Raw genomic sequence first — 144179 nt, 5'->3', positions numbered from 1 at the left:
TATCATCTTTTACTGACACTAAAACACCCGAGCCTACACAATGGTCTTTGAGAACCGTGAGAATGGCATACTTCTTTATAGAGGTGCCATTCTCATAAATTTGAATCTCTCCTCTCTCTCATCAATTGGATTTCTGGAGCTCAGCCTGGTGCCTGGCTGTGGATCTCTGTATCTGCTTCCATCAGTCACTGGACAAAGGCTCTATCATGACAGCTAGGTTATTTGCTTGGCTGGTCATCAGAGTAGACCTGTCCAGGCACCCTCTGGACCGCTGCCAGCGGACCAAGGTGGGGTCAACCTTGTGGATTCCTGAGAGCCTCCCCAGCACCCTGCCTCTTCCTATTCCCATGATGTCCTCATCTATCATGGTATCTTCCTCCCTGCCTTCTGACTCTATCCATAGTCCAGCTTGACCCGCCCATTTCCCTATGTTTTCATCCTCCACTCCTCACCCTCTGCCACCCCCAAACCCAGTCTGCTCATGTAGATCTCATCCACTTCTCCTTCACAGGATCATCCATGTGTCCCTCCTAGGGTCTTGCCCTGTTAGCTAGCCTCTCCGGAGTTGTGGATTGCAGTCTGACCATCCCTTCCCTCACATTTAGTATCCATTTATGAGTGAGTACATACTATGTTTGTCCTTCTGAGTCTGGGTTTCCTCTCTCAAGACGATATTTTCTAGTTCCATCCAAGAGATACTGCAGGTGAGGGACGTTGAGATCATGGTGGGAGGATATGCAGAGATGACAGGCCACACTAGTGGAAGCCCATGAACTGTGGACCGGTGGCTGTGGAGCCCCCATGGGACTGGACTAGGCCCTCTGGATATGGAAGATGGTTGTTTGGCTTGAACTGTTTGGGGGGCACCCAGGCAGGGGGATCGGGATCTGTCCCTGGTCTATAGGCACGCTTCTGGAACCCAGTGCCTGTGGTGTGACACCTTGCACAGCCTTGGTGCAGTGGGAAGGGGCTTGGACCTGTCTAGGCTCAGTGTGATGGGCTCTGCTGATTCCCCATGGGAGACCTCAATTTGGGGGATGTGGGGATGCGGGGTGGCTTGGGAAAGAGGGTTGGATGGTGGGAGGAGGGGGGATCTGTAGATAGCATATGGAGTGAGTAGAAAATTTCTTAATAAAGAAAAATGAAAAAAAATTTAATCATCTCGCCTGTGTCTTCCTTTGACTTTACTTATCCTGTGTGCCAGTCTGTCCTCACCCAGTGCAATGGCCCCTAGAAACCAGACATCTCAGCTATTTGCTGAGTATGTAAGAAGAAATACTATCAAGGATCTTTACATTATTCGAGTTAACATTTATTTTTTTATACTAAAAACACAGAAAAATCATATAGAGCCACACAATGAAGAAATATTTACAGCACACAGCTAGTTGAAAACTCCAATTATAATTTCTTTTTTTTTTTTTTTAAATCAGATCATGAATATCTCTTACCAAGTAGGCAGGCCAGGATTTTACAGTAGTACTATTTTGAGTGGCTTGCAAACTGCAGGCAAAACAGATTACAACTTATTTTGTATTTGGTAACCTATTTTATACTAACAGAGTATGTGGTGGTATTGTGTTCCCCAAAATATTGTGCACCCTAATAAATTTATCTGGGGCCAGAGAACAGACAGCCACTAGATACAGAGCCAAAAATGGTGGATAGAAAATGAGTCAGAACAAGCCATAGCAGAAGCTGGATGGTGGTGGTGCACGCCTTTAATCCTGGCACTTGGGAGGCAGAGCCAGGCGGATCTCTGTGAGTTCAAGGCCACATTGGAAACAGCCAGGCATGGTGACTCATGCCTTTAATCCCAAGAAGTGAGCCTTTAATCCCAGGGAGTAATGGCAGAAACCAGAAAAATATATAAGGCAGGAAGACCAGAAACTAGTTAAGCATTTGGCTGGTTAAGAATTCAGGCTTTGAGCAGCACAGTTCAGCTGAGATTCATTTGGATGAGGACTCAGAAGCTTCCAGTCTGAGGAAACAAGACCAGCTGAGGAACTGGTGAGGCAAGGAAGCTGTGGCTTGTTCTACTTCTCTGATCTTCCAGCATTCACCCCAATAACTGGCCTCAGGTTTGATTTTATTAATAAGACCATTTAAGATCCATGATACAAGGGTATTCATGACATTTATTAATTTTAACTCACACTAAATAGTGGACATTTCTCCTGTTCTCATTGTTGTTAGAAATGATGCTTCTGTGTGCATCACTTTCTTACAATGGCAGGATATATTAGATCAATTTCTATTGCTATATCAAGATATATGAACCTTAATCTAGGTCAGTTTTTCAGTGTGAAACCCAGCATCAGGTGGCCCTCTGGAGAGGTCCCCCTTGGCTGCATCACAGCGTTGAAGATGGCATCACGGTAGGAGTGCATATGAAATGGAGATAGATACTACATCCAGGTGTCCAGAGAGGGGTAAAGGGGACTTCAACTACCTTACTCTGGGAGCCCCATGATAATCCCTCCCCAACATAGCAACCCAATGACTCCTCTTAGCTCCTGTTAGGCTGTTTCTTAAAGGCTCTAATATCTTTCAACACAGCCAGATTGGGGACCAAGATTTCAACACAGAATTGCATTAGGAAGACAGACTCGGGCCATAGTGTAGGATTAAACAAAGATTCACAGCCAGTTAGGATATTATCAAGCTCCCTTCTTCCAAAAATGGTTGCAAATTTTAATATCTATGTATTATGAAATTCTTTCCAAAGTCATACCAACTTTTAATTCTACCAGCAGCCTGGGGGCAACTCATTCATCTCACCTGCCTTGTGCTCAGTATTAATGTTTCACACTTTGCTAGTCTGCCAAATGTCAACATTCTTCATTAGTTTTAAAAGTGTCCCATGTTTTCTGGGACACTGCTCTCTGTATTTGTAGTCACTGAGCTTTCTGGATTGCCTGTTTATGTCAATTGCTATTGCTTATTGCAGTTGAAAGGAAGTTTTAAAAATTAAGACAATTTTATTACACATTTGCTCATATGTGTATGTGTATGTGTGTGCATGTGTGTGCTTGTGGAAGTCAGAGGACATCTTGAGTCGGTTCTCTCCTTTAATGCTGATGTGCTTGTTTGTCAAGTTACCAAGGGATCAGTTGTGCTGGTTAGCTTTTGTCAACTTGACATTGAGTCACCTGGGAAGAGGAAACTCAGCTGAGGAATTCCCTCTATGATGTTGGCTTATGTGCATGTCTGTGGGGTATTTTCTTAATTGCTAGTTGTTGTAGACAGGTCCAACTGTGGGCATTGCCATCCCTGGTCAGGTGGGTTGGGCTGTCAAGAAATGTAGTTGAATGCGTACCTGGGAACAAGCCAGTAAACAGCATTCCTTCATAGTTTCTACTTCAACTTGCCTCCAGGTTCCTGCTTGGCTTCCTGCCTTGACTTACCTCAGTGATGGTGTCTTAGGGTTTCTATTGCTGTAAAAAGACACCATGACCACAGCAATTCTTATAAAGAAAAACAGGTCACTGGAGTGGCTCGCTTATAGTTCAGAGGTTCAGTCCATTATCATCATTGGGTGGGACATGGCAGCGTGCAGGCAAACATGGTGCTGGAGAGGTAGTTGAGGGTTCTATATCTTGCAGGCAACAGGAAGTGGTCTGTCTCATTGGACATGGCTTGAGCATATATGAGACCTTAAATCCCACTTCCACAGTGAAACACTTCCTCCAATAAGACTGTACCTACTCCAACAAGCCCCATCTCCTAAGAGTGCTGATACCTTTGGGGACCATTTTCTTTCAAACTACCACAGATGGACTATATATAACCTATAAACTGAAGTAAATCCTTTCTTGTCCAGGTTTGTTTTGGTCAATGTTATATCACAACAGAAAGGAAACTAGGGAACTGTGTAACCCTGGCTAACATGGAACTTGCTATGTAAACCAGCTGACCTCAAACTTGAGGAATCCTCTGGCTTCTATCTTGAACTCTATGAGCAAACCTGTACCTCATTTCTGTTATCCATCCATCTGTTGATGGATTTTTAAGCTGGTTCCATTTTTTTTTCTAGAGTGACGAGTGTAGCAACAAAAATGGAAAGACAAGTCTCTCTTTGGTATAATTGACTTAGTCGTTGGGGTACACATCCAGGAGCAGTACAGCTAACTATGAATTAGTTGTACTTTTAGGTTTTGAAGATCTTCCACATGGACTTTTATAATGGCTGTGCCAGTTCACATTCCAATCACCAATGGATAATGGTTTTTCCCCAAGATCTTTGCCAGCATTTGTTGCCATTTTTTTCCTTGACAGTCATTCTGACTGAACGAACAATAAGCTCACAGTAGTTTTAGTTTTGTTTCCCTGATGGCTGAGAATACTGAGCACTTTCCCAGACATTTACTGACCATGTGGGAGGTTTCTTTTGGCAACTCTTGACTCAGTTCATTTGCTCATTTACTGATTGATTTGTGGTGGTGTTTAATTTTTGTAGTTATTTATATTTTTACATATCAACCTCAATCTACTATATACTCAGCAGTTTCCTGTACTGGGTCTTCCTTATATCACTAGCTCTCAAATAATGATATGGGGACTTCTTATTAAGTATGAAAGTTTGGCCTAATCTTAGGCTTGTTCTTAAATCTAAATCCTGTTTATATTAATCTACATTCTGCCACATGGCTCATTACCTCTCCTCAGTACAGTACATCTGACTTCCTCTACTTCTGGCTGGCAAATTTCTCTTGCTTTATATTCTTTCCCAGAGTTCCTCTCTCTCCCCAGGAGTCCCACCTATCCTCTCCTGCCTAGCTATTGGCCATTCAGCTCTTTATTAAACCAATCAGAAGGTGCCATAGGCAGGTGAGATTAAACAGACACATCTTCACAGTATACAAAAAGAGTATCCCAACAGTTTCCCCCTTCTGGAGGCTGCTTTTCACTTTATTGATTATTTTCTTTGCTTTACAGATATTTTAAGTTTATGTAACCCTAGTTACAAGTTCCTGTGCTCTTGTAGCCTTTTTCAGAAAGACCTTGCCTGTACCTATATATTGAAGTTTTATCTGTTTTTGTACCCACCCAAGAGGTTTCAGAGTTTCATGTCTTATTTTAAGATCTCTGATCCATATTGAATTGATTTTTGTGCATCATGAGAGATATGAATCATTCTTTAATATGTGGACATCCTTTTGCAGTCACAATATTGATTCCACCAATTCAAGAGCATGGGGGGGGTGTCTCTCCATCTCATAGTGTCTTCTTTAATTTCTTCAGTGTTTCAATGTTCCATTGTGGAGAGCTCTTACCTCTTTTGTTCTTATTCCTTAGGAATTTAGTTAATTTTGAAGATATTGAAAGTTGGAAATTTTTAAATGATTTTTTTTGCAAGCCAGTTCACTATTGGTATATAGAAAGGCTATTGACTTTTTCAATGCTACATGTAGATTTAACAAGAGCTGCAGTTTTGTCCAGTGAATATCATAAAGGTAGGCAGGGACAGGAGAGTCTATGGCATATCCAGTTGTAATATCTGATAGTGGGATTTGAGCTGATGAGGCCAGGCTGGGTATGAGACTTCTCCTGGGCATACAGGATGGTGCGAAGGTGAAAGGCTTTCATCAATGATGCGAGCCTTATAGGGCTGAATCATTGTTAGACTCAAGTACAAAAAGGAGTTAATCTGGAAAAACTTGCAGACAGTCACAGTTTATCTTAGGTAGGACACTCTCTGTGACAAGTCTGTGTGATAGTCCTGGAGATACAGAATCTCACCAAGTATTTAATTCTCTTCTGTTTCATGAATTTTGCTACTCAACCATACCCCCGACATTACTTTCCAGAATGGGAATAAATTCTAAGCCCAAATCAGCACAATGGCAGCTAAAGCTTCATTTTCTCAAAGTTGAATTAAAAAAAAAATCTGATTTAGAATATAAACATCTTATATATTAATCTGTCAATATGTTAGTATGTTTTTCTAAAAATTGAGGACTACTTCAGCACAGCTGCAATAATATTACAGCAAAAACAAAACAATTAGTAACAATTTATGAAGATCAAAAGATATTTAGAGTGTTCAAATTTTCAATTATCTCATATATGTCATAATTTTTTAAGTTACGCGTGTGTGTGTGTGTGTGTGTGTGTGTGTGTGTGTGTGTGTGCTCTTGAACTTGTTCTTGTGCATGTACAAACAAACACACACATGCTGTTTGGGGTGTTGATTCACATCTTTCCACCTGGTTTGAGACAGTGTCTCTTCACCACTGAGGATAGCTTGTGAGCAGCAATAGCTTTTCCCACTAAGGCATCTCCCCAGCCCTTCATGGTTATTCAGGACCAGGATGTAATAATGCTACACTACTGCATCAGTTCATACAGCTGCATCAGTTCATACAGCTCGGAATCTCTTTGAGTCCTAATGAGTCTCCCAGTTTCCCTCCAACAGTGTTTTCTTGTTCTAAATAAATCAAGTCCTTATTAGCTTGACTGCTGGTATAATGTTATATGTTTCTTTGTCACCTATATTTGAATTAGAATTATTTTAAAGATATTTTGTGTATAATAATATTTGTAATTGATATCCACCAGGAGAAGGGATGTAAGTTCTTTCCAGTGGAGTGACACTGGGCATATCTGTGAGCAGCTAGCTCCCACCTTTTCAAAGGGTTCCTCTGAGAAAGAGAGAGGGATAAGAAAATATTAGATAGAAAGATAGCAAAGAGGAGAAACACAAGACAGCTTCGGGAAGACCTGGGTCAATACCCAACGGCCTTTCCCATTTATTCAAAAGAGCTTTTTATAACAGTGCTAAGGGGGCAAAAGATCAAAGCACTCTGGACAGCCAGATGAAGCCCCTTCCAAATACCTGGTAACCACTCCTGTGGTCAAATCATCCCCTTATGCAGCTTTGCTGGGTAAAGCAAGCTCAGATTCTTGGACCCTGAATAAGTTCTCACTAGGAAACCTCTGTGGGTCTCCATATATATTAACCACACTGTGGGGAAGACCTCATGCTGGAGTAGCTGGCCAACACAAACTAGACACACAGTGCTGGAGTAGCTGGTTAGCACAAACTGGACACAGTGCTGGAGTAGCTGGTTAGCACAAACTGGACACACAGTGCTGGAGTAGCTGGTTAGCATAAACTGGACACACAGTGCTGGAGTAGCTGGTTAGCATAAACTGGACACACAGTGCTGGAGTAGCTGGTTAGCACAAACTGGACACATAGTGCTGGAGTAGCTGGCCAACACAAACTAGACACACAAAACAGACTCTGTGGGGTTTGGTGGTGTACTTCTTTTGGTTTGGTGGTTTTTGCTTTCACGGCTACTGGTGATGGTGGTGGTTACTTTCATTCATTTGGTTTTTAAAAAGAAAGAAAGTATGAAGTTGGGTGGGTAGTATGAGAAGATCTAGGGGGAATTGTGGGAGGGGAGGATCTTAATAAAAATATGTTGTATAATTTTTAATTAAATTTTTAAAAATTACAATAGTCGTTTTTCCACTAAGGATATAATTTTATCTTTTATGTGTCATTAGCAGTCAATGATACTCTGTGCTTAAGTCTATCATGAAATCGTATCATTTTTTTTTTTTTTAGCCGAGGCTTGAACCCAGGGCCTTGAGCTTGCTAGGCAAGCGTTCTACCACTGAGCTAAATCCCCCAACCCCCAAATACTATCACTTTTATTGTACTTTACTTACTTATTTGTGTATGGTGGTCAAGAGTGGAGGTCAGAGGACAACCTGCTGGAGTCAGTTCTCTCTACCATGTGGGTCCTGAGGACTGAACTCAGGTAGTCAGGCTTGGCCACAGTCACCTTTACCCATTGAGCTGTCTTGCCTGGCTTTAATATGCTTTTTTATTAGTAAGTTTGACATGTATAAAGAACACATATAGAGACCCGTTACATTATCATGTTACACCCAGGAATTCATCTCTTCTATTATTCATTATCAAAGAAAAGTTGCGGCTATGAATTGTGCTTTAGTCCCTGGCCTTCTCACAGGAAGGCCATGAAAAGCCTGAGCTATCACAAACCGTATCTTTGAGGTTTGGCCCAAAGTACTCATGATGTCATAATGCCACAGTGGATTTATCATTTATTATTAGTAGTATTGACTGTGTTAGTCCATTTATCAAACTCTCAGATCTATGCAAAAGCAGTAAGATATGCACAAAAGAGCCCGGGAAGTGCTTGCTGTGGAAGTATGTATACCAGAGTCCGATCACCCAGATCCCTCATAAGAAAACCAGGCACACTGGCACACTCACACACTGGCACACTCACACAACGCCAGGACTAGAGAGACAGGAGGATCCTGGGGCTCACTGACCAGACAGTGAGTTGAATCAGCAAGCTGCAGAGCTAGTGAGAGACCACGTCTCAAAGAATACAGTGGAGATCAATTGAGAAAGGCACCCAACATCAGCCTCTGGCCTTCACATACACATGCTTACCTATGTGCACATGTACCTGCACATAGATGTGCACACACAGGAACACACACCAACACATACAACAAAAGAAATACACAGAAAATGAAAAGTTGTGCCGTAGGTGAAAAAGGACCAATGGGTTTTGATTAAAGCCTGAATATTACGTTTCAGTGGGGTGTTTTATGGGCACGTGTAACGGCATAATGAGGGTGATCCACTTTATTTTTCTTTAAAGTTTTATTAAAGTGCAATTCTTAAGTTTTAGAAAACAATGAGAATAGAAGGAAATGGAGGGATGAAGAGGTGACTCGGCAGTTAACAGGCCTTCTTCTGTCCCAGAGGACATGAGTTGGGTTCCTAGCTCCCACACTGGGACATTCACAACTTTCTGCCACTCCAGCTCCGAGGGACCCAGTGTCCTCTCCAGCCACTGCATACATGCTACACACACACATACACACACACACACTAAAAATCGTTTGAATAGATAATGTATATTCTACATTGGAGGAAATAGGGAAGGCCAAAGGAAGATATTGTCTTCCTCATGATATATATATACTGGAACCAAGAAACTGGTGACTGAATGTTTAATTAGAAATAAGGAAGACACAGCAGGAGGACTAACAAAAAGCTGAAAGTGGGGAGATTAGGAGAGAGAAATGAGATAAGTAATAAGCCTAGAGTAAAAAAGATAGCAAGGTGAAAAATGATCCAACCTCCCCGAGAAAGGGCTTTGTAATATTTATCAAGTAATTAAAATATTAATATCCTTTGACCCAGTTATTTTACATCTCAGAAGATAACCTAAGGGGAAAATGCTGAAATCTGAAAAAAGTAACCATACTTGACTCTCTCCGTATGTAGTTTATAAGTAAAAAAAAAAAAAAAAAAGGAAATGGATGCTTCAATGTATAATCTTGGAAATGATAAAATAGCAGTTTATAGGATGAAAGCAGTTTTTTTTAATTTGTAAAATATACGATGGCATGAGAATCTTGTTATGCTGTAGAGTTAGGTATCCATCTATCCACAGAGAAAAATGTGTGTGATGTGGGATCAGTGGATGTTTATAATGATATGCTATGATGGAAAAATACAAAGCTAAAATTAAGAATTTGCTTCTGAGCAAACCTTACTCAGATTTTACTCAGTAAAGAATGTGCTGAGCATGAAGCTGAGGGTGCCTGCCAAGGCTGCAGAACACACTAGAGATATGGTCCCTTAACTCACTTTCCCCAGACATCCTCATTAGACCCTTTGGGAGAAAAGGTGCTTTTGTCTTGTTTTAAATCTGTATATGGGTTTTGTCTAATGAGCAGGCTCCAATAAGATTCATGGATGACAGAACAATGAAAAGAATTTTATTGCAGAACTATTCACAGTTTGGACTGAAAATGATAGAAACAGCACAGAGTTTGTATAGAGAAATATAGCACCTCATCATATAAAAGTGTGTCCCATAAGAGGTGCAGGCAGAGAATTCTCTAAAACGTCACCTGTTTCTGAGTAGTGGTCTTAGAGTGATACTGCTCTCCCCTCCATTCTCCTTATACTTAATCTGCAGAGTAAGATTTTTCTATGGACCTGGAGATCATTACATTAAATGAGATAAACCAGACACAGAAAGACACATCTTAGATGATGTCACAGATGTGGCCTTTTAAAATGGATAGTCATTAAAGGTAGACTGGTAGTTACCAGAGGTCAGGAGAAACCGGAGGAAAACTAGGCATGTGACGCACACCGTTAATCCCAGCACTTGGGAGGCAGAAGAAGGTGGGTCTCTATGAGTCTGAGGCCAGCCTGGTCTACACAGTGAGTCCCGGGATGGCCAGGGCTATGTAAAGAGACCCTGTCTCAAAAAGCCAAACAAACAAAAAGAAGGAAAGGAAGGAGAAGGTTCACATGACGGGCACAGAGTCACTGCCGGGAACAAGAGGTCCCACTGTGCTGTTGCTGGGTGGTGGGATGACTGCGGATGCCATGCTGAAAGCATTTGGGGCATTTGTTCTCAAGCTTTCCCACATGTGTATACTATACGTCAAACGTATCGTCCCTCACTCCTGCCACTCTTCCTGTCCTCACCCCTCCATGCTCCAGCCAGCCTCCTCTATGACAGGTGAGCTGAATGCAAGCGACGGCCACACTAACCCTGACTTAAACATCACAGAACACTCCATCCATATGCACATTTGTTCTATGCAGAGCAATAAATTGATATTTATTTTTAAGTTTTAAATTTTCCACAAATGTTAATTATATTGGTGATTCTCTATCTCTCAAACAAACAAACAAACAAAAAAGGGGGGGGGGTATCAGGAAAGTAAGACATCAAAACAAAACAAATCTGACTCCGGTATGTAGTGTGTATTAGACACAGTTTCCCTTCTGCTCCCGTGAGGGCTAGCTCTCCTTCAACAGAGCTTCTCGGCTGAACGTTCTGATGCAAACGTTTGTGATTTCCCACAATGGTCTCATTAATCTCCAGAAATCTGATTAGTGATGATTTCTCTTCAGAAAAAGGTATTCTGTTGTCACCAATTTAGACTAGAGAGTTCTGAGCCCAACTTCCTTCTTAAACTTATAGAAACAGTGAACAGTCTGCTTTTCTAAAATACTTTATTACAGCAGGAAAACCACTTCGTCTTCTTTTTTGTAAAATAGCTGTTCATGACCTTTGGTTTTTGTTCATATTTTCTTTATGACCAAAATGCATATTGCTCATAGTAAACTCAAAATCAGCACAGATGTTCATAAAATACAAAAATCTGGTTTAAAAATGGGTAATATGATTTCTAAAAGTCACTCTGAAATAGAGAAATAAAATACCTCACAATGTTATTATACACATGCATTCTAAACATTTTGATCTCACAGACGTGGAGGAGAACAGTGTCTGTCAGAAGCTGACAGTACAGGCAGGAAGGAGGAAGGGGAACATTGAACAGTAGGTGTAAGCTATGTTAGAAGCAAGAAGCTCTGGTGTGCTATTGCCTGGTAAGCTGAGTGCAGCCACAGTTATGTGCTGCACTTCCTATGAGCCGACAGACTGAACATTTTCCCTATAAAGAAATGATGCATGTTTGAGGAGACAAATAGATTAAAACTGTTTGAACATCTCTCAACCGTGTGTGTCTGTGTGCATGGAACTTTATTAATGTGCTTTATTAATTTATGTTTCTATAAGATTGCATTATAATCAATTACGGAAATGGAACTGGAATGCAGATATGACCATTTTTGCTTGAACTCAAAATTTCAAGTATTTTCTACCCTCAACTATGAGTAAATTTTTTTTTTAAGTAACACATATTGCAAATTTAAAATGTTCACTTTGGGATGAACTTTAAGAGAGTCTTGTGATGGATAATTGAGATGAATTATTGTTGGTTTAAGGATTACTTTTGAACTGCAGCTTAGCAGCTAGGCAGAGTTAAGCACTAATCAATAAAGAAATTTTTGCCCTGTCAATCATGCTGCTTCAATCCAGGTTAGTGCCTCTTCCAAGTTTTGATGTTAAGTTTGGGCATTAAACAATTGTTCTTTTCTTTCACTGTCAGAACTACGTAGCCAGTGAGAACGTGACTTATTTGTCCTGAAAAGCCACAGTAACCGTACTGTGTTTATTCAATGTTTACCACAGATGGCTTCATACAATGAGGAAGGTGACATAATTATGAGGACTAATTAAGCCAATACAAGGAGAAAGAAAACGTTTAGTAATGATGGAATGTAACTGGCATCACAATTTGAAATTATACTTAAGCTTAAATTCTGACTCTACTATCTAGGGTTCATTATGCTTGGCAACTTTTTAAAACATGTAACTAAAGAGTAAAAACATTTTAAATTATGTCTCTCTATATATACCTCTTTATCTCTCATGCTCTATCTATCTATCTATCTATCTATCTATCTATCTATCTATCTAACCATCTATCTATCTATCTAACCATCTATCTTATCTATCTATCTATCTATCTATCTATCTATCTATCTATCTATCTTATCTATCATATCCATCTCTCTCTTTCTTTCTCTCCCTTCCTTCCTTCCTTTCTTTCTTCCTTTCTTTCTCTGTGTATGTGTGTCTGTGTCTATCTCTGTGTGAGTGTAGATGCCCACAAAGATCGTCTGGTCCCCTGGAGCTCAAGTTACAGAAACGTGTGAACTACCCTAGGTGGGTCCTGTGGGTTGAAGTAAGCACCTCTGCAGGAGGATATGATGAGTGTGTGGAGGTCAGTGGACAGCTTGCGAAGATGGTTCTCTCTTTCTACCTTTATGGGGTCCAGAGGCACAAACTCAAGTCACCAGGCTTGCACAGCAAGTGCCTTTATCCACAGACCCATTTTGCTAGCCCATATATATGCTGCCCCATATATATATATATAAAATTTTTTTCTAGAGAAAAAAAAGTCTCATAAAATATGGGCTTAAAATCTAAAACATGTGTGTTGTATAAAAGGTATTTGGGGAAATAAGCCATTAAACTAAGAGTTTCTGGTTGTTGTTTTTTAATAAGAACTTGTAAAATTAAGATAATAGAAAAACCTGAAATGAAATAAAAATAAGTAAACTTCAAATCATTAAAACTATTTAAAAAGACTCAAAGCACAGGAAAGAGACATGATGTGACCTAGTTTAGTTTCTGTTGCTGAAATGAACACCATGACCAAAAACAACTCAGGAAAGAAAGAGCTTGCTTTACCTAACAGGCTACATACAGTGCATCCCTGAAGAAATGCAAGACAGGAACTCCAGGCGGGTGTGCGGAGGCAGAAGCAGAAGCAGAAGCAGAAGCAGAGCCCACAGAGGAGGAACACTACTGACTGGCTTGCTTCGCTAGTCATGTAAAACAATAAAGCTCAGACTCACCTGCCTGGGGTGGCACCACCTGCAGTGGGCTCCCCTGCATAAATCAGAAATTAAGAAACTACCCCATAGGTATGCCCCCAGGCAAATCCACCGTAGGCAAGTCTTCAATTGAAACCCCTTTCCCCAGGTGTATCAAGTTGATCACATCATACTATGTGATTAAAGGGCCTGGTGGTGGTGACACATGCCTTTAATCCCAGCACTCCAGAGCCAGAGCCAGATGATCTCTGTGCTCTGTGAGTTCAAGGCCAGCCTGGTCTCCAGAGTGAGATCCAGGCCAGGCACCAAAACTATACAGAGAAACCCTGTCTGGAAAAAACAAAACAAACAAACAAACAAAAACCCAAAAAACTCTGTTGACTAAAGGACCAGCATATTTGAAAAGGGTCAAAAGTATTTTTTTTTTTTTAAGAAATAAAAATAGCCACTGAAAGCTCAAAAGATGTACTTAATAGCAAATTAGATATGTCCAAAGAAGAATCTATGAACTGGAAGCCAGGGTGGGAGAAACTGGCTGGAGGACCTCTCAATTAGAAACTGAGATGAGAGACTGTGTGTAGTTAGAAAAGGAGAAGACACAGGAAGAAGCATATTCCAAGAGATAATGCCAGAGACTTTCACACAATCTTTTCAAACTCAGGGTCACAGGATGAATGAAAGCCTAGTCCACTCAGGTGCTTCAGACTCTCTCTGGGATAAGGGTCCCATGCCATTCCACTGGAAGTGTCATCAGGGACCGGGTACCATAAAGCTGGGTTCTAATCTGGGTTTTGATACCTTCTGTGGTAATGTGAAATTTGAGACCAGGTCTCCGTGTAGCCCTGATTTTCCTGGACTCTCTATGTAGATAAGGCTGGCCTTAACTCACAGAGATCCATTTGCCTTTGCCTCTTGAGGGCTGGAATTGAAAGCAGGTATCACCATACCTTTCATAATTTACATTTGGGTACATTATTCCCACAAATCTGGGAGAAATGAATTGAAAAGAACTTTTTTCCTTTATGAGTAATTATCTCAGACATTCTGTTAGAGCAATATAAAGATGCCTAGTACATTGTCTGAAATAAATGTGAGAAATCAATGTGAAATGGAGATGAAGGTAAGTTTTTTCATTAACATTCAATAAATGGGTTGGTTGCTATTGAGAAACACTAAACATTTTAATCAAACTGTAAACCATAGCATAAAGTAGTAGACATGTGTAAGATAATATTATTAAAGTCATTTACAGAACATTTTACAGAGCAAATAGCATGTTTAGAAAACCTTGAGATTTTCATGAAAGTAGACCAGAGGGATCCAGAATGAGAATATTTAGTGTGGTCATATCAGGTCACCTTGGACTGTTCCTGAACAGCTCTGGGGCCCTTTAAATAATAATGTGGATGTGGTCACCTCCCTTCATCAGCTGTTACAATTCCGTGGGAATTAATGCTTGTCAGTGGAGGAAGCACCCCGTCTACAGGAGAGGGTCTTGGTTGTCTGCCTCCTGACGCATGAAGGGCAGAGAGAGAGGAGAGAGGACGGGACAGTGGTAAATTACATATTTTCAATGCACACTGTTCAGGAACAAGGCTGGAATCCTCATGTGAGGCTTAATTTATGGAAAATGATGAAAAGCCAAGCCTTGTTATGGTCTGGATCCAATTTGCTTTTGACAGATTATACATTCTGCCTTGTGAAACAATGTGAACAATGCCAGTAAGGTCACAACACTTACCACGTGTCACCAAGGTCATCATAAATCCAGATTATTCTGCCATGTCATCTGCTGAAGTCATTCTGCTAGCTCCCGATGAGGTCAGAATTCTGAGAAGTGATTGTTTATTCCACTACTGGGAGAGAGCACAACTGTCCACAGAACACATCAGGCAGTGAATAAATACTTTAACTGATTGGTGCCAGCTCTTGTCACCTTGGTATACCTTCTGAATGAATTATTTAAAAGGCACCCCCGCACACACAGACACACACTTTGTCTTTTCAAGCTTAGAGATCCAATTGCCTCTGCCTGAGAACTGTGATTATAGGCATGTACCACCACTGCCCAGCAAATCATCTCATAGAGCTCAGGTCCAAAGGACTCTCAGGAAAAGTGATAATTCAAGTACATAGACACATGTTGGCTAATTCATCTTGCTAGAAGTTGCATCCCATCAAGCTTCTTGGGCCAAGACTTTTGTCAACATAAAAACAGGGTTCTCAAGCTCCAGGGGAGTAAGAAAGAGTTCACTCTGGAGCCAGAACTTGTGTGAGTGACCACGGGCCAGGAACTTATAGATTTGTTACCTTAACTCCATGTTTTCCAATGCAGAAGTAATTTCATAAAGTTTCATAATAACAGAACAGAGAGAGTTAGAAGTCAAGGTATTCTTTAAATGTATTGGTGGAAACAGTAAGTAGGTGGTTACAGCAAAGTCGGGGAATCTCAACTACAGGCCTCAGATGCTATTGGATAGCACTCTCAGCCCTTTGGTAGAGTATACAGTTCTGTTAATACATTGCAAAGGTTTTTATCTGTTATCAGAATGTTAGTTCTGACACAGAGGTAGGCAAAGGATGTCTACTTGGCAGGCTAAAGATTGCCCAGAATAAATAAGGTTCTGAAACAGTAACATAACAAACTCCGCTGTCACTGAAGTTCATCAGTAGGCCTCAACTTCTTTCAAGGGTTCCAGCTCAGATTTCTCTCTATTCTTGATCAGCCCTGCATGTCGTCTCTCATCCCAGATTCCTCCACAGCCACAGATCTCCCGATACTTATGATCTCCTAATACATAATGAATGTTCCTCTCAGTTTACCTCTGAGGAGTTGTTACTGTGAATGTAAAGGTACCTGATGACCCCATTCAGATCCATCTTCTTTCTTTGGTATCTGCCTCAAGCTGCTATCCTAACATCTGCTCAAGGCTTGACTAAGCAGGACCCAGGACTGTCTGTCATGGGGTGTGACTATGGACTCCTCTTTGAGGTTACACATAGCCTCAGTGCCAGAGGTCTAAGCTATTTCTCCTCTGTTGCCTTTTGTGGACTCACCTAGCCACTCTTATTATTTTCTGCTTCAAAATCTTGTTGTATTTTCTCATTTCTTATTTTAAAAGCACACAAACAACCAAATTTTTGCTTCTTTAAAATTCTGGATTGGTAAAGCCCCACAAACCTACTCCAAACTGCTGTGCCTAGTTTCTTCATGCGTTATTTTAACCAAATAGTACCCGGATGAAATTTAGCACGTTTAAAGTTTAGCACCTATCCCTGGTTGCTCTGAGTAAATCTTAATCCACATTTACATTGTCACGAAGAAAGGAGCAAGAACATAGGTGCACACAGAATGCCCCCACAGGGAGCTAGCTGAAGAGTCTGAACAAATGATATCATGGTCAGCAGCCATTAGTTACATGAGAAGCCATTCTCTAGGCCTACAATGGACTGTGGCAAGGAGAAGAGAAGAATTTAGGCATGAAAGGATGTGGTCTCCATCCTTGGTTGGCAGCTAACCCCTGGATGATCCTCAGTCACTTACGCTTTTCAAATCTCAGTTTCCCACAATGCTGAAGGTTAAAGCTGAAAGCCTCATCCACCAGTTGTTTGCTGACATCATGCATTGCTTTCTTCTGGAACCAACCATAAGACATGACACAAGGGTGTGTTGCAGATCACCGTTCATAAAGAAAGTGTGCTTTGATGGAAAGGACACTGCGGTTAAAGCCTGGCTTCTCCAGAGTGTTAGGGAGGTCCCCAGGAATCCACAAAGATGACTCCACCATAGACAACTAGCAATGGTCAAGAGGGTGCCTGAGCTGACCTACTCTGGTGATCAGATGGCTGAACACCCTAACTGTCATCCAGTGACTGATGCAACCAGTTGCAGAGATCCACGACTGGGCCCCAGGTGGAGCTCCAGGAGTCCAATGGATGAGAGAGCGGAGGGATTATATGAGCAAGAGATATTGAGACCACAATTAGAAAAAGTACAGAGACAACTACTCAAACTAGTGGAAACACATGAACTGTGGACCAATAGCTGAGGAGCCCCCATGGTACTGGACTAGGCCCTCTGGATAAGTGAGACAGTTGATGAGCTTGAACTGTATGGGGGACACCCAGGCAGTAGGACTGGGACCTGTCCCTAGTGCATGAGCCAGCTTTTTGGAACCTAGTGCCTATGGTGAGACACTTTGCACATCCTTAGTACAGGGAGGAGGGGCTTAGACCTGCTCTTCTGACTCCCCATGGGAGACCTTGTCTTGGAGGAGGTGGGAATGGGGGATGGGCTGCGGGTGAGCTGGGGGAGGGAGGAGAGAGGACAGGAGAATCTGTGACTGATATGTAGGATGAATGGAAAATTTCTTAATTAAAAAATAAATAAAATAAACAAATAAAGCCTGGCTTCTTTGGGCTCAGGGCTCTTTTAAAGCCCAGCTTCCCTAGGCTCAGAGCTCACGACTCCTCTATCAGATGACATACAGTGCAGCACCCTTTCAACCTCAGATCTGCATCTGTAAAATCAGAATAAATAGTATTTGCCTGCAGGGCTGTTCATACAATCCTCATACTATGTCAAACATTGTCAGTGGGATATGGTGACTCCCAGCACTCGGGAGGGCTGAGGCAGGATTCCTGCAAGTTCAAGGCTAGTCTGGGTTACAGGGTGAGATCTGTCTCAAAAGTAAACAAACAAACAAACAAAACTCAAGCAATAAACAATATGCAAATATACACATGTCACAGCACAGGACCCCTGGCATCCTTTCTGTGGCCTCCATAAATGGATACATGTCAGGGACCCCTCAAGCCTAGAGGTGATATACAGATAGACACATGCCATAGCATACAGACAGGTCAATGCTCAGTAGATCAGGGTCAGTCTTAATGCTTAATACTGTTGTTTGACTTGATGACTTAAAGGGATAGTAGTGTTGGCACAGGGTGACTTGAAGAGTTAGTGCTATAAAGAACTCCAAGAGTCTGGAGAGGTGGTTCAATAGATAAGACACTACACACTCATGAGAGCCCAAGTTCAGATCCCAAGCATCCACACTAAAAGTCTGAGCATGGTCATATGCACACCTGTTACCCCATGCTGGAGGAGTGGAGACAGGAAGATTTCTGGGGCTTGATGGCCACTGATTCAGATAGAGTATGAGTGAAAGATCCTGACTCAAGGGAATTAAGTGGAAGAGATGGAGCAGGACCTCTGGCATTCCTCCTGTGGCCTCCATACAAAGATACATGTTAGGTACACCTCTAGTCACATGGCTGGCAGGAAAATGATCCACAAGAATGAAACTCGAATCAGCACCACCTTTTCAGGTACTGGGTCAAAACTTCCAGAGTTTGACTTTAGGGTTTATTTTTCTTACACATTTAAGCACAGTAAAACTTTGGGGAAAGGTTTCCAAGTGACAATTATCACAACAAAACTTTAGGTATAGCTACACAGAAACTTCCTCACAAAATGGCGAAGCACCTGTGCCCTTTGCAATAAGAATCAGTTCTATTGACTGACAAACAAAACCCTAAGGAGGAAGGAGCTGTTATAAGCATAAGGTTGGAGTCTACTAATGGAGGATGCCAAGTACAGAGCACCTCTTTCATAAGGACAGGTTCTATTCACTTAGAGACTAAGCTGAGGATAAGGACCTCAACAATGATCATGACATTGGGGGATTCCGGAAGGCTAGCTCCATAGAACAGCAAAAAGATCACCAGGTTGTTAACCACCATCCACTCCAGCCTTGCGGGTGAAAAGGTGTCAGTCATTTTCTTCCTTAGCTCACATGTTTAGTAGGCTGACTTCCTCCAATGCTTTCTGTAAGCTGTGCCTCCTACAGATAACATACACACACACACACACACACACACACACACACACACACACGCGCGCGCACACGCACACGCACACGCACACACACACAGAGCCATATACCCCACTTGTACACCATATGCATACACCACACACACATTCATTCACAAGCACATATACACATAAAAGAACTTAGTAACTGCTAAGTTATTTTAAAACATCAAATAAAGAAATGTTGGAATTTAAAGAGCCAATTTCCCACAGGTCTTCTGTGGTTCCACTGTTTATGTTTGCTCTGTGATAGTTTGGTATTTGCAGGTACAGGAGTTGAGATAGGTCTCACTAACTAGTCTTAGCTGACCTGGAACTGGCTATGTAGACTGGGCTGGTCTTGAATTCATAGAGATCTGTCTGCTCTGCCTCCCGAGTGTTGGAGTTAAAGGCATGTGCCACCACACCCATCAACCTATGACAGTTTGGGATAACCTATGTATGTGAAGTTATACGTACATGAATATAATTGATTTTATAAAAAACAGGTCATGAAGCATACACTATTAGATAAAGATATCTGGTAGATAAGAACAATGAATTGTGTTTGCTTTAACAAGACAAGAGTTTCTCTGCTAGGGGAAAAGTGACTGCCACCACAATGGAAAGATGTCACAAAACCACTGTTGTTTTTTTTTTTTTTTTTTTTTTCCATAGAGCTCCTTGGGTTTTAATTTTATTGAGCACTAATCATAATATTTTAAAAGAAATAACTGCACCTTCACTATTAAAAGCTGTTATTCAAATTCACGGTTGGAAGTAAAATCACATATGCATTGTCTAATTTGCATGAAGGTTTATGAGTGTGTGGATCACAAATGAATAAGAATGTAAGTCCTCTGCCTGCTGCTGGGCCCTTTCTTGCAAAGCCACTTTCGGCAGCATAACAAGGTTTGCAGGCACAGAGGACAGTTGAAAAAAAGGATACAGCTTCTTCAGCGTTGTTCCTCTAAGTGCAAACTGACCCAGTTATGGTTGCCATGGAGACGGTAATTTTGAATTTAATAGTATTCTCTAAAGGAGCAGCAATACAGCGGCACAAAACACTGAGATCAGCCTGAAGCTCAGCTTTGAAGGGTGAAGAAACTGAGTCAGAGGGGCTTTGTGTTTTCATCCTGCACCGACAGGGATGCTGGGAGAGTGCTAGGGAAATCTCAGAAGTAATGAAGCCTAGGTCGATATGTTTTTCAAAGTCACTCAAGCTGCAAAAATAATGCTTCTTAGTGTAAGTGACTTACATGAATCCTTGCTGCACTTATTAAATGCACAACCCCATTCACCCTGTTATCCCTAACTATGGCTTTTTACTCCCAGCTAAAGAAGCACATGCATCTACTTGGAGTCACTCGACTGGGTTCCCATGATGAGCAGTTTCTGCACCACAGAAAGACAAAAAAGGAAATGCCTGTGAAGTAGAAGAATGATCGCTTGTTTTATCTTGAGTCCCGAGGTCATCTGATGACCGTATTTTCTGGGTCTGCAGCACCTAATCTTGAATATAATGGCTGTGCTGAGATTTGCACAGTTAACGTTCAATTGTAATATTAAGATTCTAGTCTATAATAAATATTTCTGAATTACTTAGGCTTGCCATAAAAAGAAGTGGGATATTTACAGCCAGAATAAAAGTACCTATATTTCTATCTTTTACCTAGAAGCCAGATACTATCAACTGGGTGCAGAATTTAGGGAATGAAGATAGGAGAAATTGGAGGGAGGGAAATAACAACAACCTCTTAAATGCTTCCTGGAAATGAGACTAGTTCATCTCCTATTTCATTTGCTTTTGCCCAAGTCCCTGTTTTGCTGAGCAATTCTTATTAATGAATGGATTCTGGAAGATCATCTACGATAGGAAATTGAATCCAATGATCTGTCTAGCAACTATTAACTAGTTTTCAAAAATTCCAGCAGCATATTTTCCTGTTTATGCTGCTGGTCTGGCTCAAAGGCCATCCCCTGCACTTGCAAAGATGTTTCCCCATCCAAGATAAATCTCCCCCACACCCCCTCAACACAACCTTGAAAATCTTGGAATGGATGATTCATTACAGCTGAGACAAAGGCCCAACTCTGCTCATATGTCATTGCTAAAATTACTTTGGTCAAGAGGATGCAAACATTAGATGGTTTCCCTCCTTCCTGTCCGCAGCTCCATCCATTGCTGCTGACAGGGTTATTATGCTGCTGCCCGGCCAGTGCATTACCAGAAGTGGTTGCTTTCAGGGAGTATACTGGAGGATATAAAAACAGCTACAAGATAGTAGGGCCACTGTGAACAATGGATAATTGAATAGGAAACTCTCAGAGCTGGCTTTATGACCACCCCACAGATGTGTTAATGACCTCATCTTTGAAGAAATAATATTCTCCAATGTTTGCTTTTGTTTCAGATCTAGTACCTTCCCTTTCTGGGGGAAGTACTGAGGTAGAGAGGATGCAATGAAGCTCCTCTCCATGTATTGGTAGGCTGTGGATCAACTTAAGCTGTAAGACCTGATCTCCAACAATATTTATTGATTTTGTGTTGTTAGGCAGGAGGGGAGCAAAGGCAAATCATTTTGAAAGCTCGAACCCCACCTGGAGTGGCAGGGTATAAAGAGCAGCACACGCTGTGAAGGAAGTGCTGATAAGTGAGTTCAGAGGAAGGAGGAAGTGGCCATTTTCAGAGGACAGGAGGGAGCCATCACAGAGCAAGGCACCTTGGAGCTGGGTTTTGAAGGATGTATGAGACTTCATCAGAATGGGTAAGGTGATTCCAATTCTAAGAAATGGCTTGAACAACGTTAATCCCCAAAGTGAAAAGAATACAGGGCATGTCCAGGAGTTATCAGACTGTTTCTCAAAGACAGTCACAGAAACTTCTCTCCTTGACCAGGTAGTATTTGCACTTGTGATGTAAGTGATGCTAGGAGACTTCCTTTGGGAGCCCTGAGCCTCTGGATGCCCCTCAGACTTCTGCATCAGAAAGAAGTCCAAATGAAGTTCCACCGCAAGGTCAAAAGAAGAGGCCTCAGATCAACAAGAAAAGGAAGCTCTGATCAAGCCAAGGCTGCTTTGCCAGCAACCACAGGGGAAGTGTGAGTTAGCTCAGCTGAGGAATGTTGAGTTAGACATGCTCAGCTGAGTGTTGAGTTAGACATGCTTAGCTGAGTGAGCTTTTCCCAAGTTCCTGAGCCCCCAGCTATGAACCCTTAAACATTGATAATCACTGTTGCAAGCAGCTGAAGCTTAGGGAGCAGCTTGTTATTCAGCAGTCAATAATTACAATGGTAACTAAACTGGATGGCTCCTAGATTGGAAAGAATTGTTCCTGAATGCCTGGCATAGAGAACCAGAAGGAAAACTGTTGAATATTCATTCATTCAGCCAGCAGTTCACTGGCCACTTTATGCGTAGCTGAATGTCAAAGGCCACAGCCTTCCCTACAGGGTGGTAATGAGTTTGAGTCTCTATCTCCATTATTTATTAGCAGTGCTATCATTCTTCAGGTTTTCTAAATCCATCCCTGCATCTTGAAAAACACAAATATTGGGTTGTCAATGCCACAGCCAAGCCTCACAACTTGAGTGTGATCCCAGAGACCCACATGATAGAAAAAGAGAATGTAATTAAAAAGCTAAAAAAAAAGGGGGGGGGGATAACAATATTGTTTTGGTTTCCTCACTCTTACTTTATCACAGTCCTTACATACAATATATGTTCAATAATAACAAATTATTGTTTTCACTCCACCCCCTTAGCCCTTTGCCAAGAGTACATGAGCTCATTTTTTCCCAAAGTATCATTGTCAAGCTTCCATTTTTTTTTTCCACTTTCTGGAGAGGGAGCGCCACCCAGCTACCAAATAATTCACACACAGAGCCTTATTCTTAATTATGAATGCTTGGCCTTAGCTTGGCTTAGTTTCTAGTCAACTTTCCTTATCTTAAATTATCCTGTCTACCCTTTGCCTCTGGGCTTTCCCCATTCTTTTAGTTCTGTAAAGCTTACTCTTACTCTATGGCTTGCTGTGTAGCTCTGCCTGCCAGCCCCACCTACCCTTTCTCCTGCCTTGCTATTGGCCAGTTCTTTATTAGATCATCATATATTTTACACAGGCACAGTAACATAGCTTCACAGAGTTAAACAAATGCAACATGAACAAAAGTAATACACTTTAAAATATTCTACTACATCTCCCCAGCCCCACTCCTGTTTTTTCAAATGGGATCTGTTTCTGGCCTCCACATCTGCCACTTGACTCAATTCCATTTGGAAGTCTTACAGATGCTTGAAATAATGTAAAATGAAAGGAATTGGGTGATTTCCATTTCATTTTGTCATTGCAGAACTAAGTAGTGTTGAGTTTAGAAAAAAATTGCTTCTGTGCTGTTCCAAAGTAACATTTTATGGCTTTTCTCTGACTTTAAATGATTTTGTCTTCCATTTGTTGGGGTTTCTGCTAAACCTACCTCTGGACTTAGAGGTATGAAGGATTTGATTTTGATCTTTCTCTTCTGGATATTCTTCCTAAAGAATGCCCTCATTCCATACCTTTAAATAATGTGCACGTTATATTGACTCCAAACTTTTAAAGTCTAAATATTGACCCCAAACTTGTAAATCTGCAGCTTGTCTGTCACAGCCGCTGTGTCTTCATGCAGCCTACCCTGTGACTGATTTAAACAGAACTCTTGGAACACCACCAAGTGTCCTTTGTTCCTCTCTCCTGTTATGTTAGCATATAGAACTAAAATCCACCAAATGATCCAGTCTTCACATGTGAATTCTTCTCTCTGTTTCCTCATTTGTCTTAGTCAAAGCAGCTGAAAATCCTGTCACCTGAGCTTTCACCATGTGTTCGACTTCTTCAGCTTTCCTCCGTCTCTGCACCACTACTCTAGCCCAGGCACATCTTGCCTGGCTTTCTGGAATAAGGTTCTTTCCCTTTCCCCTCCTCTGCCCAATTAATTTATAACCATATCCAAGAGATTCTGTGCTGTGGGATAATGCTTTTGTACACTAGTTTAATAAAATGCTGATTGGCCAGTAGCCGGGCAGGAAATATAGGTGGGATAAATAGACAAGGAGAATTCTGGGAAGAGGAAGGCTAGGTCAGGAGACACCAGCCCACCGTCCAGGGAGCAGCATGTAATGGCACATAGGTAAGGCCATGGAAAACATGATAACATATAGACTAACAAAAATGGGCTGAGTTTAAGTGTAAGAGCTAGTCAGTGGTAGGCCTGAGCTAATGGCCAAACAGTTTTAATTAATATAAGCCTCTGTGTGATTACTTGGGTCCAAGCGACTGTGGGACTGGCGAGTGAGAAAGATTTGTCCTGACCATGGGCCAGGCCAGGACACAAGAAATCTTCCAGCTACAATGCTATTTCCTTTTTGGAGTTAGGATGTGTCTCCCTAATTGTACTTTGGGTTAGAATCCTGAACTCCCATAATTCTTGACCTAAAAAGATTTTAGTATCATTTGACCAATACTCTGCATTCATAAGTATAGTCTGGTTATGCTACAGTGATAGGAATTTTTTTAAGGTCCTGCAGGGTGTGGTGGTGCATACATGTAATTTCAGTGCATGGGAAACTGAGGCAGTTTCACAAGTTCGAGGTCTACGTGGGCTACACAAGTTGCGGGCCAACCTGAAATGAATAGTGAGAGTCTGTCTCAAAATGACAACACAAGCCCTAAATTTAGCAGCTGGAGACAACAAAAATTATTTCATGCTCACATATATTACTCAGGGCTTTCCCCCTGAGTTATCAGTGTTTTGGGACTAACAGTGAAGGACAAACCATTGTCCCATCTATGACAAAAGGAAATCCATAGCAAACAGAATGCTTTTAGCACTTGCCCAAGTGTGAAACACATCACTTTCAATTAGTTAGTTGTTGACCAAAGCAAGTTACTGTGGCAAGGATAAATTCAAAGCAGACAGGGCACGGCAATACTCCCATGTGCCTCAGTGAAGAACCGAAGTTGCTTGGTAAACAGCACTAATGACTAACTCATTCTTCTGTTTTTCAAAGGTAGGATTTGGGACCCAGAGCATCCATGAGGACAGTGAATTCTGAAGCCATTGATGGAGACAGAGTCTTGGATCTACTGCCCAATGCTGCTTCTAACAATGAACCAGGATCCATCCTATATTAAATGAAACTACAATTAGACATCCCAATATCATCATTTTATCCAAGTAATATAAACTCCTTGTATTGAAATACCTTTGTATGTAGATAGATTAGAGGCCTTGCTATTGTCTGGTTGATGATCTAATAAAGAGCCCACTCAAAGTTTCTCTGACCTGGCCATTTTCATTTCTGAAAGAACTAAAACATGTTTTAGACTGGAGATTCTAAATACTCTGGCTTAGTCCAGAAGATAAGCAGGAGAAATGCAATTTGTTTGTGTACTATCTGCTAAATATGCTTCAAATATGCTCACAAGCACCCCAAAAATGGCTTGGAGAAAATATGCCTTTATTTTACCCAGATAGCAAAAGTCTAAGGCGAGTGACTGCTAGTGCTGGTTCAATAGTACAACAGTGTAAGAATCCATCAGTCTCTGGCTCTCGGACACAGGGTGGTCGTGACTGCTCCACACACACTATTGAGTCCAGAGGAAGAAGGTTGGAGCCAGCTATGCATGACCCTTTAGTTGGGTGACAGAAAAGCTTCCTCAGAATCAATACTTTGCCCTTTATTCTGGATTAACCCTGAGATGGCAGGCTCTAAGACCAGAGCAACATGGAAAAAAAAAAAAGGAAAAAATTCCCATTGATTGGTTGAGCCTGGTACTGCGTTGAATAAAATGATGGTTCTGGTCCTCTTAAGAATGACAGCTGGGAGTGAGTGTGAGAATAAAAACAGCAAAGTACTGGTAACGTCTGCCCCAGTCATCGATGGAATAAGCTATGGTTCATCAGTTTTTGCCATTGTGACACATGCTTAGAAAGGGTGACTTACTGGCCCGAATATTGATTTTGTCTTGCTTCACAGAGGTTCCAGTCCATGCTGGCTGCCTATAAGACTTCTGGGCCTGTGCAGGGCAGAGAATCTTGGGAAAAGGAGGTGATGGAGAGGAAGTCATCAATCAGAGAGAAAGTGAAGAGTCAGGGAGAAGAGATGATCCCATCAGAGCATGCCTGGTTGCTTCTTCCCACCAGGCCTGAGTTCCTACTTCCCTGTTGCATGAATCCTAATGGTCTTATAGTAAAAACTCAGAGCCAGATATTGGGGTAAGTGCTGAAAGATCAGAGGAAACAAGCCAGAGCCACTTCTTACCTCACCAACTCCTCAGTCGATCCCATCTCCACGAATCCTCAGACTGAATGCCTCTGAGTCCTCAGCTGAAAAGGCTCTAGTTCCTGTCTCCTCAAGCCTTCTATGCCTTTCTCTGCCCAGCCATTTCATTTCCTATCTTCCTATAGCGTGTGTGCTTGCCAAGTACTGGGGTTAAAGGTGTGTGCCGCCACTGGCTGGCTCTGTTTCTTTCCTAGATTGGATCAATCTCATGTAGCCCATTGTGTCTTTGAACTCACAGAGATCCACATGGATCTCTGCCTCCCAAGTGCTAGGATTAAAGGTGTGTGCCACCACTGCCTGATCTCTATACTTAATCTAGTGGCTCGCTCTGTCCTTTGATCTTCAGGCAAATTTTATTAGAGTACAACAAAATATCACTACACTCTCCCCACCCCATAATGTTATGTATCAATCCATCAAGGGGTAATCCATGGCTTAGGTCAGAGCTTTTAGGATCCAAATTCCATCACTTGGTAGCTAATATCCCCCCAAACCAAATATATGATCTGGAGACCATCTCAGATTTAAACCACAACAGTAGTTTTGACTACTTTTAAGTTTACATAGAAAATATTTAAAGAGCCAGTGAGATAGCTCAGTGGGTAAAGGTGTCTGCCACCAAGTCCTATGGCCTGACTTCTTCCCCTGGTCCCATATAGAGGAAGGAGGGAACTGAATCATGAAAATTGTCTTCTGACCTCTACTTGGGAGCCAACACACACACACAATTAATGAAATATAATTTTTAAAATTTAAAATAAGACATCATGAATAAATGAAACACATTTGCTATAGAGTCTATAGCAGCTATGATATGTGTGTGATTATCCATCATTAAAAGTAAAAACAAGAAACCTACCAGAATATCAATGCTAATATGTTTGTTTAGAAATAGAAATTTCTTCCAGAAAGATTGGCAGATTAAGGAACTGTCTGAACATATCACAATTTCACATTTGCTTGTGTGTATGGATGTGTCCACTTGAAACATTTAGGTTAATGCAAAAAGAATCCTATCTAGATAAGACAGTGACTTAGGAAAACACGAAAGTCAGCTGTATATCCTTTAAACATTACCAGTAACCTCATTCCCTGGCTGTGTCATGGGCCACATCTCACTATCATCTAGTGTTATATTTCTTTGTGATTGCAAATGCTTCTGCCATTGTCAAATTCACATACTGCAGCCTTTCTGAAGTGCACAGCCACAGCCAAGGCCAGAACTTTTCCAGGATAAAGGCTGCATTTACTGCAGCAACCACACAATTCTTGAATGTTTAAACTGGGTGCCACAGTGGCCCACCCTGACTCCCAGATTTCCAGAAGATGAGTCCGGAAGAGAACAAACGCCATGTTAGCTTAGGCTACATGGTGAGTTCCAGGTCAGCCTATATAAAAAGGCAAAGACCTTATCTCAAAAACCAAAGCAATGCCAGCTGTGATGGCATATGCCTTTGATTCCAGCGCTGAAGAGGGAGAGGCAGGCAGATCTCTGTGGGTTCAAGGCTAGTGTCCTCTACACAGTGAGTGCCAGGCCTGGCAAGGCTACATAGTGCGACTGTCTAAACAAGCAAGCGAACAAACAAACAAACCCCAAAGCAATATGGAATCAGGAGTGACTCAATGGTATAGCCCTTGCTGCCCAAGCAGAAGGAGCAGAGCTCTGATCCCCAGCACTCATGCAAATGTCAGCAAACATGGCTGGCTAGGAAAACCAGCCATATAGGCTTGCTCTGGGTTTGCCTACAAGGCTTGCCTCAGTGAATGGAGTGGAATTATTCAGAGTGATTTCCAACAACAAACAACCTTGTTCTCCACAAACTCATACACAAGTGCATGAGTACACACACACAAATGCAAACATGTGTGCACACATATATGCACATTGCACACACACACAAATAAAAAACAAGCAAGCAAATTAAAAAAATCTATTGTGTAAAAACATATAAAACATTTTATCTGTTTTTATTGGTTTTCTGTTTTTGTTTTATATGAGCTGCTGACAGGATTTCTGAGTGTTTGATCTCTAAACCTCCTATTTCCCAAAATTCTTACAGTTTTAATGGCACAGTTTTTCAGGTATAAGAGTAAACTGAAGAGTATACTTCTGATAGTCTCCAGGTAAATAAGTGGGATAGTTTAATAAGTAAGAAACTGCATTTTACAGCTTTAAAAGTTGCTGTAAAGGTATTTAGTCAATATACTTAGAAGAGCTTGTAAAAAATAAACTCTCAATTATCTCAAATAAAAGCCATTCAGTATGCCAGTCTATATATAGATGTCACTATAGTGAGGATTTATCATTTATTTCTTAAAGTAATTATGCAAATTACATTTAGCCTACGTATCCTGAGTTGGGAAGATGGGTTTTGTTTTTCTTCTCATTTGTAATCTTGTCTAGATGGAGTTGAGCATGATTCACAATGGGCAGGTGGAAGCTGGTGGTCCCTTCACAGAAGATAATCTAGTTTTCTCCTTAGGGTCTCTTTTCTTTAACAAGGCTGTGCACAAAACACCCGGCACATTCCCCGAGCTTCTGCAATCTCCCTCGGGAGAGCTCAACAAACATGAGGAAAAACAACTTCAAACCATGAAAGGCCCATCCCGCTTTGCTTTGTTTCTTCATGCTTGCTCATTTTCAAACCCCTCTTTTCCTCTCACTCCCAAAGTAAATTGCTCTTTCCTCGCCCTTCATTGGTGAAGCTACACCAGAAAGATCCTAAAGAAATTTACCTTGAATCATCTATTGTTTTCCTAAGGACCAAGACACAGGAGGACAAGGGACCAAGCAAAAGCGGCATGTGGACAATAAGAGACAGAGAACTTTCTGGGATCCTGAGAAATTCATTCTTCTCCAGTTCTTGACTCTCCTGGGGGAAATCACTCTCAAATGTCAATCTTTACTTCTTAGGAGATCTGATCAGGGTTTAGCCAGTCAGATTGTAGCAGATAATCGCCGAATGCCAACACTGGAGGGCACATACTCCAAATAAAAATAACCCTGTTGTTGTACAAATGCAAATTGTCATAGCTGCACGCTGACTTCAGAGCCACAGGTGGAAGACCGGAGGAAAGCGGCGCAGGGCTCCCAGCGGCCGATCACAACAAGGTTCACAGAGTGCACCTGCACACACCCATGGGCACACATTCAAGCCACAGGCTGCAGGTTCTGCTAACGTGTCCTTCCCTTCCCTCCTCCCTGCCTCACCTGGCTCCCTTTCCCTTTCCCCACCCCCAGCCCTTGCCCTACACAATGCGATTTTTGTTTGCTTCGACAGCATGTGACAGTGGAGTCCCTGCTTTGCCTAACTCAGTGCAGCAGGTCTCTCGGGTAACAGGTGGCAACTTCCCCTGTTGGATGGTAGGTATAAAAAAGAATGACCTCATAGGGGTGGAGCTCGGGGACTCCAGGTAGCAGTCACAGACAGGTCACCCTGCAGCGAAGAAGCAGTGTAGTTAGAAGGGGACAGTTAAATGCCAAGGTTCACCCTGAGGCCCGTAAGCAACCTGCCATTGCCTGCAAAGCTCAGAAGTTTGTCTCATTGCCTCCGATGGAGCCCAGAGAAGCCCCTGGGAAGGGAAACCTGGGAGGCAAGAGGAAGAATCTGACCTTCCTGAGACCCAGGCTGTATATGCTGGAGAGGAGGAAGACAGACACTGTGGTGGACAGCAGTGTTTCTGGGGACCACTCTGGCACCTTGAGGAGGAGCCAGTCGGACAGGACCGAATACAACCAGAAACTACAAGGTAACCAAAGAAAAAGCGGCTGCCTCAGGTAGCCCCCCCTCCAGTTCTGTTTGGCTGGCCCCCATTTGTAGAGACACTTAAGGCAGAGAAGGAAATCAAATCCAACTTTTCCTTCTTACAAAACAAGGAAATGCAGTTGAAAGGGACTCGTGAGATATAGAGAAATTTTTATGATATGAATCAATGGTTAGAATCGCCTCTAAATTTTTCTTAATGCCATTCAATTTTCCCTGGCAAGGGTTTTTTTTTTTTCCTTTACCTTCCTTGTTCCCCCTCTCTCCCCCATCCAACCTAAAAAGGGGGAAGGACTGGTACACATGTGATTTAAAACCTCCAAAAGGCAGTTTATCCCTGTAGGTCGCTCTGAGATGTCACACCATGAGCTCTAGCTAGGAAACTGTGCTAAACCATGGTTGAAGTTACCTTAAACAGGGATGTGAAGCTATAATCATGTCTGTGAAAAATAAGTAATGTTCTAGTCAGTGGGATGCTCTGAAAGAATTCCTGAAAATCACTTCAGTGAGCATGCCCTTGGAGAAGACTGAACAGCATCCAGACAGGGCAGAGCTGTTCCACACACTTATGCCGAGTGACCGCTGAGGAAATAAGCATTTTATTTTGTGATGTGGTAAGGTAATTTGGCACAGTTATTACAACACGTCTTCCACCTCTGGCCCTGGATTTCTATCTTCTTCCAACTACCCTTCCCCCTAAAGGCCACTTGCTCCGGTGAGACTTGGTTTGGCGTGATAGCAGGCAGAAAGTACAGATGGGAAACAGGGTTGTTTTAACTTCTTCACTATGCCTCATCTGAAACATATAGCTCTTCCTTATTGCTTATATTGACTCTTATTCCCCTCCAATCTCTCACCCTACCCATACTCCATGAAAGAGGCTTGCTTTGTTAAATGTCCCAATCCTGGCTATAGAGTCAGGCCCAGCATAAATAACTGTTCAATATCATTGAACTATTCAGCAACTATTCAATAGAACAAATGGTTTGGATGATCTGGCCCAGGCAGGGAAAGGATGTGAACAGATAACCAAGCCTGAATAAAAACTCTGTGTGTGTGTGTGTGTGTGTGTGTGTGTGTGTGTGTGTGTGTGTGTGTTTATAAGGAGGGATTCATACCTCCAGCAATAAATATGATTGTTTACTAAAACAGAGCATGTGAATGTACAGAACTGCATACATAATGACTACATTTTAGTGGAGGCCTATCTCCTATCTCCTTCCTCACTGCCTTGTAGAGTACTGTGACCATACCTTAGCTCATTCTTCTCCCGTTCATTATAAACATACATCACAGCTCCTTATTTCCATTCTACTGAGGACTCTAGAGATGAAACAAACAGGGAAACTTAAAGGCTGAGTTGTAAAAATTTAGGATTTCATATATGATTACCTGTGTAACCCCATTTGAATTATGCATGACTTGCATGACTTGGTTGCATATGTCTGCATCTGTATAGAACATACAGATATATATGTGTACTCGAGATATTCTGCAATGCTTAAGCTTTTCATGAAAATGAGAGTCAGTGGTCTTGTTTGAAACCATAGCGATTGATGTTACTGATGCAATTTCTGCTCCTCAGACAACACATTATATATATACACGAATCCAAATCTACACATTAATAACCTGAAAAATGATAGTATTTGGAAATGAGACCCTTGGGTGGTAATTATATCCTGGACAAGAACCCTAGTAAATGGAATTGATGATTTTGAAAGATACTCAAGAATTTGCTTTTTTCCCCTGCTGCCATTGGTAGAGACAACTGTCAATCAGAAGGCAGGCCCACCTCAGAAATTGGGTCTGCTAGGAACTTGACCTTGGATTTCACAACCAGTAGGATGATGAGGAACAAAAGCTTGTCACTTATGCTACACAGCCTGTAATACATTCTTAGAGAAGCTAACTAATTGGGTCAGTTTGCTTTCACCGTTTGCTTAGGTTTTTGGTTGGTAAATACTTTTGCTGGTGAAGCAGTCCCTGAGAATGGGATAAGTAGATAAAAATGCCATTGTCTTTGATAACAGGAGTCAAAACCTGCTCCTAGCAGGTCAATGGCATCTTATTCCCTTCCTTCTTTTATTAAATTTCATTCCTTCTTTAGAAAAGAAAGTTTTATTACTGTTAAGAAGGAAGTGGTAGGTTTCCTTATAAAATCCTAAAGTTTGGTACTCTAGCGTTAAAAAACAAACTTCCCTGAGGTACACACTTCATACAGATTGCAAAATACAAGGACACAAGACTCGACTGAAAAGTTGGACTTGGCCAAATTATGAGCCCATTTGATGTATCGTGTTTTTAAAGATTAATCTGTAAATGAGTGGGCGCTGTTCACACTGAAAGCCTTGGCAATTGTTCTGCTCCAGGCCAATGAAGGATGCCACAAAAGGGAAGGCTAGGCGTCTCTGTATTTCTAACCTGGAGCCTTTCTCATTCCTGTCTGACTTCCTCCTCCAAACGCCATTTGCTAAAGAGAAAAACCACAGAACTCGGAACTTGACACCTACAGAAAGAGGTGTGTAAGTGTTTAGAAGAAAGTCTACGTCCAGTAGCTTCTGTCATTCGTGCACAAAAGCCGAACTGAAGCATATTACAGTCCCTCCTTTTTCAGTAGAGAGTCAAGGCATCTTGTAGTTTTTTTAGAAAACTTGTTTCAAATCGTGGAGCCACAGAAAGCAGTAACTCCCACACATCCACACTGAGGTGGGCAAAACCACTCCTCCTGTGTTGACCAGGGGTGGCTTTTTTGGGGGGTGACTTTCCTAAAGATGGAAGGTATCGTTAGTAGTTGTGTGGGTTTTCTCATCCATAGAAATCAGAATTTTACCAGCGCATAACATGTGGAGTCAAGTGGTGAGGCTGAAAGGAAGGAAGGGGGACTGCTGGGGAAGGGGACGTCAGGCCTGAAAATAAGTGAATCTTAAAGTAGTAACAGAGCTGGGGAGAAGACCAGTAAGAGACACACACTCAACTGATGTTCATCTTTTGTAGTAGTGCTTTCTCATCAGGACCAGCAGCCCACAAATAATGACACAGAGACTTATTAATTCTGGAAGCTTGGCCTTAGCTTAGGCTTTTTTTTTTCTAACTAGCTCTTAATTAGCCTGTTTTTATTAATCTACGTTATCATGTGGCTCGGTTACCTTCCCTCTGTTCCATTTGTCTGACCTGTTGGGCAACCCACTGGTGTCTCCCAGACACCTAGATTCATCCCTCTGACTTCCTCTCTCTGCCTGTAAATCCTGCCTATTCTCTTCCTGCCTAGCTATTGGCCACTTAGCTCTTTATTAAACCAGTCAGAAGGAGCTTTGGCAAAGACACATCTTCACAGTGTAAACAAATATTCTGCAACAATCTTTACCTCTGCTAATACAGAGGATTTTTTTTTGTTTTGTTTTTTTGTTTTTTTGTTTTTCAAGACAGGGTTTCTCTTTGTAGTTTTGGTGCCTGTCCTGGAACTCACTCTGTAGCCTGGGCTGGCCTCGAACTCACCTCCGTGAGTTTCACCTGGCGCTGCCTCTCAAGTGCTGGATTTAAAGGCATGCCACCACTGCCTGGCCAGAAGATTTTTTTTTAATTTTATAATCTTCATTTACAGAACTATGTCTCTGACACCATCCTATTAACATCAGTACTTTTGCAGGCATTGGTTTCCTGGGGAAAGTGGGATTGTCATACTAACGCTGAACTTGCATGTACACTTGGTTAAAATCAGGCAAGAGAAGCCTGGAGTGTCCCAGACTGCTGACTCCTAATCAAGTAGGTGGAGAGTCCTTGGATCAAGGTTACTGCCTGTTGGGCTGCCTTATTCTCCCATGGAGACTGTATTTGGAACTTGGGAATTTTCTGTTGCACAGGCCTCTATATTGACTGTAGGCTTGCTTTGGTCTGTTCCTATCTCATTTTCCTATGGGTGGACTTTGGCTGTGTGTACATGTAGGCCTGAGAGGTAGCTGATGATAGGAAATTTCTTGAACTGATGAAACTGGAATGTTTATACTACACATTGGATGCCCTTGGTAGATGGGAGACCTAATAGGGAAAGATTAAGTTTACAAGCCTTAAGGCTAGGTAGGGGTGAGTGTGCCCCAGCACTGAGCCAAATTTTGGTGTGACCCTCTAACAGATCTGAGAAATCTAAGCTTGAACTTGGATTTCTAATTGTTATGAAGGTAGCTTTGTCAAAGAGAGAGAGAGAGAGACGGAGATCACTTTTCATTTGACAGTTGAGAAGCTCTGTTTATAACTTTTAGATATGTAGGCATGGCATGCCAGAAACAGTTGTACCCTTGCACCAGGGAACTGGAGAAGGGCAGGTGCAGGCGTGGATTTGGGGAGGTGATCTTCCTTCTGTGGAGGATCCTGCAGAGTAAGGGGAAGTGAAGTGGAAGGAATGGAGAGTGAGAGCTGTTACCACCAGGGTGACACCAGCGAGGGACTTCCACCCACCACCACACGATCCCAAATCTTTGCAGCTCTAGCTTTGCAGTGGAAAGCCGTAAATGGTAAAACTCGGAGTTGAGCATAGGTGCATTCAATAATGTAAAACAGAATACATCCAGTTAAGTATCTTGCCAAATGTTTTACTGACACCAAGTTAAAGCAATTTGGTGTTTACCGCATGCCTTTTATAATGTGGGAACAGTCTTTGTGACACAGCTTGACTGGACAGTTTTTGCTTGGAAACACACATTTTTTTTTTTCCTTTCACGATGTGTCTTAGCCAGTGTTGCTGTTTTAAAAATAATTTTTATTATTGCTGTTTTTCAGGGATTAAAATTGCAAAGTTTTAGACCAAGCAAGTTTTTCCTACAATAACAGGAGCTTAATGGTCTCTATTTTCTGCTTTATCTTCACTTTAAGGCTCCTCTTTACTTTTTATGCCTGTTATCCTTTATTTTCCTCTCCAAAAAATGCCCCATACATCTGAAAGGCCCTATTCGCTAGCAAAGGTGGAGAAGACAACACAGTTACAAATTAAAATTATGCAGTTAGCTGAACATGGTGGCGTACCTTTAATCCCAGCACTTAGGAGGCAGAGACAGGCAAATCTCTATGAGTTCAATGCCAGGCTGGTCTATATAGCTGTTCTAGGGCATCCAGGGCTACATTGAGAGATCCTGTCACAAAGCAAAATAAAGCAAGCAAGCAAATAAAAATATGGAGCTGTAGTTCAGAAATTAGCAGTTCTGTGTATGGTTGGGTGATCCTGTAATAGAATTCTACAAAGTCAGCCTGAATCCTGAGCTGTAAATTTAAGTGCAGCAGGAAAATAGAATGTTGTTATTAAAAGCCTTTGTCAAAGGGTATCCAGAGCAATTTCTCTCTTGATTAGTGAATCAGAGAAGAGCAGTTCTGGGATACCTGCACTGAGGCTCTGGCAAAGAATGTCTTGGACTAGCTGGCCTCCCCTGTGACCTGAGGAACCCAAAAGGCCACATCATCCCACTGCTGGTCTAAGTGTCTGTGTAAGAAATCATTTTTTTCCTGAATGCTTCTTAATGGTAGGTCTCCAAGTCAGTGCAGAAAAAGCTGTCACCGATTTCTGCTTCTGTGTTGGTTGTGAAATGGTTGATTGCAGACATTGTTTACCTCTCAATTCTGGCCTGACTCTACTCAGGGAAAAACAGCTAGTCCCTTAAAGAACTAGTCTCCTCCCACCCAAGTGCAAGCAATCAGAAATGTAGAATTAAATACATACCTGCTTCCTGGCTGGAAATTAGTCCTTTGCTCAAGCTGAAAGTTTCATTCCTCAAATTCATGGAGGTCTGGATCTTCCTCAGTGAGGTCTCTCCACCCTTCACAATCCTTCCCTGGAGGTTCCTGCCTGAGGAGGCAGAGAAAGGAAGAGCTTTCCTTCTATCCTCTCAGATTCTGTGTATGGGATTGGGAAATGAATCGACAAAAGGCAGACTGACTGAGAGAAAAGCTGCAGATTTTATTTGAAATCTATTTGTTTTATGTGACACAAAGTACTTTATAGAAAAAAGTAAAAACCCCAAAGAAACAGATGGACCTGGAGTTCTGTACTGTAGAAAAGCAGGATTGGGGGCGGGGCCACCGACTGGAAATTGGGGAAGTAAGTAGGGGACTAAAGGAGGCTGTAGGTTTTTCAAGAAGCACTGCTGTGCAGATTCATCTGGATGTCAGTGGTCCATCTCCAATGTTGAGGAGCTCTCCTCTTCCTGATCCAGCCAGTCCCTCTCCTCGTGGGAATTTATGCATTACTTTAGAATTACTCCCTGCATCTGCTCTTCCCAGGCACCTTCGACTCAGAATAATCAATACTGCAAATCACTGTGTCTGTGTGTGTGGATGGGAGGGGGGTTGTTCTGCTCATTTAGTGGTTTTCATCTCAGAATGTCTGAGTTTACATTATTGTTATTACCAACCCCCTTTCGTTCTCCTGTTTAGATATGATTCCTCCTGGGGGTAGAGACTTAGGCCTACTTCAGTATTTAAGGCATGCCTCATATTTGGTACACACTCAGCTGAATCACTGCCCATTTAATAATTTAAAAATATTCAGTGGTTAACTGCTGCTGTATTGATTCTTATGGTTGGTATATTTCTACAATTCCAATTTTTCTAGCATTTGATAGTAGCCAACTTTTGGCAACTACATTCTTTTGTTTTTCTGTAGCAAGGAAAAGCTATCGAAATCAAGAAAAGAATCAAAGAAGAGAATAAGATATATTGGTATCATAATCTTCGTCTCATACCAAGTCTCCACGACATAAGACGTACACATAAAGCAATACAGAAGCTGTGATAAGAAAAAAAGTTTAATTGTGCCTAAAGTGTAGGTGGTGTTGAGTGCAGAACAGAACAGTGAAAAAAGAAGCCATTTAGGATTTTTAGGGTTGGGGCATTCCAGAGTGATTAAACCTGTCCTGTGATTTGAAACTAGGTGATAATACAATGCTGACTTTCTTCCTTGAGAGTTGACAAATGAAAGGTATCCAAACCTGAACATCTGTGTTTGTCACTTATGTGCATCACGGCATTTCATAGTTTTTAAAACTTTGTAAAGAAGTTAATGTCATATGTTCACAAATGATGAAGCCAAGGTTTGTAGAGGTGGAAGTGCCTTCTCTGTGGTCACACACCTAGTGAGTGGCACCATTAGTTCTCCTGAATGTACTGTGTTCCAAGGTCACTGTGTGTGTGTGTGTGTGTGTGTGTGTGTGTCTGTGTCTGTGTCTCTGTGTGTGTTTAAACAGACAAACTGTGTTCTTCATTCTTCTTACCCTAGTCTTTAGTATCCACACCTGTTTTCTGTTTTCTTCTTAAGGGATTGACCAATCTTGACAATATTTTGGAAAATGTTCGAAAGCCCTTAGATGCTCTGTTTTACAAGGACATTTGCTGCCATCTTTAAGCAAACCATGAGCAAGCATTTTCAAGGACTGTATCATTTTACACTTTTAAAAAATGTTTTACCTACGTATAAATTTGGAAGACCTGTGAGCACAGTGGATTCATCAGCACTTCCTAGAATAACTAGCATGGCATGCTTTAAAAATATAACATGAATTCCCAGAGCTCATCTCAGCTGCTGATCAGCACTAACCCTACACGGTTGGGTAGGATGCTTAGTGGAAACGGCCAGAATGTCTGCTCCTTCCCAAAGATTCCTTGTTGATTTTCTGTTTTCTGTAGCAGTTGGCAATCAGCTCCAAACAGGGGCAAGTACAAGGCCCTGGTTTCAGTCTTCAGCTCAAAAAACAAAAATTAAACAAATCAAACATTCAAAATTTACTATTTCTAAAAGTATAAGTTCACATTATGCTTTAGCCTTTTAATTTTTAATATCTCTTCATATACATGTCAAGTAAGGATGTAAATTTAGATTTCATTTGGTGAAGGAATATTTGGGGAAAAATTAATATTCTCTGAGAAAGTGAAGTTTTACCACATTGTAGTTACAAGAAATAACTTTTACACATTTTATTTTATATGGTCTGGGGATTGAACCTAGGGCCAATGTATACAAGGCAAATGCTCTACTCTGAGCTGTACCCACAGTCCACATTTACTTTTTACTATGCAATATATAAATTACACATCACTACATAAACTTTCGTTAAAACTTTATTAATAGAATTTTTTGAATGAGGAAAAACTAATCACAAAAGTTCAAGTTCTTACAGCTTTTGCTGTATGTTCTAATGTTTAAATTAAAAACACTAAAAATTTGTTTTAAAATATTCAAACTGTAGTTTGACTTTTCTGTAGTTTTAGATTTTATTCAAATTTTATGACATCTAAAGACCTCATATTAGATGATGTTAGAGAACATAAACTATGATATGTACACATTTATGTACATGTGCACTATATACATATATACTGATGCATGGACTGATGCTTGTAGGTGATACTCAGAATCCACAGCCTACAATAAATGATTAAATGGAACTTAAAAAAATCAATTTCAGTTAGTTGAAAGGAAAACAAATTCTGTTTTTTATTTATCTAAAAATATATTCAAATGATAATTCAATGGATAATAAAAGGCTTGGGATCTAGCTCAGTGATAAAATGTTTGTGTAAGGTTGTGTAGCCCTGAGTTCAACCCCAGCACAACACAAAGAAATGGGAGGAGAGAGAGAGAGAGAGAGGAGAGAGAGGAGAGAGAGAGGGAATGGAAAGAGAAGAAAATGACATACCTCTATGTCTAATGCTTTGACGATAAAAAAAGGAAGAGTAGGGCCTCAAAATGCTGACTCTTTGGCATGACGCAGACATTGCAATCATCAAACACAGCAGCTGTGGCTGCCTGCACTGGGCCTGTACAGGAAAGGACCTGTCATCTGTCAAACATAGCCTGGGGAGGGACTCACAGAGCTCTGCCTTTCTGAACTCAACTTTTAGATACCAGTGGACATCGGAGAGAGGCAGTCATTGTCTTCAGTTGGTACCACGAGTGAGCCCACCAGGCTCCCATGGGCAGTTCCAAACCCATCGTAGGACAGATGGTCCTGGTTAAACTCAGTGGTTGACAAAAAGAAACAAAAGGACATGCGTGCAAAAACAGGACTTGTGTGGAATCGAGAGTAAACAGAGGTGGGAAGGAGATGGGAAAGGAAGGGGGTGAGAATAACCAGGATGCACTGGACACTTGAATGAAATGGCCAAAAACAAATTTAACACAAATTATAACTTTAAAAATGAGGGCATAAGAAATGATCCTCAGATAATTTTCTCATAATTTATGCAAACAATTTTTAGAGTGACTTTAGGCATTATAGGCAAAAAGGGAGGAAGGAGGGAAGGAAGAAAGAAAAAAAGAAAGAGAAAGAGAGAAAGAAAAGTTGGAATCAGTTGTTATGCCCATTACAAAAACCTTGATTTGCTTCTCTGGAAGTTTCTACTCTAAACTCTGCTTCTACATGGCCCTTCTGTGACCTCTCTCTCCGCAGTGGCAGGTGGGACCAGTTCCTGTTTACTCTCCTCCACAGTGCTCCATCACTCACTGTCTGGCGTGCCATATTTCTCGCCAGTAATTGTCTTACTGTTTCTCTTTCATAACCAAAAGACGTTTCAAGAGACCAAGGTTTGCCCTTGGGCTTCACTGCCTTTCGGCTGCAGTCGGAACAGAGTTCCCAGCAGTGCCACAGCTAACGTTTGGGGACAGGTCGTTTTCAGTTGCAAGGTGAGGCCCCTGCACTGTGGGACATTAACAGCATCCTCATCCTCTATGCACTAGCTGCCTGGAGCTCTTCTTCAGGCCTGTTAGAGACAACCAAAATGGACACTAATGGTGCCCGAATATTTCCTTAGAGGACATGAAAAATGTCAAGTTAAGAGCCGCTCACAGGCGCAATGGGTAGTCAATAAATATTTTTCAAATAAATGAATATGTGGATAAAAATCAGTGTCCCATCCAGTCAAAACTATACATTCAACAATAAGACACATACAGGGGGAAAATGAATACAGACAAGATTTACCAACCTGAGCTCCTACTCTGCTCAGAACTTAGAGCTTCAGTTTTCATTGTTTTTTCCCATTTAGGAATTTAAATAAAGACATTTCCAGGAAGTGCCCACCCATTTAGTTCCTAATTATCCTGGCTATGCTATGCTGATTGTCGGAGCCCATTTTCGGGTTCTCCGTGGCTTTATCCAGCAGGTCCGCATAGAGGATGATTGGGGCCATGGGCCTCAGTGCAGGTGTCTGAGATGGTCTGCGCTTGGCTGTGCTGGGGGGAGGTCTTTTGCTCCACCCTTTGGCATCTTTATAAATACCCTGGGGCAGAGACAGGCAGGACCCGTTGGAAAAGGTTCCAGGCCCTCTCGAGGATGTCCTGTATTTTCTATCTGTTTATCTCCGCACTATAAATCCTTCTATCTAATATTCCCTGCTGCTCACACTCAAGAAAACTCTGGGGAGCTGTGGGGTTGGTGGGTAAACGCCCCACAGCTGATCACTATTGGAGCCTCCTCTAAATTCAAACCTATGCTACTTTGGTATTTTTCAAGCCTGTAAGTGTTGCTGAATTCCTTTTAGAAACCCACATTGCTATCTTTTGCAGCAATTAGCAGTCAGAGGAAATAAATCTGAAGCCTTAAGAGTGAGGATAAAGTAGTTACCTGCTCCAATAGTTGAGCTTTCAAATTTGGAGCAGTGGAGTTTCAGCTCCTCCATATTTTCACTGCATACATCCCTGCCTTCCTTCCAAAACCTGCCTGACATGCAATTATTTTCAACCTATTTCACAGAAGGCTTGCTCCATTCATCTTTTGGTGGGTCAGATTTCTATTAGCTGATAAAAGATTTACCGTGTGAAAATTATGTCCATAGGATTCAATACAAGCCTGAGCCAAGTGTTTTTGTTTTTGTTTTTAATTTAATATTTTTTGTGGGCATGTGGTAAGCATGGGGAAGTGTATGAAATAAGACCTGGATTAAAGAACATTTGTAATCATATCTGGGGAGGTAGCGAGGCTCCAATGGGAATAAAGCTCCAGATTCAATAATGAGTTGGTGTTTGCTCTGTAGGGACAAAGAGAAATAGGCTGATGCTGATGCTGATGGAGAAGATGATGGTCTGACCTCAGTTTTTGCCTCTGTAGCTTACATGACTTACTCTTTTTCTTTTCTTTTCTTTTCTTTTCTTTTCTTTTCTTTTCTTTTCTTTTCTTTCTTTCTTTCTTTCTTTCTTTCTTTCTTTCTTCCTTCCTTCCTTCCTTTCTAAAAAATGCATTTATTTTTGTTTTATGTGTATATGTGAGTACCTGCATATATGTACACTGCATATGTGCCTGGTGTCCAAGGTGGGCAGAAGAGAGCATTGGAGTCCCTGGAAATGGAGTTGCAGGTAGTTGTGAGCTAGCTGATGTGTATGCTGGGAACCAGACCCTGGTCCTCTGTTGAAGCAGCAAATACTCTTAGCCACTGAGCCATCTCTCCAACCTGGACTTACATCTTCTAGGAATTAGTTTTGTTTTGTAAGTAGAGCAGAGAACTAGGTACAGTGACCATCTTTTCTCCTCCTCATTATTTTTTTATTTTTCCTTGTTTGGTTTTATGGTCACAGTATCCAGTCAATCAACTCAGAAATCTAAGCTCTGGCTCCACCCCTCCTTTACCCTGCATTGACTGAAGGTCTATGCTAATTTCTTCCTAAGTTCCTCTTGGTTTGTCCAGTTCTTGTTATTGTCTCGGCAATAGACTAAGCAGACTATTTTCCTTCTGTCCTTTGGCAGCTGTACAGCTAAATGGCTGCCTTTGCATCCTTGCCTTAAGGCTCGATTGAAAACCTCCCCTCCCAAATATGGTGCTACACAGACCAAAGTGGCCTTGCTAAAAGAACCTAATTATGTCCCTGCTTTCTCCAATGGTCTCCTATTGTTATGGTTCGGATATAAAGTGGCTATCAAAGAGGTACAACGTTGAAGACTTGGTCCCCAGCTAGTAAAACCAGTCACTAAGAGGTTCCTGGATCCTGAGCACTCTGACTTGACTGAGGAATTAATCCATTTATTGCAAATAATCCATTTATTGCATCATATTCTGATGCCATTATTAATAGGAGGTGAGGCAAGCCTGATTGCTGGCAGGTGGGTCACAGAATATCTTTCTAGTCCTTCTCTCTGTTTCCTGGCTGCCCTGAGATGAGCATCCCTGCCCTACCATGCTCTTTGCCATTGTGCTTAGCCTACAGGCCCAGAAATGATGCAATCGGCTAATTATGAATTGAGATGGACCTATAGCCATAAGAAATATTTCTTCTTTAAGTTGTTTTCCTTGGTATTTTGTCACAGAAATCAAAAAATAGTTAGCACTCACCATCCTTAAAAGTCTGAGATTTTTTTAAGGATGCTTTTAGAATCTGTCCCATGACAGTGTCTGCAAACTTAGTATCTTCTCATGCCCACTAACATTTTACTTCCCTCTTATGAAGCTGTTTTCCTATCTTGATTTTCAGTCAAGCTCTACAGATGCTATTCCTTTAGCTAATGGCATGTCCCTTCTTTCCTAGCTACCTCTAAAGAGCCCGGCTTCCAGGCTGTGCTAGGCTTTTTAGTCCAGGTCTCAGTGTATGGTAATTATAATCTGTACACTGTTTTGTTTTGTTTTTTCAATTTTGGCTGTTGTTTTTTTTTAATTGCAAAGTGATTGGTTTACAGGATCATTCTAGAATCATTTTCTTCTTAATCTTTTTCATTTGTCTCATCCAAATTCTAATAAAGCAGTAACGGCTTGGCAACTTGACTTTAGAAAATTGTTTCAAAGCATTAAATCAGTTTTTATAGAAACACACATGTTCTAACACTCACATATTTTACCAATTTATGTGTGTTTAGTTAAGTTAATGTAATTACAATAAAAAATGCAGCCATGCAGTCAGGTTTGCTGCTGTATGCAACTAATTTGTGGAAAATGTAAAAACTGATTACTAAGGGAAGTGCATAGATATCGCTGTATGTTTTAGGGAGCAAAGGGAAAATGCTGACTTTCCCAGCAACTTTAATAATAACCCATCATTACCTCTAGATTACCCATTTCCTGACAGTAAGTGCTGTTGCATTATTCATTATTACATATATAACAGAATCCACTCAAATCCAATAGATAATTTTAAACTGATCTTGAATGAGATACAAAATTTCTTTAACTCTCCAAACTAGAAAATTTATAAAATTATTAACTCCAAATTCTGATACTTAGTGATTTTATTTATCTCTGAATACATTTGTGGTTATGATAAAATTATAAATTAGTTTGGGACTAGGCACTTTTGATATATTATCCTTCTCTTCTGCAATCAAGTGACTGTATGAGTTGTCTGATAAGTAACTGTTGAGAGATATACATGTCCCTGCCATCTCTAATATCAGCGGACCACAGGTGCTACTAACAGCAACTGTCATTACACAACAGCATTGAACAAAACTTTAAGGTCAGAATATGAAGTTACTGCTTACAACTTTTCTTTCTAAGGGTTAAGTGGCATAATTATGAACATAAAAGTCCATGGTTATTTATTAGCAATCATTAATAATTTATACCAGCAAGAGACCTTAATCTAAATGAATAGCCACCTAGAAGTCTAAGAGTAACAGTAAATGTTACCCCAGCAGGGCAGCCTTCTTCCTGATTTGCTCCTAAACTTTCTTGAGAAGCAGAAGATTCTCCATGAATTCTCAGAACCTTCTTAGCACTGTGATTGGGCCTTGAGATAGATGGGGATAATTGGGGTTTTAGAAGTCAGTCATTATTACACTATCACAAATGACAGGTCAAGGCAAATTTCCATCTCATTTGGATTCAGTCTGAGTGATGATGTGCACATTAGACCTGCTGTTAAACTGCCTTGGTAGTAGTCCTTGATAGTTCTGCTCTTCCCAGCTGCCAGGAAAATGTCCTGCTAGACATACAATCAGCGCCTTCTGGCTATTTCCCAGGTGGAAGTAGGAGAAAGGCCAACTAGGCCATTCAGAACCAATGACAAGTGATTCTTGATAATACAAAGAACAAGTGGCTCTTTTTGGAGAGCTATCTATGTGTCAGACATGGGCAATATGATTTCCATGCTCTGTCTCACCTCCCACAAGGCCCAGGCAGTGAGTAGTGGCTAAAAGGAAGGATTTGAAGCCAGATGAAAAGACTCAGGTTCAAATCCTGGCCCCACCACTTAAAGCAGTGAGATTTTGGACAAATGACTTAACGTCTGTGTGTTTCCACTCCCTTCTGTTAAAGGGTAAGGAGTAAGCATGTCCATCCTGGAAGGCAGCGCTAGTAATTAAACTGATACCTCTTTATTACTGCTGCTGCCAGCTTTTCTTAGTTCTCTTCAGAGAGGAAACAATTCAGTGACACCATGTGGCATGGTCGGTGTCATGTACCAGTGAATACCAGTACATATCTCTGCCCAGCAAAATCTTATTGCATATGCACAGTGTACCATGATAGGAGCATTGCCAGTCAGGGGTTAGGGTGAGAGAGATCCAGCTGCACAGCCCAGCACATCTGGTTAGAACCCCAGTTCCTCAGCATAATCTGTGAATCATTGGAGAAATTCTACTTACTTGTATATGCTGCTTCTTTATCACTAAAATTAGCATAATATTCAATTTTTAGGTGTAAGGTAGATTAGAGATAATGAATATTTACAAAACTGGTCCTTAACAAATACTTGAAACTTTTTCTTTCTTTCTTTTTTTCTTTTTTCTTTCTTTTTTTGATTTTTGGAGACAGGGATTCTCTGTGTAGATTTGTGCCTTTCCTGGAATTCACACTGTAGCCCAGGCTGGCCTGGAACTCACAGAGATCTGCCTGGCTCTGCCTCCCGAGTGCTTGAAAAGATTTCTTAATAAAAAAAACCCTAAATACTTGAAAATTGTGTGCATTACAGACTTGCACAAAATATTATAAAAATTATAATGGGAGTAACAATGTACAATGATTTAATATAACAAAAGTAATTTTAGCTTGCTTTCATAAATAAAATATGATGTGTGCATGCAATGGAATATTTCTAAACCTTGAAAAGTAAGGCTTTTGATACACACTATAGCACAGTTGAGCCTTCAGGACATTATGCTCAGTGAAATAAGCCAGGTACCAAAGGACAAATGCTGTATAACTCCATTAAAATGAAGTACCCAGAGTAGACCAACTTGTAGAGAAGAAAAGCAGCATGGTGGGGGAGAGGGGAGAATGAGGCGTCGCGAGTTTCACTTTGGGAAGATGGGCATCTTCTGGACACGTACAGCAGTAATGATTGCACTGTAATAATGGGACACATTTGATGCTGCCAAACTGCACACTTCAAAGCCATCAGCATAGTGACTTTTATGTTATTCATGTTTTGCTGCAGTGGAAGAGCTGATGGGAAGAAGTGTAACCTATGGGGGAGGGAAACGGAAGGAAATGTTAAAATTACTGCCACTCTCAGGCCCAGCTTATCCTCCTTTAGCAATTTGCTGGTGTTTTGTGTTGCATGTCACATCAAGAAGTCACACTCATCTTTACGTTTTGTAAGGCAAAGATGGCGTGCATGACTCCTCTTACCCAGGACACATGTGTTTGAGTTGGCAGGTGAGTATTAATCAATGTGGCGATCATTCTGACAGTACCGTCACAAGTAATGCTGTTGGGACACCCAAAGAATGTTTTTATTACACACATTACCTTGAAATAACATTTTTGCCAGGGAATTTGATGTAGCACACACAGTGTGTGATAGAAGGAAGCCAAGCTCAAGGCTGTCAGTCAAGTGAGCCACACACAAGGTACAGTGGAACAACCAACATGCAAGAATGCAATTAACTGTGAAGGTCGTTCTTCACCTGGGTGATATCTGGAACAAAGCTGTGTTGGGTTATATGGCTTACTCTATTTATACCTCACATCTCCACTTTTATAAGCCTCCCTCTCCATGTGGTGTTTAGAAACCCTAGAAGACATTATTTTTTTTTAAAGATTACAGTCTATTGTGTTTAAATCGCTGCATGCCAGACTCAACCCAGAATCATTTTGAATTTTGAAGCACAGCTTCTGACATTGAAATCTCCTCATTTTCAATTACTATAATAAATGTTAAATTGCGAGGAAATTTTAATGTATCCAGAAGACCTTGGGTGCCTCTCTTCTTTCTATCTTATGATTTCATTATTTCCCTTGATTCAAAGTAAATCCTGGCAATGTCTATATAAACTAACATCATAGCCATTTTAAACATACAGTTCAATGGTGTTCAATATATCCCTAATATGTATAACATCAACAGCACCCACTGCCCAAACCATTCTCATCCTGTGAAGGTGTAACTCTCTTTGCGGGGTAGGATGACAAGGTGACTCAGGGGTTAAGAGTACTTGCTGCTCCTCCAGAGGACCTGACTTTGGTTTCCAGTGGCATAGAACCTTATGGAGAGCTCCAAGGGACCCAGTGCCCTCTCCTGTCCTCCACAGACACCTGCAAACATACCCATTCATACATACACAAAAAAATAAATATTTTTAAAAAGTGCAAAGAGAACTCTTCACTGATCCTGCCAACTATTCTTTTCTATTGTAACTTTGGCTTATAATTTCACATTTTATTTTCTGCATAAATTGAAATCAGTTAATTTTGAAGAATTATTGATTTGGGGGCACACAATGCATAAAGGTAAAATTTTGTCAAATCAGCCACTGAAAGGGGGTGGAGACATAGTCAATCATGAAAAATCAGAATAAAGCTGAGTTCTCTCACTTCAAAACTAATTGAATCATGAAAAATCAGAATAAAGCTGAGTTCTCTCACTTCAAAACTAATTGAAAGCATGCCAGAAAGATAGGCATACTGATAATAAAATAGACTAGAAAGACAGAAAATAACCTCTCCCCCTCTTCCATAATGATCCCTCAAGTGTGGGAAAAGAGGGTGTGATAGGTCCCAGTTAGGGCTGAGCACTCCACAGTTGCTGACCTTTGACCAGTTAAACATCACTGTGATATTCACCATTTACTGCAAAAGGAAGCTTTTATGATGGGAGCTGAGAGATGCACTCATCTACGCCAACAACACTGTTATTACAGCCAGGCATAGTATTACAGCCAGGCATAGTGGTGCATGTCTTTAACCCCACTGGGGAGGCAGAGGCAGGTTGATCTCTGTGAGTTCCAGGACAGCTTACTCTACATAGTGAGTTCCGGGGCATCTAGAGTTTTATAGTGAGACCCTGTTTTCTTTTCTCTTTTTTTTTTTTTTTTTTTTTTTTTTTTGGTTTTTCGAGACAGGGTTTCTCTGTGTAGCTTTGCACATTGCACCTTTCCTGGAACTTGCTTTGGAGACCAGACTGGCCTAGAACTCACAGAGATCTGCCTGCCTCTGCCTCCCGAGTGCTGGGATTAAAGTTGTGTGCCACTACCGCCCAGCTGAGACCTTGTTTTCAAAAAACAAAATAATGATAACAATAATGATGATGATGGTGATGTTGATAGCAAGGAGGAGTCAGTTTAATCCTATGTCCATTTATCAGAATAATAGTTGTTATCTCTCTCCTAGAGCCTATAACCTGTCTAGCCACAGGTTCTCAGCCATGATAACAGTGTCAGTTTATGGGTTTCATTTTGTGGAACTGGCCTTAAATCTGACTAGAAACTGATGAGTTACTCCCATGACACCCGTGCCATTTCTGCACCAGTGCACATGTCTTGATAGGCTGGTCGTTACTGTAGTTCCCAGGGTTCACACAGATAGATAAGATTGATGATTATTGTATTGGTTGGTTTTATCAGAGAGTAAAGAGCCTCATTTGAGGGAATTCCTCCATAAGATCCAGCTGTAAGACATTTCCTCAGCTAGTGATCAACTGGGGGAGGGCCCAGCCCATTGTGGGTGGTGCCACCTCTGGGCCGGTGTTCCTGGGTTCTATAAGAAAGAGACTGAGCAAGTCAGTAAGTAGTACCCTTTCCTGGCCTCTGCATGAGCTCATGCCTGTGGGGTTCCAGCCCTGCTTGAGTTCCTGTCCTGACTTCTTCTAATGAATGACTATGGTCTGGAAGTATAAGCCAAATAAACTCCTTCCTCCTCAACTTGTTTTTTGGTCGTGTTTTTTTGTCACAGCAATGCAAACCTCAACTAAGACAATTCCCCATAGAGATAAGGAAATTAGAAAGAGACCATGGGAGTGTCTTTCAAGGGAGGGGAGATAGAATGCAGTGGCAGAGAGGGTGAAGGGGGAATAATGGGAGAGGATGGGTTAAATAGAGTGAGGGTGTGAGGTCAACATAGAAGAGGGAATATGGGAAAGATGGAGAGGTAACTAAGACTCAAGACCTTTTGAATGTGTAATCAGCACTTATCAGCATTTAAATGGAGTCACCTTATCATGGAGCAACAGTGCTCCTACTAAACCTCTAACTAATAAAGCCCAGTGCCAGGAACGGGTTACTTCTTTTGGAGATGTTGTCCAGTGGGGTTCTACTGATGCCCAAATGTCACAGACTATCACCAATGCTCTTGGTAATTCTTTAGACCATGATAAGACCATATTGCTGAAGATACCACATACTTGAACCATAGAACATGGAGAAACATGGAGACCATCCCTACTGGCTGGCTTTTATAGTACTGGAAGGTGCTATGCACACCACCAGAGAAAAGTGATCATGTTACCATTTGGAGTAGTATGTACATGTGTTTGTGTACATAGTATATGTATGCTCGTGTGTGTGTGTGTGTGTGTGTGTGTGTTTACCTGTGAGATGCATGTCAAGGCCACAGGCTGATGTCAGGAAACTCCTCCACCCTCATACTTTTTTATTTTTGAGACTGGATTTAAACACTGAGATCCCACTGCCTCTGCCTCCAGAGGGCTGGGATTAAAGGTATACAACAGCAAACCCAGTTCCCCACCTTATTTTTTAATAGGATTTATTCATTTATGCATGCATGCATATGACTGTTGTGCCTGAATGTATGTATGCATACCACAGGAATTTCTGGCACCAATGGGGAACTAGAAGAAGGCATTAGATCATCTGGAACCAGAGTTCCAGATGCTTGTGAGCCACTATGTGGGTGCTGGGAATCAAGCTGGCATCCAAGAGAAACCCTCTGTCTCTCTAGCCCCTAGATTACACTTTGAAATGCATTTCTCCAAATATTTCTAGCTTCCTACTCTACTTTCATTTGGGGATTCATTTTTACTTAAGTGAAATTCTTATTATTGGAATATTTTCAGAGAGAATACAAAGATAGCTACTGTCCAAATTCCCTTATGTTTGAAAACAGGTGGTCTTGTAGCCTAAAATATAAACTTCAAGGGGCCAAGATCAAATCTTTTTCCCTCTGAATTATCTATCCAAGATGCCCCTAAAAGTACTTCTTTATCCTTAGAGTTTTGGCAACTTATCCATAATATGTTTCAGCATTTTCAGTGTGTTTTGCTTTAAGTACACTATACATGTTTTGGATTTTCCTTATCTTTAGAAGTAACATATATTTATTTTTTAAAATGACAATGTCTTGATCATAGTTAACTACATTTATTATTAGTGTGTGATGTGTGTGTGTGTGTGTGTGTGTGTGTGTGTGTGTGTTGTATGATGTGTGTGTAGGTGTGTGCACCAAGATCAGAGAACAACTCTTTCTACTTCTACCTCATTTCTGAGAATGAAACTCAGGTCATTAAACTTACAAGGTGAGCCTTTTTACCCACTGAGCCATCTTCTGGCCCATATTTTAATTTTTTTCTATCACAATTAGTAAATTGAGAGTTTTAATATTAATTCCAAAGCATATTAGCCATTAAGTTTTGCTAATTTCTACCTTAATTTCACTGAAGTTGTGGTTCTTATTTACCAGTTCTTTGAAACTTTATGACTTAGAGTATGGCACATTTTCAGAAAGGTTACATGAGGCCTTGGGAAGAGGCCATATCTCTGAGTGCCTGTTGGAAGTGTCTCTTTCCTGGCAGGCCTATGGGTACTGCACCGTGTTCTCAATGCTGCAGGTCATGGCTGGGGTAGTGTCTGATTCTGCACACAGTTTTCAAGTGTTTTGCTTCACATGTTGTGATGTCATGTTGTGTTGTGGTATTGTCCTGTTGTGATGTCATGTCCTGTTGTGATGTCGTGTTTTGATGTTGTGTCCTGTTGTGATGTCACGTTGTGTTTTGATGTTCACGTGGAGCTTGGATTTTCCTGTCTTCCCAATGAACAGCACACATTAATGTTATGCAATGCCTATTCTCATTTTACCCTGTAGTCTGTTTAGCCCAATGCAGAAATAGCCAGATTGTCTCCCAACTACTGTTTTTGCACAGCATTTACAGAGTAAGTTCACTTGTACTTCTCCCATGGGCTTGGTTCTCTTGTGTGGACAGCATACAGATTCCTAAACACAGTTCGTTGCTGGCTATTGATTTCTCGTGACTGGAGTGACTTCCCTATACTTGTTCCTGTCTGTCTGTTTTTCTCTTCCTGTGGATTGCTTGTTTCCCCTCTCATTCCATTTTGTCTCCACAGGTTTTGAAATGTCACATATTTGAGTAGTTGGCCTCAGTGTTTTAATGTATATGCTTAACTTCAAAGCATTGAAAATGTACTTATACTTGTCTTATACTATGAAGATGTGTATATGCTTAAAACCCTTTCAAGACAACACAGTCTCTCACATGTTATTATTTCCTGCAGTTCTCTTATCTCTTCCTGGCCACTGACCTTCCTCAACCTAAATGAAGCTTGCTCATTTGGGCCCCAGCTTCCCACTAACCGGTTTTTCCACTAAAAACCACTTACTGTGTTTCCAGTCCTTCAAATTCTTGCTTCATAGTAAACCCTTCTTGGTCTCTTATTCAAAACCATCATGGAGGTTGGCTCTCACTAGCCCCCTCCTTGCTTCATTTCCCCCAGGTCGCTCATCACCTTTGAGGATCCCAAATGACACATTGCAACTCTGTATGTTCCTCCCCCACTAGAAGTGAAGTGGCGTGAGAAATGAGACTTGTTATTTGATGTCTAAAATTAGCTGTATCCTACTTCCCAGGACAGTTTTAGGGCTTAATAATTAATTGTTAAACATTTGATAAGCTCAGATCCAAAACTCATAGGTGAGCCACTCAGAGTTCTATGAGAGGAAACTTCCTCTCTGCTCATCCAGAGCAAAGGCACGGGAAGGACTGGGGTATCAACGTGCTTCTTCTGGAGCACTGGTGACAGTTTCATTTCTAATCTTCTGGTCTTGATGTAAATGTGTCCTAAATATAAGTATTTTAATCTAGTTAGACTTTGGCTTTCTCTCTCTCTCTCTCTCTCTCTCTCTCTCTCTCTCTCTCTCCCCGTCTCTCTCTCTCTCTCCCTCACACACACACACATACACACACACACACACAAAGAATAAAGATTAGATAACAGGCAATAGATGTGGTGATACCACTATCCCACTGTTGAAACAGTATGCCCGTATTTCAAAAGAGGTTCCCACTACATACTGTATAAGGTACAATAGGGGCCCACAAGATGGCTCATCACAAAAGTGTGATGACCTGAGTTTTATCCCCAGAACTCATGGAAAGGAAAAAAACAGTTCCCCAAAGTTGTCTTCTCCATAAGTGCATACCCACGCTACACACACAATAATAGTAATAATATAAGTTAAGACTATTTTTAAAGAAAATTGTTTTAAAAATAAAGTTCACTTTAAACTAGGAAAGGTAGTTGCAGAAGATGAATGTGAGCCTACAACTGTTGAGAATAAAATAAATGAACTATTATAATCACGTCTGTCTGCACATGATAATATTTTGTGAGAGGTTATACACTAAACTATAAAACAGCTATAATCTAGTGAAAACCATATTACAACTACAAAAGAGAACACAGCTAACTGTAACAACCATTTACCTGACATATGCTGTAAATAGGTTACACTTTGCAAGTGTTTAATAAACATCAATTCATTTCATTCCCAAAACTGCTTTGTAATGTTTCCTATCCTTATCCTAATTTATGGATGAGGAATTTTACCTATAAAGTGTTAAAGAGTTTGCTCTCATAAATGGTTGAGTCAAAATTTAAATCCACATTTCCTGGCTCTGAAGTCTATGTACTTACCTTTGACAATAGTTATTATAAATATATATTATCTTACAGTTTGAAAAAAATTCACTTGTTAAGTCTACCCCCAAATAGCAGTAGAAGTAGCAATATTAGCAGCAACAAACACATCTCTAATTCTATGTAGACTAATTCTATATAGAACCTGGCTACCAGTGAAGGAAGCCTTTGGTTCCCCATCCTGCAATCTCCCTTACCATTGGAAATCTTTTTTATATTCTTTGTATCCATAAAGGACCAGGGTCTTCCTCATGCATGTGCCCTCCCCAGTGAGGTCTCAGGATTTTAAAGTCCATCTCAGTCCTCACACAGACTTCCATATTTATTTTCCTACTTCTCTCCCATCTAATCTGTCCATGTCAGGAACAAACATTTCTCTGGACTAATTGTCAATCATAAAACAGTGGGATAACTATTTGCCCTGGGGTGATGAAAAGCTGAATCAGATATGTTTGGATATAGGATGGATTATGTCCCAATAAAACTGATCACAAATTGAAGATGTGTAAAAGGAGAATTCAAATAATAAGCAGAACATTGCGGCTTAACTTAGACTGTTTCAGAAGCGTTCCAAATTTTCACGTTGTCTTACGTTTGGGCAAAGCCCCAGCAGCAAGTGTCCTGTACAGTCAAGTGTGGCTATTTCATGCCGTGTGCTGAGTGCTGCACAGGAAGGGAAACACAGAACAGAGCATGTTTATGCTTTCACATGTTACTAACACCAGAGATTTAAATGAGAACCAGTATGAACACATAGAATAAAGAATCCCATGGCTTCCTGGCCTAGGGGACACTCATCATCTGCAGTTCTTTAAAGATCTCAGATCTCTGTGGATGATCTGCCTGTGGGGAAGCTTAACATTTGTGTTGTGTTAAGGATCCCAAGGAGCTTCCGCATAAGATGCTCCCTGAATTCTGTCTTCTCCACAGTGCCTGTTACTCATCCTTGACTGTGAATGCTCGAAAAGTTTAACAATTAAATTTGATTTTAAAAAAATGGTTCAAATTCATCACCAGAGCTCCAAGAAGAATGTTTGCAGGTGACAGAAGCAGAGAATGGCAGAAAGAGTTGCCACACATTCCTCCTTTAACACTCAAGGGTGTTATTATTTTTGGTTTTAAGAATGCAGATGGCTGGGCAGTGGTGGAGCACGCCTTTAATCTCAGCATGAGGTAGGCAGAGGCAGGCAGATCTCTGTGAGTTTGAGGCCAGCCTGGACTACAGAGGGAGTTCTAGGAAAGGTGCAAAACTACACAGAGAAATCCTGTCTCAAAACAAACAAATAAACAAACAAAAAAATACAAAAAAAAGAATGCAAATGTTCTTTTAGTCTCAGCTGCATGTTGGTTTTACAGCTGCCTGCTGACTGTGATGGTAGCTATTGGCTGGGCTGTGCTACAGATATGTTTCTGTATAAAATGTGGTGTAAATCAAATGCACAAAACATTTTAAAGGCGAGAAGGAGCTTGTTAAAACAAAACTTGGTGTCGAAAAAGCATTGTGTGGAGAGGTTGTTAGTTTAAGAATTCAAGCAAACATCAAAATGTTTGGAGATCTGACCATAAAATGATGCAAGGTGAGTCTTTGTTCCTGTCATAAACTTGAGTCAGAAGAGCAAACAAAGATATCTAGAAGGTTGCTCAACTCTGAATTCTATGAGAATGTTTTTGCTGCTGAGAAACGCTTTTGAAATTGAATATCTTGACCAACATCTTATATTAACCAAAAGGCCCCCAGGGTCCACAGTTGTGGCTGAGCTGCTATGTAGCATTAGAAAAAAAAAAACTATGTCATTTTTAATTTTTAAAAAATCTGTTGTAGGATGTCTTAAAGTGCAGCAACTGGAACAAGTGGAGAAGAAGTGGATGTGGAATTGAGGACTTGAATTTAGAAATGGAAGGCATCTAGGGACATGTGTTGGGGTATTATTTTAACAAAGATAGATAAAGGTCTTAGGTTCTTAGATTGTTTTTGTAATGTGTGTTTCTTTAGTTTTCAAGACAATGTTAAGTAAGTGGACTCAGGGTTAGGGTTAGGGTTGGCTGTGAGCTCTCTGCTCACAACCATTGTTGGTTGGTCTTTGGTCTTTTGGGGGAGGCTGCCACCCAGCTCCCAAATAAATCATACACAGAGGCTTATTCTTAATTATAAATGCACGGCCTTAGCTTGACTTGTTTCTTGCCAACTTTCTTTAATTTATCCTGTCTACCTTTTGCCTCTGGGCTCTTCCTGTTCTCTTACTTCTGCAAATCTTATTCTTACTCCATGGCTTGCTGTGTGGCTGAGTGGCTGGCCCTGGAGTCCTTCTTCTCTGGCTACTTCTTTCTTTCTCCCAGATTTCTCCTTCTAAATATTGTCTCTGCCTGCCAGCTCCACCTATCCTTTCTCCTATATGGCTATTGGCCATTCAGTTCATTATTAGCCCATCAGGTGTTTTGGACAGGCACAGTAACACAGCTTCACAGTTAAACAAATGCAACATAAACAAAAGTAACACACCTTAAAATAATATTCTACAGTCTGCTAGAGACATGATTTTCTGTGCTATATTTCATATATCTCTGAAGTAAAGACTCCTTACATGTTGTCAGTCTCTCTCTTCCCTGTCTCACAGCCCCCACCCACCACATTTCTCTATATGTGTGATTTAAATGATATTGTATGCCTTTAAGTATATAAAATATTTTTAAAAAAACTAAAAATGACTTCCCTGTCTTTGTTGTTGCTGCACTACTATTGTCATTTGATTGTTTGTTTGGCATGTACAACCCCTGGGTTTGATCCATAGTGTTGCATACATTTAAAAATTGGACATGGTGGCAGAGGCAGGAGAACCAAAAGTTTAAGGTCATCCTCAGTTGCTTAGAGAATTCAAGTTCACCCTAACCTCAAAACAAAATCACAACAATAAAAATCCTTAAAGGTTCTCAATAGCTGCGTACATGGCTGCTCACTGCTCTGTCTTCCCAGACAAAGGGACCTTCTTGCTTTCATATCACATAGAACTAATAGTAACAACTCCGGGTATAACTTATCCTTTTAATTTGGAGGCTCTGAAATGCAGGATTATGTCATTGTCTATTAAAAAACTGTACTGATTACCAAGCATACCCCAAATTCCTTTAACAAATAAAAATATGAAAGCTGCAGAACACCCTTACCCCAGCATTCAGTCTCCTTATATAGATTCTTTCTGTCGATACAGCCCCTGGAGATTGTTTCTTTGACATGGAATGGTCTAAGCTTGTGAAATCACATGTTTTTATGTCGCTTGCCAAGCTATGGTCTTTCCTAATGACGGAAGGATTGATGCTAGCTCTAGGACAATCTGATGTTTGAGTTTCCTTTACAACATTCTCCAGAAATGTTTGGTTATGTGCTTTTCTAGACGTGGGAGTTAGCCAAGCAGGAAGAGAAGGCTCTTTGCTTTTTAAAGCGTCTACTTACCTTATTGAGCAAGCCTCTTTATAACAGACCATTGATTCCTCTCTTGAACCTTCCTCCAGTAGCCCATAAGCCAGGGCCAACCAGGTATATACTTGTATATACTGTGGTTTGTACCTTTTTATTTTCTGTAGAGTTTTCAATACCTTTTTGCAAAGTTTATTTTATTAACATTGAAGATTTCTCACATATCAGTTACAAGAATAGTATTAATCTTAAAGGAAATAAAATTATGTGTCCAACTGCAGAGACTAACATGTAAGTTAAGCTTCACTCTTGAATCAGATACATATACAAAGAGATAGAGAGACAATGACAGAGAAACAGAGAGAGAGGGGAGAGAGAGAGAGAGAGAGAAAGAGAGAGAGAGAGAGAGAGAGAGAGAGAGAGAGAGAGAGAGAGAGAGAGAGAAAGAACCCTGATGTCTATAACTTCTCTGATTACAGGTCCTGGTCAGATATTACTGTGGACAGTTAGTTTGCTTCTAGAGTTTCACATTATTGTGAGAAGTTTTTCCTTGATGATTTTAACTTTCTTGCCTTAATATCCCATACAAATACTTGGCTGCATATGAGACATACCATTTATTTCAACCTCTCAATACCATGACTTCAAACAAACAGGTTGGTCAAATAAATATGAAATAATAAGATTTACACAATATCAAATATCAGCCATGAGAAATCGTATTTGAAATTTTTTTAAAGATTTATTTATTTATTATGTATACAGAAGAGGGTGCCAGATCTCATTACAGATGGTTGTGAGCCACTATGTGGTTGCTGGGAATTGAACTCAGGACCTCTGGAAGAGCAGTCGGTGCTCTTAACCTCTGAGCCATCTCTCCAGCCCTATTTGAAATTTTTTAATCCCCCACAGTCTGACTGTTCATGGGCTCTGAGTAAGAATGAAAAGAAAAAAAATCCAATCGCATTCAATTGATTTTCATTCCATTGAGTATTACTGATTTTTTAGGTTTTAGTTTTAGTAATAGTGGCAAAAAGAATTGGGAGGCATTTCGCTTCCTAATTAAAAATGTTCCTTATTTTCAAAAACAGACACGTCTAGAAGTTCTGAGTTGAGTTTTTGTATGTCATATCTCCAAACTGAAGGTAAACTTTGTAGACTGAGATTCCAGCAATAGGATGTGTCAGAAGCCATGACATTTAGTATCATTTCATAACATTGTAGAAGTAGTTCTCTCTTGTCTACATCTTGTTTATGATTTTATAGGATTCCTATCTAGTGGGGAACTAACATAGGACTTCCCAGGAGCCACAGTTGAAGATCACTAAGCTTTTTGCTTGGCTAACAACAACCCTGCACTGTATGTATGTTTTGGAAGAAAAAGAAACCTTGGCAGATCATCTCACCTGAACATGTTGTTTAACAGAAAAGATGACGCCACAGACTGAGCACTCCTCAGCTGAGACCCAAATCCCTGAGGAAGAGCAACAGATGGGAAGGATGATGGCAAAGCGGGCGAAAATCATTGGGGAGCTGATACAGACAGAGAGGGATTATGTCATGGATCTGGAGCTGTGCGTCAGAGAAGTAGTCCAGCCGCTGAGAAACAAACAGGTGAACCCAAGTTTGAGATTGCTCATCTTTTCCTAGTATTTTCTCTCATATTCTAAAAAGATACAGCAGCACTATGAAGTCCAAGCACCCCATATCATTGGAGTGGTGGGTGTATCTTTCTCAGAGTTTCTAATCCTAAATTCATAGAAGTCATTGGGTCCTAATTCAGGTATCGAGGAGTGGGAGGGCTGTCTCCCTATTTACCAGAGGAAACAATATTCACAAACTCAATAAGAAGGAAATTCAGGGTTTCTTTCCACCATGAAATTTCTGTGTTCTTCCTTGAATTTTCCCTGAAATAGGTAACAAATTTTGGGAATGGGCTTTCAGCAGTCTTGGGTACAAGTTATTTAATTCAGTGATGATCACAGATTCAAAAGAGAAAATGGATGTAAATCCCACCTCTAGAGCCAAGTTAAACTTATAACTATTTAGCTAAGTAAAATTTAACATAAAAATTAACCTGAATGCTAGTAAAAAATTTTCTCTTTGGTACAGGTAGACCTAAACAAAACTTCAAGTGTCTATAAGTGAACAATTCTTCCCCCCTTAAGGTCTCTTCTGGGAATTATTTGTCGGATGTTCTGCTGGGGATGTCTTTCTGTATGCTGTGAATGTGTTGCTATGATTGATTGATAAATAAAATGCTGACTGGCCAGTAGCCAGGCAGGAAGTATGGTATAGGTGGGATAAGCAGAGAGGAGAGTGCTGGGAAGTGGAAGGCTGAGTCAGGAGATGCTGCCAGCCACCGCTGCCATGAGAAGTAAGATGTAAAGTACTGGTAAGCCATGAGCCACGTGGCAACTTATAGATTAATAGATATGGGTTAATTTAAGATATTAGAACTAGATAGCAAGAAGCCTGCCACAGCCATACAGTTTATAAGTAATATAAGTCTCTGTGTGTTTACTTGAGTCTGAGTGGATGTGACCTGGGTGGGACTGGAGAAAACTCCAACTACAATGTTCAGCTTAGAATGGACGTTATTTCATTTACCAATTCATCACTTACTTATTAAATACGTGATCACTGACACTGTTCTCAGCACTGGGCCCTTGTGAGGTTACTCTCCAGTGCAGGTGAGGAAGTCATACAACAAATAAATAAACAAGTAAAATGAAAATATATTAGTTGGTGTTAAGCACACCAACTAATGCAGGGAAGGGGGCTGGAGTATGGAGGAGAATGGTAAACAACAACCTTTCTAGGGTGTACGTCAGAACAGAGAGTGGAAGTAAGTTCAAGGCAGGGCAGGGACATGAACAAGGATCTCAGCAGTGCTGAAAATGGTCCTTGTATACAATCCAAACTATTCAACAATAAGGAGAAAGCAAATATATAAACACATTCCTGCACTCAAAGAAAACCACTGACCAGTTGAGGGAATTTCAAATATTTGGAGGCTTACACACACACACACACACACACACACACACACACAAAGAGAGAGAGAGAGAGAGAGAGAGAGAGAGAGAGAGAGAGAAAGAGTTTTCATATAAAAGTATGCAGTCTTATGTTTTCATTCCACAATATGTTACAAATCTGTTCATGACTTCTAATAATTCTAAGTATTTTTCTGCTGTTACTGATCCCTAGATAAATATCTTTTTTAAATTTGTCTACTTACTTCCTTAGAATAGATTCTCAGAATGGAAATATTTGAAAGCATACTAGGACAGAGCATGTTGCCACATGCCTTTGATCCTAGTGTGCAGGAGGCAGAGGCAGGAGGATCTCTGACTTTGAGATCAGCCTGTCTACTTAGAGTTTCAGGCCAGCCAGGGCTACATAGAAAGATGCTGCCTCAAAACACAATGTAATTAAGGTTGGTTTTTTGGTTGTTTGTTTGTTTGGGGTTTTTTTTGCTGTTGTTGTTTGTTTTGTTTTTAATGTCAACTATCACTCAAAATTCAGTAGTTCCGATTCTCATTCCTAGTGGTTGGGAGGTCTTTCCTCCTAAAAAAACATCTTCTCATATATTTCTTAGTCTTTATAATTTAGTCCCCTTTCACATTCTTAACTTTTTAAAATTATTGTTTATATATTCCTCATTATTTTATAACACCTTTTTGAGTATTCTTTTTCCTTCCTACATGCTGTGAATAATGTTCTTAGTTTGTCTTTTGCCCTCTAACTTTAAGAGTTAGGGTTTTGTCTTTTGTTTGTTTGTTTTACTGTGTTTATACATTTGGTTCAGGATTTAGTTTCTTAGTATGTATCCACGATTATAAAAACATTACTAGTCAGTTGTACTAACAATCATGATATTCCCACCTCCACCAGTGTATGTAACCTCCAGAAGCAGAATATCTATTGCTCCCTTACCCCATGGTGTGTGTGTGTGTGTGTGTGTGTGTGTGTGTGTGTGTGTGTGTTCACATGTGTTGAGGGCACATGTTTGTGAATAGCCTGGTGTATAGCCCAGAGCCCCCTTCAGTTGCTATCCATTTATTAATTGAGATGGTCTTATCTCTGAACCTGGATATCACCTTAGGGCTAGTCTTAGTTTTCTCTGGGGATTTCCTGTCTCTGCTCACCAAAGGTTAGGATTATTAGCCAGCTGCTGCACCAGCTGACATTTTTATGAGTATAGGGATGCTGATCCATCTCTCCAACCTCCTATTTCTTAATAAGGGATTCTTCACATAAATACTAGAAAAACAATCACTTACAAATGGCAAGGTTCCAATGTAGGTGAAGGAATCCTTGATGCAGAAATTATTTCAGGTCGTCCCACCTTTCTCTGCACAGAAAACCATCAGTTTTCCCCAAGATCCTCCTGTGTATCAAGTCCTACACCCATCACCTCCTCAGTGTTCCCATCTGATCCCTTAATAGTGCCTGAATAAGAAGGTAACTGGCAGTTCTGATCAATTCTATACAGTCACAAAAATTTTCTGTATCACTCCTAAGTATATAAAAGCATTTTTGGAGTGTTTTCTGCTATTTCATATAAATTAGTGATATCTGATATTACCCCTATTCTGGGAAACTCATATATATTAGTAGAATATTCACTTATATGCTTAATAAAATATTGATTTTTTAAGTGCATCCAGAGCCTACCGTGACCTATCAATCTCTTGGTACAGTTGACCTATCAACTCCTACCATTGGAAAACTGTAGGAAGTAGTCTGCTACCTTCATAGCCTCCTTTTCTCCCTTATTTTGACATCTGTTTGAGGGAAATTCAATTGCAATATAAAAATGGTGCCTACAACATGGGTTCCTTAGTGCCTTCCTTGTTCATACCCCATGATCCCTTTTCAATCCCACCTGAGCCACTTGCTCCAGGGTCTCCCCAGAACCTGTCACCACCCATGTTTTTCCTCTAACAATCTGAATTTCCAGCTTACTGTGTCATTGGCCTTTTCTCCTCTCTTTCTTTCAATTTCACTGGTGGCTCCAAGCCACTGCCCTTATCATCCCTTCCCACTTCTGAATTTTATGAGCCTTTATGGCCACCACTCCTGCCATATGGCCACCATTTCTTTTTTTTTCCCCATTTCCTGCCCTGGAAAGCAAAATCCTGCCCTGGTGAAGTTCCACTTTCTGTCGACTTCATACTTTTACTTATGTGATGAAATCATGTCCTAAAAGTCAAGAGCACTTTCTTTACATGATCACCGGCAGTTTCGTGAAGGGACGTAAGAGGAATGTCAACTATAAAAATTCCCCAGGAAGATCTAACTGGGGATTAGAATAGACCATCAGAGCCCCTTTTAACATGCTGCAACAATGTTATGGGCAAAGCAGAATAAAGTTGAGGTGTCCATTCCCCACTTCTGGCCATGCAAACAGCATGTTTCAAAGTCAGCCTACTATAATAAATATCTGTCTATGTGATAAGCTGGAGATTACTATAAAAAAGACAAAATGTAAGAAAATGCCTTTTCTGGGATTCAGAGTCCATGTTTGCATCCAATGGAATGAGAAGTTCACTCAGCATGAAGATGTTGGCAGTCTGAAACCATGTGCTATGCTGGTGGGCTGAACTGATGCTGCTCACCAGATGCCATGCCTGGGCTGAGCTCTCGTGCGTGGACTGAGTTTTGTTTGTTTTACATCGCTCTCCATGTTTTTAACTTTCATCTCTGTTGCTGCAATAAAATCGTCCAACAAGAAGCAGCTTACAGGAGAAAGAGTTCATTTTAGCTTACAGCTCCAGGTCACGTAGTCCGTTGTTGTGGGAAAACATACAGGTAGAAGCTCCCCACAGAGTGGGAGGAAAAGGCATGCCTACTTACCTGTGCTCAGCCACCTCCCTGTGTTACACAGTCCAGGACCCAAATGCAGGGAATGGTGTTGCCCATAGTGGACATTTCAGTTACTATCATAAAAACAGTCCCTCCCAGGCATGCCCACAGGCTAATGTGACCCAGATAATCCCTCACTGAGATTCCCTTCCCAGGTGATTCCAGACTGTGTGCAGTTGACAGAACTCCATCTCATCATGTACTTCTTATAGACAATTATCAAGGCAGATGGCTAAGACGAAGCATTCTTGGTCCTTCATTACATGTGTTTAACTTCAGCTCACAGTGCTGCGAATCATATCTCAGTTCTACTAACATTTGCTATGTTGTTCTAATGAAGCTGACTAGAGCTTGATGGTTTGTTTTCATGTAGTTCTCTTTGTTCAGGCGTGACAGGATTATTCACCCTCCTCACTGTGAAGTTCAGTTTTGTACTATTTTTCTAACTGTTGTCTCTGACTAGGTTGCAATTGAAATTCTTTTTGCCAGTCCTCTACTTCCTGAAGTTTTAATTTTGACTGAGTAATAAGCCCTTCAGGATGTATATAACTCTTACGAACATGTACATAAGTGTAGAAGTAGCTGATACATGCTACCAGTTCATTAACTGATCAACTCTTCAATTTTATTAACTCCTTCACTTCCTAACTGCTGGAATGTGCATACTACCCACCTGCCCTCGATTACAGCCAAAATATGTAAATGTACTCATGATTTTCAAGTCACCTTGAGAACAATTGCAGTTAAGTCTGAGGCAAACTATGCTTGGTTTAAGCTGATGCAATGTGTGTGTGTGTGTGTGTGTGTGTGTGTGTGTGTGTGTGTGTGTGTGTGTGTGTGTGTATTAGGCTGGAGGTGATGTTAGAAAGTCACCTAATCCGTCATCTTTTTTGTGTCTGTAAATTCAGGCTGTTGCCAGTGAAAACAAGGCATTTTGTGTAAGTAAAGATTGAAAGAAGAAGAGAGGAAAACCCAGGGGAGCACATCATTGCCTACTTTAGTTCAGTGAGTGGTGTTCAAATGAGTGAGTAGATCTGGCCTCTTAACTGACAGTTCTTCTCTGACAGTCATGGTGGCAATTTGAACCTTCACTTTAGGGCTTTCTGTCACGTCTCCACCAACCTGAAAGCAGGACACATTTCCCTAAACAGCATTGCCGCTGGTTGTCAAGAAGGGAAGAGTACCCACAACATTCAGTGTTGAAATATTTAATGGGAAAACAGGCCTAGTTATTATTTCAACAAGAGGAGAGTCTCTATGGTTTTTGGCAGTAAATCAAACTAAATCAAAGCAGAGCAAGCCAAGCTAACAATGGACTTTCATTCTATGTGTCAGGAAAAGACAAAAGATGGTCGAAAATAATAGAGGAATTTGAGTGCACATATTTATTTTCGTTTATATTTAGTTTTCAATTTCTAATACTCACATATTGCAAACGCACCATGGACTTCAAAGGGCCCAATGCCAGCATTAGCTATTTAGCTATTCACTGTCCTTTCCTAGGGCAGCGGTTCTCAATCTGTGGGTGACAACCCCTTTGGGATTGAAAGACCCATTCTCAGGGGTCACCTAAAACCATTGGAAAACACAGATGTTTACATTACAATTCACAACTTTATCAAACTTACAGTTATGAAACAGCAATAGAAATAATTGTATGGTTGGGGTCACCATGACATGAGGAACTATAATAAAGGGTTGCAGCATTAGGAAGGTTGAGAACCATTGCCCTTGAGGAAAGCCAGGTACAGTTTCTTTCCACTCTTCCAAGGGTATGAGTATTTCCCTTACCTTTATTTACAGGTAGTCTAACTGTGTGCCTTCTGCTTGAAATAGTATCTTTCCTGGAAAGTGTCAAGAAAAATAATCTGTAATTTCATATTGACCCAAGTTCATTGGGCTCTTCTGTTCAATTTTATATACACTGTGTGGCAACATCTTTGTAAATAAATTTGTTAGAAAACTGTTAGAAGACGGGACTGGGGAGATGACTCAGTTGGGGAAGCACTTGCCATGGCAATGTGAAGACTCTATAAAAGTGACCTCATCTATACCCCCAACTGTGGTGGAAATGGCAAAGGAAACACTTGGAAGATTAGTGGCCAGCCACTGTAGCCAATCTGTGGGTTCCAGACTCAGTGAGAAACCTGTTTCAAAAATCATGTGGCAACCAACAGAGAAAAATATCCAACATCAACCTCTGGCCTCCACACCTGCTCACACAGGTGACTATATATAGATACTCATACACATGCCCACATAAACACATACATGTGCATACACACATGCATGCACACACACACATACACACAAAGTAAAAAAGAAAAAAAAAAGAGTAGTTTTCAATAAGTCATCTACGCTCAGAAAGAAGCATAATAAATAAATATTTTGACTTACTATCTAAGCACAAACATATTCAAATATTTTCTGAAGTCAGAATTTGTAGTATAGATACTGATTGGAACCTTTTCCCTGTGAAGAGTATATTCATATTAGTTCCTATCTTGAACAACAAATATCAAGTGGGGAAAAATGGTTCTTTGTAATGTAAGGAGTTGTAATTTTGAAGAAAATCCTTTTCATGTTATCTAAACTCAGATCCCAATTTACAATGGTGCTGAAACACTTAGGTTGGCAATCTGTTGTTTTAGGTCCCAGTGGCACAAACTAAGTTGAGTAGTTGTTCTATGTGACATGGAACACAATAGATCAATGTCCTACCATGCATGTCCCTCAAGATCCAAACTGAATGACATCAGCCTGTGACAGGGGACATGGAAGAGGGAGTAAGATGGGCAGCTGTACTCAGTCCTGTTGCTAAGGGGAATGGAGGGAAGGCCCTACAGGACCCAGAGAAGTCAGCTTCCTGCCTCTGCCAGGTGAAGGTGTTCTTCCCTGACAGAGATAGTTACATACGAGAAGAGCTCATCACCTCTGTGAATGCGTGGTATAGATCAAATTATCTCTGACAAGAGAAAAACAGGAGGGAAATCCAAATGCACTGTGGTAATGAGAACACATTTAAATGCAAGACAATGGAAGTCTGTATATGAAAAGGATGGACATGGTCCAGGTGATTTCCTATGAATTCTGATCTATACTTACTATGTTTTAGTTCAATGAAGGGCTTTTATGTCCCTTTTGAGGTGGTTGTGGCTTTCAATGGCTCCTTCCTCACGACAGTAAACCATTTGTGTCCCATATGAAGGATACTAAGAGTTTCAATATGTGTTCTGGACATCAAGTATTCTACTTCCTGCTGCCTCTTCCCAAGTCTCTCAACTGGCCTGGGTATCTCTGATGCCTGTCATAACCCCTGTCTAGCTTATAACTATGTATTTGGCTCCTATCTGTCTTTCTACATGAATGACAGAGCACTACAATGCACTATGGTCATACAGCAGGGCTGGTGGACTTCTTGCTTGGCATACAGTTTCAGAGTGCCTGCTTGGATACATAGCTGAAATAACTCCTAGTTCTTATTTTCACTGGCTCCCTTACTTTCATTCATCCTAAATAATCATCCTTTTTTGTTTGTTTGTTTGTTTTTGTTTTGTTTTTTGAGACAAGGTTTCTCTGTGTAGCTTTGAGCATGGATCTCGCTCTGTAGTCCAGGCTGGCCTCCAACTCACAAAGATCTGCCTGGCCCTGCCTTCTGAGTGCAGGGATTAAAGGCGTGCGCCACCACCGCCCAGCCCTAAGTCATCCTTTTAAATGTGTATGTAATTTTATATGAAAGTGTAGTTGGAGAGCTTCTCTCCAGGTGCCACCAAACCCCCGCAGTCCCACAACCCACGGATAAAATAATCATACAAACACTTATTTAAACTGCTTGGCCATTAGCTCAGGCCTACCGTTGTCTAGCTCTTACTTTTATATTTAGCCCATTTCTATTAATCTATACTTTGCCACGTGGCTCATGGCTTACCAGTACCTTACATCTTGTCATGGCGGCGGCTGACAGTCTCCCTCTCCCCACCTTCCTGTTCCCAGCCTTCTCCTCTTCCTTGTCCCACCTATCCTATCCTTCCTGCCTGGCTACTGGCCAATCAGCACTTTATTTATTTTAACCAATCAGAGCAACACATTTGACATACAGAACATCCCACAGCATGAAAGGATAATTTTTCTTTTATCTTGTTCATTATTTCAAGTTTTCTGATGATTTTTATTGTGATTTTTAGTGATGTCAAAATGAGCTTTCAGGCCTACAGACACACATTAGATTATGTAGGAGAAGCATATAATAATCTCTTAATTGTATCTCTCCCAATGTATCTGGTGTATCTCTGAGGATATAATTAGAATCCCAGAAATCTTTCTGCATTATGAAAAGGTCAACTCATTTCCTCCTATAACTTCCACCTTCTCTTCAATCTTCTGCCTTTTAAAGTTCAGTCATTCCTGAGGTCAAACTCCTCCATCACAAGACTTCATAGACTTTAGTGAATCCAGAGATCAAAGGCAGAATGATTACACAAAAGCAAAGCATGCCCAGGAAACAGAGGGCAGAAAAAAAATTATGAATCTGGGGTATTATACTAGATAGAAACCAGAGGAAAAAAACAAACAAACAAACAAAACAAACAAACAAAAAAACAAAAAAAAAAACCAATGCCGGCTATCTATAACTAAGTTAGTGGAGCAATGGTTCAAAAGGAATACACTTGAGTTTCTGGTTCTGCTTTACACTAGATCTTTTGAGCTACGTTGATGACTTTAAATACCATAATCTTGCTGGAAATTTCCTTTAAATATTGGTACAAATATTCCTTGAATTTTTAGAAATACTGATTTTCGTGGTTTGTAATATGACATCACAATGATGAATCCTGGATTTGTACAGCCATGTAGAGCTTCACTTTTGTTTGTTTGTTCCTTTGTTTTTTTAAGCTAAGACTTAACTACCTCTTATGTGTGAAATCCCATATTTATCACACAAATCTAGGCTGTAGCGCTCTACGATATGGCCAGATTCTTGAAGTCCTGTTGTGAAATCCAAACAATGTGAAGAAAAAAAGAAACACCAGTGGAAAACTGGGCGTGGTGGCACACACCTGTTACTGTAGCACTCAAAATGTAGAGACAGGTGGATCTAAAGTTGAAGGTCATCCTTGACTACATCAGCAGACAGTTCAAAGTCAGCCTTGGATACCTGAGACCCTGTCAGAAAGAGAGAGAGACACAGACAGACAGACAGACAGACAGAGAAAGGAGGAGACATAGAAAGGAGTAAGGGAGACTTCGGGGATTCAGTGGAGTCCTCCTTGCTTTTCTAAAGCTTTGTTCTATTTTTTTAATTTTATTATTATTTATTTTATGTGTATGGGTATTTTACCTGCATGTATGTCTGTGCACCATGTACAAGTCTGATGCCCTTGGAGGCTAGAAGAAGTCACCAGACCCCCTAGGACTAGAGTTATGAATAATTGTGAGCCATCACATAGATGTTGGGAATTGAACCTGAATCATCTGAAAGAGCAGCCAGTGAGTGCTCTTAACTACTGAGCTACCCAAAACTTTATTGATAAGAGAAGTTCCTATGTTTGTTGGAGACAAGTTATGGACTAGAAATATAGCTCAGGAGGCAAAAATTACTTGTCATACAAGTGAGGATCTGCATTTGGATTCACAGAACCATATAAAGCTACGCATAGTAGCATACATCTGAAATCCCAGTGCCCCTAAGAGAGACAGGAGGTAGATATGGGTGACTTCCTGGAAGCTCAAGGGACAGCTATCTTGATGCATACAACTTAAGACCTGGTGGAAGGTGAGGATGAACACCTGAAGTTGTCCTCTGACCTCCACACAAGTATGTGCCTGGACACACCACACACACACACACACACACACACACACACACACACACACACCACATGCATACATAGAAAATTAAAATAAATACATAAAAATGTTTTGAAAGAAAGTCACAGTTCTAAGATATTAAATTTTAAAATTAAAAACTACAGAAAATGAATCCATTAGTACTCATATCCACCCCACCTCTCTCAAGTGCTGACAGTTAGCCACAGGCTTCCTTTCCTTTTCTGTATCCCTAGGAGGGACATTTCAGTCTTGCCATCCTGGAAGACACATAGCTTGCTGTCATACTGGATTCGGAATTAGTTGAGGATGAAAGTGATACACCATGTTCTAGTGAGTGAAACCTCTTTTCCTGGAGGGAACTCCTTTATCATTGCTTGTTCAGGAACCCTCCTCTCAGAAATGAAAGGATTTTTTTTTTTAATCCCAGCATTGCTGGGTTTTGATGTAGACTATTCTCCTACTGTTACGTTTATAAACCTCCTCTAAGCTATATTGAGGGTGAATGTAGTTACCTCTAGTTTTTCTAATCTATAGTTCAGTCAGTACCCACTGAACCAATGAAAAGATAGCTAAACAAATTTCCCAGTTCTGTCCAGATATTGGCATGCTCAGAACTGAAAATCGGAGGCGTGATATACAAATCTGCTTTAAAACCCAGGAACATCCCATTCATCCTGGGAGGGTGGTTGACCCTGCACCCGTTACTTCACCTCCTAGAACAGAGATGCACAGACAACCATTTCAATTGCTTTTAATTGTGGAGGGTAAGCCTAGGCTACATAATGAGTTCAAGTCAAGCACTGGCAAAATAGTGAGACCTTGTCTCAAAATTAAAAATAATACTAATAATAAGAGATGTACCTCAATGGTAGAGCATTTGCTAGACATAAACAAAGCCTCAAGTTCAATCTCCAAGTACAAAAAAACAAAAACAAAAATAGGGGGTCAGGAAGGAAAAACATATGGGGAAAATAAGTTTTTGTTAGTAATGACTTTCAATCAGCACTTTAGGCACAGACAAGGTTGATGGCTTCATGAATCAATGAATTAATGAGTTTTAGGTCATGGAAGTATACAAAGTCATATGAAATTCAGTTCCTATTATAAAAAAGATCCCTTAGAACCAGTCATCAGAGGTGATAGGTTTCTTACAGTTATGAGAAGCTGTAAAGCAAGACAGTGATTGATAGGTGTAGTTGGAGTTCTGAGAAGGGACATAACCCTTCCAGACGGATTGACGGAGCACTATTTCATGGAGACTGTGATATATACAAACAAGATGGTTAATGTTTGTCAAGCCCCTAGTGCTCCTAATGCCTGCTACTGAACTCTGCATGGATAGCATGTGAATATGTGTTGTGATCCTGCCCTAGAAGAGCGAATAAGAGGTCAAGAAAATGCCTCCTAAGCACATTGATGCACAAAGAGCAATTATCAACATATTTCAAGATGACATTAGAAATGATCGTGACAGAAGGCAGTTCATGATTAGTTATGCTAATTAGTTATGCAGCAAACAATTGCTTTAGACGTTAGCAGAGGAAGTGTTTGCTTCCCTGACCTATTTGCTGCTTTCAACAGAAACCACAGACTGCTGCTGCCCCTGCCTCTGGTGTTTGACATCATCTTCGAACACTAGTGTAGTTAAGGGCTCAGATGTGGTTTTCTTAGTCTACAACCATCCACCAGGCATCTGATCTAGCTCCATGGCTATAAATTAGCTGCGTTCTGATGCTTGGCAAGCCTCAGCCCTGAGGTTGAACTGAAGTCCTGTTCTGTTTATCTGACCTCTTGCTCAAATCACTTCATGACTACATGACATCTCAAATTCAGCATGCACAGAACTAATTTCCTGGTTCCCTTGAACACACCTCCCTTCTCCAGTTACATGCATTCCCTGAAGTTCATGTTGGACACTTAATTCTCAATGCAACAGTATTGGGAGAGGTAATTCATTACCAGGGGCTCTGCTCTCCCAGTGGGATTAATGCTGTTATGGAAGGGAGGTTATTTAAAAAATATTTTAAATAAATTAAATGTAATTCTCTTTCATGCATTTTCTTCTTCTTCTCTTACACTTTCTTGCACGGGATGACAGAAGACTGATATCATCAGCTTCAAGCCTCTTGATCGTGGATTTCCGCCCCCACCCCCATATATATTCTCTATAAACTGCCCAGTTTCTGGTATTCACTTATAGCAATGCATACTGGTCTTACAGTCTGTTTCATCTCAGTAAATGGCAGCTCTATTCTCCCAGTTGCTCAGGCAACCCCCACCCCCACCCCAAGAGTATCACTGCAAGCACTTGAATTGTCTGTTCTTAGTCAAAAGGCTTTGGAGTGGGCTTCTTCACTCAGGACTCCTCACGTCTGACCAGTCCCTGATCTGGTCTTTAATCACTTCCTTGGCCCCGTCCCTGCTCCTTTACTGACCTTTCCCCCAGAACTTCAGTTTTTCTGTGCTATGTCAGTCTGTCCAGTTCTGAACTTCTCTCCCAGAGTGCTTCAGTGGTCATTGGGTAACTTGGCTGCTTAGCTACAAGACTAGCTGTGACACTGACTCAGCTCATAAGATGACTTAATTAGCCACTTGGAATCTAGTTTCTCTGCAAGAAATTTCACACATACAAATCAGCAGTTTTGAGAAACCCGATGAAATAATGGCTAGTTTACCCCAAAAGGCTTTGTAATCTAGAAGCCAACTGTCTAAGTAAATGGAACAGTAATTAGAGAATCATCCAAGCACAGTGCTTGCCAGGGCTCCGTGCCAACATTTGCTTTTCCCACTCACTGTGATTTCTGTTCAGTGAGCGTTCCCCTCCTCCATTTCTTCCTCCTTACTAAGAGCTAGTTCTTTCAGCTCAGAATGTCTGCCCTGGAGCTCTACTTCTCAAGTCTATATTTCATGTATCTCCTGCTCTATTTCTCTCTAAGTATACTTATTTCAGTTGAAACATCATGGGACTTTAAGAGTGTCTGAGTTAATATTGGAATGTGCGAGTGTATACATCCATCCAGGACTCACTGTAAATCAATACCTGGAACTTCTTTAGGGAAGGGCATGGGACCGAAGATCCATTAAGCCAAGTCTGATTACACCCCATTTGAACAGTAATAGTGGAAAAAGTCCAAATTGGACTTTACTTGATCATACATTTATTGCAAAATTGCTCCAAATAGAAGCACTAAAACTTTTCTAGCATTAGATTCTAGAAGCATTTGATTGAAAATAATTACCATGTTTTTCAAAAGCAGCATTATTTACTCTTTTTTGTGTTCTACAGGCATTGTGTACATATCATGTGCATGTATGTGGGACTCTGAAGTGGCATGATTGTCATAAAAAATTAGAAGCCTAAAATAAAAATCGAGATCATGGTTGTAATAACTGAGCATTAAGAAACTCAATATTCATGACTTGTTAAAACTTGTTTTTAAAAAGATTGATTAATTAATTAAGGTCTGTGTATGGAAGTATATGTGTATGTGGGTGGGTCCAGAAGCATGTTTAGTATCTGTCTCTATCACTCTCTGCCTGTTCCTTTGAGTCAGGGTCTTTTCCTCATACTAGCTCACATATTTTTTTGTTGTTGATGTTCAGCTATGCTGGAAGCTAGCAAGACCAAAAGATCCTCCTGTCTCTGCCCTCATTGGAGCTGAAGGCACAGGCCTTTGTGGGACACTCAGATCATTATGTGTGTACTGGGATCTGAACTCTAGTTCTTTTGATTGTACAGTAAGTGCTCTTAACTGCTGAGCCTTCTCTCCACCCCTCCCCACAGAATTTGTTAGAAACCCTGAAAATATTAGTAACCTAAACTCAGCATTACAATATTAACTGTGTCAGAAGGAAGTAATCACGGGAATGAACAAGGATGGATCCAAGTGTACTCACAATAGTAAAAACGGCAACTTGACAAAGAAGACTGCAGTTGGAATTTTCTTTGGACTGCTAACCAGCTCCCAAATAGAGACACAGAGACTTACTATTAATCATGAATGTTCGGCCTTAGCTTAGGCTTGTCCCACTCACACTTTTACGTTTTGCTTCAGGGCTTTTTTACCTTTTGTTCATTCTGTGTGTCCTACTTTCCTGCTTCCTCCACATCTGGCTGACTGACCTGTCATCTCTTTTTCTTTCTCCCTCAGCCTAAATTCCTCCTCCTGCTCACTCTCCCTGCCTAGAAGTTCCACCTATACCTCCTCCCTCACTATTAGCCATTCAGCTTTTTATTAGATCAGTCAGGTGTTTTAGACAGGCAAGGTAAAATGGCAACACATCTTTACATAATTTAAAAAATGTAACATATCCTTAGATAGTTAAACAAATGCAACACATCTTTACATAGTTAAACAAATATTCCACAACAGAAGTCCACAGTGTTTCCACATAATCTTCCCATTCAACAGTGCAAATGAGGGAGTTGATGGCAGGAAACAATGTTTATGTGAAGTTTGAAGATTTTTAAAACTCTAATTGATCTATATACTTCCTTTGAACAGATACAGTACACCTACAGCCACCCAACCCTCACCCCACTCCACACAGAGTTCTGAAGAATATACCTAAAAATATCAGTGGTAACTGTTGGGGTGAATGATGAGTGATTGTATTTGCTTTCTTTTATCTATACATCCTTAATTTTCTGCAAGACATAGGAACAACTTCTGTGAAAATCTAGACTTTTCTCCAGTCTTTGGATGACATTTGTACGCTCCCTGAGAATGTTTAGCTGCTTTCCTTATGACGTGTTTGACTTAAACTGAGTCACCCAGTTCAAGTGTTTGTCATTAAACAGAAAAGAATAAACAGACACTTGGCAAGTATAAACTAAGGAGGAGGCTGGCTTCTGTCAGTAATTACCCACATACTACAAACAGCCAAACTAGGCACCACGGTTTGCCCTTGTAGCCAGATCTAAGTAGGACATTATAAAATATTCACTTAATATGGTATTTTGAAGAATCAAATTCGATTTTCATTTTTTTTCCTTGAACTACTTTTGATATTTGCCTATTCTGTTACTCAGAGCCAAGTGGAATGATAAAAAGAATATTTAACAGGCTTCCACAAAAGTATTTTTGTAATTGTAGAAACTCCATTTAAATGGCCAAATTTTTATTGACTAATTGTGTACGCACAACAGCACTATCTTAGACATAGTGGGACATTAGAAAAACTCAGGAAGACAAATATATTGAGAAAACTCAGGTTTGACGCAAGACGGAAAACTAAAAATTATACCCTGAAATATTTAAAATGTATGTAATCAACATCAACATAAATATAATATGCATATGCCTTATATATAAGTATAATATACATGTGTCTATACATGGGCCTTAATATAAACAGAGTACTACATTGAAGAGTCATGGACAATGAAAGGAAACAGCAAGAGAGTAAGACAAATCAATAAAATGAGGAAAAATCACTGTAACTTATCAATCTGACAAAAGACTGAGACGCAGAGTATGTAAGGGATTTTAAAATTTCACTGATAAAATATAATTCAATAAAATTGGGCAAAGAATGTAACTATTACTCAAAGAAGAAATTCAGTTAGCCAACAAACTTATGAAAAATGCCCAACTTCATTAATGAGGACAGAAATGCAGGTAGAAAATACAATTTGGCCTCGCCTCACCTCAGTTAAAGGCTGTTATCAAAAAGAAAATAAATGGCAATAGGGAAAAGGAGAAGTCTGATACACTGCTAGTGGCAGTGTGAGTTGGGGCAGGACCATCAGAACAGCAATGAGGTTCTTTAAGAAATTAAAAATTGGCCAGATGGTGGAGGTGCATGCCTTTAATCCCAGCACTCGGCAGGCAGATGCAGGCAGATGTCTGTGAGTTCGAGGCCAGCCTGGGCTACAGAGTGAGATCCAGGAAAGGTGCAAAGCTACACAGAGAAACCCTGTCTCAAAAAACGAAGAAGAAGAAGAAGAAGAAGAAGAAGAAGAAGAAGAAGAAGAAGAAGAAGAAGAAGAAGAAAAGGAAGGAAGGAAGGAAGGAAGGAAGGAAGGAAGGAAGGAAGGAAGGAAGAAAAGAAGAAAGTAAACATCATCCTGAGTGAGGTAACCAGACTCAGAAAGACAAACATGGTATGTACTCACTCATAGGCGTATACTACATGTAAAACAAAGATGACTAGACTGCTACTCAGAACTCCAGGGAGGCTACCTAGTAAAGAGGACCCTAAGAAAGACACAGGGATCCCCCAATGATAGAGAAATGGATGAGATCTACATGAGCAAACTGGACGTGAGGGGGAGGTAATGAAGGGCAAGCATCAGGGAAAAGAGAGCTTAGGGGAGCCGGAGATCCTAGCTGGATCAAGAACAGAGAGGGAGAACAAGGAAAAGCAGACCATGATAAATGAAGACCCGTGGGAATAGGAAGAAGCAAAGTGCTAGAGAGGTCCCCAGAAATCCACAATGATACCTCCACTGTAGACTACTGGCAATGGTCGAGAAAAAGCCTGAACTGACCTACTCTGGTGATCAGATGGCCAAACACCCTAACTGTCGTGCTAGAAATCTCATCCAATGACTGATGGAAGTGGATGCAGAGATCCACGACCAGGCCCCAGGTGGAGCTCCAGGAGTCCAATCGATGAGAGAGAGGAGGGATTGTATGAGCAAGAGATGTTGAGACCATGACAGGGACAAATAGCCAAACTAGTGGAAACACATGAACTATGAACCAATAGCTGAGGAGCCCCCAACTGGATCAGGCCCTCTGGATAAGTGCGACAGTTGATTAGTTTGAACTGTTTGGGAGGCCCCCAAGCAGGGGGACAGGTATTGGTTAAGGCGGCAGGCAGCACTGGTGGCTGGCTGCTAGCAGAGAGAGCAGAAAGAGAAAAGGGAGACACACAGAGGGTCTGCCTGCTTTTTAGGCTGGGCCGCCGTCCCAGGCTGATGACATAATTAAGGACAGAATCCTTACTACTGGGACCTGTCCTTAGTTCATGAGCTGGCTGTTTGGAACCTAGAGCCTATGCTGGGACACTTTGCTCAGCCTGGGTGAAGGGAGGGGTCTGGACTTGCCTCAACTGAATCTATCAGGCTGATCTGAATCCCCAGGGGAGTCCTTGTGCTGGAGGTGATAGGAATGGGGACGGGGGTGGGGGGCTCCGGAGGACAGGGGCTATCTGTGGCTGATGTGTAAAATTAAATTAAATAATAAAATTTAAAAAATAATAATAAAAAGGAAAAAAAAAGAAACTAACTAGATCTACTGTATGACCCATAGTCTCTCTTCTGGGCATATATATTCAAAGGGAAGGATATCAGTAACATTTGCATGCCTGCTTTTGTTGCTCTATTTTGCACAATAGTTGAGAATTAATCAACCTCGGTGTCCATAAATGGAACAGTAGTATTTAACCTAATTTTTCTCATTGCTGTATCCAAATATTTGACAAGAAGCAACTTAAGGGAGCATATTCCGGCTTATAGTTTAAGAAGGGATGGTTATCATATCTGAGAAGGCACGGTGACTGGGGTGAAAATCTGCAAAATAGTGAAACAGAAGTGTACAGGAAGTGGTGCCGTGCTATAAAACCTCAAAGCCCACTCCACAGTGATCCACTTCCTCTAGCAAGACTCTATCTCCTAAGCCATACCAATAGCTGGGGGCCAAGTATGCAAATGTGAGCCTATGAGGGACATTCACACTTAAACCAGAGCAAATAGGTCAAGAAAAAGTGGTTTATACATACCCAATGGCTTTATTCAGCCATTTAAAAAATAACATCATTCTCTTACTTGCAGGAAAGTGGCTAGGATAGGGGACATAATGTTGAGAAAAATAAATCAGACACAGGAAGATCAATTCTGCATGTCCCCTCTCACATGTGGACATTACATGTAGAACAATGCTGACTAGAGCTAGAAGGTTGGGAGCAAGGTTCACAGGCGTATAGATCTTGGGCACGTCTAAGCAATTAGAACTAGTAAATTCTAGTTTCTGGGGAACAGCAGTAGGGAAGGAGCTGAGTCCACAGTAATGTATTATATATTTTATGAGTAACTAGAAGAGAGTCGCCTGAAACCTTACAAAGAAAAAAATTATTTTGGCTTACGATTCTAAAAGGCAAGTCCATCATGGCAGGGAAGACATACCAGAGTAGGAAGCTAAGATACTGCATCTTTAACCCACAAACAGAAAGCAGACAGAGAACTGGAGATGAGATATGGCTATAAGCACCCAAAGCCTGCTGCCCCTAGTGAGGAATTTCCTAGCAAAGCTTGCCTCCTAAGGGCCCCATAGCCTCTTCCAGCAGCTCCACCAACTGGGGATCAGGTGTTCAAATACCTGAGCCTAGGAGGGACATTTCTGACTCAAACCACCACAGAGCCCATCTCCTAATCCAATTAATTTGAATGTAAGATTTGAATATGAATGGGGGGGGGAATTGTAAACATTCAGACTGTAGCACATACACCTGGCAACACCCAGACTGACTGGTAGGCTAGATAGCATGCCTACCACAGCAAAAAGAGGGGAGTGATGGGAGAGTTCCAGCAGAATAGGATAGCACTAAGGATCTGTGGTTCTTGCCACTCCTCTCAAATGCAAAAGAAAGAGCAGAGATATGGCAAACATCTAGACAGATAGAATCCTTACCAGATTTGATTTAAATGGATAGCATGTTATGTGAAAACAAAGGGGTTTTTTGTTTGTTTGTTTGTTTGTTTGTTTGTTTGTTTTGAGTAAATGAAGGTATTAGACCATGGTGTAAAAAAAGGAAAATCAAGGAATGAATTGTCAGGTTCCTGTAGGGGTACAAAGTAATTCTGTATCAGTTATTATAATCTTTGAATTAATGTGATTTCATAAATCTATTCTCCTTTACTAAGAATTTTATATTTGGACATATATACATATATATCATACACATATTGGTACAGATTCAATATTTTTAAATTTTACTTTTTAATTGAAAAAAAAGATATCACATATATTTATGGTTAGAAGCATGATATCTTTATATACACTTATGTTATGAAATGACTACATCACCTCAGCAATGTGTCTTTGTGTGTATGATGAGAACACTGAAAATGTACTCTTTCAACAATTTTCAGGTATATATTATATTATATATGATAAACAATGGATCTCTTGAACCTGTTCCTTTAAGGAAAACTTTATGACTTTGACAACTCCCAAAGGGCCACCTCCAGCCTCTGGGATAGTTTTTCTCTCTGTTCTGTAAGTTTGACATTGTTGTATTTTCTAAGTAAACCATGTGGCATTTGTGGTGCAGCTAATTTATTTTAGTTACTATAATTCCCAAGTTCATCCACATTGTCTCAAATGACAGATTTCATTATCTTTTCTTTTTATTTATTCAATGTGTCTTTTACATCACGCATCTTGATCCCATTCATTTCCCTGTCTCTTCACATCTGCCCTCCACCCCTGAACTCTACCCCATCATCCAAATAAAACAAAGTTTACGAGAAAAAATGGGGGGAAATTAAAAATCTTGTCGTGGAAGCTGTAGTGTGACACAGTGAGTCACACAGTAATCTCTTTGTCCATATGTCTTTACTTGCAAGTGTTCATTGCAAAGAGTCATTGGTCTGGTTGGAGGCCTCTGGTTTCTACTACACTATCAATGCTGAGCCCTCACTGGAGCTCTTTCTGGATATCCTGTTGTTGCCCAGTGTTGTGGAGATCCTGTAGCTTTGGGTCTGCAGGTCAGGTCTCTTCATGTGCTCCAGCACATCAATACCTCATTATTATTGTTTTAAGGACCTGTAGTATACCACTGGGCTATAATATTATAATTTATCCACTTATACTGTAATTTCATTATCCATTTGTCCATTGGATAGACAGGTAGATTGTTTAATTTTTGTACTATAATTTCATTATCCATTTGTCCATTGGATAGACGGGTAGATTGTTTATTTCTTAGTTATTGTGAATGACAGAAGGAACATGACATTGCAGTGCTTTGGTTGGCATCCTGATTTTGGTTCCCTTGGATATAATTTAGAAGTGAGGTCCTGGATCACATGTCCACACAGTTCTCCATAGTGGATAAATTAATTTGCATCCCCACCAACAGTTCATGTGGTTTCCTTCCCTCCATATCTTTACTGATACTTGTTGTTGTTTATCCTTTCAACAATAACTATTCTAGCCGGGTGCTGGCAGTGCACACCTTTAATCTCAGTACTCAGGAGGCAGAGCCAGGTGGATCTCTGTGAGTTTGAGGCCAGCAACAACAAAAAAAGATGTTAACTGATAAGTCATTGTGATTTTATTCTGCATTTTTGTAATGATTTATATTGAGCATTTTGACAAATACTTTCTGGATATTATTATTTTCTTTTGTCCATTTTGACTATGGTGGTTTTACATTTGAGCCTTTAGTCTATTTTGAATTGATATTTGCAGTGATTGGTCAGTTTTCTTAGCACATTAAAGAGGAGACTTCTTTTCGTCATTGTTTGTTGCAATCAATTAATCATAAATGTATAGGTCTGCTTCTGGGCTTCCTGCTTAATGGGATATGTGTGTATATTTATGTTGGTACTATACTGGTTTGTTTACTAAAATGTTACAGCATATTTTGTTTTGTTTTGTTTTTCAAGACAAGGTTTCTCTGTGTAGTTTTGGTGCCTGTCCTGGAACTCATGATATGTGGACCAGGCTGGCCTTGAACTCACAGAGATCTGCTTGCTTCTGCCTCCCTGGTGCTGGGATTAAAGGCGTGCACCACCACTGCCTGATGTTACAGCATGTTTTAAAACTTCACTCAAAACCATATTAGTAAGAATTTGAATAAATGGAAAGACAGTAAGTATTCCTGAACCTAAAAATACTGTCCTCAAACTGTCCATACAACCCAAAGCAATATTTATCAAAACTCCAAGGATATATTCTCAGAAATAGAAAAAAATGCTAATTTTTTTTTTATGAAACTATAACATACCATAGGTAGCTGAAGTACCCTTGAACAAAAAAGAGCAAGTAGAGTTATCACATTACCTGGTTTTAAATCCTTCTAATGGTTTGAATGTGATGGGAACTTCCTATTTGAAGTATATCCCATGATGAACACTTCTACAAAACAACATATTAAATTGTTAGGATAAATAGTGAGCTTTAATTTCTATGTTTCATAGATCTGAATAACTATTTGTTGATTTGTCTTAGAAGTGTTTTCTCAAACTTTTTTTCAAGAGTAAGTTTTAATTCATTTAAAGTAGAATTTGATTTTAAGCTCTAAGAAATTTGCCCGTTTTGAGCAAATGATTAATAAATGTATGTGGATGTTTCCATGAATTTATAACACAGTAATCGTAAAACCATCTATCACTTTTAAAAGCCGATTTGGACCAGATGTTTGTTTGTTCCTTGGCACAGCCGTGCCTGGATGTGAATTCATTTTATGATTCACAGAATCCCCAAGGGCCCGTGGTGATAGGATTGAAACCAGGCCAATTGATGTTTTAATCCTTTCTGTCCTTCAGGAAGAAATGGAATTAAAAACTAAGTTTCTGTTGTTCAGAATTTGTTGCACTGAGCTAAGATTATAGATAGAATGTAGTATTAGATTCTTGCTAAATGGATTTGTAATCTAAATTAGATATACAGGATAGTGACCTTGGCAAATAGAAGGAAGAAGGGAAAACTCAGTGAAAAGTCAGCAGAAACTGAGGAAGTCTGGGGACACCGACTAACTTGTGAGTGGCATTTGCTGATCCTTATGAGGGTGTAAGACTGCAAGGTCACGGTGTTGGATCCCTCTTAACCTCCATGTATAACTTCACACACAGCACCTTGCTTTACTCTGTCTGCATTTCTTCAAGATAGCTCATACTTCACAGAGAAGATGGAGAGGCATATGAAAGAAAAAAAGTTAACAGCACTTCAAACGGATAAACTCAAGATTGCACTGCACAATAAAATAACATGGACACAGTGTATGAAGTATATCTACTCACTATCTTATAAAGCAGGTGATGAGGAAATTAAAGCGTCACACCTCCCAGGGTAATATCAAAGAAATCACAACCAGTACATTTAAAAGAAGTCACATTTTATTTCTACCTGACATAGTAATCAAACAGTGTAATAGGTCCGTATGGTTCTGACCAATTGATAATAAGTTATTAAATGGTAGTTTCATGCACGTTAACTAACATAAGCCAATAGCTGTCATGTGTTTCTAAGCATTTGTATAATATTAAATATGCTTCATAATATAGAAAACAGAAGCCCCAAACATTCCTAGAGTCCATGCAAAAGAGCCCATGTATCCTTTCCTCCTAAGTGAATACTTGGGGAAGGTATATTTTTGGAGACCCTGGATTAAAGACCCTAAAAGCTGGTATTAATTGCAATTGCAATGTAGTAATTAGTGTGGGGATGCAGATAATTTACTTCAGCAATATATTTCAGAACTAGAACCATATTTAGGACTTCATGCATACTATGAAAGCACTTTACCCCTGACCTACACACTCAGTCCTAATAAACTCAGAATACATAAAAGTAGTTGGAAAAGCTGGGCATGCTAGTACATGCCTTTAATCCCAGCACTCAGAAGGCATAGCCAGGTGGATCTCTGTGAGTTCAAGGCCAGCCTGGACAACATAGTAAATTCCAGGATATCCAGGGCCATTATAGAAAAACCCTGCCTAAAAGCAAAACAACAACAACAAAAGTAGCTGGAAAAAGGCTGTCTAATTTTAGATTGAAATAGGCAATTGTGTGGATTTGCTAACAAGAGAATTTGGGAGTTATCTTGAGGACAGTGTTAATGACCTGAAAACAAGGAATTTCTCAGGAATGAGTAAAAGAAATGTATGGAGTATTGCTGTGTAGCATAAGAAATAATGGACACAGTCATAATGTTTGCAAAGGTTCACTGTGAAATCATTCCTTCGACTTTGGAGACAAAATTGCTTACCAAAATAACACGCATGTACAATATGAAGAACACACTGACTGGTCTCTAAAAGGAACATCATTAAGAAGACCAACACAGTATTTTCTTACCCCCTGATCTAATAGACTTTGATGACAAAATCTTCAGCCTTTATTGGAAGACCCACAACATCCTCTCTCTGTCTCTCTCTCTTGCTCTCTCTCTCCTTATTTCCCTCCCTCTCTCCTTTTCCTCCCTCCCTCTGCCTCCCTAGTCCTCCGTGTGTGGTGTGGTGTGTGTGTGTGTGTGTGTGTGTGTGTGTGTGTGTGTGTGTATGTGTGTGTTATGCATATGTATGCAGGTACACTCACCTATGCTTGTGTGAATGGAAGCCAGAAGTGAAAGGAGGGATGTGGGCATCTTTTTCTTGATAGTTCTTCACACACACACCCTTTCAAAGACAAACTCAAAAATCACAGCTGTTTTCAGCATCTGAGTCACAATCCATTTGGGGAGTTTGAGTGACCCTTTCACAGGAGTCACTTAAGACCATCAGGAAACACAGATGTTTACATTACAGTTCATTACAGTAGCAAAATTACAGTTATGAAGTAGCAGCAAAGATAATTTTGTGGTTGGAGATCACCACAACATGAGGAACTGTATTAAAGGGTCGCAGCATTAGGAAGGCTGAGAACACTGCTATAGTGCAATCTGGAGCTCATGGGTCCTATCAGGCTACACTGTCTTAGCCAGGATGGTGCTGAAATTTACAAGCAAGCATTACCACATCTTGCTGTTTAAGAAGATGCCAAGGATCCAGACACATCTTCAGGTTTGCACAGCAAGCACTTTACCATGCTTTACCTACTAAGCTGTTACCTGGGTCCCAGGTCTATCTCTTGCTTATGCCCACTGTTACTAAGCTCCCTTAACTTATTGGCCCTCTTTCCTCGACTGCATTTGTAAGTCTCTCTCTTCTGATTTTGATGACCTTTCTCAACAGTTTTGCTCATTTCCTTTGAAGCTCCTCTGTGCCAAGCTTACTGATCACATAGCTATCCACGACCTCAAGCATAATAAATTATGGACAAATGGAACCAATTCCTGTTCTTCATTGTTTGCTAATCTCAGACGATCCTACACCAATGTAGTTGGACCTTGAATAAACATAATTTAATTATAAAGAAGGAATACTTTTAAAAATCAAGACCATACTGGGATGGGGGGTGAAGCACGCCTTTAGTCCCAACACTCGGGAGGCAGAGGCAGGCGGATCTCTGTGAGTTCAAGGCCGGCCTGGACAACAAAGTGAGTTCCAGGAAAGGCGTAAAGCTACTCAGAGAAACCCTGTCTCAAAAAACAAAAAAAAAAAACAAAAATCAAGACCAAGTCAATGCATTTCTCACCACACTCAGATTATTGAAAGCAGTCAGCTAACCCTCTCTCTACTAGTCACTCCCTAAGAAAAGATCTCTCTTCTGAGATACCATGATAAATGAAGACCCCATGTGATTAGAAAGAAGCAGAGTGCTCGAGAGAGGTCCCCAGAAATCCACAAAGATGACTCCACTATGGACTACTGGCAATGGTCGAGAGAGTGACTGAGCTGACCTACTACTCTGGTGATCAGATGGCCGAACACCCTGTCATGACAGAACTCTCATCCAGTGACTGATGGAAACAGATGCAGAGATCCACAGCCAAGTCCCAGGTAGAGATCCAGGAGTCCAATCGATGAGAGAGAGGAGGGATTATATGAGCAAGAGATATTGAGACCATGATTGGAAAAAGCACAGGGACAACTAGCCAAACTAGCAGAAACATGAACTGTGAACCAATAGCTGAGGAGCCCCCATGAAACTGGACTAGGCCCTCTGGATAAGTGAGACAGTTGATTAGCTTGAACTGTTTAGGAGGCCACCAGGCAGTGGGACCTGGACCTGTCCTTAGTGCATAAGTTGGCTTTTTGGAACCTAAGGCCTAAACTGAGACACTTTGCTTAGCCTTGGTGTAGGGAGGAGGGGATTGGACCTGCCTCAACTGAATGTACCAGGCTCTGCTGACTCCCCAGGGGAGACCTTGCCTTGGAGGAGGTGGGAATGGGGGTGGATTGGTGGCGGGGGGGGGGGGGGGGCTGGAGGGTGGAAGGAGGGAGGACAGGGAAATCTGTGGCTGATATGTAACATGACTAGAAAATGTCTTATATAAAATAATTTTTAAAAAGATCTCCTGTTGCATTTCCTAGGGCACAGAAGGCACCTAGGAAATAGCCAATGAAAGATGAATAAATAAGATTTTATGATAAGCATAGAGTATAAGAATGATCACACTGATTTTTGAGACTCATCTTGAAATTATAACACATGACAATCCTAATTAGTATATTTATTTCAAAGGAAAGGAGCAAGAAGTAGCCCAGCACATTTATTTGCCATCACGTCTAGAACATCTGTGGTTTAAAACATCTTTGAAAAAGATATGGTCATGTTTCTGCTGTGAAAGCAGTAAAATATTCTGCTTTTAATTTTTTGCATGCTTGTGTGTGTTATGATATATGTATTCAGGTACCCACAGAGGCCAGAAGAAGGTGTCAGATCTCTTGGAGCTGGAGTTACAGGAAGTTATGGGTAGTCTGATGTGGGTGCTTGAATTTGAATTTAGGTCTGCCAGAAGAGCAGCAAGTGATCTTAACCACTGAGCCATCTCTCCAGCCCAACAGTAAAATAGTCTAAGTTCAGTGGTACATACCTGCATAGAGGGCAGTTAGAAAAATACCATTAGGTCTGAATCTTCCCAATCTGGTTTCTTTTGAGAAATTCTGCTACACACTCAAGTCAAACGTTTTTGTTGGTGGTGTTTAAGACAGAAGTATAATACATCATCATAATTTCCTCGATAAAAATCTATACATTGATGCTATACATTTACACTTAAAGGTCCTGAATGAGCATTTCACAGAGCAGGATGAGGGTAGCGGCACGGGCTGACAGTTAAAAATCCTTGCTGTCTAGCAGGAGGAAGTGTGGGGCACACAATACTTCTCTTCCCATCCGCTGGTGCTCAGAGCTTCTGCTTCTTCAGGTTGACAGGCTGGACGTGGAGGGCTTGTTTAGCAACATCGAGTCCGTGCACCAGATATCAGCTAAACTACTGTCCATGTTGGAAGAGGCCACAGCAGACGTGGATCCGGCCATGCAAGTAATCGGTATGTGTGTTCTCTTCCTGGGTTCTGCAGTACAACAGGAAATAGTATTTTAATAACCCCCTGGTACTTTGGTTTTATGTGCCTGATGTACAAAGCTTCCCAGGTGATATATAAATATTGAATCTGCCTTCTGGTTCATGGAAATTACACAAACTTTACATTTATCTCCAAATGGGTTTATAGCCATTGGCTGAGGTCCCTCAGTAGCACTGAGCACAGAAAGAATTCACTTTTTAATATTCACTCTTTCAGTCTCTCTGCTTTCCAGATGGGCTTTCATTTGGTTTTATGGCTAGTACTTCCTTGGTCCTTAAATAATTAAATATTTTAATAGCTATCCTGATTTCAATCACAATGGATTTTTTAAATCATAAATCTATGAATTTACAGATTTTAAATTGTAAATATTTTACATGAGAAGTATATAGTCTCCAAAGAACTTAGACAACATCTATATTTTCAGTGTTTTCCACTTTACTCCTATTTTAAATTTTTTCTCTTATTTTTATTTTATTTTAAATTTTTTTATTGATTCTTTGTAGATTTCACATCATGTAACCCTATGCAACTCACCTTCCTGGCCCCTCACTTCTGCCCTCTGCTCTTGCATCCTCACCCCCCAAAACAAAATTTAAAAGTGAAACAAAAAAACCCAAAACCAAAACAAGCAAAAATAAATAAATAAATAAATAAATCTTGGTATGATAGCTGTAGTGTGGCCCAATGAGTCACACAGAACACCCTTTAGTCCACACATCTTTATTGTAAGTGTTCATTGCAAAGAGTCATTGGTCTGGTTCAAGGCCTCTGGCTTCTGCCACCCTATGGATAATGGGCCCTCAATGGGACTTCTCTTGGATATCCTATTTGTACTGGGTGGTTTTGTGTGTCACCTTGACACAAGCTAGAGTCATTGGAGAGGAAGGTGCCTCAGCTGAGGAAATGCCTCCTTGAAACCCAGCTATAAGGCATTTTCTCAATTAGTGATCAAAAGGGGAGGGCCCAGCCCATGGTGGGTGGTGCCATCCCTGGGTTGCTGGCCCTGGGTTCTAAAAGAAGGTGGGCTGAGCAAGCCAGGGGAAGCAAGCCAGTAAGCAACTCCCCTCTATGGCCTCTGCATCAACTCCAGCCTTCAGAATCCTGCCATGTTTTGAGTTCCTGTCCTGACTTCCTTCAGGGATGAACAGTAATGCTAAAGTGTAAGCCTAATAAACCCTTTCCTCCCCAATTTACTCATTGGTCATGGGGTTTTGTCGCAGCGATAGAAACCCTAACTAAGACACTACTGTTGCTTTGTGTCATGGAGATACTAGACCTTTGGATCTGCCAGTCTGGCCCATTCACATGCTCCCTTTGTGTGTGTGTGTGTGTGTGTGTGTGTGTGTGTGTGTGTGTGTGTGTGTATACATACATAGTTTTTACTCTGACAAAGTTTTTAAAAATGACTGTGGAGAATATCACATGAAAAATATTCAGCCTAAATTCTATTCTCTTCATGTCTTAAGCATTGCAATAACTTCTTGAAGGAGGTTTATGTATCAATACATAGTGCTGTGTAGCTTAATAATTGTTTTTTAAAATGATCATTTTGTAATTTTGCATATATTACATGTTATAAAAATAGTAAAGCAATCAAGGATCTATAGAGTAAGGATGCAAGATTGTTTATATACTCCTCCAAACCCACTGTCTCTCCTGCAAGTGACCATTGCTGTTAATCTTTGTGGAACATCTCTTTGAGGCAAATGTGCACGCACGCACGCACACACACACACTTTCTATCTTTATTTAATCTTCTTTTTAGTGGATGTTAGAGTTATAGAAAGGAACAAAATTGGGTCCAAAATTTAGGCAACAGACTGATCTTATGAAAGAATTATGAAAGAATTCAGTCAGGTTTAAAGTCTCTTTCCTTGTGGTTCAACATCCCCAATAAACTGGGAAAATGTTTTCTTTCTTCATAAGATTGTATATGTTTCACTTTAGTAGGGATCACTAGCCATTTATCAGTTCATCCTATGAACAGTTGTGAGTAGCAGCATGCCTACAGAGGAAGATGCTGTGTGGCACTGTTGGGCAGAGTGAAATGGAAAAGATCATCTCTGACCCTCCTAAGCTCGCAGTAAGATCTCTCCCTGAAGTGAAGGTGTGTGTTTGATTGCCATCAGAGTGTTTTATGCTACCAAAACCCTTAATGAGAACATTTTCAATAGGGATCAAGGAAGGACTATGAGATACTGTGTGGGTTTAAAGTCATTCATAATATTTTTCATAAGTATGGTCCAGGTTGGGCAAAGATGTTCTTTGGAACTTTCTTTCTATTTAGCATTAATAGAAAGTAGTAAACACATTCAGAAAATAGTAAGTGATTAAGCTGGTGTGAAGGATCATGTACAGGAGGAGTAGGGAATACATCTGAAGGTGAGAATAAGGACAGATGATACTGAAAACAAATTTGAAATCCATGTAGTTCAACCTCTAATGCCATCTCTTTTGTGGTAAGTTGTGAGAGGCCTGGCCCTTGACTGAGTGAAGTAGTACAGCACAGTAAACTGAAACGAAGCCCATTTCCGTTCCTAGCACTTTGGAGTGCCACATTCAGGGCACTGGTAGATACAGTGAGGACACATGGACCCGAGTAGCTAGAAATGGACCCTCATTGTTCTGGTGGTCCTTCATCATCATTGGGTGCAGCAGCTAGTTGTGCCATGGCCTATGCTGAGTGGCATACACTATGACCTATGAGAAGCATGAAGCTATCAGGATGCCAGTCAGTGGAGTTGGTGGGATATGCAGGGATTTATGGAGTAGATGTCAATGAAATGTGTGTGGGCAATAGAGGCTGGCAGCTTTACTTAGCAATGTCTGCCTGTTCCTTCACCAGTGGTCAGGTCACTTGTATGCTGTATATCCACCACTCTTGTTACTATTTGGTTATGCTTATTCGAATTTTCTAATAAACCCTTTAGACATAAAGGCCTAATGTATTCACATAATGTAAGTATTGATTTTTCTACTTCTCAAGAAACTTGATGATGAACATGTGAAAATCAGAATACTTACCCCATATATCAGAGGGACCTCAATATTGTCATCACTGACCACAAACCAACCAGGAGACAGAAATCTGCTGAAAAAGCAGCTACACCCACATTAGAAAACATGAGTCATTGTTATAAAAATATTGCTCAAGTCAGGTAATTGGACACACATAGCTACTTAAAGTGTGTTTATGAACTACTTCAAATAGCAAGATGGTTCACGAGCTATTGTTCACAAGAGATAACAGTTGCTCTTCATTAATTTCCCTCAACCTTACACCAAGGTTCCTTGAACCTATAAAACATATAAAAGTTATGGCTACTAGTGAGGTGACACCGTTAATAAAGGTTTTGCAGTTGGATGATGGGTGTATCTGTCAATAAATAAAGTGAATATGGAATGCCAGTTCATTCTAATAGCAGTTAAATTTTTGAATCAAAGTTGCAAAACCAGAAAATGTTTGAAGAAATTTATTATTAAGAAATTTATTTTCTGATCTTATTATAAGTGTTACTGTAACCAAGACTTAAAATTTCAATATTGTAGGGGTTGAAGGTATGGTTAACAGTTAAGAGCACATATTACTTTTGCAGATGAATTACATTTCACTCATGTCCAGTGGCTCACAACCACTGGTAACTCTAACTTCAGGGATTTCAACACACTCTTCTGGCGCGCGAGCGCGCACACACACACACACACACACACAAAATTAAAAATAAAACTGATCTTCAAAATTATTACATTTTGAATGCAAGTGTCAATATAATTACACATAGATAAAGCAAAGAATCACAAATAAACAATGTTTTTAAACAAAATAAAATCTATAGTAAAGAAATTGTGTTATGCAGATAATGAAGCTGGTATTTTATTCCCATAAAACATGGTCAAAATGTGTGCATACTTTTCTATACATAAAAATAGCACACATGAGACAAGCAATATTTGAAGATGAATTTGCTGTTAAACTATCAAATTATCTTATGCATGGCAGTCAAGACCTTCTTTGTTGCTGCTCCCTAATCAGGATTTAGAATGAAGATTCCCTACAGTGGCTATGGGCCAGTTTGTGAAGAGGCCTGTGGAATGGGATCACAGTGCATTCAGAAGCAAATTTTTTATGTCTACAGGCTGCAGTTATAGAAAATATATTATAAATAAGAAGACATTGGAATTTATCATTACCAAAACAAAGAATGAGCTGGAAAATTAAACAATAAGAACTCATGTTGTATACAATATTTTTGAAATTCTGTAACTGAACTTTCATACACTGGGCTCATGGAAAGAAGCTTTTGAAGGATTACTTCTACTTTATTTCATTTCATTTTTTTGAGATTGTTTCTCACTCCATAGGCCAGGCTGGCATGGAAATCTTTATGATCCCCCTGCCTCATCTCCTGAGTGCTGGAATCACAGTCATGAGCCACCATGCTTGGCTTGACGTTCTTCTTTAACATGATAAAATTATATTTTGTACTAGATTTTACAATACCACATTTTGAAAAATCATAAATAGAAATAGTTTGGTGGGTTTTTTTCACTTGTTAAAAAAGAAAAGTATCCAAACAAAAGCAAAAAGATGAAATTTTCAAATTATTTCAGCTCAAATAAATACACCTTTAAATACAGATATGTATCATTAGAATTTTGATATTTTCCACTTATCAGAATCTTCTGAGCTTATTGGATGTTTCTGTATTTACAAATTATGTTCCAATTTAAAACATGATTCACAAATTTGACAGCCTTGGTCTGAGGAGGCTCTGTGGTAAAAGTGTTTGCTGCACAAACACAAGAAGGAGGAGCAGAGTTGGGAATCCCCAGTACCCGTGAAAAGCTAGGCATGGCAGTGCACACTGGTGCTGTGTGGTGAACAGGAGAGTAGGGAGGGCTGCTGGAGCTTTGCTGGCTAACAGTCTACCTGAAAAATGGGTAGTGCTTCTAAATTTTCTAGTCATGACTGAAAAGATTACAGAAATATTTCAGAAAATTAAAACAATAAAGGCTATAAGTTAAAAAGTGTTGGTTGGAGCTTTGCTTTTAGAGCATCACCATTGGCTTCTGAGCTGGCCTGGCGACTAATAAAAGGAGGCAAAGTGATGTTTCATGACTGCATGATGAATTCTGCTCTAAGATCATACAGAGAGAAGCGCAAACTACCCAGCTGTTGCAAGAAATGTAGAAATGGCCTTGGGCAGGTGAGTGCAGTCCTCCTCAGCCACCTGACCAGACATTGCTGATCAGCTCACGGTAAACCATCAGTCTTTCAGCATCACAGAGAGACAAGCCATCCTAGCGCAAATGCCCAACCCTCAAGCCAAGGATGGTGAGCAAACAGTTGTTTTTAGTCTTTTAAGTTTGGGGATAATGTTTCTGCATAATAATAGCTAACTCCTACAAAATTCCAGAGGAAAAAAATATTTCAACTCAAATGCTGAGGAAAACTTGATTTGGAAGGTGGTGTTTGGACTTGGATTTGACTAATTCAGAAGGGTAGCAGTTACATGCAAAAGGAAGTCTTGAGGAAAAGACAGTAAAGGCCCTGTGTCAGGAGAGTATGGGAAGTCCATTAGCATTCCAGTATGCCTTAAACACTTCCCTGATTCTCCATTATGATCCATACATCAGTGCAGAGTTCAATGGCAGTTCCTATCATGAAATCTTTTATCACTTAGATTTCATAACATAAAGTGATTGGGTGAGATGTTTCCAAAATTATGTTACTGCAAAATGAAAAGCACAGGTGTTCTGACTCTGTGTCTTCAGACAGCAAGATTAAGAGTTTGTGGCTCACAGCTGTGGTGCCAGATCCACTAGATACCTCAATAAGTGAGGGGGGAGAAATTTACTCAACAAACCTTGGTGTTTGGATGAGGTTCAAGTTTATAAATAGATACTTCTGCTTGCAGATCTGAGAGCATCCAGGGAGCTGTCTGGATTCCAATGCCAAAACAAAAAGTGGGTTTTAAAGTCTACACTGAGTCTAGATAGGGAAGTTTTTTTAAAAATCTCTGGAGATGAGCTTTGGTTCTTGTTTATATTGAAAATGAACATATTCTATGACAATTTATGAAAATAGTAAGCAAGGACAAATAAAATAAAAGATAGTACAAAATTTAAGAGCATAATAATATACCTTTTAAAATTGGGTTGAATTGGATTCCATCTCTTTCTATTGCTAGATCTTAGGCAAATTATGAAACCTCACTGAAGTTCAACTTCCTATCTGGAAATTGAAGGCAGTAGTATTTACCTCATATAAGTTTTATGAGGATTCAATAAAATCAAATGTAAAGAATAACCAGTGCTTATTCTTAATGCTTAAGATGTGATGTGACTAAATTGCTATTACCATAGCCATTCTAAATGTACACATCTATTTATAAAGTGTGGCTTCCTTTTCATAACAATTAAATATAATACAAATTCTTTTTGGAAGTTTTAGTCATGCTTTACAATAGATTAAGATTTGGATTTTGTAGTTTCTCTATGCCTCCTGGTATTTATACATCCTTATAAATCATATACATAATGATATATTTTACTTTAAGAAGGAAGGTTTGGCCAATCACATGTCACTTCTATGTATGGCAGAGTGAGTGATAATTTCCGAAGCTGGTTTCCTGAAGACTCAATGAACCATGGCTTCCAGTTTTCACACTGCCAAGTAGCCTAGATCCACTAGGCATGACACTGTGATGGTAACTGGACTAAGCCCCCAAGAAAGCAGAACAATGTATGCTCTTGTAACACAGCCAGTTAAGAAGTCCTTCTATCTTGTTAGAAAGATGATGTGGAGACAGGTTGAGAAATCTGTTTAGCCATCCCAGTATTCCAGCAAAGCCACACATCCAACTGTCAGTCAAGGGACCAGACTTACAAAGGAGCCTTCTTGGCCACCACTGTCCAGTGATGTCCTCCTACAACTGCATCCCCAGAGAACATGAAGTAAAGTCAAAGAGTCACTCAGCTGAGCTGAGTGAGCACATAAAACTAACAGAAAATCAAAATGATTGTTTTAACACAATATGCTTTGGAACCATGGTTTGTTACACAGCATTAGAGAACTCACCTAGCAATTGTACTGTCTTAGATATGATTGCACAAACTGCAATGCTTCAAAGTATTTTAAAGAAGACTGTCAAAAATATGCTTCAGTCTACACACTCACCTCATACATAGAGCATAGAGAACAGGGCTAAAAGAAGTTCATGTAAAGGGAACTGTAATTTCTCATATGCTTTTTCTTAAGGGTGAGTTTATAGTCAGAGGAAGACAGTTTGGAATTTCCCATATCTGCGTTTCAACAATAGGTTAGCCACTGTTGTTCCATGGCAGTTCTGTGTACTCTTAAAGCTTTGTCTCTTTAAACAGGGGTGGGGGGGGGGGCTGCAGTTCAGTTATAAAGTAAATAGATGAATTGTGTGTGTGTGTGTGTGTGTGTGTGTGTGTGTGTGTGTGTGTGTGTGTAAGACTCTGTCTCTAGGCAGTAACTTTGTAAGAAGGAGTGTTAATTATTTGAGAATTCATGCCATGGTGCCCTGTAGGAAATGCTTCAATGTGGCTCATCAGAATGAGTTTTCCAGGAGGAAGATGGAGAGGGGAAGTGGGAAAGAAGGGAGATGGAGAGGGAAAGAGGAGAAGAGGGGAAGGGGGAGAGATAGAGAAGGAGAGAGAGGAAGAGAATCAAGATGCAGATAAGTTTGACCAAGTTGCTTTTAGCCACCTGTAACAAACAGGCTGGAAGTGTTCCACACCAGCCTATTACTAGAGTATATACAACCAGTGTTGTAGGAGATTCAGATGAAGAGTTGAAAAATCATAGACTTTTCTCACACATAAACAGTGGCAGAAAAGCTGTCTGTTCCAGTGAAAATACAGGGTTTTCATGGTCAAGGATTCAAAGTCCAGGCAGAGAAGAAAGGCTTGTGAGGGAGAGTCAATAGGCTACAGTATTAGGCTTAAGCCTCCAGTGAGGTCAAGGTTTTGGGGATGCTTGGATTTATTTCTTGCAATGATAATAAAACAAAGTCCTGGAGTTCTAGTCTCTGAGAAGAGTGAGTTCTAGGATGTTGTGCTAGTGGCTAACTGGAGTAATAGCTGAGCTGTGATAGGGGCACTAGGGGGTTGAAGGCAGATTTAAACAAACTTGTGAGAAATCATACACTGCAGGATACACACAGAAACACCATTCTGTAGGTGGAATTTTCTGCCTGCCAGCCAGCTCAGTTGATAGCTTAGGCTTGTTACTAACTAGCTCTAACAACTTAAATTAGCCCATATTTCTTACCTAAGTTCTACCACATGGCTTGGTACCTTTCCTCAGTAAACCCTGTTCATCTTGATTCTCCCTGTGTCTTCTGGTGACTCCACCCTTCTTCATCTCAATGCTCTCTGCAAGTCCTATCTAACTTTTTATTGTCTAGCTATTGGCTATTTATCTCTTTATTAAACCAATGAAAGCAACATGTCTTCACAGTGCACAAAAAGACTTTGCCACAACACCATCCTGAATCCCAACAGCGTCAGCATCTACACATCCCTGAGCATATCTGTCCTCTATGAAGCTAAAAGTTGATGAGCAAGTGGGGGCCAAATACTGAAGGTACACAAAGGTCAGGAAATATCACAGCTTTTGGAGGAGATGGATTTGGACTTTAACTGTGGTTGTATCACTACAACTCAAGTTGTGAGAAGACCATTGGGATTGATATTGATTGCATTTGCCTGTTCTGGGTAGAAAACTAAACAATAGACCAAGCTAAAATGGACTAATTTTTCAGCCATAACAAGAGTTCTCCATTGCTGTAAACCAGGACCTGTGTAGCTCTTTACAGCTTTTTCCTACAAACTCCTCATCTTGTAGCTTTGAAATTGTGGTCCCATAATAGTTGATCCAATTTCGGGTAACACTTCCGGTAATAGTAGAAAAACTACTTCCTTTACAGGGAGTATTTTACACATGGTTTTATTTCACAATGCAAATGCAAACATGCTTATGAAGGTATACTTTGCCACTCGTAGCTACCAGAAATTTGAGAAATACCAGACTTGTATTTCAACGGGGTGTATTGTCAAACCAAATTCTGTGAATTTGGAAGAAGAGCTCAGAAGAACAGATTCATAACTAGCAATGGATGCCACATCCTTTTGTTCAGATTTTAAATGTCTCTAGATGGCAAGACCTCCATAGAAGAAGGATGCAGTATTTAAGGCACACCCCTACCCTCTCTGAATATAAACTCCATTAGGTGAAGAGTTTTATCTGCTGTATGACTGTTATGTCCCCAAGGGATGAGAACACTGTGTTCATCACCACTTAGTAAATGCATGAAATACAGAGATAAGAAAGTTAAGCTGTTATCAAGTCAGTCTGTAGTTTGGGCCAGTATTATTGTTAGAGGCTGATAAGCACCATAGAAGAGTAGCAGGTGGGTCTCAAAAGAGGTATTTACTAAAGTAAGATATATAAGTTGATCTGAGAATGGAGCCTTGCTCTGTGTCACCTACCTTGAGTATGAAAGGTTACTGAGCCTTTATCCAGCCAGAAGACCCTAAGCCTTCTCAAAGAACCAACCTGGTCTCAGAATGCCAGCTGTGAGGATTCCCCCATCCTGGCGTTAAAGTATGCAGAAAGGAAACAGTTTCATGATAAGACCATGCATGAGTTGCCACCAAAATAAATGTCAGAGCACAACTAATACTTAACAAGCATGCATTCTGTTGTTGAGAGAAAAATGGGTTAGAGTGTGATTTGCCCACAATTATACTACAAACAGAAAGGAACCCAGGCCAGAGTTCCTTTCATCCCATCTCCTGCCTGTCTCCACTCCGCATGATTGCACCCCAGTGTCCTGTCCAGCTTCAAGACTATCTCCTATGGTTGGAAATTCTGGGAAGATGCCATCTCAATTGCAGGAAGGCTCTTCTTGAGAGGCCAGTCCTACCACACACGTGATGGCTTTCCATAGCTTTGGACATGGTGATGTCACAGATAGGACACACCTCCCATCTCCCTTTTTCCTCTTCATTGTTCCCATCAGTTTCCATCACTGGTCCCAATTCCACACCCATCTTTGACTCCTAAACTCATTCCTGGGCAAATGTGGCACTTCCACCTCCAGGGCTTCAGAATTACAAACCAAATGAATACATTTTTCTGAACATCTCTTATGCTATTGCTTTTGAAGGACTTTTACTGAAATATATTTCTTTTAAATCAGAAGAGAATTATCTTGAGCCCCAGGGAATTACTTGAAGCCACAGCTGCAGGCAAGAGAAAAAGAAACAAAAACACTGAAGTGTTACTTGAAAAATTTGTGTAAAGTTTCCAGCCTGCTCCCGTGAAAACAGTGCTTCTCTTTAAATACTTTAGTAAAACTGAATCTCGAGGGATTCATCTGTCTTAATCCCATGGAAGCGCATCCCACTTGCCGCCTGTATCTGGTCTGAACTATACACTCTAACCAGGACCTCTGGATGCCTTCAGCAGTCACTGTTATTTCCAGGCTAGACAGGGCTCGTGGCAAAGGGCTGTGGCTTCGTCAGTAGCATTGACTCTTCCATCTCCTTCTCACCATCCCTCATCACTCTCCACACTTAGAAAACAGAGTACGTCTAGGAGAAAATAGGGAGGCGTATGAGTGAACTGACACTTGGCTGGCTAACCTGCCTTATTTAGTCCAAGAAGCTGGGCTCCTACCCAAGAAGGATAACCAGGCTATAGAAAGCACACCTTGGATCTTCTGGATGCTACAGGCAAGGCTCTTTCTGTTGGGAATGACATGTCTAAGTTTTTTGTCACCCAAGAAAGTGACACCTCGGAGCCTAGAGCATTGTATACGGATCTCCAATCTTCTTCCCAAAGAGGGGCCACATCTGTCCCTGCTCTGGGCACCATCCTAGTCACTTTATTCTGCATATTCTGTCTTGACAAACAAGTTTCACTCACTTAGAACCACAGAAAGCTTTTGAGGTAGAACTCAGTCCTTTAATTTTTTTGTCTCTAAAAATACTTTAATGGTAATTCAATGCTTAAAGAAACACACTGTTTGCATATATGTAAGTATAATATTTTTTTAAAAAATGTATTGAAATGCATACTTCATTCACCTGATTGGAATAAGAGTTTTAAGATGTCATTAAGCTATTGCAATTCAATGTTTAAAATAGAGTCCAAATCTCTCAGGGGCTTGTCCCTGTGGAAGATTGCCTCTCCCTCACTCAGTAGCTGCTAATTGCCTGTAGCTCTCCATCTTGGGGTGGGGCCAGACCTTTAATTTTTTAACTGATGTTCTTTTAAAACACCATTGTAGCTGCTTTTTAGAGTTGAACTTGTAAAACTTTTTGGTTGTTAATACAATTAATTTCCTACTTTAAACATTTCACATACTTTTAAAATGGAATGCTGTAGTTCAGTATTTCTCCTAAAATATTTCCTTCTAAAGAAGAAAGGAAATATAGTGTGTTGGTCAGAATTAAGGTCTTCTGGGAGAAAAGACAACAAAAACAAGGCATCTGTGGGGTGAGACGTGCTTACTTCTCTGTGAAACAAAAGCCCAGGGCTTGTGTTCTCAAGCCATTGGCAGCTTGGCCTAGCCCTCTGGTTTTTGCATCACAGAGAAATAAGTGTGCTTTCTTACACCAAAAATATCTGGAGCAACCAAACTTTCTTTTGATTTAGAAAAAAAAAAAAAGAATGTGGCTAGGTGATGGGAAGTGGTGGCAACACAGACTGCAATTCCCAAATTTTGATCTCGGCAACATTTATCACTGTGTTGTCTACTCATGTGTTCCTTAGCAATGGGATGCATACTGAGAAATACACTACTAGCTACATTTGTCATGTCTAAACATTGTAGATTGAAATTGCAAAAGCCAAGAGGGTTGCCATATATTTTCACAGCAATGTATGTTAGTCAATATATACAATATAGAGTAGGGAAAATTGTCTTGGAATCACATACATATGCACAAACCATAGACCTAAAAGTCATTATAAATCATAAGATTGTTCTTGGCTTTGCTGGTTTTTGCTAGTCTCCATTTATTCTCTGTGACTGTGCCTTCTCTGAGCTCTCATCTGTTTGTCTCCTCTCAATGTAAGAGCTCACAAACACTGAATCTTCACACCCTCTTCCCTTTCTCTCTCTAGACTTCTTTGTAACAACCACATTAAATCTATGATTTCTACTACCCACAATTTGCAACCCTGTGTCACTCTCACATGTCTTTAGATTACTTCCCTGAACCCCATACTCATGTACCCAAGTCCACAGAGGACATTCCCACTTGACTACATAACTAGCAATTCCCAATCGGTACAGCTACAGTTAAAATTCATTCTCTTTGCACCTTGAATCCTCTCCACACATCACCTTTGTTCAGTCGTGTGGAATCCTGGATGTCTGGCTGTTCATACACTCTCGCTGCCCCTCTGCTCCCCTCTCCTCCCTGCTTCAGATTTCCTTGTATAACACCTTGAGTATTTACATGTCCCAGCTACTGATTTAAAATCATGACATAGTTAACCCCATTAACGATCGGTTATCTTACAATTGCTGTTACTCTGAGCCAAGAACACAGCTAGCTTCCCCAAATGTCAGGCATTTTGTAAATAGTAAAACCAGGATATGAAGACAGGCACTTGAAGCTATATCGCTTTTTCGTCCTTCTTGTGACTCTGGGGGTTGAATCCAGGCCCTTGCACATATTAAGCATGTGCTTTATCGCTGAGCTACATCTCTGGACCACAGAGCACTCTTAATTTACGTACCCTCCTATGCTTGCCCTCTGTTTTTCTTTCACTTATGACTGGTTTCTCTTCTCCAGTCTCAACTCCTTTCTCCAGTTCCACCTCTCAGATGACTCATCATCAGGATAATTTTCCAAGCCGTTATCTAGTCTTGTTAGTCTACTGCCTAAAATCTGTATGTGCTTTTCCATCTCCTTCAGACCCTGCTCTTTAGTGGTGCCCACTCTGCTTCAGGAGTGGTGCCCACTTCAGCTTCTGGAGCTTCCTCAAAGGCTTAGAGCCACTGAGCCTTGCACCCCAGGCCGTTCAGAGATTCTGCGTGCATTTCCCCCTCACTACCTCCTTTCTCCCATGCTCACTGAGAGTTCCCCAGAGACTGAATATGTTCCCTTCTCCGCTGCCCAGCTCTAGTACTGCATTTTTGTATAGCACAGTGAATGGGAACTTACTCTTCTCTATTGCCCTTGCTGGCTTATATAAGTTATTTGAATGAACTGTTGGTTCTTTGTGTCCCTAGTACAAATTAAAGTGCTCAGTGCAAAATAGTCATCCAATAAATAATTTTTAAGTAAAGATGAACTCAAAACAATAACCACGTTCATTCCCATGTGAGCCACTTTCTCAGACAAAGCCCAGGATAAGTAGCTTCCTTGAATATTGTGGCTTTACCCTAAGTTTGCATACCGATGGAGGAAATTCAGGATGATACAGATTCCACACCGTGGGGCAGGGGTTCTAAAAGGCAAGAAGAAGGGAATCAACAAGAACTTAAAAATAGAAGAACCTGAATACATGGACAGCAGTGAGGAGCAACTGACCCACAGGAACAATTATACGACACAACATAGACTATGTTTTGGGTGTCACTAGAGAAATTTAAAACAGAGTTATTGTCTTTTTGCTTTGTGTTATTCCTTTGCAAGATAGTTGCTTTGAGGGAATGTCACTGCAAAAAAAAATTTTCCCCCCTTTGGTTGTAGAATTTTTAAAAAGAAGAAGATGGGGGTTTGTTTTCTAGGATTCTGGTGCTTTTGTGTCAGGCAGCCAGAGTGAAATTACCTTCCCTGGTCTTGGTTCACTCCTTTCTCCGTTCCTAATCATCCTTCCAGTGCACATACATTAGACTGAGCAGTTGTCCTTCACCGCTGAAGAAATGCAGCCAAGACTCACGTTACCGTGGAAACAGAATCGCTTTTGGCCAGGAGACACCTCGCTTCATCAGCACTATTATGAAGCAGAATGGGCTGGGCGGGAAATGAAATATTCTGCCCACCAGTGTTATAGCTGGCCTCTGGGTGAATAAACGACTTTCAATTAGAGTACTTAAATACCTTTTAACTTCAATAATTATTATTAGGGCCCCAACAGAATTTTACTCAGAGAATTTTTTTAAAAAAAGAAGAAGAAAAAGAAGAAGCTTTTGCTGTTAAGGGGAGGTCTGGAAATTGTGGGACACTGCTATGAAAAACATACAAGGGAATTTGCAAGTGATAATTTCCTTGCATATAAAGCAAGTATTGCCTTTGATTTTTAACTTTCTGATTTGATCAGATATATTTGCCAGACTGTCCCTTGCTCTTTCTTTTTCTTAAATCTCAATTATTACTACATTTGTAATGAATGTACATATTTGTAACTTCATCTCATATGAAGATGCGTAGGCTCCGATGCCCAAGGAACCTCTCTCTCTCCAAGCCTGTCACTGATCCTACTTCTAGAGCTTAGATCTGTCCCAAACCTCCCATTTCTACCTGCTTGTACTACTTGGAGTCTCTCTTCACTTTATAACCAACCATAACTTCACTTGCTTTCCTGTCTTATTTTCTGTTGTTAACGGTTTCTTTCTGTGGGTATTCCTATCTTAAAGGGCAGATCTTCAAGACTTATGTTGGGAGAAAGACCAACCCAGTTAAATCCCAGAAACAGCAAGAACCTCTTGGCCCTTTGGCTATAAAGATGCTTGACTCATTGGATTAATTCCAGGTCACCCAAATCAATCAATCAATCGACGACCTCTCTCTCTCTCTCTCTCTCTCTCTCTCTCTGTGTGTGTGTGTGTGTGTGTGTGTGTGTGTGTGTGTGTGTGTCTTACACACACACACACACACACACACACACACACCATTTCACATCACTTCAAAATCTAGCTATAAGCAGAGAAGAAATCCCATATAATGAAGAGGAAACAAAAGTCTTTTATTGGCTGGATATAAGCTAGAAATGAGTGGGACACTTTAGAATTATCACAAATAATAGGAGGGAACACAGCCACACACACAAAAAAGGAACAACAAAATTATTTCCCAAATCACTACCCAAGCCCTAGTTTATGATTCTGACTTAGTGGTCTTCCCATAACAGCCAAAGTCTAGCAAAGTGCTAGGATTTGAGGGCTGAAACTCAAGAACACTGTCTGGCCTGTAAGCTTGGCTTTCTCACCTACTTGGCAGGATTTGAGAAAATCATTTATCTGCTTCCAATTCAGATGTATTCATTCTTAATTCATATGGGTAAATGACCTCTTATCTCTTCATGCATGCAGAGAAAGAAGCACTTATATGATGTGTTTATAGCAGTTATATAAAACATGTTCCATGTGCTCAAGTCTCAAAGCCAGTCAGTAGCATAGCTGGATTTGAACGTGGGCAGACCACACTAATCTAGGCAGCTCTTAGCTGTGATTCTGTGCACTGACCTGTTATGCTCTTTATATGTTTCATAAAAGGAAGAAAAGAAGAAAGGAGAGGGAGGGAGGCATGGAGAGAAGGAGGAGGAAGAAAAGGAAAGGGAAATTATCCACTCGATGTCCCTTCCAAACAATCTAGGGATCAGGTGGGCTAGACCTAACTTATTACAATCTTCAACACTAAGTAACAGCGTGTGAAATGTCACTTTAGTCTGATGAGGTCATTCTGTCTTTGCTTTGCGTTGTTCAGGAGAGGTATTCCTGCAGATTAAAGGACCACTGGAAGACATTTATAAAATCTACTGCTATCATCACGACGAAGCACACTGTGTACTGGAGTCCCACGAAAAGGAGGAAGAGCTGAGGCACCATTTGAACCACTGTATCCAGTCCTTAAAGTAAGGCCTTTGCCAGTGGCGATCCTGTCTACTCTGGTTGCTTAGCAAGAGCCATTTGAAGGGGACAGAGATGGAAGGTCACACACAGCCAACATTTCACAGGGCTTGCTCTGATGGCTGCTTTGTGAAAAAAGCCAATGTGCTACAAGCCCAGGCTGACTTTTGTTCCCCCTCAAGATGATATCTAAAAATAACAAGTGAGACAAAGATTCAAGGCTTTGTAGAGACGAGGGGAAAATGCAATATTGTCAAAGAACAATAATAAAATAAATAAGATATGAGAGGCAGGCTGCTGTTCATGCATTCTCAAGGGCCCGTGAGTTGATTACATTAGTGGAATTCCTAAATAGTCCTCATTGTTGGCTGGTCTCCTGTGAGGGGATTGTGAGGATGACTAAGGCCCTGTGAAAGTTAGCTTCAGGACAATTAGACACTCCTCATCCATACCATGTGAGGAGATGGTAGTGGAGCTACACAAGTTTGAATAAGTTTTTAAACCCTTGCTGTTCTCCAAGCAGTTAATAAGCGTAGATTTTATCATATCTTTGTAAATAGGGGACTCTGAGCCTGTGTTTGCTCTGACCTTTTAGATGAAACTGGAGTCCTGTTTAAAGCTAAACTCACCCTCCTTTTTCTCGTCTTGTCAAGTTCTCCTACGGACCTCCATTCTTGAGGACTGTATCCTGTTGAATGGGCTGCATCTGGCCAGGGGTTAACCAGTTTGAGGAAGCTGACGCATTAGGCCAAGACGTGGGAGTCTGAACCTCTCACACACCTTTGTGTGTCCTATTGTGTGAGAGAAAGAGGAAGGGCCCCCTTTGATAGAAGTTTGTAGCAGCATCCTGGTGCAGTGGGGAGACTAAAGGAGGCCGCCCCAAGGAGGCCGCCCCGAGGAGGACTTTCCAGGCTCCAATGAGAACTGGAAATGGCTTCGAATAAAAAGTGCTTTGATTAAATTTCAACTTTATTGCCCTCTGCTGGCCAACAATTGCAGGTCTTTCGTATTTTTCCATACCTTAAGAAAAAAAAAATGTGGACATTTATTGAAGGTTTGTGCTGTGGTATGTATACATGTTGTACTGACAAAATAAAACTTTATAGTCTCCAAGGAGATGGACATGCTCAGGTGACACGTGTGTGGGGTGAGCAGCTCGGGCTAATTTTTGTTATTTCAGTGTGGGTCAATGTTACCATATCAGCTTGAAGAAAAATTAAAGTGTGAAATTGTATTTGCCTAAACACATTCCTATAAGAAGAACAAGTCCTCTACATGCACAGGTATTTTTATCCTCACGTAAGGTAGTGATGCCCTGCGTACAAACACCTTCTCACAATAGGTGGGTATTCCTTCAGGTTCTAGAAGTAATAGGGGGAATCACACAACACATGAAAAACTGGCTTCCTTGATTAACCTGCATATCTAGGGACCTGGACAGAAAGCTACTTCGTCTGGGCCCGTAGTCCTCTTGACTGCTTCTCTTAGCTGCCTGGGTGCCATGCAATAAACTTTTGATTCCTAAGAGAACAGAGCCCGATACAGTATTCTCTATGCAGCACAGCTCAATACCATTTCCTTTAAAGGCAGTTCAGGGTAGAAGTAATTGTGGAATCTCCAGTTTACTTTCAGACCCAATAACGTGTTTTGTTTTTTAAGCTTCAAAAATACTACTGTCCCATGGTGTGTCCAATTCTGTGCATTCAGAACCATTCTAACTTTTAGAAATAATCTCCCCTGCCAAAAGGTGTTAAGGTGTAGAATGCACAAAATCCAAATGAAACAATATTGGCAGAACTATTTCTTAAGGGAAAGAAAATCAAAATAAAATAGTTTAAGCTGGAGCTATTTCCCCCAAAGTTGCCTTTCCATGAAAATAAAGTTGATGATGAATTGTGTGGGTCTGCCTGGAGGCTGAGTGCAGTGGCATTATTGACATCACTGTAATACTGACCTCAGCTGAGCCAAGCTTTAAATTCTGAGAAACAGGTTTTCAAACAGGTTTATAGGCCAAAGAGAGTCCTGAACACCCTCAGGGCTTGGTTTCCCTTGCCAAGTAATCAGTCAAAGCTATTACTGTCGCCCTGCCTTTTCCTACTGGCTAAATAAAGGAGCAGCTGCCATTTCTAATGAACATTAGCCTCGGCCTCCATTTTCAACAGTGCAAGGGATACTGAAATGAGTTGGTTTGAAGCAAAATATCCACATGAGAGGTGACTTCATGCCTCAGAAGCTAATGCAGATTTTCAAGAGACTTAGGTTACATTTTAACAAAAATTAAAATGTTTATTCAGGGTCTCATAAATATTTATTAAGAGTACTAGATAATGTTGAAAATATTTTTAATATATAAGCATAGTTCTTGCCCCCTAGGAACATAAACTCTAGTTGGAGATAAAACTGTCCAGAAAGCTTGCCAGCAATACAAAGTTCATTTAGTTAACACACCAGAAAGTATCTCTATAGGTTTAGCCCAAGATTAACCTCCAACAGCAAGGCTGAGATACTGCCTTGCTCTGTATGATATCCAGGCTTAGGAACCTTGGTTATTCTTTGAAGCTCATTATCATTCACATAAGAAAATTAGATTTGGATCCAGAAAATTAGTTTTGAAGTGTTAGGGCAGTATTTCTTGGTGTGTGAGTTCTCCAGTGCCTGATACCAAGAATGTGTACGAACAGTGAGTAACTTTTAAAATGGGGTGGAGAAAGATTTTTCCATGGTGAAGAATGCCAGCTGCTCTTAAGAGGACCCGGTTGTGCTTCCCAGTAGCCACATGGTGGCTCACAACCATCTGTAACTCCAGTTCCGGGGACTCTGACGCCCTCTTCTGACCTCTTTGGACACCTGACATTCACGTTCACATGGTACATATACATACACTAGGTAAAACACTCATATACATAAAATAAATCCTTTTTTTTTTTAATTAAAGTTATCTAGAAATGCAGTGTACACCTGCACCTACACCCTAAAAACAGGGCATTTGCATGCTCTTTTTATTTAGCAAGGAATGTTTAGCCCAGTGGGACAAAGGGCCCCTAGGATTGACTGAGATGTTGTATCACTACATCTGTGCTGACTGAGGACCTCGTTGCTTAGCCTCTTGGGAGTTACTGACGATTTCTGACCTATTTGAAGAAGTGAGCATCGGCAACCATTCAGCAAGCGTAGCTATAATTAGAACAGCCTATCTGCCACTTCCTTTCTGTTTTCCAGTTAAAAATATTACTAAAGACTCTCTTATAGGTCAGTGGCCCCAACAGGTCTGTTCATTCTGTAATAACAGGACCAAAAGGACTTTCCTCAGTTTTTTCATGGCTAGAGTCACATTTCTAGCCTCCTCATGTCTTAGTGTTATAAATTAACCTGTGTTTATCTTTTTGCTAACAAAGGTCCTATCCTCAGGAGAAAAAACATTTACCTGCTGGTCATCTAGACAGTCTGGTCACGTTGTTCCTGTGGCTTTCCCACTTGGAGAAGCAGCAAAAAGCTCATGCTGTCTAAGGAACTGCATTTTTAATTTCTCAGCACCATGTGTTTTGAATCCAAACAGAGGGTCCCATGTAAAAATCAAAACTACCTCTGGAAATTCTTTCAGCTCCTTGCAGTATGACATTGTTTGGAAACAGACCATAATCTTCAATTCGCATAAAACCTTTAATTTGTGAGTCAAATTCCAATGAGCCCAGCAGGAGAGGGAAGTAATTATTTTATCCCATAAAAAGCTAAATGGACGCTGCTTAACTCCTTCCTAGATTGTCCTTGGCTGGAATCACTTTCTGGAAAGCTTCAAAAATCCATCGTAAAAAAGGAATGTTTCTTCTTTAGTGGTGAGAAAATCAAGCGAATCATCCACTTTACAGAGTATAGTTCCCTCTATTAGAAAAATATCAGGTTCCTTTATAGAGTGGCATGGAACAGGAAGCACATGCTTATTTTATTATAATTTTAGGTTGTTTGTTGAAGTAAATAAGAGAGAAAGAGAAAAGAGAGTTCTATGTCTCTCCAGGACTAAAAAACAAAATGGTTTCTTTCCACTGCAGTGTATTTACTTCCTAAATACCATTTGTTCAATCACTTGTTTCAATGAAAAATTGTGGTTTTATTTCTTTTGTTTTATTGATTTTGTAATATATGATCTGCACAAAAATAGATCCTAGAACAAATGAGATTCTCCACTAGAGGAAGATGTAAGTGAGTGGAAGAATGTGAACATAAAGGAAATGGATAGATGTCCCAGGACCACTGAGAGACAGTTGCTTTCACTACAGAAATTTTAAATATCAACTAATAATTTCCTAAAGTGATAACAGGTATTGACTTTAAAGACAGTGTGATTTTGTCTTTGATTCCCATTTAGAGGTTTTGGACTCCGCAGAACCCAGTTATCTCAAGATCTCTAGGGATCCACTTACACATACAAGTCTGAGGATGAGGAAGCAGTTGCTTTAACACATGTACCTGTCTTCCACATGGATGGAGAACTGGAACTTTTTAAACTTATTCAACCCAGTTCAGCATAGGTATTTATCATTACATTTTTATCTCAATCACTGAGTAAAAAAAAAAAAAAAAATCCAGGCATGGAATCACATGCCTTTAATTTCAGTGCTCGGGACCCAGAAGAAGGAGGATCTCTGTGAGTTCAAGGCCAACCTAGTCTACACAGCAAGTTCCAGGATAGCCAGGAATACACTGTCTCAAACAAACCAACAAAAACATAGCCGTGTGATTTTTTTATATTAGAAATATTTATTATAAAAATATTCATTGTATTCAAAAAGATTAAAAAGCATAAAGGAAGCTATGGGTCATATGATAAACAGAAGCTATTGTGTTATTTTGTAATAGACACATGCCACATTTAGGAGGAAACTTCCATCTCTCTTGTTTCTTAAAGTTGTCCTGACTAATTTCATTGTTTTTCATGACTAATTAGTTTGACACATACTTTGAGCCCCCAACATATACTGGTCCCTTTTTGGATTGGTGTCATAGAAATAAACAAATTGTGTATACATCCTTGCCTAAGTTGGAGAGATCAGCAATATACTAAAGAAGTGTGGTATATAGTAGGAAATATTAGCGTATCTTAGGAAGAGAAGGAAAAGCAGAGAATAGGGACAGCCAGGATGGTATGAAGCATGGTGACCTTTGCAAAGATCAGTCAGAGAAGTCTTCTCAAGGAAGGGATACCTGAGCAAAAGCCTGAAAGGGATGAATGAGTAAGGTATACAGAAATCTAGAGGGAAAACAATCTGAACAGAAGAAATGGCAGGCTTAAAATCCTGGAGGTTGCTGCATGCCTACCTGACCTGCCTAGAAGCAGGAAGTCTGTGATTGCTATGGCACCTTGGGAGAAATGAGTACTAGGAAATGGGGTAGAGAGACAGGAAAAGGAAACACAGACCATGTGTGCTTTTCCATGAAAGGACTTGTTTTACAGAGGCAAAAACCTACCCCCAAGGCTAGCAAGGCCTGCATGAAGGCTGTATTTGAGAATTCTTGTTGGATTGTTAATACTATGATAAACTAACCATAGTGGTGAACATTTGTAATCCCAACTCTAGGGATGCTGATGCAGTAATAGTTTGAGGTCAACCATGTCTATATAGGAGGTTCAAGGTCAGTTGAGGTTACATGGTGAGATCCTTTCTAAAGAATTATCTTCCTAAAGCTACATAGAGAGATTATAGAGTACTTAATAACATTATTCTACAAGTCAGTTTAAGCCTTAATTTGTAATCTCATAATCATGGTTTTCCTCATGATTGCATTTGATGGATTTTTTTCAAAATGTAAACATAAATAAATTTAAATACATACTTAAATTATTAAAATTTATTAACTAAATCACTAGTTTGAATTTCATATATGGTATTAAGCAAGATGGTAGGTGTATTAAAGTGCCATTTTAGAACATATTTCTAATTAAAGACACTTGATTCCATGGGGCATTCATGAAACTCACCCACTACTTCATTTGATACAGTAATTTATTTGAAAGTATTTGTAATGTTTTATATTACCTAATATGTGCAAATTTTTATTGATTTACTTTCTCTCCTTCTTTTACAGGAATATATATATGCAAGAGTAAGTACTTCTTTTTTACAGATTTTTTTTAATTTTCAATTTTTAGCTTTATGTATTCTTTGAGAACGTCATACAATACATGTTGATCATATTCACCCTCTCCCCCAGATCATTGCAGCTCCATTTCCTCTTTCCACCCAATTTTGTGTCTTAATTTTCTACCCATCAAATGTAGTTTGTGCTGCACAAATTCTGAATGGTGTGTGGCTTTCCCTTGGAGCATGGTTGACTTACCGGAAGCAACATTTTTAAAGAATACCAACTCTTCCTTTCCAATACCTATCACTTGCCAATATCTCCTTGGCGAGGGGTGGGACTTCCTGTTTATCGCCCATCTCCATTCTGAGATTTAGTCTTGCTTGAGCTTGCACAGGGTTTGTACATGCTGTCACGGTTGATGCAAGTTCATGTGTACATCTGTCCTGCTGTGTCTGTACTGCTTATATTCTTTTTTTTTTTTATCTTAATGATGGAAGCAAAATATACTTAAAAACAAAGCTTCTGGAAAAACCATTTGTTCTTTCCTGTCTTGTATCATTCCTCAGTCTTGACCTTGGTTTTGTGCCTGGTCTTGTATTTCAGAGCTGGGTCTCTAAAAACATCCTTGTTGACAACAGTTTTATCTGAGGGGTTATCCACAGAGGATCATGTGATGATTATATACATAAAATTTCACAAATGACTTGATCTTTGATCTCTTGGTGATTTTCTTCTTGCCTATGGTAGCTGTCACTTTTGGGGGACACTGGTCAATTCCAGCCACCAAGGCGTGGCTGTAAGGGCGATCTGAGATGCCATATGAATGTTTTTCATGATAAGAGTTTTGCATCCAGAGTAGCATCTAGCCAAGATCAGAGCCACTTTGAACTTGCCCATTTTGGCAGCAAGCAGCTGCTACCCCAGCTCTTATATCCTTTATGCCTCCTTTTCTGCAATGAACCTCGAGCCTTGGGATAAAGAAAGTGATATAGGTGTTCCAGTCAATTTTGAGCATTCCCCAGTTTCATTCTCTGTCCCTCAACTAGTTGTGGGTCTCTGTTAACCACTGTGGTAGTTTGATTGAGATGTTCAACCCCATAGGGCATTTGCATACTCTGTCCCAGCCAATGGCTATATTTGGGGGAAGTTTAGAAGATGTTGCCTTGCTAGAGGAAATGTGTAATGGAGTGGCCAGGTTTTGAGAGTTAAAAGTCTCAAGCTAGTTTCTTCTAGTTTCTTCTCTCTGCTTCATGCTTGTGATTATTCAAGATGTATACTCTCAGTTTGCTATTCCAGCTGTGGTGCCTGCCACTTGCTGCCATACTTCCCAGCCATCATAGACTCTAAACCCTAGTATGATGGTGATGGGCTCTTAGCCCTTAACCCCAAATAAAATTTTCCTCTACAAGTTGACTTGGTGTGATGGTTTGAATAAGAATGTCCCCAATAGACTCATAGATTTAAATGCTTGGGCACCAGGGAGTGGCACTATTAGGAAGTGTGGCCTTGTTGGAGTAGCTGTGGACTTGTTTAAGGTAGTGTGTTACTGGGGATAGGCTTTAAGGTTAAAGAAAAAAAAAGCCCAAGCCAGGCCCAGTATCTTTTTCTATTCCTGCTGCCTCTGGATACAGTTCTAAAACTCTTGGTTCCTTCTCTAGCACCATGTCTGCCTGTGTGCTACCATGCTTCCTGATGTGATGATAAAGGACTAATCCTCTGAAACTGTAAACAAGCCTCAATCAAATGTTTTCCTTTATAAGAGTTGATATGGTTGTGGTGTTTCTTCACAACAATAAACTTTGACTAAGACAGAAGTTGGTACCAGGAGTGGGGTATTGATGTAATAGGCCTGACCTATTCTTGTGGGAGGAATGTGGACTTTGGATGAGGAAAGCAGTTGAAACTTTAATTTCAAACTTTAATTTTAATTAAATGGGATTTAATGGGGCATACTAGTAGGAGCATGGAAGACACTGGTACCGAGAGCAGTGTAGAATATCACAGCCTGGCTCAAAAAGCTTCAGAGGAGAATATTAGTAAGTGGCCTAGAAACCTTTCTTATGATATTTTTGCAAAGAATGTGGCTACTTTTGGCTCTCGTCCAACAGATCAGCCTGAGGCTAAATTGACGAGTTTGGGGGTTAATTGGTCTTGGCAAAGGAGATTTCAAGTCAGTCTAGTATTGACTGTCATGTGGTTATTAGTGTTCACTCTTATGCAGATCTATAATGAAAAGGAGCAAGCCGAGAAAGGAAAAACACAAAATGTACAGTTTGAGGAGAAATGGGGCACCAGGAAGTATATTGGAGCTAAGTCCAGTGCTCAAGAAGATAAAAAGTTTTTAAAAAGGCCTGATCTTAAATGGAATAAAGGGAGTAGTGACTTCAGGGCAAGACCCCACCCAGCTAAACTTCAATTTCTGAAAAGGAATTAAAGAAAAGCTTAGTCAGTGAAGGAAATAATCAACAAAAGAAAGCTGATGCACATGTAGTTGAACAAGAGGGCCATGCTCCAGCCCCAGTAAGCAATGGAACTCAGCAGCTTTCACCATGTAGGTCTGGCTTTAGAGTCAACAATATAAGAAAGGGAGTATGTAATCTTCCTTTGTGACTAAGAAAAGTCACTGAAGCCAGGCATGTGTCATGGGTGTTCCTGAGATGGCACACAGAGTCTATTGCATGAAACTGTGAAGGCGAACCCTGGATTGCCTTGGAGACCACAAGATGTTGCAGACACTGGAATTGTGGGATACCAGCTGAGGAAAGCTGAAGACTGGCTATGGAACCACTCCAAGAGAGAGAAATATATTACAGTCAACAAAGCTGAAAGGAGGTAGAGATCTGAAAAGCATTTTGATATCAGACTTAGAGGTGCAAAATTTGGAGTTTGCCCAGCTGATTTTAGGTCTTGGTTTGGTCCAGTGTTTCTCCATTATGCTCCCTTTCCTCCCTTTAGGAATGGTAATGTATTTCTTGTGTTGTTGTGTGGTGGAAGCATGTGATCTGCTTTTTTATTTTGATTTTACAGGGGCTTACAGTTAAGAGATTGCCTTGAGTCTCAGAAGAGACTTTGAACTCCAAACTTTTAAAAAGTGTTGAGACTGTTATAGACCATGAGGACTTTTGAGGTTGGACTGTATGTATTTTTGCATTATGATATGGCTATAAGCCCATGGGAGACAGGGAGTGGGATGTTGTTTTTTTTAAAAAAATAATGTCCCCCATAGGCTCATGTATTTGAATGCTTTGTCACCAGGGAGTGGCAGTACTAGGAGGTGTGGCCTTGTTGGAAGGAATGTGTCACTGTGGGTGGGCTGTGAAGTTTCAAAAGCCCAATCCAGGCCCAGTGGTTTCCTCTCTTCCTGCTGCCTGCCGATCCAGATGTAAAACTATCACATCCTCAAGCACCATGTCTACTTGTATGCCACCATGTTTCCTGCCATCCTGATAATGGACTAAACCTCTGAAACCAAAAACAAGCCCCAATTAAATGCTTTCCTTTACAAGAGTTGCCATGGTCTTGATGTCTCTTCACAGCGATAGAACTTTGACTAAGTCAATTGGTCATGGTATTTCATCACAGCAATGAAAAAACTGATTTTTATAATCACCATCCACTGCAAATAGAAGTTTCTCTGATGAGGGTTGAGATATATATAAATCGATGGGCATAAAGATAAGTCATTATGAATCAATTTAATACTGTATCCATTTAGCAGAATAATAGTAGGCTCTCCCTTAGGGTCTATAATCTATTTAGCAGATACATAAAAGACACAACAACTTCATCAGAAAACTCCTACAACTGATAAATACATCCAGCATGTAGCGATATATAAACTAACATACAAAAAATCAATATGATTCCTATTTGCAAATGACAGACACATGGACACAGTACCATTCCTGAGAGCCTCAAAAAAATAATAATGTCTTGGCATGACTCTAAGCAAGAAAGAGAAAGCCCAGTGCAATGAGAATTTTAAGATCTTGAGAAAAGGATTGAAAACGATAACAGAAAAAGGAAGTACCTCCTATGCTTATGGACCGGTAGGATTAGTATTGCCAAAATGACCATCCTACCAAAAGCAACCTACAGATTCAATGGAATCCTGATGAAAATTTCAACAGAGTTCTCCATAGAAATTTTAAAAAATCATAAATTTCATATAGAAAGGAAATCACCCCAGGATAGCCAAAACAATCCTGAACATAAAAAATACTGTGCGAAGTGAGACTCTGCCTCAATAAAAAAAAAAAAAAAATACTGTGGGAGGTATCACCATCTCAGATTCAAGTAATACTCTAGAACTATAGTAATTTTTAAATTTTAACTGCTTGTAAATATGTGAGGGTGGGTTGCTTACAGAGGACAGCAGAAGATGTTAGATCCCCTGGTACTATAGTTACAGCAGAGGTGAGCCCCTTGACCTGGGAGCTGGAAAGTGTCCTCTGTGACAACAGTGAGTCTCAGTGCTGAACCACCTCTCCAAGACTGGACTTACTTATGAAATACTAGCTGGTGTTTTGATGAACATCTAGATTTCATATTGATCAATTTAGGCTACTTAGAAGCAACACTTGCACTACTTTTTTAAAAATAGAAATAAAATACAAAAAAACATAGGAAAAGCTACTGGATATTTCTTAACAAATCAAAATGTTTGGTTTTTGTAATCAAGCACATTACTTGTAATAAATTAGTCTACGAGTGCAAATTCACTTACTACAGACATTATTGGTGCATGTGATTTCAAAAGTACTTTATTTCTAGTTTTTCAGAAATAATTTTATGTATTACATTGCTACATATACTTTACTAAACATATGGAAAATCCTAATATAATTTCAATTAAATTTCATATGCCAAGAAATCCCAGGAACGGCTCATCATTCCTATCATTGGGATTGCTGGTGTGCCAAGGAACAGGTCTTCTTCAGGTCATCTGTCCTAAAATAACAACCTTGGACTAATTCTGTAACAGTGGTGAAGGCTTCAATAATTAAAGTACAAGAAAAGCTTTTTCTATTTTATAGTAAAGTGTTGGTTGCCTTCATTGTGAAATCTTGTATGATTTCAGAGGGAAAACATCATATACATATACGGCTTAGAAACGAAATATTGCATAGTTTCATTAAATACAGAATAGTTGGCTCATAGGACAATATGGAAGTTATTTTATAAAACAACATGTAGACACACACTGGAATATATCCATTTTTCTAGAAGAAACATATTCCTTGTCTGTTTAGTACTAAAAGAATGATAATGGGCTGGAGAGATGGCTCAGCAGTTAAGAGCACTTGCAGCTCTTGCAGAGGATCCAGATTTGACTCCCTGCACCCACGTGATGGCTCAAAACCATACTTGACTCCAGTTCCAGGCGTTCGGTGCCCTTTTCTGACCTTCATGTGTACAAAGCTCTCAGGGCAGAGGGCAGAGGACAACTTTAGACAGTCTATTCTCTCCTTTTACCATGTGGGTTCCAGGAATCCTTAGGCTTGGCAGTAAGTGCCCTTGCCCACTTAGCCCTGATGAAGTTGATTATTGTTTTCAAAACATCAAATTGGCTACCACTTTATAAATCTTTTGTTTCAGAAGGAAAGGGGACTGAAGAGATAGCTCATAGTTAACATATTTGTCATGTAAGAATGAGGGGGGTTGGGGACTTAGCTCAGTGGTAGAGCACTTGCCTGGCAAGCACAAGGCTCCAGGTTCGATCCTCAGCTCCAAAAAAAAGAAAGGAAAAAAGAAAAAAAGAATGAGGAACTTAGTTTGGACTTCCAGCACCCACATAAAAGCTGGACATGTTGTAGTCAAGGGTTAAGAAGGCTCAGACAGGGAATCCCTGGAGATTACTGGCCTGCCTGTCTAGCCAAATTGGTAACCTTGGGGTTCAGTGAGACTCTGTCTCAAGAAACGGGATAGAGAATGATTGGGGAAGGACCTGATGTTGATCTCTACACACTACCACCACTGTGGCTGCCACTGTTACCACCACAACCACCAATGTTAGAATTTAGAGGTCACTGTTTATTTTCCATCTTCAACGTCTGTGGTACCTGTGTGTTTCTCTGAAGGATTTAAGAGTCTCCTTGTCCCCGGAAGATTGAATGAAGTTTTGTGGGTGGCTAAGTGTGACTGTTTCATCTCACATTCTGGGCAATGGGTGCTGCCAGCAGCTGGCTTTTCTTAAATCTCTGCATGATGATTTCCTCCTCCTGGTGTGTTCTGATGTTTTATCCTGGAAATTCTACCAATAGATGCTAACTCCTAGATTCCTGGTGTACTTAGTTGTTATTTCTGCTTTTATTCTGTTAATTTCCAAGCATTCTTAATTCTTCAGATGACCTCCCTTAGCTTTTTTTTGTTTTGTTTTGTTTTGTTTTAGACCTCTCAAATTAGACAGTTTCTGAAATAGTGTTTTCAACTGATCCTTCTCATTTTGATCCTCAGCCCTCTAGGCTCCCTACTCCCTTAGATACTAAGACACTGTTCATGGTAAATTTTCTGGAATGATTAAGTATTGCTTTTCCATAGTTAATGCCTCTCTACACTCATATACATGAGTTGTAATTCATTGTCCTCCTTTATTCTTCTAAAACTTAATAGTTTTGTATTTATTTTGAGTTCCATATTTTATGGCAAATGCTACTTGTTATGTAGCTCTCTACAGTTTTCTTTATCGTTGACTTAAAAGTTCCATAAGGAGATCAAAATTTAAAAGCTTTCTTTACAGTTATTATAAAATAAATACAAAATTTAGGATATTTGTGGTCATGAAATAGAAGAAATTCAAAAAATTATAGCCAGTCATTAAGTTATGATTTTTCTTCTATTCTCCCTCCACTTAAAACATACAGGCATATTTCACATGGAATATTCTTTCTGTTTTCCACCATACTTTTTACATTGTCTAAATATTTTTTCCTCCATTTTATTGGAAAATCTTTGTGGCAAAACTAGATAGTGCTAAAACAAAGCTAACTGTGTTTGATTAACCTGATAAGGCCCCCAGTAATCATGTGTGATGAGATAGTGTGGCTGTGTCTGGAAGTAAACACTTGTCAAGAAATGTGTGATACAAGAGGAAGCCGAAACAGCGTTATATGTTAATGACTGCATTCAGTTTCGGCACAGTATTGTGGATTCCCATGACACATTTGGTTCCTTACTATGGGGCAGCAGGTGACAACTGGCTGACAGGGGATATTATACATAGGACTCATCTGCCTCCACCATTATCAAAACTTAATCTCACTAGAGGGGATTAGATATGGCGGTGAACCTTGAGACACCAAGCGCCTGGAGTGCTGTTATCTTTCAACACATCCTCTATCTTTTCTTCCACAGTGTAGTCTGTCTGATGCAGATACCAGAACATTATTGATTGTCACTTGGGCAACTGAAAAAAAAAATGTCTGAAGACAAAAGTACCTGGGAAATATCTCATTTTGTCAGTCATTTCTCAGATTTGCATTTATGATGCTTTAAAGAAACAATAATCATTTCTAATTATCATTGGAATCGTAAAACAAAGGTACTGGAAATTCAGTGCTAAAGACTGAGAGAAGAAGAAGTAGGGATAACACTTGAACTCGATTACAGGCCCAGACTGGTGCATGACAGATCTAGGCATAGGAGGAAGGAGGACAACTCTCAGAAACAACTTCGCCATTTAATATGTCTATGCTTTGGGCTCTTTGTTTTCTGTTTGGGTTTTGTTGTTGTTGTTCTAGTTTTTAAAATGTACACATCTACATATATACAGGAATGACTCCAAATAAGTGATCTGTTAGCTTTTTTTCAAAGTATTTGATGACTTATTCTGGATAGTGTTTTCAGTAGTTTTTGAATGATTACATAAATTAATGTTTGGTGGTAATCAAAGAATAAACTCATGAGAAATTCTGACTATAGTCACTTAGATACCATTCCTGACGTATTCCCTGTCCCATTGGATTGTCTTCATAGGGTGTAAACTATTGTTAAGGGATAATCTCTGCTTTGATACATTAAAAAAAAAAATGCTGCCAGCTACTGACATCCCATCAATCAAAATGCTTTTAGTTGGGTTTTCAATATAATTGATGGTACTTCATCTACTTCATCCAGTTCTTCTGGAAACCAATGATGTTTCTTTCCTTCCGTCCCTGATCTCTCTGTCTGTCTGTCTGTCTCTCTCTCTCAATCCTTCTCTCTGTCACCCCCTCTGCTAGCCTTTATCTTTGTTTATTGCAAACCTTTAGCGTTTGTTCTTGTTTTCCTTTAAAAACATTTCCGTTTGTTGTAGTCTTTGTATCTGTTAGGCTAGTATAATTTTTTCAAGATATGAGTGGACTCCTTCCTAAGTCATGTATCTATCCATTTTGAAATGGGGGGGGAGTCTTTAAAAGCAAATAAAAGCACAAGACAGAAAGCCTGATGACTCAGTGATTTCTTGGTCCAAATATGTGCATTGATAAAATGTAATCTTGGTGGGTGATGCTGTGGTGACAGAAAACTTAGCCATAAATTGAAAAATTGGGAAATAAAATGATTACAGACAGTAATAAGGTAGATGATGAACACAAAATATGGAGATGAAATAGAGCTGGTGTGCGTGTGTGTGCGCGTGTGTGTGCGCGTGTGTGTGCGCGTGTGTGTGCGCGTGCATGCATGTGGGGTGGGTTGGGGGGTGGGGTGTGTGTGTGTGTGGGTGTGTGTGGGTGTGTATGGGTGTGTGGGTGTGTGTGGGTGTATGTGTGGGTGTGTGGGGGGGGTGTGGGGGTGTGTGTGTACATGACAATTAGCATCCCTTAGTTTCTCATTTGTCAAATGAAAACTTGAACTAAATGGTTTTTAAGATGCCTTTAGACCACTTTAAAAAAATTTTTAATTCATTTTTTCATATTACATGACTATTGTCTACCCTTATTAGTATTTTTTTAAGCATGAGTGTGAAAAATCCACCTGCTGGGACTTAAAAGGTGTCATTACTTTCTGTGTATCATTTTCTGTTCCCTAAATTGATTTTTAGAAGTTGCTGCTGGCTGAAAGGTCAGAGGCAGTGGTTTGGACGGTAACTTGATGGAGCTGGGGCTTGTTACTCCTGCACAACCCAGACCAGTGGGAAGGCTTCCACCCTGTCTCAGAGGCACACATAGAAGTGCCGTGTGTGTGCGTGTGTGCGTGTGTGGGGGGGAGTGTGTGTGTGTGTGCGTGTGTGTGTGTGTGTCCGCGCGTGTGTGCGTGCGTGAGTGCGTGTCTGTGTGTGTGTGCGTGTGTGTGTGTGCGTGTGTGTGTGTGTGTGCGTGTGTGTGTGCGTGCATGCGTGTCTGTGTGTGTGCGTGTGTGTGTGCGTGTGTGTGTGTGTGCGCGTGTGTGCGTGCGTGAGTGCGTGTCTGTGTGTGTGCGTGTGTGAGTGCGTGTGTGTGTGTGTGCGTGTGTGTGCGTGTGTGTGTGCGCGCGCGTGTGCGTGTGTGCGTGCGTGTGTGCGCGTGTGTGTGTGCGCGCGTGTGTGTGTGCGTGCGTGTCTGTGTGTGTGCGCGCGCGTGTGCTGGCTGTTGCTTTGTAGTAATGTAAAGAGCTGCTGATTTCACCTGGGAGAAACAGATGGAGAAGCCATCTTGTGAGTGGTGGTTAGGGAAGTATAGTAGTGATAATTTAACTGTTATTCCCTGCGTTATAAATTTCTTCTGGAGTCTGTGGTACGACCCCTAAATGAACAAATTTTCAGCTTGTTAGAAAAGAGAGGACAATGTTTAGCTTTGATAATGGTTTTCAGGTAAAATATTTGAACTTTTTCAATAATGAGTTTATTTTGCTCACTAGTAATAATAAAAATACAATGAGGGAATTTCATTTTTCTTGGTTGTCCTGGGGAAACCATATTCTGAAGCTAGTATTAAAGTCTGTTGCATACACTGATGTGTAAGTAAAGCTAAACACAGGCGCTGTTTGGCAGGTAGGTAGGTATACCTTATTTGTTTTCTTTTAGTTATTTCTTTTGGTTAGTGGGATCTTTTAGACTTGCTTCTTTTTGTCATTCTTTTAGCTCTTGTTTCTCTTTGGAAATTTTATACAGTTGAAAGGAGAAAAACTGTTTTAGAAGCAATCATTTTTTTAATCACAAAATGAAAAACCAAGTTAGTAAAAATAACATGGATATCAATGGTGTCTGTTGTAGAGGCAAACCAAACCTGCTGGACATGGGCTCTTTGATGATCAAACCTATTCAACGTGTGATGAAATACCCACTGCTACTGTGTGAACTTCTGAACTCAACCCCTCCCTCCCACCCAGACTACAGAGCACTGGAAGAAGCCTTCGCCGCTGTGAAGGACATTAATGTTAACATCAATGAGCTGAAAAGAAGGAAAGACCTGGGTAGGTGGAAGTATGGAAGGCTGACTGTTTCCCAGGATTGGAGTGTTCTGTTTGTGTGTGGCGATCACAGTGTCTGAATGGTTACACAGCAGTTGAAGTGAACATGATGATTTGAAATCTAGAGTCAGAGGACAAGAGCAGAGGGTGAGATTGCCTTAGTAGCTAAGTTCAGGAAAAGACCACTAAAAATATACAAAACTGGAAATTAAAAAACAAATCCATCATTACTCCCACTGTCGTCCAGGTTGTTCATGTAGATCTCATCCATTTCTCTGTCATTGGGTGATCCTTGGGTCTTTCCTAGGGTCCCGTTTTCTAGGTAGCCTCCCTGGAGTTGTGTAGCAGTCTAATCATCTTTGTTTTACATCTAGTATCCTCCTATGAGTGAGTACATACCGTGTTTGTCCTTCTGAGTCTGGGTTACCTCACTCAGGATGATTTTTTCTAGATCCATCCATTTGCCTGAAAACCTCATGATGTCATTGTTTTTCTCTGCTGAGTAGTATTCCATTGTGTATATGTACCATATTTTCTTTATCCATTCTTCAGTTGAAGGGCATCTAGGTTGTTTCCAGGTTCTGGCTATTACAAACAAAGCTGATACGAACATAGCTGAGCAAATGCCCTTGTGGTATGATTGAGCATTCCTTGGGTATATGCCCAAGAGTGCTACAGCTGGGTCATGGGGGAGATGGATTCCCAGTTTTCTAAGGAAGCACCATATTGATTTCCAAAGTGGCTGTACAAGCTTGCATTCCCACCAGCAGTGGAGGAGAGTACCCCTTGCTCCACATCCTCTCCAGCATAAGCTGTCTTCTGTGTTTTTGATCTTAGCCATTCTGACAGGTGTAAGGTGGTATCTCAGAGTCATTTTGATTTGCATTTCCTGGATAATTAGGGATGGAGAATTCTCTGTTTAGTTCTATAGCCCATTTCTTAATTGGACTGTTGGGCATTTTGATGTCTAATTTCGTGAGTTCTTTATATATTTTGGATATCAGCCCTCTGTCAGAGGTGGGGTTGGTGAAGACCTTTTCCCATTCTGTAGGCTGTCGCTTTGTCTTGTTGACCGTGTCCTTTGCTCTACAAAAGCTTCTCAGTTTCAACAGGTCCCATTGATTGATTGTTTCCCTCAGTGTCTGTGCTACTGGTGTTATATTTAGAAAGTGATCTCCAGTGCCAATGCGTTCAAGAGTACTTCCAACTTTCTCTACTATCAGGTTCAGAGTAGCTGGATAGGTGTCCAACAGTCAAGAAAGAGGAGGGTCTGCAAGAGCGTGAATTGTTGATTCCAAGATTGCAAAAGCACAGGGACAAATAGCCAAACGAATGGAAGCACATGAATTATGAACCAAAGGCTGTGGAGCCCCCAGCTGGATCAGGCCCTCTGGATAAGTGAGACCATTGAATAGCTTGATCTGTTTGGGAGGCATCCAGTCTGTGGGACCAGGATCTGTCCTTAGTGCATGAGCTGGCTGTTTGAAACCTTGGGCTTACACAGGGACACTTTGCTCTTGGGCTTACACAGGAACACTTTGCTCAGTCTGGAAGGAGGGGACTGGACCTGCCTGTACTGAATCCACCAGGTTTAAATGAATCCCCAGGGGTACCTTGATCCTGGAGGACATGGGAATGGAGGAGAGGGGCTGGGGGTAGGTGGGGGTGGGGGCGGGAGTGGGGAGGACAGGGGAACCCATGGCTGATGTATAAAATTTAAAACACATAATAATAAAGAAAAATTTTTAAAAATCCAGCAGGTGCACTCAAGTATTCACTCTTACCTGACTGCTGTGTTCTCAGTGGTATATTGTGGGCATACAGTCCTCCTGCCACCAAATGTCTGTAGAGAAAGGAGGAGATATGGCCCTGGATTTACAGCCCTGGAAGGCTAGTGCAGAAATGGGCCGACCAGGTCCAGATCCATGTGAAGGGCTCTATTTAATATATTTGACTCATTTGGTCCTGACACACAGGAATCAAGTTTGGGGCTAAGGAGTGGCAGGTTTATTTGTTTCTACAATTAACTAATGATTCTTAACTATTTTAAGCTAAGATATTACAATTAATGCCTAATGTTAAGTGTAGGTTTCAATATAGGAGTGCTAATTGGGTGGACCCCACGCATCCCAGGGATAATAGGCCTTCATCCTCCCAGTGGAATTAGTGATCACGAAGAGCTCTTATCCAAGTTTGTGTTTCCAGTGTGCAACCTCAACCCAACACTTAAATAATGACAGGGGTTTAGAAATAAATGGTGCAACGACTTCATTTTCTTTGATTGGTTTTGTTTTCAAATAAGTAAAAAGCAAAATATTTGTTTTAGCAAATTAAAACCATAAAGAACAGAAAAACAAAGCAATAGAGTAAAAGATACCACAAGCAAAATGAAAAGACTGCATGCATAAGATGACTGCCTAGAATGTATTATTGTTATTTCAGTAATAAGAATATTCTAATAAAAAGTCAATAAAAAAGAACAATTCACAGGAAGCTTTGCTAGTAACTGGAGGATTGAAAATTAAAATCCTCAATGATATGATATGCTCAATCTCTTGAGCCGGAGAATGTGTGCCACTTGCCAGTACTATTCAAAACATTACTATATTTGGTCTTAGACAAAAGGTGGGAAACTGGTCAAAACTTGTTTTAAAGAGTTACATAATAATCCAGTAATGGGTAATAAACTGTGTTATGCACTATGATACAATGAGAAGATTAAAAAGCAATGACACAAAATACTTGTAACCACTGGTTTAATCACAAAAATTTTTTTGAAAGGTGTTTTTATTTTCTTTTCTGAAACATGGTTTAATGTAGCACAGGCCAGCTTCAAACGCATTATGCAGCTGAGGCTGGCCTTGAATGGATCCTCTTGCCTCCACTTTTCAGTGCTTGGATTACAGGTGTGTGCAACTAAGCTTGGATCAGTCTTGAGTTTATATGTTCAATATAGTACCATTCATATAAAGCTTGAAACAGTAAATAGTACATCTTGTCTATCTCAACATGCACTGTTGGCTTAACCATCATCAACAGTGCCTATGACTTAACATCTTCCTACACCATTCCAATACTGAATGTATCTAACATTTGGAACAAGATGAGCGGTAACAGTTATTTCAAAGAAAGGAAAACTCAGAGCAATACTCACCTGGCCCCAAATCACAGAGCTTGTGAAAAGCCCACCTATTATTTGAGGCTGATGTGTGATAGGTTCAGTTGTCCTTTCATTACTTTGGACCTGATTTTCTATTCCGAGTCCCCCAGATAGTATGCACCAACAGAGTGGAGGTGCGTTCTTCTTTTCTAGTACAAGGAACTTTCTTTACTTCTCTCTCCGGTACTGAGGATAAAATCCAACTTCTTCCCCTGTTCGGATTTCTTTAGCATGAGAAGTAAACTAACTTGACCTTGAATAGCCTTGAGTAACCCTGTCCTTGAATAGCCAAGTTTCTGAAGGTCAATGAGTGGGGTACTTTGGACAGACAAGGCAATGGGGTAATGGAGTAATGGCTCCTGCGGAAGAGAGTTAAAATCCCCATAAATTCTACCCTCAATATAAATATTGGCCTTGAAAACTCTCGTGGAGTGCCCTCTGACTGCACATAATTGGATGTATCACTGCATTCTTCCTTTTCAGTTCTAAAATATAAGAAGAATGATGAGGATGAATCGCTCAAAGACAAACTATCTAAACTAAATATTCATTCAATTAGCAAGAAGTCAAAAAGAGTCACAAATCATCTAAAGATCCTGACCAGAGGAGAGTCACAGGTAATTTTTCTTCTTGGACCACCTACATTTCCTCAGGGATCATTATCACTGCCATTCTTGGGGGCCTTGGCTTTGCTCTTTCCATGAATATATCTAGAACACAGAATTAAGGTAGTGGCCCAAGCTCTTCCTTTGTGGGTGTCTGGAGGTTTGAACACTACCTCAGCTTCCACTGGAAGGCAGAAAGAGGAGACATATGATGACCCGACACAGGAGACCCACACTCAACTGCTCACCATCTCTCTCTCCAAGGCCTCTTCTTCCTCCATTTCAGTTTTATTTCTGCTTTAAATCTTTTTCTGTCCCTCTGGGATTCTCTTTATTTCATCTAAAAAACAAAGAAGTGTTTAGATGCATAACCTGGTGTGATGGTTTGGGTGTTCTTAACCCCTTCTCTTCCTAGAGACTCCCTAGACACACACTCTATTACTGGGTGACTGGTCCTTAGTGATCTTACTCAGCTGTTTAACATAGTTTGCATTTTAATCCCAACCTCATAAATACCAAGATTTTTCAAAGACTTCTAAATTTTAATCTGCTTAAGGAGAATCACACCAGATAATTTCAAGACAGGTCCTAGAATTCCACCTATCTCAAGGGTACAACCTAGAACCCTCTATTATACAGACATCCCAGGAGTTTTGAGGTTAATGAACCTGAAGTAAGTGATCAGTAGAACATATCTTGAGAATGAAAGAAAGTTCATGGCCTGGTAATGTAATGGCTTCTCACTGAAATTAAGGAGGACAGTGCTATACTGTCGTCTTTTCTTCTCAGTTTCTCCTTGGCTGCAGCGGCTTTACCACTTGTGGGGTACATAGTTGATTCTACCATTGTATTTATTTCTTTACAATTTTCTAGAGATTCACCAGGTCCATCACAAAAAGAGGCTTGATATGCAGCTATAATGTGAGAAGTCTGGGAAATTAATAGTGCATGGTGACTGGTCAGGAAATGGATAATTGGGACATTTCAACTAAAGACAACAGTAATAAAATCAAATTGCAAATGAGCTTAAGGAGCCAGTAGCCCCCTGTAGGCATTTATAAACCTGTGCAGAAATTCTCTTCCATGCTTTGCGATTTTGCTTCTTACTCAAGACAGTTCTGCTGAATAGAGTAGGCAGCTTCTAATCTGAGGCAGACTTTTGTGGGGACCATTTTATTCTTTCGCATATTTATCATCAGCTTTTTATTTTTTAACTCCGAACTAAAAGTGAGTTGTAGCTAAAATAGCCTGAAGGGATATTAATTAGATTTTTCCTCTTAATCTTCATAGAGGATGTCTTGTCAGCAATGAAGCATTTCACCGTTAATCAGAAAATCAGCTGCATAGGCTGGACTGGAGAAGAGATAAATCTCAAATCAATCAATTTTGCACTTGTCAGCAGCTCAGGTGAAATATTGGTAGAGTTAGGGTGCAAAGCTATTACCCAGGAGGAAGATTCTATTCAATCCATCATATATATATTGAACTTTCGTGTACCCAGCACTGTGTGAGAGATTGGGAATACAAAGATGAACAGGTATAGATCCAGAATTTGGGCTGCCTTGTTTTTAATCCCAATCATATCTATAAATATATTTCTCTAACTTGCTACTTTAGGGTAAAGACTGTGTATCTGTCATAAAGAGATTCTTAAGCATAGTACAGTGTAACACAGGACTGCATAGCATAACATAGCAACTAAACCACGGCATAGCAAATACAGCATAGGCTACCAGTCAAGTGATCACTTATTCCATCTCTAATAATAATCCTGAGATGTGAGCAGATGGGATCTGCTTCATGAAATCTTCCAGGAACCCAGCTTGCCAAATTTTGTACAGTGTTTCCCTAAACATATTGTCTTCAGCTGTTAATTGAAACTAGGTCATTATTGTGTCTCTATTCAAGTCCCATAGACAGTGTCACAAGGCCAGAACTTAGAAATGAAACACAACACTTCCTTCACACTCTATTTGTTCAAATCCAGTTACATGAGAAGAGCTAGCTGCAAAGGAGTCTGGGAAACAGGGTCCCTGGTAGGGCAGCCATATCTCTAACTTAACCTAGTACTGCCAGCTCTGTCACTGGAAGGACAACAGGAGAATATGAACATCCCCAAAGCATCTGTTTCTGTCTCTAAAATGGGATTAATCATAATGCTTGCCCCATAGAGTTGTGTAAGAATTAAAATGATAAAGTCCATGAAAGGTTTTGACATAGTGTCTGAATATAATTAATGCTTAATAACTGTTAGCTGTTGTTGTATTAAGACAAACTTTTTAATCTTAAGTATTTAGACTGTATTAGTGGAGAAAATTGCTTAAAAATAACTAAGGTTGTAAGAGCACATAGGAGGAAGAAATTAATTTTCTTCAATGTGAAAAACAGTAATGAAAGTAGGATTCATGGAAGGGGCAGCTCTTGAGTCTAATCCCTAAAAATAAGCATAATCCTAAGGCAGAAAAAAGCAACAGCACATTCATCAAAATAGCATGGAAAGGTTTAGTGATGGGGAGGCAGGCTGGGGCAACATTTCTCACTGTGTAATCCTTAGTGCCTACTGCAAAGTCATCTGGGTCCTAGCTAGCTACACAGACTAAAATGTCAGGAGGTGGGATCTTTGGAAACTCCATTTACAAAAATCTGTCCAAACATATTGGTATATGTACACATAGAGTTGGAACAAAGACATAAGGCCAAGGATACTGGTAATGAGTTCTGCTGCCTATTTAATTAATGCTTTTCCACACAAATAAAACCAAGGGATTGAAAAATAAATAAAAGATTGTGTGTGTGTGTGTGTGTAATTATAGTTGGGTTTTTTTTTTTTGAGCTGAGGACCGAACCCAGGGCCTTGTGCTTGCTAAGCAAGCGCTCTACCACTGAGCTAAATCCCCAACCCTATAATTATAGTTTTATATGTAATCATACTATGTGAAATTAAAAAGCACATTGACCAAGAAGAGCACATTCATCACCAAGTACAGAAATGAACTACATACACTCTGTTCCACAAAACATTCATGTGCCTGTTCCCAACAGCTTCACCACCACAGGACTGGCTCCAGTAGATATTTTGGTTGCAATAAGGTTCACCATCAATAGGATTGTGTGTATCTCTAAAAATTACTAAAAGTGTATAAAAACACAACGCATTCATGTAATTCTAATAGATATTACACGTAAGATGGTAAACACAACTAAGCACGTGTGACACCCATCTCAGCTCTGCAGATGTGCTCCAGCAGAAGAACTAAGATTATATGTCGTCTTTCATGTTTGAGGGGATATTACATTACCACCTTCCTTTAATGACAGGCCTAAGAATCCTGTCTAAATCAGCCTTGTGAGAGAAACTAGAACGATTTCTATAAGCAAAACAATAGGAAGTGTAATTTGAGAACACAATATATGCTACTACAAACCACGGGGGGGGGGGGGGGGGCTCTGGAGAGATGGCTCCATGGTTAAGAGCACTTGCTGCTCTTGAAGGGATCCCAAATTTTGTTCCCATCACCCACATTGGATGACTGACAACCTCCTGTAACTTCAGCTTCAGAGGGGATCTGACACCTCTGTGCTCTGTGGGCACCTGAACACATGTGTACATAGTGCCCCCTATACATATAATAAAGAAAGAAATCTTTATTAAAAAAAAAAACCATAGAGGGAGTTAGGGACATGGCTCTGTGGGTAAGAGCACTTGTGCAGACATGCGGTCATGAGTTTGAATCCCCAGCACCCATGTAAAAAGCCATGAATGGCTACCTGCTCCTGTAAGTGAAGCACTGTGAGAGGTGGAGACAGTAAGATCACTGGAGCTTGCCATCTGCCAGCTCCAGGTTCAGGGAGAGAGTCTGTCTCAAAGGAGAAAGGCAAAGGGTGACAGAGTAGGACACCTGATGTCCTCCTCTGAGGGCATGGGTATGTGACCTGTCCCTAACACATGGGCGCACGTGCACACACACACACACACACACACACACACACACACACACACACAGACAGAGACAGAGACAGAGACAGAAAAAAATACCAGGAAGTTTTACAGTCCTATGGCTGCTGTAACATGGGTGAGATGGTACAAAATAAACAGCAAATCCAACTTCATGATGTGACTTGTAACACTGGCTGAACATTAGTGTGTGTTGTGTGCAGATCCAGAAAGTTCTGTTATGAAAGGTGGCATATCACAGAGTATTTTCATACAGCAAAGGATATTTTTGGCATGTGCTGGGGTCAATGTGGTGTGTACCATCTTTAATTTTTTTTTATTGACTTTGTACCACTTTAAAAAATACTAGATGTGTTTGGGTCATGAAACTGAGTAATTTCTCATGTGTTTTAGGTCAAAGACAACACCTTTAACAGGGAAGAAAAGCTTTTTAGATCACTAGAAAAGACTCTGAGGTTTTGTATGAAGAACATTTCATCCTGCCTTCAGCACATAGAGGTAGGTGAGAGCCAAATGCTTCTGCAAGAGTACACCAGTCCCCACAGGGATCATGAGGAAATGGGACTCTTCTTTTGCATGGTGATACTAAACTGCATCAAACTTGGGAGGCTGCAAAGTTCTGATAAGGCAAGCCATATAAAGGCTTGGTCTGTGCCCGCTTCCTGCCCAGCCTGCCCCAATCCAAATCACTGTACTGTTGGACTTTTGCTCAGATGTATATAACATGGACTCCATCCTGTCTTCTTTATAATAAAGATGAGTTTGTGAGCACTGGATTGTATGTGAGGCAGACACTGTGTTTGTCTGATTTTACCAGTATAATTCTTTGTAGATCTTAAAATTGGGATAAAAAATTCCATACAAAGGAAAATAAATTGAACAACACAAACTAAGGTAAGGAAATGCTGTTGTGCAGTTAGAGCAGGACACAAAGACACCCCGCAAATTTCTAGCTTCTTGGAAGGTTGTCCCGACCTACTTGAGTATCTCTGCTTTTAAAAATCTGAGGTGGAATGCTGCACAATTACACTCATTGGAAAGGCTGACCAAGGGTTTCTTGTAATGGATCTTACCGAGGACACAGTGTCCTTGAAAACAACTTGACAACAGCTATGACCTGAAGGATAGGAAATTAGCAGCTACATGTAATTAAGTTAATAAGCAGACCCTTCCTTCCCCCAGAAGTTTCTCTCCTGGATATGTTTTTGGAGGTAAGTGCTTGCACAGTTAGATAAAAATATCCTACCAGCAGAGCCTTAACATGACCAACACTGCTTTGGAGACAAGATTCCATATTCTGGAGGGGTGCACACCTTCCATCCTTACAGTCTGACCCAGAGTCTGTTTCACGTTAGCAAATCTGTGTGAAACAAGCCCCCTCACAACACAGTCGCAGTGGGACACAGCAGCGGGTTATGGCAGCCCTTCAGGTCTTGTTCCAGGAGTGAGCGCCTCTAGGGAGCATTCACTGGTATTTTCACTGAATCCACAAAAGATGTGGGCACCTTTTTTCCTAAAAGATAACATTAACTTTACCAAGAAAAGCAGCCAATTAAATCAGAGGGGAGTGCTTTTTTGAAATAAGGAGTCTGAGGAACTGAAGGCGAAGGAATGGCTGAGGGAACTTAAGATGGATTCCTTCCTGCTCACAGAGCCAGAAGCTGTCAGAAACGAGGGCGTGGGGGCAGGGAGGAGGCCAACAGACTGCTGCAGGCCGTCCCACGGTGTGGAGCATCTATGGTATTTTATAGTTCGTTTTCTATCTCTCAGGGAAATTTAGTATTGTGATGATGGAGTTCACACTGGGGAGACGTTCACTGTGCTGATCTCATTCATAACGTGCCCTTTTTATAACTCTGCGTTCCAGCAGGCCATGCCCTTCACTCTGCAGAGTGTAGCAGAGCTCCGTGAGATTTCCTACAAGGATGGAGAGATGACCTGCGGTGAACTCCATAGTCATGCTTCAAATCCCTGTCAAGACTTTGTAAGTTACACACACAGATAAATACAAATTAAACAGCAGGTTTTAAAAGCGCCGTTCCCCCTTCCCCCCACTATATAACTATAACTATATATAACTGCACCTATCCTGTAGTTAGGTATAAAATATGCACTAAATCAAATTCTAATGTCAAAATTAGGCTTTTTGAGACAGGAGTTTTTAAATAATTAACTATGTTTAGAGTGGGTTAGTAAGGATTGTACTATAATGGTAATTTAATATAACCTCTTGTTTCTGGGGTAGTCAGTGTCTGATGAAACAGATACTTAAACAATATTCAGTTTAAGTCTGCATATGAGATATTAAGAATATATTAATTTGTAAAGCTGTGAATTTTTGTTGATTTTTGTTTTGTTTTGTTTGTTTGTTTTGTTTTTGAGATAGGGTTTCTCTGTGTAACAACCCTGGCTGTCCTGGAACTCCCTCTGGAGACCAGGCTGACCTTGAACTCACAGAGATCCGCCAGTCTCTGCCTCCTGAGTGCTGAGAGTAAAGACGTGCACCACCATCACCCAGCAAGCTGTGAATTTCTTAAAAGGGTCCATGGAAATGTCTTGAGTCCTTACTGAAGGAGAACAGATTCTCTGTGTCTGTGATGTTTAGCACAATGTGCACTGGACAGACAGCAAAGCCTTCCCATGGAGAAAAGACACACTTAGCTGTCAGATTTTCTTCCTGCCCATGGTAGATTCTTTGCTTCCTTTCTAGTTCTTGGAACTGAACTTAGAAACCCACACATGCTAGGCAAGCACTTTGCCAGCCCCCCCAGCCCTCCACAGAGACTGGTTTTGTTGTTTTGTTTTGTTTTGTTTTGTTTTGTTTTGTTCTTTGTTTTTCTGAGACTAGGTAACAGTCCTAGCTATCCTGGAACTCACTTTGCAGACCAGGCTGGCATCGAACTCACTGAGATCCACCTGCCTCAGCCTCCTGAGTGCTGGAATTAACGGCGTGTGCTATCAATTCCCAGCCAGACTATTTGTTTTTAAGAGTTCTTTAAAATATATTTTGGGGAGCATTAAAACATTCTTGACTAATAAAATGTTTGGTTGGTAAGCTTTTCTGGGTGGTACTAATTCTAGTTTAGTGTCTTATGTTATTATTTCATAGCAGTATTTAATATATTTTGGAGAAAGCATAATAGGCTATATTTCTGAGTTAGCTGTGTTGGTATTAGCTCCAAATTGTCTTCTCCAATTTGTGTTGGAGGATTCTAGCAGTCCTGACCCATGAGACTCAAAGTTTCAGCAACCTCCACCTCAAAATAATCTTAAACCAATGAGCTCCCAAATGTTTCCAAACCTTAAGAGGTGACACAGCTCACATCCCCCTACAAAACTACTCTGAATAAGCTGTTTGGGGCATTATAAAATGAAAATTTGGGATTATGTCCTTTTGATAAAGAAGATCTGTACTTGCTGTGCAGACCAGGCTGGCCTTGAACTCAACAGAGAACAGCCTTCTTTTTTTTGCCCAAGTACTGGGTTTAAAGGTGAGTGCCAAAATTCTCAAGGACATACCCAGAAATCTATCTCCTGGGCAATTCTAAATTCTGTCAAGATGACAATCAAAATTACCATTACCATGCATAAAAAATTTTTTTAAATTAATGTAATATTTTAAAGGGTCTGGTGGGTGCCTCAGTTGGTAAAGATGCTTGCTGTGAAGCCTGATGCCTGGTTTGATCCTAAAGGATCCACATGGTGGAAAGAATCAACTCCTACAAGTTGTCTTCAGACCCCAATGTGCACTCTGTGACAAGAATGTCCTCTGACAGGAACACAAAATCAATAAAAATTTAAATGTAAGAAGATTAAATATCACGATATTCAAAATAAAGTGATAGGTCCATGTTGTTTGTTTGTGCCCTTTTGGGGGGCCCAACACCCAGCTCCCAAATAAATCACACACAGAGGCTTATTCTTAATTATAAATACCCTACCTTAGCTTGGCTTGTTTCCTGCCAGCTTTTTTTTTTTTTTTTTTACCTTTTTAGAGCTTTATTGGGAGAATGGGAGAGAGAGAGACAGAGACAGAGACAGAGAGAGAGACAGACAGAGAGAGAGACAGACAGAGAGAGAGAGAGAGAGAGAGAGAGAGAGAGAGAGAGAGAGAGAGAGAGAGAGAGAGAGAGAGAGACCGCACGGAGGGAAGAGGATTGCCAGATTTTCTTAAGTTATCCTTTCTACTTTTTGCCTCTGGGCTTTTCCTATTCTCTTACTTCTGTAAATTGTACTCTTACTCTGTGGCTTGCTGTGTAGCTGGGTAGCTGACCCATGGAGTCCTCCTTCCCTAGCTACTCCTTTTCTCCTCCCACATTTCTCCTCTTATATATTCTCTCTGCCTGCCAGCCCCACCTGTCCTTTCTCCTGCCCCGCTATTGGCCACTCAGTTCTTTATTAGACCATCAGGGGTTTTAGACAGGCACAGTAACACAGTTTCACAGAGTTTAACAAATGCAACATAAATAAAAGTAACACACCTAAAATAATATTCCCCAACAGATACATAAGCTACTCAGAAATAGACGGATGGATGTGTAGGAAGACCAATAGACAAAAGTTTTACACTTATGGGGCTTAACTGGACAACATGATTATGTCTTGTGGGAGTTTTTTCAGGGTTCAATTATAGGGAGGACATTTTAGAAAAGCCATTAAGGATTTGCTAAATTTAAATTCACTAAGCTGATAAATATTTATCAAAATGGTCTGAAGGCATGCTCCATAGCTTCTCCCTTAGCCAGCATGCTCCATAGTTTGACAGAAAGAAGGAAGAAATTGTCCTGTCTACCTTAATAAAATAATATTAGATTATATGTTTATATTGCTATTATTAAATATTATATTAACATTATTAATATTAATAATATTAGATTGCCAAGTTAAAAGAATCACCAGAAAGCATAATATAAAAGTGGCATTTTATTGGGTAACATACTTAACTCTTTGAAACTGAAATATTAACTCAAAAATTTACCCCAAGGCAGAGAAGTTATTCCTATCCAGCCATAAATGATACTTTTCTACAAATATTGTGTAGCACAAAATTTTTAAATACAGCCTGCTTATCTGCTCCAACTACTGTCCCTTGGCAAATAAAGTTCATATCTATGGGGCACTGGACATACATTACAATTATAGTATAATCTTCAAATTAGTAACCTGTGGCTCCCAGGCAAGTAATAAAAAGAGTGACTTATCCCAGATACAGTAAATGTGTTTGTTGCCTAGTCCAGGGGCTCATTAAATGGTGGACTGGTATCTATTGATTATTCCATAAACTGCAAATCAAATCTAATTTGTGTTGGCTATCACCGGTGCCACAAACATATGAGATTCCCTCTTTTAAATTTCCAATGAGTTCAGACAAAGTTAGCAGAAACCATTTACATTAATAAATACAGGCTGTTGCTCAGATTTCCTGGAATATCTTTGAGGTTACAAATGATAAAACTACTTCCAGATTCCTATAACACATGTGATAAGGTGCGAGGCAGGGCAATCATCAGACACAGGATAAAGGTGCATTTTGGAACCCAAGGGAAAGACACAGAAGAGAAGACATTAAATCTAGGATTCTTGAGTACCGACATGGGGTTGGGCACTAATGCAAAGTTTTTCTTTACTATTTCAGAGCTGAAAATGTAGTAGTTTCAGATACCCAGTCAGCAGCCCTTGATCCTTTGGTGTATTTAAATGCTTAGATCTGGTCATTTCTGTCACTGGCTTAAGATATACATTTAAAGAACCAATGCTTGCATGGGGAATACAATTCACCCAAAAATAAGCCTCGTGGTTAAAAAACAGATTTGAAACCAATACAGGGGATATAATAGAGTCTCTCCTTAAAATGCTTGTGCACATTTTGCTGATGGCAAGAGGCAAAGGTGGTGAGTTGGTCAACCCTGCCACACACTGACATCCCTCACCACAACCTCGATGCCGTATAATAATAGCTCAGCTTGGCTCTGGGGTTAGAAGGGAGCAAGAAGGAGGATCCTGAAGGAGGTGACCACAGCACAGCTGTAGACCGAAGAGTCTGGGTGAGCAGGCTTTCTCTTCTCGCTCATCTTCAGGCTCAATATCGATGCTTTAAGCCTAAATAAACAAGCTTAGGGAGCCCCCCTAAATGTGAGATCCTCTTCTTAAATGACTGGGTATTACCCTGTTCCCTTTGAGCTTCAGAAGAGAGGAGGTAGGCCTGCTAAAAGCTGCACTGATCACGGGGTGAGCCATCCTTCTCTCAGTAGTGGGACTCTATTTTTCTCTTGCAGGTAGCTCGCTCTCAGAGACTCATCCTGACCCCACTGTCAGCCTTGCTGTCCTTATTCCCAGGGCCCCAAAAGCTCATCCAAAAACGCTATGACAAACTACTGGACTATAATAGCTCCCTGCCACGGTCAGCAGCCGATGAATCAGACTTGGCCAAACGGGAATATGAGGCCCTCAATGCCCAGCTTGTGGAAGAGCTCCAGGTATTCAACCAGGCTGCTAGGAAGATCCTGCTCAACTGCCTGTGCAGTTTTATCACCCTCCTCCGGGACTTGATGCTGGTGGCTCTGCAGGCTTATTCCACAGTCAAGCCGGTGAGCACAGCACTACTCCTTGGCCACCTCAACCTCAGTCTTCAGAGTGTGCATGCGTGCGTGCGTGGCCCTTGCATGGTGTTATTTAAGTATAAAGCCAGTCAGATGTCCTTCTGCATTTTGAATCATATAGTTTTAAAGATTATATCTGCCTGTGTGTTGCAATGTCCCACCATGATGATAATGGACTGAACCTCTGAACTGTAAGCCAGCCCCAATTAAATGTTTTCCTTTATAAGAGTTGCCATAATCGTGGTGTCTCTTCACAGCAGTAGAAAGTCTAACTAAAACAAAAGCTAGCCATCATGAAGAGTTTCCTGATCAGTTCACGATTTATTTTTTTGTGTCCTGCAACAAAAGTACCTATCTTCAGCAATGCAGCCTGAATATCTGCCTGTGGAGGGCAGCAGAGAGCAATGACAATAGCCAGTATTGTTTTGGGTTCCTCTGGGGTCTCTTGGCCCAAAACCTGAAAGGGGGGAGTCCATGATCAGCACTGAGGTTTTTATTTAGTGATTCATGTCTTTTGGGAGCAGTATCATTCACTGATGTGGGAGATTATTTGGTTTAAACTCATTTTTAACAAATTTTATTTTGATAAGGTTTCTTCATATATCCTTTGTTTCGGTTGATCTACCCCTTACCCTCCGCCACGGCCTACCTGACCCTATTCCTGCTTAAACTTTTAGCTTCCAATATTCTCCCCCGGTGTCCAAATCACATATGTCCTATGTCCTGTTTTTGTTTTTTGTTTGTTTGTTTTTGTTTTTGTTTTTTGTTTTTGTTGTTGTTGTTGTTTTTTAACTCAGATTGCAAGACCAAACTAACTTCTTCCATATGTTTAAGCCTTTTCCTGGCCTGCTCGACCCCTTCTTCCTCTGCCCCAGACACCCCCTCTCTGCTTTCATTTCACATATATTCTACCATTTCCCTCCTTATACGCTTCCCCCAAGAACTGTCCATTCCTGGTTTCCAGCTTCCATACATGTTAAACATGTATGACAAACACACGGACCCCCCAACCTTGCTTCTTGTTGTAAGCCATTGCCTGCCCGCTCCCGCTGTCCCACCCAGGGCACTGCTAATACCACAACTTCAGCATTCACGCCTGGGTCTTCCGTGCCGCTTTCCTGTTTTGTTCTCCTATGGAGTCTTGAAACTTAAGAAAGAAAAGTAGCCCTATCATTTTGTGTGGCCTCAGAAATATCAGGTTGCCCGTCTTTGTAGGAGCTCTCAGGTTGCCCCGATTTTTCCCCGTGGCACTGTCTTACATTTCCCGCCATCCCCACAGCCCTGGCAAGAGTCAGGGCCCAGTGTGATCGGTCGTCTGAAAACACCACACTGTTTTCCCAGCAGGTGCCACTGCCAGTCTTGAGCATCTCCAAGATTCAAAATCGAGTGCTGGAAGAGGTTCAGAACTTGAATTTTGTAAAGGACAACAGTGCCACCTTTATCGAGAGGAAACTTAGCTTTGAAAAGAAGAAGCCTGCTCAGGTGCTGGTGAGTTTAGCATCATCTGTGACAGTGAAAACATCATCTCTTTGCCTCACAGAGCATTGCTTCCCGTACTAATCAAATCATCCAAATAATGTGTCATTCGCTTATTATGTTACATTTTATTCTGTTTCTATTTTTTATATTATAAACTCAAGAAGAGTGTGATGTTTGTTTCTGTTTCATTCATGATAGTTCCCTAATATACCAAAACTTGTGCTTGACACACAGTGGATACTCAGATATTTTTATTAAGATTTTAAAGAGATAAATCACACGGTGCAGCCCTCCAATTTCAACCTATTTCATTTCCAGCCTCCAAAGATACAGCAGTTTTTTCAAAGTCATTTAGTGCCAGAGTTTGGAAAGTGTCTCTTTGTGACTCCAGCCCCATTTACTGAGAAAAAGATGCATATAGGCAATTCACTGAATTAAAATTATGAAGTTCTTACTGTGGAAGTAAATAAATACAAAATAGTGAAATGTCACTCAACAGTCAGGAGTTGTTAGAACCTCTGCCTTCTTTAAACACTTTTAAAAATTACAAAGTTATTTATTTTTCGTATATGTGTATGTTTGCAGGTGGGCACACACACACACACACACACACACACACACACACACACGGGGGGGGGGGGATACATTTGGAGGTCAGAGGATAACTTATGGTAACTAGTTCTCTCCTTCCACTATGTGGGTTCTGGGGATTGGACCCAGGTCATCAGAAGGGCGCTTTTATCCTCTGAGCCATCTTGCCAGCCCCAGAGCCTCTGCCTTCTTAGCCCGGGTTGAATTTTCTTTCTTTTCTACAACACTGCCCTCATGTGCTTACTCGAGATTTTTTAACTGAAAATCTCAGCTGAATAGTGAGAGTCTGACTTTGCAATGTATCCAGATTGACATAAAGCTTGTATAGAGAAATAATTCTCTGGAGGAAAATCTTAATCAATTCAATGAGGATTATGTGTCCACCTGAACCAAGACTTCTTCCTTTCCCAGCCAGAAGTGCCACATCAAACTGACGATCATCGCTCCAAACTTGTGTCCACATACAGAGCAGAGGAACTGTACCAAGCTAAGCGTAAGTGCAACGCCACCCAGGAGCACGACATCAGTCTTCTAGAAGGAGAGTTGGTAGCTGTCCTGGAACAGAAGGATCCCCTGGGGAGCACAAGCAGGTGGTTTGTTGACACAGGATGTAAGTTTCTTTTCCCACAGAGCTATTACTGCTCTTCAGGTTGAGGTTTTCCCAGGGGTCTCTGCATGTTTGGGGAAGGTCTACGCCTAACTCTGGCGCTTTTCTTCCCTACCAGTTGTAAAAGGCTACGTGTATTCCTCCTTCCTAAAGCGCTACAACCCAGCAAAAGAGCAGAAGGCGGATGCTGAGAACAGATTCTGTGACGACGATTTCGAGAACATCAGCCTCTTTGTGTCTGGCCGGCCAGCTTGTGACAGTGTCACCAGCACTCCTGAAGGCAGCATAAGCGACAGCAGCTCATCTCTCAGTGGCACTTGTGGGAAGTGTGAAACAAATGGTGCTGATGTTGATCATTTTCAAGAGGTAGATGAACAGGTAAGACTTTAAAATCTGAGGCAAAAAATACTTGGCCACTCAAATGAAAGAATCTCTAACTGCTCACGTTGAGCTGAAATACTTATTGGGAAACTGCCAGTTTTGACACCGAAAATACCTAGGCCTATTAGCACATACCGAGCAAAGATTTTAATTATCTAAACCTATTTCCTCAAAACCAAAACCAAAACCAAAAAACTCCCCATACTGCAGAGTTGGTATTCTGACTAGAGACAATTTGCGTGCTGGACTCCTGACGTGGAATAGAGATTCGACCGACCGTAGCAGTTACTGCTCCGCTGCTAAGTATTCAGGGTGGTCAGGAACTTGCTTTTTAATGCTCCGCCATTGGAGAAAGGCAGCTGAGTTGTGGTCATCAACATCAGGTGGGAACTTGTCTCTGAATCCTCTAGAACAGTGGTTCTTAATCTGTGGGCCGCAACAGAGACCATCAGAAAACACAGACATTTACATTACAATTCATAATAGTAGCAAAATTACAGTTATGGAGTCGTGTTGAAAAGAATTTTATGGCTGAGGGTCCCCACAACACGAGGAACTGTATTAAAGTGTCGTAGCATCAGGAAGGTTGAGAAGCGCTGCTCTAGAAGCAGCGTCTTCATTGAGCTGAGTAGGACTTAGACACTTCGTCTCTTATTAATACCATCTTCTATACATGAACAATTGCTAACTTGCCTTTCTCTCATTGTGCCAATGCAAGGACCACTGGCACAGCATCTTCACAAATTGGTAAGCTAATTAGAATGTAAGGTTCATTTTTGCTACCTCATAAAGTTTCAGAATATTCAATTATTAATCTCCAAGTAGTGACCAACTAATTTTCTGCCTTTTTAACTTAGTAATTTCCATTAGTCTAAATTTCTGTTCCATTGGGGTAGTACATTTTATTTTCAGGAAGTGAAAAATGGAACACTATCCATAAATTAAATGTAATGTCTTTATTCCTTTCCCCTTAGTGATACTCCTGAAAGAAATCATCCCATGTGTGTCTTTCAGATCTATATACATATATAGTTTGTTTGTTTGTTTGTTTGTTTTTCAAGACAGGGTTTCTCTGTGTAGCTTTGTGCCTTTCCTGGAACTCACTTGGTATCCCAGGCTGGGCTCGAACTCACAGAGATCTGCCTGCCTCTGCCTCCTGAGTGCTGGGATTAAAGGTGTGCGCCACCACCACCACCACCACCCCCGCTCAGATATATTTTATGCATACATGAAAATATATACACAAATAAAACATATCGTGTTATTTTTTTATACTGTTAAACATAACTCTACTATATAATGAATTTATTCCTTTAAACTATTCTCTGAAGTATCTTTGAAAAATTTTGGTTTGGAGTCAGAATCTCATGATACACCCCAGGCTGTCTTTTTACTTCAGTCTCCTGAGTGGTAGAATTAAGAACATATGCTGTCATACCCATTTTATAGAATAAGTCATACGTAACTACTAACCCAGTTTAAGACATTTATGATGTCTTGTTTTTTAAAAATGTAAGACAATAATTCCAGGAACATCCTTCATCTCTTTCTGTATGCTTTTAGAAATACATTTGTAAGGATATTAATAAAAATATGGTCAAAGGGTATATAGAAAATCTTTACAGGAATTGACATGCTGCCCTTCACCAATAGCATTATTGAGCTCTTATTTACATGCCATAGAATTCACTTCATTTCAGTGTAAAATCTGGGGACTTGTAGTTATAATTACAGAGTTGCACAAACCAATTTTAGGACATTTCTTTCGTGCCCAAACTCCATTGGATTCACTTGCACACTCCCTGTGTTTTCCGCTTCTGGAAATCACTGACTTATTTTCCATCTCTGTATTCCATCTTTCCTGTAGATCTCACATGGATAAAACAGAATATGGTGCTTTGTACTTGGCTTTTTTCCTTTCAGCATGTGTTTGATATTCATTCCTGTTGTGTATATATATACCTTTTTACTGCCTAATGGTATTCTTAAGTAGATATGGCGTTTTGTTTAACTATTCGCCAGTTAATGCACATTTGGCACTGTCTATTTTGATGCTATTGTGACTGATGTCGCTGTGGTCATTAGTGTATGAGTCTGTATAGATTTCACTTCTCTTAAACAGACATCCAGAAATGGATTTGTATCCTGGCATGATAAACTTATGTTTTACTTTTGGAGGAAATGCCAAATCATTTTTTCAGAGCGCCCATTCACATTTTACGTTTTAGCAGGAATGGATAAAGATTGTTGGCTCTTCCTTGGCAGTGCTAGTTTATATTATAACCCTCATAGTGAGCTTAAAGTGTTGTCACTTGATGGTTTTGAATTTCATCTAAAGACTGATGCTACTGAGTGTCTTCTCCTGTGTTCTTTACCACTCTATCTTCTATTCAAATATTGGCCTACATTTTTTCAACCTTAAAATTCTTTTATTGTCTTTACCACATCTATTCCTACAAACCTAAATCCTTTTTTTTTCTTTAAGCTGAGGATCGAACCCAGGGCCTTTCACTTGCTAGGCAATCGCTCTACCACTGAGCAAAATCCCCAACCCATTTTTTAATTTTTTATTTTTTATTTTTTTGGGGTTTTTCGAGACAGGGTTTCTCTGTGCAGCTTTGTGCCTTTCCTGGATCTCACTCTGTAGTCCAGGCTGGACTCGAACTCACAGAGATCCGCCTGCCTCTGCCTCCCAAGTGCTGGGATTAAAGGCGTATGCCACCACTGCCTGGCACCTAAATCCTTCTTATGTCTTATGAGAGAGAGTTGTTTGTAAATTCTCAGTGTGCCTTCTTCATCAGATATGTTTATCTGCAAATCTTTCTTCCCAGGCATGACGGACTCTTGATTTGCCTGACATTCACAGCATGTCCCGTTACTCTTCCAGCTTGTAGTCTCACGTTCTTTGTCATTTGCTAACCCTCTCTGCTTACTTACAGCTTCTGAAAGGCATGTTACAAAGTTGGCTAATTTTTTTTTTTTTTTCAATTCGGTGAAATCTTTAGACCTGACTGAATATTCTCATAGACTTTTCTTTACTTACCTCAATAGCCTAGACAGAATCTGAGGCCCAAGTCTGGCATGGTGTTTCTGGTGGTGTGGATGAGAATGGCTCACCCAGGCTCATATGTTTGAATGCTTGGTCCCCGGTTAGTGAAACTGTTTGAGAAGGATTAGAAGGATTAGGTGTGGCCTGGTTCGAGGAAGTGCACTGCTGGGGTGGACTTTGAGATTCAAAGGTCCACACAGTATCAGGGTCAGATTCCTTCTCTCTCTCCCTCCCTCTCTCTCTCTCCCTTCCTCCCTCCCTCTCTTCCTCCTTTCCTCTCTCCCTCCCTCCCTCCCTGTCTCTCTTCCTCCCTCCCTCCCCCTCTCTTCCTCCTTTCCTCTCTCTCTTCCTCCCCCTCTCTCTCCCTCTCTCCCTCCCTCTCTTCCTCCCTCCCTCCCCCTTCCTCCTTTCCTCTCTCCCTCCCTCCCTCCCTGTCTCTCTTCCTCCCTCCCTCCCCCCTCTCTTCCTCCTTTCCTCTCTCTCTCCCTCCCCCCTCTCTCTCCCTCTCTCTTTGCCTTCTGCATGAGGATCATGATGGAAAGCTCTCAGCTACTGTTCCTTCACCAAGCCCGTCTGCTGCCCTTATAGTGATCACTGACTAACACTTTAAACAAATGTAAGCAAGCTCCAAATTAAAGGCTTCCTTTCTTGAGTTGCTTTGATCATGGTGTCTACTCAGTGATAGAACAGTGCCTAAGACAGCATCATAAAGCTAGAGGGATACTGATTCTAATTCTAGCCCAACTTTGCAGGACTTTGGGGTTAACCATTCCTTCAGCTGGACTAGCAACAGTGTAAAGCTGGCTCCCACTAGCTGCTACAGCAAAACAATCTTCCTCAAGTGATCCTATCAGTACAGATCAGGTGAATTAGATGCTAAATGTTTTCTTTAATGAGGGGAGGTAAACAGGGAGGAAATTTTCTCTTTCTCAAAATACAAAATAAATCGGAGATTCTTATCTAAAAATCCTATTTATTCTCTGTTTCCTCTGAGTTTGAAAACCAATTTAACACAGATAACTGGCATTGGATAAATATTAGCATTATTACTAATAAAATTGTATTGGAAAGCCCATCTTGGATCAGTGGTCACATGGGATCTCTGATAACTTTATTCAGATTTAGATGATTTCATTCAAATTAAAGGTCTCCCCATTTCGAGCATAGAGCATGCCCCAGTTCAATTACTTATAGAGAGGTGAGCTCTGTGGGGAACTCCAGAAAAAGAAAAGAGAAAAAGAAGAGCCAGGAAGGAACAGTTCCTTTCATGCTTTAGCTCTGACAAGAGACATACAGTCTGGTGGTTTTCAGACCCCTAATGCAGCTGCTCTTCATCGCTGGAAATAAGGAGAAAGGGTTGTATTTTCATGTTAGCCGCAGGCTGGCATTTCCACTCCATCAGCTCTCAGGCTTCTTGTGAAAACTTAGCCCCTGATATTTATGGGTAACGTAGACAATGGTGTAGCATAGAGGTCCACATAAGTGACTGAAAGTGGCAGTAACTCGGATCTTTGTCAAATCTTACATCTGATAGACCAATAGCAATTTTCTGCATGGCTATTTAAACTTTAAAAAAAAATCAGGAAAATCAGCTGTAACCTACACTGCTTGTGGTGGGGGTGGGGGTTGCTTGGTGCCACTATTTCTTGCTCTGCTCACTCCTACAGTGGCAGCACTTTCTATTATCCTCCAGACTTCAGAAGCATATACTACCAGAGTTCTAGGCTGTACTGGAGTCTTCTTGATGATTCAAGGGAACCCTGACAAGGGCAGGTGGATGGGAAGGCTTGGCTTCTGCCCAATTTTCAGGGGCATCTCTGAGGCTTTGAGAAACACTGAGATACAGACAGCTGAAGACTAGTTTATGTAGTGAGTCTTTATCTTTTCCACCAGACAGCTCCCAAATAATGACATAGAGACTTTTTATTATTTATAAAGCTTGGCCTTTAACATAGGGTTGTTCCTAACTAGCTCTTCTATCTTAAATTAACCCATTTATATTAATGTATGTTCTATCACATGGCATTACCTCTCTTCCATCTTGTACCTCCTGTTTCCTCTCTGTGTCTCCTGATGACTCTGCTTTTCTTCTTCCCAGAGTCCTGTCTTCCTGCGTAGCTATTGAGCATTCAGCTCTTTATTAAACCAATCACAGTGAATACATCTTCACACAATGTACAAATATTCCACAACAAGTTTATTGCTGAATCTGCTCTGTGACTTCCATATTTGATCTTTACCCTGGACCTCAAGGGCCTGTGGGGTCTGTGGATGGCTTTGGAGGACATCTTAGCTACTTTTCTATTGCAATGATAAGATACCATGGAAGAAGGAAGTTTATTTGCAGCTTCCTGGAATCCCTGTTCATCACAACTGGGAATGGCATGGGCTTTTACAACACACGTCCTCCAACAAAACCACATCTCCTAGTCCTTCCCAAAGAGGTCCACTAACTAGGGACCTAGTATTCAAACATATGAGCCTATGGGGGCCATTTTCATTCACATTACCACACAGGGTTTCCTCAATTATTTTGAAAATGTGCTTCTTTGAATGTGCTCTTTCCTATGGAGGTACAATAAAAAGCGCATTTTTAGAGAAGCTTGTTATTTTTTCAATCTTGTGACCTGGTCTTTGTCTTTCCATTTTATAACTACTCATGATAGTGATGTTGAATATGCCATTGTTTTGAAAGTTCAACAACTTGACAGGCTGATCCTAAGATATTTAAGTGCTCCATTAGAATGAAGATTAAGAGAATGTTTGATATAGAAAAATGTTTCACAATATTCTGAAAGGCAAAATAGGTTGTAAAAATACAGTTCACTTTTATTACCATTTGAGAAAAGGAGGGAAGAAGGGAGGACCGGATGGAGAGAGGAAAGAAATGAAGATATTTGTAGCACTTAAGGGGCTTTTTTGTTTACTTTTGAAACTGTTTTTGTTGTTGTTGTTGTTGTTTTGTCTTAAAAACTATTTGTTTACACTGAAGACAACCCTACCTCCCAGTATCCCTGTCACCTACCTTTGTCCTCTCAGTTATAACCATGTTGGGAGCTCCTCAGGAGGCACCTGTGGTGGTGTGATTTGGTTCCTTAACCATCATTTTATAATAGCTTCAAACTCACCCAAATCCTGTATGACTACTCTGATGCCTCCAAAGGGATAATGTCTTAGTGAAACTCACACCTAGGCTCCCCAGTGTGCTTTAGTCTCCAAGAAGCGCCCTTTCCTTAACCCTCATGTTTAAATCCATATTAAAACATTTTTATTAAACCCCAGCTTACTTCATAAAAACCTACTTGTTAATAAAAATATGTAATCATTGAATGAAGAAAATAAAAGCTTGTTTCTAGAGCATGAGTGAAAAGAATAGCATTTTTAATGCAGTATAATTATTTTGGCTTTGGAACTAATATAGTAAATGCTGGTTTAAGGCTTTTTAGTTTTGGAAATGAAAATTAAAATGTTATGAATTTTATTGTTCATAGTTGGAGAATTGGAGTAAAATCAATAAAATGAGATTACACAATGCAATGAAGTTAAAAAATAAAAATGAAATGTAAAAATATATAGACTAAGAGATTGCTGAGATGGTAATGGTGCCACAGGGAACCATATGATGCTTACGAGTAGTAATCTGGGTGTGAGTCATGATCTAGGTCATTTTAAATCAAATGCTGTGGAGAGCTAGTCTGTGGTGCCAGGTTATTATATATAAAGTGAAATGCAGCCTTACAAGGAGAAAAGGAGCAATCAGTAAAACAGTTTAATAAATAACAAGGAAAAAGAAATACATGATTATAATTCATATTAACAACATTTTAATGAATGTTTCTGGACAAAAAACATATACACATTTAAAGTTAGACAAAGGCAGACTGAGATTTGAAAATGAGAAATCATTCAGCTCTTAAATTCATGACAAACTGAAAATCTCTAATTTTTCATCTAACAACAAAGGAAACAAAAAGAATTAGAAGACCAGAGACACTACTCTCTCTCAAAGCAGACTTAGTCCCATTTTCAGTATGTAAAGCACGTCTTTATTTAGCATGTTATATAAGAACTAGAAACTGCCAATTTGAAACAAATTTGGGTTATGATAATCTAAAAGTGTTATATAATTTTACATTTATGATTTCATGATAATTTATATTTGTTTAAACTATATATTTTAAGCCAGGCATGATGGCACACAGTTTTAATTCCAACACTCTAGAGGCAGAAGCAAACACATCTCTATGAATTCTAGGTGAGCCTGATCTACATAGTGAATTCCAGGCAAGTCAATGACTGTGTAGTGAGACTTTGTCTCAAAAAACAATCCCCCCAAAGTAAGCCACAACAAAAGATAAATATTATAATAATAAATATATATAATCAGATTTTATTTTCCCTTTGAGGAAATTTGTGCCAAAGGAAAGACTACATAGGTGTTGAGGGATGGGACAGTAGCTAATCTATCCTGAAAAATCCATGCCTGCACTGGGAAAGCATATTTATTATTGATTCAAATTTCAAAGATGACCACACTGCTGATTCCAGCTCTTATAGATTATTCTGGGACTATAATTTAGCACATCACACTCCTGGAAGCTTTTGCAAACCAAATTAACCACACTAATCTTGTGGACTTATTCCATCTTGTCACTTTCGAAACTGTGGAAGAGTACTGCAGATGAGAGAATACAGTGTGCATCTCTTTCTTAGAACAAGGGTTGGATTCCTAAAACCCTAAGAGAAATGAACTAAGCACAGGAGTGGGAGGAGTTAGAAGACGTGGGTCCTAGCAGCCCTGGGAGCCTTGTCATTGAGAATGTTTCCAAGTAGTCTTAACTGGGAGGGTTTTTGAGGATATAGCCCATGTGACATAAACTGTCACAGGATCTGTAAAAGGTATTTATCACTCCTGAAATTTAATTAAGAATTTATAGCTCCACCATTCTGTTTTTTTCTTTACTTCCAAATGAAGTAATCCATTTCCAACAATCTATCTTCATGCATGCACCACAGTCTCCTTCCTATATGCTGTCCAAACCTTTTAGAGCAAGTAAACTTTTGAACACTACGTGCAGCATGGCATACATGGCCAGTTGAGAGGTGTACCTTGGGCCATTCAAATTGCCATTAACAGCATACCGTATACTGGATGTCCTACCTACAATAAAGTCCTCACAGTCGTAGATACCCAAAGTCTGAGATCAAGGCACTGTTCTGGGTGTCTGACGAAGTCAACCTTGTAGGTGGATAGCACCTTTTGGCAAGATTTTCACTTAGAAGGGATGATAGTTTTGCCCTGATTTTATAAAAATTAATCCCATCCATGAAGGCTCTGTCTTTAAGACCTACTTACTTCTTCCTAAGTTTTACCTCATTATTACCGTAGAATTCCTGGGTTGGGTGGGGGAACCTTCTGACCCTAGCAATATAGCTCCTTCCCTTGAATAATGCCTCAGGCTCCTTGTTAAGGTACCAGTCAATGGAATCAGAGTTTTATTGAAGTAAGTGATGGTTTAAGATTCACATGACAACAGGCCCTCTCACTACGCTGTTCCATCTCCTTTCCAGCTCAGTCAACTCATTCCTCACAGAGACTTCATCCATTTGCCCTCAATTTTCCATCCTTTTTTTTCCTATTACTTTTCCATGCATCCACCTTTGTGGATGTGACATACTAGCCTCCTTTATTACCTTGTCCCTTATGAAAGACCACTTCCTTCAGAATGTACTATACTGTTCATGTGTAGCTTATTGTTGGTGATGGTGACTCATGCTTCTGTTGTTTAATCTTATCAGTATTGTTATTGCTTTAACTGAGTTGTAAGGTTTCTCATATAATTATTTGCAAAGCTTGATTAAATGAATGTACAAATGTTGTTGGACAATTGCTTAATTTTCTACCATAAGGGAACCTTTTTATCAGCAGTCTTTTGATTTTACTGGAAGATGACTTAAACACTGACTTGAGGTCTTCCAGCTTATCTAGTAATTGTGAAGGATTTTTCAGAGAAATCACTTAGTAATTCTAGGCACACATTATTCATCTAATTTTATACATGTGTGTCTGTGTGTTGGTATGTGTATATGTGAGTACAGTTGCCCTCCAAGTCTGAAGACAGCATTAGATACCCTAGACCTGGAGTTCTGGCAACTGGTCGTGAAACTCCCAAGTGGGTGCTGGGACCTAGATTGGGCCCTTTGCAGAAGTTCATGTACTCTTAACCACTGAGTCATCTTCCAGCTGTCACTTTACAATTGGAAAATATTTAATATTAATATGTTCTATATTGTTATTCTCATAAAAAGCTATTTTAATGACTAGAAATTTACTTACTACGAGTCTCCGTCATTTATTTTTTCCAGCTCTTCAACACATTTCTACATCCCTCCCACTTTTCACTCCAAATACAGAAATGTTGTTTACAGAAATTGGCTGTCCATTTTTTCATCTATGGAAGAGATTCTTTAGAGATTGATTCAAAGAATTAACAATAAAAAGCATTTTGTAGAAACTGCCCAATTGCCATCAAGCATGCACAACCTAAACTCCTCCCAATAGAAAAAGAATGTCTATTTCCACTCTTATCTACCACAGGTTTGGTAGGTCATGGCCTACCAGATCCATCAGACTGTGTGACTGTCAAAACCTGGGCGCATTTTAGCATCGCTTCTCAAAGGGTAGAAACTTGTTCAATTTCTCCAAAGTTTTAGGTTCTGGTTCAAATAACGTCTTTTTTTTTTTTTTTCTTTCTTGTCTAGATTTTCTATGCAGTCCATGCTTTCCAAGCACGGAGTGACCATGAACTCAGCCTTCAGGAGTACCAGAGAGTCCATATACTTAGATTTTGTGATCTAAGTGGGAATAAAGAGTGGTGGTTAGCCGAAGCACAAGGGCAGAAAGGGTATGTGCCAGCTAACTACCTTGGGAAGATGACATATGCTTAAGAAAATCAGCATAAAATGACAATCATGTCTTAGCAAGTTGCTTACTGACTACCTCATAAAACAGACACTGAAACTTCAAACCGGAAACTGACAGTGTATCATGTTGTAAGGGAAACCTTGCTTCCTAATAGGACAGTTTTACTGATGTATAAAGAATAGTTGTTGATAGAGATATTACCATCAGAAACAGCAGATTAAACAGCCTAGGCTCCAGCTACACTTTTAAAGGTAGAGACCTTTTGAAAAGATATATTTTTGTTTATCATCACCAAAGAGTAGATCTAAGAATAAGGTTTTTCACTTTATTGTAATATTTTTTTTACTGTACTTTGTCTTAAACATATTTTTATTTGTACATACACGTTTACATACACATAATATATATTCTGCAGTTTATACATGAGTATAATACAGATTATTCATATACATAAACACAGAATAAACTAATTACATGTAAAACAATTAACAGCCAATTAGATGGGGCTCCATCTTTAATCTGTTTTTAATCAAAAGGGAAATATAATATATTGATAATATCAAACCTTACTAGAAGTGTGCTACGTGATAGACATTGCTTTAAATGATTTACATATAATAATTTAGTGCAACATAAAGAGCAAACATTGCTAGCAAGTGATAGAGGTTGGTCAAACACAGGCAGCATGCTTCCGAGGCCCCTGTTCATAATGACTACACCATACACTCCTTAAGTGCAAAACAGTGATAATGGACTTGGAAGAAATCATTTTTCTCTCAGATCCACATTTCAATATTTAACAGTTTTTCAAAATTAAGAGCTTTGAAAGACTTCTACACAAGCCTGGGAGAGAAAAATGAAGTGTCCAGATTTTTTATTTGTACTGTTATTGTTGTGACTAAGCATGTTTGAAACTATAATTGTTTTAAAGCTGTCGTACATGATTACTTATGAAGTTTTAATGAGGAAACACTTTCAGATCACTCACTGATTTGGAGAT

At 40.3% G+C, this 144179-nt stretch overlaps 1 protein-coding gene across 1 annotated transcript; it reads left to right on the top strand.

Moving 5' to 3' along the window:
- Positions 1-30007: 30007 nt before the first annotated feature.
- Positions 30008-143205, top strand: Arhgef38 (Rho guanine nucleotide exchange factor 38). The gene is made up of 14 exons (XM_036191547.1): positions 30008-30203; positions 57123-57310; positions 83381-83504; positions 99243-99390; positions 105467-105484; positions 115632-115831; positions 119472-119605; positions 123942-124046; positions 125416-125532; positions 129824-130135; positions 131492-131635; positions 132629-132827; positions 132943-133202; positions 143017-143205. Exons 1-14 carry the CDS (start codon positions 30008-30010, stop codon positions 143200-143202), a joined length of 2331 nt encoding a protein of 776 aa, XP_036047440.1. The 3' UTR covers positions 143203-143205.
- Positions 143206-144179: the final 974 nt, after the last annotated feature.

Source organism: Onychomys torridus, chromosome 6 (assembly GCF_903995425.1).
Source record: "Onychomys torridus chromosome 6, mOncTor1.1, whole genome shotgun sequence".
NCBI classification, from domain to species: domain Eukaryota; kingdom Metazoa; phylum Chordata; class Mammalia; order Rodentia; family Cricetidae; genus Onychomys; species Onychomys torridus.
This window is presented reverse-complemented; position numbering and strand designations above follow the sequence as displayed.

Excerpts from the sequence above, each read along its gene's own strand:
- Arhgef38 (XM_036191547.1), top strand. The coding sequence starts at position 30,008 with ATGGAGCCCAGAGAAGCCCCTGGGAAGGGAAACCTGGGAGGCAAGAGG. Across the intron at positions 124,047-125,415 it reads CCTGCCTTCAGCACATAGAG|CAGGCCATGCCCTTCACTCT; the intron begins GTAGGTGAGAGC and ends TCTGCGTTCCAG. Across the intron at positions 125,533-129,823 it reads CAAATCCCTGTCAAGACTTT|GTAGCTCGCTCTCAGAGACT; the intron begins GTAAGTTACACA and ends TTTCTCTTGCAG.